General features: G+C 45.4%; 3 protein-coding genes and 1 long non-coding RNA gene across 7 annotated transcripts; 2 read left to right on the top strand and 2 right to left on the bottom strand.

Moving 5' to 3' along the window:
- Positions 1-35,904: 35,904 nt before the first annotated feature.
- On the bottom strand, positions 35,905-80,258 carry CDS2 (CDP-diacylglycerol synthase 2). Its single transcript, XM_080931371.1, has 13 exons — positions 80,073-80,258; positions 55,067-55,203; positions 54,246-54,342; positions 53,112-53,209; positions 51,311-51,450; positions 51,002-51,060; positions 50,124-50,206; positions 47,655-47,742; positions 46,950-47,018; positions 46,052-46,204; positions 43,279-43,398; positions 42,844-42,947; positions 35,905-42,647 (listed from the first exon to the last, which is right to left on the bottom strand). Exons 1-13 carry the CDS (start codon positions 80,124-80,126, stop codon positions 42,515-42,517), a joined length of 1,335 nt encoding a protein of 444 aa, XP_080787497.1. The 5' UTR covers positions 80,127-80,258; the 3' UTR covers positions 35,905-42,514.
- Positions 80,259-81,550: 1,292 nt separating this feature from the next.
- On the bottom strand, positions 81,551-87,405 carry LOC308432083. Its single transcript, XR_013975394.1, has 3 exons — positions 87,165-87,405; positions 81,790-81,905; positions 81,551-81,673 (listed from the first exon to the last, which is right to left on the bottom strand). It is a non-coding gene; the product is annotated as an uncharacterized lncRNA (long non-coding RNA).
- A 524-nt stretch (positions 87,406-87,929) lies between these two features.
- PCNA (proliferating cell nuclear antigen) lies at positions 87,930-91,606 on the top strand. Its single transcript, XM_080931065.1, has 6 exons — positions 87,930-88,267; positions 89,049-89,146; positions 89,292-89,359; positions 89,597-89,791; positions 91,016-91,139; positions 91,217-91,606. The coding sequence occupies exons 1-6, from the start codon at positions 88,047-88,049 to the stop codon at positions 91,294-91,296; spliced, it is 786 nt and encodes a 261-aa protein (XP_080787191.1). The 5' UTR covers positions 87,930-88,046; the 3' UTR covers positions 91,297-91,606.
- Positions 91,607-93,003: 1,397 nt separating this feature from the next.
- On the top strand, positions 93,004-100,724 carry TMEM230 (transmembrane protein 230). Of its 4 annotated transcripts, none has more exons than XM_080931777.1 (4): positions 93,004-93,144; positions 94,710-94,828; positions 96,662-96,784; positions 99,369-100,724. In XM_080931777.1, the coding sequence occupies exons 2-4, from the start codon at positions 94,730-94,732 to the stop codon at positions 99,507-99,509; spliced, it is 363 nt and encodes a 120-aa protein (XP_080787903.1). In that variant the 5' UTR covers positions 93,004-93,144; positions 94,710-94,729; the 3' UTR covers positions 99,510-100,724. The 4 variants fall into 4 exon arrangements, with proteins under 4 accessions (XP_080787903.1, XP_080787904.1, XP_080787902.1 ...); XM_080931778.1 differs by having other exon boundaries at positions 93,004-93,203; positions 94,715-94,828; XM_080931776.1 differs by having other exon boundaries at positions 93,004-93,203.
- Positions 100,725-144,179: the final 43,455 nt, after the last annotated feature.

Raw genomic sequence — 144,179 nt, 5'->3', positions numbered from 1 at the left:
GTCAGGGCATGGTCTGCTGATCATTTTCTGAGTTTTGGTGCTGCAAGGTGATCCGGAGAAGTCCTTATTGCTCCTGAGGATGATTGCTACTGTCTGGAATGTGGCCTTGATGGATAACTGCTCCCCTATGGAGGATTCCTACCTACTGTGCTTCTATTGTGGTGATAAACACCTTCACCAAAATGGGTAGGAAAGAGTTTATTTCCTCTTATATGTTACAGCCCATCACCAAGGAAAGCAAAACCACAAAGGGGTACTGCTTACTGGCTTACTCCCCCTGGCTTGATCAGCTACTTTATACAACCAAGACCCACTGCCTAAGGGGTCGTGCCACCCACAGTGGCTGGGCCTTCCTCTGCCAATTAGCAGTCAAGAGATAGCACCACAGACCTATGCCATGGATACAATTCCTCAATTGAGATTCCCTTCTTCTTAGATATGTCTACATTTGTCACGTTGACAAAAATTAACGGGCAAAGGTGGACTGTCCTGGGAGACTTTGCCATTCCTGAAATCCTAAGTGGCTTCAACTCAATAACTTACCATTTGTCTTCATCTTTGGAAGGGATGAAATGTTTTGGATAGACATTGCTTAAGTGACAAACACATCTATGGAAAACCAAGCAGGCACTTGTCCCTAAGCAATGGAAACAGGAAAGGAAGCAGGCACAGGAAAGGCTGGGGAGCCCTTTGTTGGCTTGTGGGTTGGCCCATTCAGAAGGTGGTACTTTCTAGACAGCACAATTGCTTAGCACCCATTATGACGAGACCTATGATTTAGCAACTAGCTAATTTAAATTTGATAATAAGAGGACACGGAAACACCTCTGGAACAGCTAACATATGTTTCAAATACAGTTCCCTGGGTTTTCATTGCAAAACAGTTATTAAGAAAGAAAACACAAAATTTATTAAGACAGAATTAACCTTCAAATATGAAAAGAGATATAAAATTATATAGGTATAGAAATACATTTTTGACAAAATGGAAACACTTGGGGGTGAGAAAAAAAATTGTATAGGAAAATACAGTTTGGGTCTAAAAGATGAGAGATTGTCTTCCAAACTGACATAAAGATGCTAAGAACAGGGTAACCTGAGCTAACCACCCAACTTGCATGCTAGTTCAATTGGTCATGCCTTTTACCTTGGCTTTCAGCTCTTCCTCTTAGGGAGAGCGAATTCCAGGGTCCACACCCTAACCAACCGTGTTCCCTGATTACAGGAGGCTGCCAGGTGCTCTGCCATCAAACTCACAGCTTTGGAAAGTTGTACCGATTACCCTAGCAGCATCTTTGGAACTTTGCTAGACAGTCCTATAAAAATGATTCAATGAGATTTGATTTCCCTTTTAAATTGTCAGTTAGATGCTGATTTCCCTGAGTTCTTTTTAAAAAGCTTCATGCTTATTCTTTATGCAGGCGTCTGACATAAACAAACAGCTAACTTGTTACCTTACCTTCTACAGAACTCTGGTCATGGTCCAGCCAGCAGCTAACTAGTTACCTTACCTCCTACAGAACTCTGGTCATGGTCCAGCTGTACAACCGCATTTAACTCTGTATTTATATTAACTTGTGTTAATCTTGATTTTAAAATCTCATTAACTTGGTTCCTTACAGTCCCCCACAAGGTTATTACCTCTGACCTGGATCTCTGCCATCTGTTAGGTTTTATTGCGTCCCTTGACTGGAGCTTCTTCCTCTGAGGCCTTCAACTGCTGTTTCCCCCACATGGCTCGTTTTGTCAGATGGAAACAGTTGGAGAGAGACCAGCATCCCAGATCCCTGAAAGCAGTTTGAGGGACCTCTGAAAGGGGGGCTAATGGACCATGGGCCATCCACCTTACCCGTTTTTGCCACTCTAGCTGTGGTTTTCAGGACTAAGAACTGAAACAGCAGAGTGAAGCCTTCTTGCATCAGCTAACCTCTGTCTAACCAGTTCTCGAAGGGACATTAGAGAAATCTCAGCTCAGTTTAACATCCTACAGGACCAACTCCATTCTTTGGCTGCTGCTGAGGGTGGGGTTTGTGCCTTCCTCCACAAATAATACAGTGTCTGCAACAGAATTCTAACTGGTTTCAGGAGAGTCCAAAGACCCCAGAACCAGACACAAAAATCAACCACAGCCTCCTCCTTTGTATGGTACTCAGGTTCCTTCCCCCCTCCTATCCCCATGTTTATGTGTTTACCCTGTCTTTTAAACACCTTCCTTACAGAACTTCTCCCTGCACCCAAACAAAGTTCCTCTAAGCTCCCCCAGTGGCTCTCACCTGACAGCAGCTCCTTTTGCTCCAGCTGCTCCTGATGCATCTGCAATGCTGCGTGCAGAGGGGAGGGCTCTGGCTACAACAGACCTTCATCCCTTTCATTCCAGGCCCGATGCAATTCTTACATTAGTCCTGTGTTCTCCTGCTTCCTTCCTTCACTGCTCAGTAGCTCCCTGATGCTCCTGCTCGCTCACTGTGGTGAGCACTCCTGGTAACGGGACCAGGGACCATCACCCTAAACCAGCTCTAGACTCACCTCCTTTCATGGTCTCACTGTCTCACAATTCTACTCCCTACCCCTCACCCCTGCTTTATCCAACTTCCTGGATAAGCCCTCTGTTTTATTATAACCAGATCATCTGCTTACACTTCCCCCCCCCCCAAATATTTCTCAAGTATCTCTCCAGAAATACAGGGCGGCAGTCACATGACCCATCACGGTTGATGAAGTTAAAACTCTCCTGCTGTCCCCAGAAGATCTCCTCTTCTAGGACCTGGGACTATTCCCCTCCAACAATGATCTGGTCAGGAAAACATCTAAGACAGAATTTCTACACCCCAAATTGTCTATGCCCCTTCAGCCTGTCTCACCTTGGTTAGGTGACTCCAGAAGATGGGAACAGCAGAAGGAAACGTGCTGCAAACATTCCCATCCTTATAAAGGTTTTACAGGCATCTTTATTCTCTGTCAGACCACTCAGCTTCCTCTGAGAGAGAGAGAGAGAGAGAGAGAGAGAGAGACTGCCCCTCAGTGTGAGTGACAATCAACAGTCCCCTCCCTCTATACAGACACGTGTGCAAGAAGAGAAGACACACAAAACACATATAAAGTTTGCTAATGAAAAACCTAAACACTAGAAATCGAAAGGCACATTGACTAAATGTGCTGCCCCGATAGAAACATTCATTTTCCACCTCTCCCACCACTGCTTTTACAAAATTTCTTGGTGGGATTTGTCAACTCGGGTTGCTCGTTTCAGACGAGTTAGCATCGGTTATATTATCAAAGCAGCTCAGTTCAAACTTCTACTGAGCACTTCACTCGGAAGCTTTGGAAACAGCTCAATAATTCTCTCTCCCCAAGAGTTTTCTTCCCATAGTGTTTTTGGTTTGGGGTTTGGGATTTTACTTTATTTTATATTTGGGTGGGGCCTTTTTAAAAAAAAATAAATCACATTACATCAAATTGATCTTCTGTTTTTAATTGAGGTTCAGTAGTACTAAGTATAATCATATTGTCAGACAGACCTGTGGACATTTAAGTCTTACAGAGCTAGACCTTCATACTTATTAAACACCAGCTCCCCTTGGTTTCCCCACATTCAGCCCCTAGCAAGCACTGTCTGCTACGAATGTGACACTCAGGTGAATTCAATGACATTGTGCTGTGCTCCTCTTTCTGTGACTGGCTTTTGTTGCACTTGGCATGAGGTACCTCATCATCCTGTCATGTTTTCAATGCACAAAAGTTTGATGTGATCTCACTCAGCTATTCTTGTCTTTATCTTCTTGGGGAGGGGGCAGGGTTAGTAAGGAGAGCGAGGAGTCAGGCGAATCCTCTTTCCTCCACTTCCCTGTGGGATTCCAAGTGTGCTCCACAATATCTGGTCTTCATTTATCATTTAAATAGTAGGCTTTCCGCTCCAGGTTTTCGAAAGTATAACAAGGGGCTGGAGAGATGGTGAAGTGGTTAGAGCACGTACTTCTCTTCCAGAGGAGTTGAGTTCACTCGGCAGCTTGGAGCAGCCTACAGCTTCATCTCCAAGAGATCTGATGCCTCTTTTGCACATGCAGAGACACACTCACATGCACATAATTTAAAAATAAAACAAGTATAAAAATAAAAGTGTTAGGCCAGATGTGGTGGCACACGTCTTTAATCCCAGCACTCGGGAGGCAGAGGCAAGCGGATCTCTGTGAGTTCCAAGCCAGCTTGGTCTACCAAAGAGAGTCCAAGACAGCCAAGGCTTATAACACAGAAAAACCCTGTCTCAAAAACAAAACAAACCAAGTAAACAAAATCAAAAATGGAGCTATAGAGATGTCTCTAGCTGCTCTTTCAGAAGACCTGGGCTCAGTTCCCGGCATCCACACAGCAGCTCACAACTGTCTAAATAACTCCTATTCCAAAAGTTCAACGCCCTCATTCAGACTTACATACAGACAAAACAGCACTGTACATTAAATATGAATTATTCTTTTAAAAAAGAAGAGAGTGGACTGTTTTCCCACTTGTAGTTCAGTTTACTCCTTAAACTTCGTTCTAAAAGACATTTACTTTCTATCTTAACGCTGAAATATTTTCATCTGGATTCCAGTTGCTCTGGCTAATGTATGACTTACTATAAGAGAATTTGGTATAAGCATTTTTCAAGAGTACAGAGAAGTCTGGCCTTGGGTTCTAGCTCAGTGGTGGAGTTTGCACGTGCCTGGTGCCACAGAAGACATCACCCTGATAATTGCAACATTCAGCAGCCCGAGACACAAGCACCGAAACAAAATTTAGAATGCTTTTGGCCAAACCCTGTTAGTCCAGGGAGGCAGAGGGCATAGAGAAGGCTGTGTTCATACCCAGGGACACTGGGGCCTCTAAACTCCAGAGTGACGGGTGTTCCTGGCTTCAGAAGGTCAGATGGAATCCCTATAAATCAAACATTATCATCCGACACTTCACAGATTTGCACAATTTCACACAACTGTGTGGTCCAGGCACTATTGTGCCCTCTGCAGTGAACTCCGTGATAACCTGAAAGAGTTCACCAACTTCCCACCCACAATGAAAATGAACCTGGGGACTGGTGGGAGAAGCTCAGAAGTATAGCACTGGCCTAGCATGGTGAAGACCCTGTGTTTCATCCTCAGTACTGGGAAGGAAAAAGTAACTGACAGCCTTGTAAACTTACCTGGACCAGTAAGAACCCTTGTCACTGGTCAGACCTATTGAGAACCTTGGAGTTGCTTCCCAGAAAAAAAAAAAATGTTTCCAGGCTGCATCTTTTATTTTGTTATATATTTTGCTTAGTTTGTTAATGCAAACTACAGAGCCTCCAGCCTGATTCCCAGAGCGGTTGTCCAGCTTGCAGTCCCACCAACAGTGGAGGAGTGTTCCTCTTTCTCCACATCCTCTCCAGCATCTGCTGTCACCTGAGTTTTTACCTTAGCCGTTCTGACTGGTTGAGGTGGAATCTTGGAGTTGGTTTGATTTGCATCCTCAGAAAATTGGACATAGTGCTACCTGAGGACACAGCTATTCCACTCCTGGGCATATACCCAAAAGATGCTCCAACATATAACAAGACACATGCTCCACTATGTTCATAGCAGCCTTAATTATAATAGCCAGAAGCTGGAAAGAACCCAGATGTTCTTCAACAGAGGAATGGGTACAGAAAATGTGGTATGCTTATACAATGGAGTACTACTCAGCTATTAGAAACAATGACATCATGAAATTCTTAGGTAAATAGGTGGAACTAGAATATATCCTGAGTGAGGTAACCCAGACAAAAAAAAAACACACATGGTACCCACTCATTGATAAGTGGATATTAGCCCAAAAGCTCAGAATACCCATGAAACAATTCACAGACCATGTGAAGCTCAAGAAGAAGGAAGACCAAAATGTGGATGCTTCAGTCCTTAGAAGGGGAAAAAAAATACAGGAGAAAAATACAGGGACAAAGAGTGGAGCAGAGACTGAAGGAAAAGGCATCCAGAGACTGCCCCAGCTGGGGATCCATCTCATACGCAGACACCAAACCCAGTCACTATTGCTGATGCCAAGAAGTGCTTGCTGACAGGAGCCTGATATGGATGTCTCCTGAGAGGCTCTGCCAGAGCCATACTGATACAGATGAGGATGCTTGCAACTAACCATTAGACTGAGTAAGGGGTCCCCAATAAAGGAGTTAGAGAAAGAACTGAAGGAGCTGAAGGGGGTTGCAACCTCATAGGAAGAACAACAATATCAACCAACCATATCTCACCCCCCCACCCCGAGCTCCCAGGGACTACACCACCAACCAAAGAGTACACATGGAGGGACCCATGGCTCCAGCCACATTTGTAGCAGAGAATAGCATTGTCTGACATCAATAGGAAGAGAAGCCCTTGGTCCTGTGAAGGATTATTTTCCCAGTGTAGGGAAATGCCAGGATGTTCAGGTGGGAGTGGGTGGGAGGGAGGGGAGCATCTTCACAGAAGCAGGGGAAGAGGGTATGGGTGGTGGGGGGACTGGGAAAGGAGATAACATTTAAAATCTAAATACATAAACTAGCTAATTAAAAAAAGAAATCTACCAAGTGCAAGTACAAAAATTAATTAATTAATTAATTAAATGCAAACCACATCAGTGTTCCCTGAGTTAGAAGCACCTTGGAGAGCTTCTCCACAGGATAATCAGTGAGTTCTTCTGCTCATCCTTACTCAGTGTCTTCACAGAGCAAGGCTCATCCCTCCCTGGGCTGTCCTCTCTGCCACAGGCCTGGGGCAATACTCAGCGTTCTGCTCCCTTCCAAACCAAAGCCAAAGATTCTTGTTAACCACGGGAGATTTTGCTTTTTATTTTTTTAATCAGACATTGGTTTTGCTCCAAACACAATTGCTGATGAGCCCTTATCTCGCTGGGGCTGTCTTTCCCCCGTGACTAATAAAACCACCTGTTCTTTCACTTTAATCCTGACACAGCATCCAGCAAGCTGTTACCCAGGATGTTACCAGCATCCTTTGGCAAACCGCCTGTGTACTTTCCGTATTTTTCCAATCTCCAGCACAGCTGCCTATGTAAAGTGCACATGCTTGCCCAACTAGGACTCGATTTTTGAGTTTTGCTTCTTGCTAGGCTCTTGGTTACTTTTATCCCATTGGTCTTGTATAGGTTTCTGTTGTCTTAAGTAAGGAAACCCAGGAAAGATTTTTTTTGTATGGATTGTGAAATTGTGGGTTAAATCATGTTTTCGATGACTTAGAAACAAAACGATGAGTGATAGAGACGAAAATATTGTAGAATATTGTAGAATAGAATATTGTAGAATATTCGCTAACACACACAGGACACTTGGGTCTCAGCACCACAAAAGGAAAAGTTTGTGACACGAAACCCAACGGGAAGTATAAATCTTTGTCCCCTGGGTCCTTTCCTTGTTTTGTTGTGGTTTGTTTGTTTGTTGTTTTGTTTTTGAGACAAGGCTTACTAGGTAGCCTAGACTTCATACACTACTACAGACTCACACACTCTCTGCCACCATGCCTGGCTTAACTTTGACTTTTAAAACCTACTTCCTGAACAAATATGATTAAATTCTCATTGTTTTAGGTTTTATACTTTATAATTACTGAAAATGGAAAATAGCAGACCTACAGTTTCTTCTACTCTCCTTTCTAAAATTATTGTTATTAATATTTTATATGTTTAAGTGTTTTGCCCCAACGCATGCTGTTGAACCACATGCATGCTGCAGGCCCACAGAAGTGAGAAAAGAGGGCTGGAGAGATGGCTCAGTGGTTAAGAACACTGACTGCTCTTCCAGAGGTCCTGAGTTCAAATCCCAGCAACCACATGGTGGCTCACAACCATCTGTAATGGGATCTGATACCCTCTTTGGATGTTTCTGAAGACAGATACAATGTACTCATATACATAAAACAAATAAGTAAATCTTTAAAAAAAAAAAAAAAAAAGAAATGAGAAAGAGTTTTGGGTCCTTGAGAGTGGAGTTACAGAGTGTCAGCCACCATGTGGATGCTGGAGTGGTGAGACTCAGACTCGGACTCTCTGTAAGAGAAGCCACTCTCTTGGCCACCGGCCCAGCTCTCAACTAGTCTTTACTTGTCACATACCTGGGACTTGGTTACTGCCACCTTTCAAAAGATGTTTGATCACTGGGAGTGTGTAATGAATACATTTACTTGGAGGCATGTAGAAATCACAGACAGGCTATTAGATGCCACAGACTGCCCTCCATGTTAGAATCACCCTCTCTCTCTCCTTAGGGCCTCATGCTTAAGCCAAGATACCCTGTTACAGCCCAACCAAGAAACATGTCAGTGTCTGTTGAACCAGCCAATACTAACAAGGTTTCAAATAGAAGTGAAACATCAGGCAGTCTCCATTTTGTTCTTGTTTGGGCCATATTAGCCTGAACTGTTATGACCCTTAGCCTAGCTCCTCCCACAGACGGCCCATCTCTCTCCAACCACACAACCAGCAGCTAGTCAGAGGAGGCCTGTGGATGACAGTCCACCCCCCTCCCAGCCATATTAACAAGAGCTCTCTCTCTCTCTCTCTCTCTCTCTCTTCCTCCCTTCCCTCCCTCCCTCCCTCCCTCCTGGTCCTCACACTGTATTGTGTCCTTGCCTCAGCCATTCTTTATCTAGCACCCAGGTAGGTGTTATGCTAATGAGAACAGCCTTCAGCCTGTCCACCGCAGAAGCTCATTTGTAAACTGCAGCAGACCACCCATTTTAACAATGCATTCCTCAGTCCCCACCCAGAGCGGGCGCCTCGGAATTCTCTGAGTCTGGCCTAGAATTCTGCATGTCAACTTGTTACCAGTGGGGCGTTCAAATCTGGACTTCAGTATGGCATAGCATCTTCCTGACTAACTCATACTTTAGGAAATTTCTAATAACAGTTCATGATGTCATGGTTTATTAGAGTGGACTTAGAACCACATCAAGGGATTAGCACTTGCTGAATGAATAGTTCCCCTGGACTTCCAGGAAGTAAATGACTTTCTGTGCTAGTTACTTAGGAAGAGATGTACTTGGAATCGCACTGGAAGACAGAAATACAGACTCGTAACCAAGTGTCACCACTGGAAGAAGAAGGAGCAAAAGATGGAACACTAGGAAAATTTCTTATTTTGCTTTTACAAAGACCTGGACAGATTCTGCTTTTAAAACCATGGGCATAAAGAAACCCTCCATGCTATGGATTGATGTTCAGTCTCACTGGCTTTGAATGTTGCCTTGGGTGGACACGCTTTGATGGATTAAGTAAAGATTGCCGCCGCCGCCGCCGCCGCCGCCACGTGCGGGGTGCACAGTTTGAATCCTAGCACTCCAGAGACAGAAGCAAGCAGCTCTCTGTGAGTTCGAGGTCAGCCTTATCTACAGATCGAGTTCCAGCCTGGCTGGGATGACACAGGGAAACTGTTTCCCAAGAGAAACAGAACACAGGAATGATTGCATTGTACTGACTCGCGGGAGTCCGCAGGGAAATCCTTGTGCAGTTGTGTGGTTACTTCCGGAAATGGTGTTCAGTGAGTTCATCATGTAGGCTCTGAGTCAGAGGGAGGATGAAGGTTCTAAGTCAGGTAAGCATGGGACCCAAGCGGAGCGAGCCTGGCCTCATGGTAAAGAGGTAAACGTGTGGATTGTCACAGGGCCAGGCCTGGGCTTCTGCTTTCTTTCTGTGGCAGACAAGGTAGAAACAGCGTAGCACTAACCCATCACCAGAGCAAAGCCCTCCGCAGGAAGAGGAGAAAACAAAATCAAGGACATCCTGCAGAGATGACTGCACAACAAAGGCTGGTGGGCTGGGATTCCTCCACAAGCCTAGCTTGTTGAGTCCCCCTGGGCTTCCATGAGCTGGGGGAAGGGTTCTAAGAGGTTAACAGTGGAGCTTTCATGATTCGGAACCCTCTCGCAAGCTTGCCATTCTGAACCAAGTGTGGGACGATAAGTCCGGATGGAGACAGACAGATTTTGTGCACACAGAACTGAGGCCAAACTGTGAATTTGCTCCTCTGAGTAAAAGTGAAACAGGGCCAGGCATGCCCTTGCCTTAAGGTTAGAATAACCCACATAGGTAGACATGTAGGAGGGGCTTCTATTTGTTCCACAGGACTAATGGAACAAAAGACCTCCAGTTGGTGGCTTAAAATAACAGAATAATATTCAGAGTTTGGAGCTGGAAGTGTGAAAATGAGCTTCAATGGGGCTACACACCCCGCAAGCTTCAAGGAGAGTGTAGCCTGCTTCTCTTAGCTTCCCTTCGTTACAGACAATCCCTTTGCTCCTTGGTTACAGATACATCACACCCTCTGCTCTCCTCCTCTCATGTCTCTTTCCTCTTCTAATAAGGATACTTACGAAATCAGGTTAATGGCCCCATAGTCCAGCGTGACATCATCCTATTTAACTGTATATGCAATTATACTATTTTTAATAAAGTCACATTTTTAAGTTCCAAGTGTTAGGGCTTTAACACAGTTTGGAGGGAGGAGACGCCATTTGTGCTAATTAGGTGGCTGTTGTTGTTATTAGCTTGACAGTCTAGAGTCGCCTGCTAAGAAGAAAGGATGCTAAGAGGAAGGGAGCCTTAGCTAGGGGTTGCCTCTGTCATATTGCCTGGAGGTATGTGTCGGGGGCTTTTTCTTGATTGATGATTGATGTGGGAGAACCCAGCTGCTATGAGCAGTGCATCTCTGGGCAGGTGAGCCTGAGTATATACAGAAGCAGGCTGAGCAAGCCCCAAGGCACGCCAGTAAGCAGCTGTCCCCTGTGATCCCTGCCTCTGTTCCTGCGTGAGCTCCTGTCCTGACTTCCCTCAATATTGACTGTAATCAAGACAAAAGCCAAATGTGGTGGTTTGATGGGAATGGCCCTCGTAGGATCATGCATTTGAATGTTTGGTTCCTAGTTGGAAGACTGATTAGGAAGGATTAGAGAGAGTCTTGTTAGAGGAGATGTATCACTGGAGGTAGGGGGTGGTCTTTGAGGTTTCAAAACCCCAAACCAGGCTCGGTCTCTCTCTGTCTCTGTCTCTGTCTCTCTCTCTCTCTCTCTCTCTCTCTCTCTCTCTCTCTCTCTCTCTCTGTCAGAGGTGAGCTCTCAGGTACCAATCCAGCACCATGCCTGCCTCCTATCTTGCTCTCCACCATGATGGGCATGGGTTAACTCTCTGAAACAGTAAACAAACTCCTAATTAAATGCTTCATTTTATAGTTTGCTTTGGTCTTGGTGTTTTCTTGTCACAGGAACTAAGACACCAAATAAGCTCTTTCCTTACAACTTGCTTGGGCATAGTCATTGTCACAGCAATAGAAAGCAAGCTAGAATGCAGTTCAGCCCCACACAACACCTGTTGGAGAAGTGACTGAGGCCCCTTCAGGACTAATCTATGTATCTCTAAGACAATGAATGCCAAGTCCTGTAGAACCAATAAAGTACACACGTAAAGGGGCGTGGCTATGTCACATGACTGTCAATGGGGACAAGGCTGGCAAAGATCACATTCTGACATCTTGCTCCACCAATGGATTCTGCTTCACTCATGTCTAGACATGCTGGTTCTAAGGTGAGACTTCACTTAGGGTAAGGGGACTGTGGTGGGATTCTGTAAACCCCACCCTTCTGTTACGGGACAACAGCCAGATATACCCACCTCACAGTCAACTGGCATAACCAGGTATGCTCCACCCCAGTTACCTGGAACTATAAAAGGGTCTGCTTGCCCCCTCCTCTCCCTCTTGCTCTCTTGTTCTCCCCCCACACTTGCCCCGCCGCTCCCCATTCCCTTCCTCCCTCTCTCTCCACGTGTTATCGCCGGCCTTTATTCCTCTTCTCTTTCTCTGCCTCTACTACCCTCTTAACCTGCCACTCATGATACACTTACACATACTCACACATACACATACACAAACACACATACAAACACACACATACATATAAGCACACACTTATACATACTCACACATACATACACACACAAAACACACATAAAAACATACACTTACACATACTCACACATACACATACACAAACACACATACATACAAGCACACACTTACACATACTCACACATACATACACAAACAAACACACACACATACAAACATACACTTACACATACTCACACATACACACACACATACAAACACACACATACTCACACATACACACATACAAACACACACTTAGACACACATACACACATACACCCACAAGGGTGTATGCTTGCCCATACAGACATACACAAAGTAGACTAATGTAATTTTTAAATTAAAATGCTTTGTTGGGCTGGGAGTCTCTCTTAGTAATCTTGCTAGGGAACTCTGCCCACTGTGCATTATCCCAGTGCCCGGAGGCTTTTAGTTCTATTGCCCTGATGCACTATGTTTGCTAGAATAGCTGCTAACACTCGGTCTGACATCTCATTAGTGTGTTTCCCACACCCAAGAAGCAGCCTTTGTTTTGCGATGAGTTATACATTTGAGAGCCCCCTCATTAAGGGTGATTTAAATAACAGTGGGAGAGAAAACTATTAAGCTGGGCATCCTTGCTGTCTTCTTCTCGAACTCGCTCCCTCTGTAATGGTGTTGGGGGCTGTGAGGGCATCTTACTGGGTGGACAACTGCTTCATAATAGCGGTTTTCCCTGAAACTGGTTGGTGGCTGGAGTATGGTGAGGACTCCGCACATCACTGCTGATTTCTGCTGGACTGTGCAGAAAGAAGATGGATCGCTTTGATTCTGTCAGCCTCTCCCAGTTGACGATGACTTGCCTTCTGTTGGGGAAGTGTGAGTGAGTACTTATGGAGTCATTAGATGGCTGTTGCCGTGTGAGTTCTTGTGAGACCATTTTATGGGGAGTGAGGTGATGCTGCGGTTAACTGTATTGAACCTGAGCTAAAAATAATTCCGAGTTGTATGACAGGGGACAAGACCACCCCGGGGAAGCAGGGCGTGGAAGGCGGGACTTATATGGCACGTTGCAGCTTCTCAGAGGGATCAGGCAAGGGTCGAACCCTCAGGTCTACTGATCCAGTACTGATCCCCTGGACCACCACAGCAGCTGAAGTGACGAGCCTTGGGGTGCATCATGGAGCCACTCAGCCACTTCTGAGGTGGAAGAAAGGGCAGCTGGGAGAGGGAGGAATTTTGCTTCAGGTCATTTGTATCAGAAGAAAGACCAGGTTGATTTTCTGGGTCTCTCTATTCACAAAGGACACGCACACCCTCAATTCCAGCATTGCAAGTGAGGTGGAGGAGAATTGTGTGTTCAGAGATGCCCTGGGAATGTATAGCTAAATCTAGATAGCCTTTGAGAGCTTGCCTCTAAACAAAGTAAAAAACCATCACGACTGAAGTAAACAATGTGAAAACACAAATAGCATCTTCCCCCAACCCTCACATCATCCCCACCATATTATGAATGTAGTAATGTCTACTCTCCCATATGTGACTTTCTATAAGGATTACATATATGTGTAAATATGAGCATGTGTATGAAAGCTACTTATTATTGCATTTACAATTTGCATCTGTCTGTATAATTTATTGGCAGGCTATATGGTTAGTCAGTGGCTGAGCACTCACCTAGCAGATGCCAGGCCCTGGGTTTCCTTCTTCAGCGACCCCTCAATGAAAAAATGGGACATTGGACATTCTGCTTTACCGTCTCCTTTAAATGACAATGGCCCTGCCTTAGTTACTGTTCTGTTGTCGGGAAGAGACACCCCGGCCAACCGAACTTATAGAATTAATTTAATTGAGGACTTGCTTGCAACTTCAGGGGCTTAGTCCATTGTCATCATGGTGGCAAAAATGTTGACAAACATGCACAGTGAGTGGTAAAGTAGCTGAGGCCTTCATCCTGACCTGAAGACAGCGGCAGAGACAGCTAGACAGAGATTGATGCAGGTGTTCGAAACCTCAAACCCCGCCCTAGTGACACACCCCCTTCAACAAGGCCACACCTCCTGATCCTCCCAAACAGCTCTACTTCCTGCTGACTGAGCATTTAAATATAGGAGGCTCTCTCACAGTCAAACTACCACCGGCCCCCAGAAGTTCATGCAGGGGGCAGTGAGCTTTGGATGGGGCAGAGGGCAGAATTTCTTCTCATAAGGCAGACTTCTAGAAAGAACTGCATAAACTGTGATAAATGAGTGCACTTGAAAACAAGGACATGAAGGGGATACCCTGGTGTGGCTGCTTCATGTCTGTGGGAAAGCAAGCAAGGCCAAGAAAGACTATCCTTGGCTTATTTCACATAATCAAACATAAGATATAACGCCAGGTGTATTCAGCCGCTGTACTTGTGTTGGCTTATGCCAACTGTAAATATCACCTCATGCTTCACTTACTTTGATAATAAGAATGAGAAGTGCTTATCTTCACTACTCTTGAGCTCAAACACTTGGAGTCCCCTGGTTATCTCATACAGATCTTTGGCCTACCCATTGATCCATTGACTTAGCTCACTGGTCCAGACAGGTTAACAGCATCATATGTTTGAATGCCTGGTTCCCAGTGAGTGGAACTGTTTGGGAAGGAGTAGAAGGTATGGCTTTTTGGCGGGGGTGGGTTAATAGGTTCGATGAAGAAGGTATATATATATAACTGGGGCTGGGGTTTTGGTTTTAAAAGCACGCACCAAGCCCAAATCTCATTCTTTCTACCAACTACCTTACTATAGCACTTTTAGTTACTGCTCCAGCCCTATGTCTGCCTATCTGCTGCCTCTGGAACTGTAAGCAAGCCCCCAATTAAATGCCTTCCTTTATAAGTTGCCTTGGTCATGGTATTTCTTCAGAGCAATAGCACAGTAACTAAGAAAAGAATATTCTATAGACTATGATAGTAAAGGTGCAAATGAAATCCCTTGACTACCTGCATTCCAGGGGTAAGCTTTTAAGTGACTAAAGTCCAGTCAGTCAAGCGTGTTTTGAGTTAGTCTGAGGTAATAGGATGAGAATTGATGTTCTTGACTTTCTGTTGCTGCAATAAACACATTACCTAAAGCAATGTGAGGAGGAGAAGGCACATTTGTCTTCCTCTTCTACCTCATGCTCCGCCACTGAGGAAAGTCAAGACAGAAACTCAAGGCAGGAACCCAGAGGCAGGATCTGAAGCATGGAGGAACTCTACTTACTAGCTTCCTTCTGTGGCTTGCTCAGTTTGAGTGTTTAAACAACCCTGGCCCACGTGCCCAGGGGTGGTGCTGTCTGAAGTGGGCGTGGTCCTCTCACATCAATCACCAATGAAGGATACACCCATAGACTTACAGGTCAGTCTGATGGAGGCATCCTCTTACATCAATCACCAATGAAGAATACACCCATAGACTTGTCTACAGTCTGATGGAGGCATCCTCTCACATCAATCACCAACAAAGAATACACCCATAGACTTGTCTACAGTCTGATGGAGGCATCCTCTCACATCAATCACCAACAAAGAATACACCCATAGACTTGTCTACAGTCTGATGGAGGCAATGGCTTGACCGACTTTCCTCTTTCTAGATGACTCTAGCTTATGTCAAGTTGACAAAAACCAAAAACTACTAACTCTCACAACTGTGGAGAGAGGTAAGCCTGACTGATTTGTACTCGGCCGCACACAGTGGCTAACAGTCCCTGATTAATTAGAGACGCTTGGCAGAGTACAATGAGAGGCGAGCACGTTACCTCTCTCCAGGCTCCAAAGAACATGATGCTCCACGGGACTGTAGAACGCACAAGGATCTGCAAACTCAACCAGCCCCCTGGCAGGCAATTCAACATTTGCAGGCAATCAACACTGCTTGCCTAGTCAAGGATATAGAAGCTTGCAATTGTATGCAGAAGAGTCAAGAAAATTTATAAGTTTGGATGTTTACTTGAGTTGCTTGGCAACTTGAAGCTATATGTTAATTAAAAAACATATTAAATACCTTCTTTCACATGTTTATCATTACACTTATTCATTCAGTGTGTGCCCACCTGTGCATATGTATATCATAATACATGTGTGGAGGGAGGGCAGGCGTAAGTTCTCTGCCACCACTGAACTCAAGACACCAGGCTTGAGTGATCTCACCAACCCAGTAAGCCAGTTTTCAGAATAATAGGCTCCAAACCCTTCTATTATCTTTTAAAAATGCCTGGGAAGAAAGAATATGAAGAATATCACTTTCTCATATGATTTGCCTATACCTCTGCCTATACCTCTGCCTATACCTCTGTCTATACCTCTGTCTATACCTCTGCCTATACCTCTGCCTATACCTCTGCCTATACCTCTGCCTATACCTCTGCCTATACCTCTGCCTATACCTCTGCCTATACCTCTGCCTATACCTCTGCCTATACCTCTGCCTATACCTCTGCCTATACCTCTGCCTATACCTCTGTCTATACCTCTGTCTATACCTCTGCCTATACCTCTGCCTATACCTCTGCCTATACCTCTGCCTATACCTCTGCCTATACCTCTGCCTATACCTCTGCCTATACCTCTGCCTATACCTCTGCCTATACCTCTGTCTATACCTCTGCCTATACCTCTGCCTATACCTCTGCCTATACCTCTGTCTATACCTCTGTCTATACCTCTGCCTATACCTCTGCCTATACCTCTGCCTATACCTCTGCCTATACCTCTGCCTATACCTCTGCCTATACCTCTGTCTATACCTCTGCCTATACCTCTGTCTATACCTCTGTCTATACCTCTGTCTATACCTCTGTCTATACCTCTGCCTATACCTCTGTCTATACCTCTGTCTATACCTCTGCCTATACCTCTGTCTATACCTCTGTCTATACCTCTGTCTATACCTCTGTCTATACCATCATGCATATGGCAACAGGGTGCGCCTGCCCTGAGCGAAGAACCAGTGATGGACCTTGTGCTTGTGACATCTGCTATGACGAGGAAAATGGGTTTTGTTTGTCTGCCTGCAGCCTGAGCAACACCCAAACGCCTGTAAGCAATGCACAGATGGCAACTATTATTTTGCTTATTAAATAAATGTCTTAGCAAGAGACAGAAGACGGCGACAATCCCCATGGGAATAGCTTGGGGACGGAGGTGGTGATCTAAAACAATTAAACAGTTCCGCACAGTAGTTTTGGTCCGGGAGAGAGGAGTGAGAGAAAGGGGTCCCAGCAATGGGGCGAAAGAAAGCATCTATAAATGGACTTGCCTGGCAGATGATGGGAGAATGGGGCTCTAACATCCTCTGACCACATCAGCCATTCCCACCTTCAGAACATCTGTGACTATTCCTGTCCAACACTCCGGATAAGCCTCATTCCATTTCTTCCCAGGAGGAAGATGTAGAAGGGGCCATTGAATCCTCAGCTGAGGTTTCGAGTTCTCCCTTCTGCGCCTTCCTGTCAGCTGACTATAACTGGGCTGTGTGATTTTGGGCAGGGGACAAAATACATATAGTATTAGCCAAGGAAGTAAGACTTCGTTTATGCAGCCACGGGGAAGTCACTATCCAAGCTGGTATGAGACTTTTCAGTGGTGTGTCTATATTTGGGGATCACCCATACTCTTTTAAGTAACCCCTCCTCCAAAAACCCTGTGCACCAAGCTAGATCTGGTGGAATCGTTATTTGGTGGTCACCTGTACTTTCTCTAGGATGAACTTTTTCTCAGGAAAAGTTGCATTGTAATCTATCCCAGAGAGATGTGAGTCCAGCCAGAAAATTCGTAAAGTATTCAGTGGGTTACTGTTCGGGAGAAGGCAGAGGGCTGAAGATTCGCCTGAGACGGGGATTTGCACATAAGCAAACGATTAGGGAACAATCCCAGGAGGCGCTGAGGAGAGGGAATTACCAAGGATGGCAGGAAGTATGACAACCACACAGGGCAATTGGGCCCATCTTACTGGAGAACTCTGGGAGACCGTCTATGTTGAGGTTTGAATGTAAAATGTTCCGTATAAGCTCGTGTGTCTGACCTTTTGGTCCCCAGCCGAGGCGCTGTTAGAAAAGCTGTGGGACCTTTATGGGTTGGAGCCTTGCTGAAGGAAGTGTGTTCCTGGGGATGGGCCTGAGATTCATAACCCAGCCCCATTTTCTGTCCTCTCACTTGTTCCCTACTTACCAGTTCAGTGTGAATCACCAGCCTCATGCTCCTACTGCCTTCTCCAAAACCCTGCAATGGCTCGTTTCATGGAGAAAGGAGCCTCCGCTGAGGAAATGCCTCCATGAGATCCAGCTGTAAGGCATTTTCTCAACTACTGATCAAGGGGGGAGGGCCCAGCCCATTGTGGGTGGAGCCATCCCTGGGCTGGTAGACCTGGGTTCTATAAGAAAGCAGGCTGAGCAAGCCAGGGGAAGCAAGCCAGTAACATCCCTCCATGGCCTCTGCATCAGCTCCTGCTTCCTGACCTGCTTGAGTTCCAGTCCTGACTTCCTTTGGTGATGAACAGCAATGTGGAAGTGTAAGCTGAATAAACCCTTTCCTCCCCAACTTGCTTCTTGGTCAGGATGTTTTGTGCAGGAATAGAAACCCCGACTAAGACAGCTTGTATCCCTAAACCTGTAAGTAAAGTAAGCTCCTTTCCCCTTAGGTTGCTTTGATTGATTATTTTGGTACAGCAATCTGTAGAGTAACTAAGACAATATAGAATACACAGGAGAGGCAGACCATCGTGAGACAGAGGATCTGAGCTCTTGATTTCAACACCTAAGACAATGGTTTTAATCAGCGTACAGTATTTTATTATGGCATTTTCATCTATCACTATTTTGTTTTCATTTATCTCCTTCTCCCACAACCCTTCCCTGCATTTGCCAAGTTAATAAATACATCACTGGCTGAAAGCCTGTCTCTGCACACTTCCTAGAACTTCCAGCCTGTCCAGCCACCAGTTAAAATGACAACCTCAGTCTCTGGGAGCTCCCTGGTTTTACTCTGGGGTCGCCCTCCCCTTCTTCAGTCCTTCCCCATTCAACCATAGGGATCCCCAACCTCAAGATGCACTTAATCCTCCAGAGACTTGAGGCCCTAGGGAAGGGGAAGACCTGTTGGGGGAAGAGGAGCATCTTCTAGGAGGCAAAGGGGAGGAGGAGTGGGATGAGGGAGGTTGGGGGAGGGGGCACAACAGCTTGAATGTAAATAAATAAAATAATAATAAAAAGGAACAATCTTAAAGGAGAAAAATGCAGACACTTAACTATAGGATGCAAATGGTATGTCCCAGAACACCCTGAGTTAGGATTAAGGGGATGGTCACTGATGGTGACCAGTCTAAGCAGCTGAAACTGGGATTCCCCAAGAGGCATTACTGGCCTGACTGAAGGTAGACATTTTGAAAAGGAAGAAAGGATGGGGAAGGAAGATTTAGAGAACTAAATTTGGAATTTAGGAAACTTCAGTCTTTTGGTTCAAATCCATTATTTTATTGGAAACTTTGGGCCAGAATGTTGGAAGGAGTCTGTGTGCTCACAACAGACAGAAAAGGGAGGCCAAGGTGTAAACCAAAGCAGCTGAGCCTCCATTTACACGGACGTCCACGAAGGAGGTAATCTCAGTGGCCTGCTGGCATGGTTGCTGACCAGGTCCCCACGTCTAGGTCACAGGTACTCTTTAGCATATTTGTATGATACATACTTGGCCCAAGTGCGTAGGAAACAGATTCTTCTTCTCACCTTCCAGAGATACAGACAACAAACCAAAAGCGAAGTCAAATGGTGTGGTGCGTGAGTGAGAGGTGCTAAGGAGAAAATCTGGAAGGAGAAAGGGCTGCAGCGCAGACAGCACTGAATGGGCGGCCTGCTGAGAAGATCAGAGGTCGGTGGAGAGCGCGTCACCAGGTAGACATACTAAAGGGCACACATGCAAGAGAACAGAGTGTACACGTGAATAGAGCGTGCAAGTGAGCACAGCATGTAAGTGAGCAGAGTATGAAGGTGTACCGAGCGTGTGAGTGAACAAACATGTAACTGAACAGAGCGTGCAAGAGAACAGAGGATGTACGAGTGAAGGCAACTGAACAGCTTGCACAGTGAAGAACATGTGAAGGAGAGCTCACGGGATGCCAGTGTGGTCTCCTCTGAGCGAGAAGGGGACAGGAGGAAGTGAAATCAGACCTTGTAAGTGGAGTAAGGGTTCTGGTTTGGGCTGGAGGGTTCGAGCAGGAATGTTATCAGCTTTGGAGTTTGGACTGGGGATTTTGAGGTTCGTGGCTTTGCATTTAAAGCACGGAAGTGCACATAGATCTACAGACTAGTAAGGAAACTATTCAAGGCCAAGTGATATACGTACAGGATGAAGCCTACTGAGAAAGAACAGTGGGCCGCATGAGTGGGAGCACCATAAAGGTTGTCACTTGGCGCTTCCTTTCATGGGGTTCAAGAGAAGGAAAAGTTTTAGTTGCTAAATGGTTTGGCACCTATGTTATTTTTACTAATTTTTAAAGATTTTACTATCTTCTATTTTGGCATATAAGTGTTGCACCGGCAAGCTAAGCGCGGTGCCTGGAGAGGCCTGGAGTTGGAGACGCAAGGCAGCCGTGTGCTGCTGCCTCACGGGTGCTGAGAACTCCAGTCCCACAGGAGAACAGCAAGTGCTCCTAACCACTGAGCTATCTGTCCAGTGCTGGGAGATGGTTTGTGTACTGTGTGCTCAGATGCTGATTTCTATGCCCTAAGGATAGCATGGTCAAATATCTCTGACCTCAGTGTCATGTAAAAACTGTTTTTAATATCACCTCTGATTGGCTAATAAAGAGCTAATTAATTAATCAATTAATTAGCTGGGCAGAAGAGAATAAGGCAGGGCTTCTGATTCCAGTTACGGGGTCCCAGAAGAAGGAGAAGGAGAAAGAGGAGGAGGGAGAGAGAAGAGAGGAGAGCTAGAGAGACCATGTGGAGGGACCAGGAGGACTTGCCACGGTGTCAGGATGAGACATACGAACGTGAGGACATACAGACCAGAATGAGCCAGAGCAAAACCAGATGGAAAGTAATGAGGCAATAGTTCAGCAATAGCAACCTAATTAGGTTAGAATAGCTCAGAAACTGCCCAGTTTAGTGCCAATGGCTTGCTAATAAAGATACCAGGTCTCCGTGTCTTTATTCAGGAGCAATAATGGGCTAGAGGTGAGCAGAAGTGGAAGCACCCTGACATTATTCAGCAGCAAAAGGGATGTAAGAGCCCCACCCTGCCCCGCCCCAATTACTTTTATACTCTATCTCTGTGTGTGCCATTCTTTATTTTAAATGACAGATTAAATTATACAATCTTTATTCTACTGTGTATGTCCCTTCCCATAATGCACCGTATTTTAATCATATTCACACTCAGGTATGCACAGGCATAAAAGGTAAATAGGGGAGTGCTCCTAAAAGTTCACTGAGAGGACAGTGCAGTTCACTGTGCATTAACCCAAAGCCAGTCTAGCCTTGTTGGTCTGATTTCCCTCAGAAGCAGATATACTGGAAATCCTTCAATAGAAAATGTCTAATTTTAAAAGTAATTTGGCCAGGTAGTGATGGTGCACACCTTTAATCCCAGCACTCAGAAGGCAGAGACAAGTGGATCTCTGTGTTCTAGAGGGCCCTGGTCTACACAGCAAGTTCCAAAGCATCCAGGAATACAGGGAGAAGGCCTGTCTCAAACAAACAAACAAACAAATCAGATTTATTTTTTATTTTATGTCTATGTGTACTGCGGCTGCATGTATGTGGACTACATGTGTGCCTGACCCTCAGAGGTCAGAAGAAGGTGTCTGGTCCTCTGAGGCTTGAGTTACACACAGGGGTAAACCAGGAATCAAGCCTATGTCCTCTGCAAGAGCAACAAGTTCTCTTAACCACTAAGCCATCTCCCCACTTAAAGATGTCCAACTTTGTCATTAAGGGAGGAGAGACTCAGATCATCATTTGGAGTGGGGAGTACCTGGTATTCAGTGTGAGTGGGGGTTCTAGGTCTTTAACAAGGTGCTAAGTTCACTATTCAAAGAGGAATGCGTGTGCATAGCATGTTCAAGGAAGGCTGTCAGGACGTCAAGTGTATTACTCAGAGAGAGATGTGCACACAGCCCAAACCAAGTAGAGTCCCAGCCTACTAACCCATTCCATATACTTGTCTGTCCTAGAGGCAGGACAGAATTTGAGTGACTGCTTTACTCTGGTAGATGAAGACAAGGTTAGAAGAGGTGAGCTAGGTAGGCTGGGACTTGATCCAGGAATGGCAACAGGGGTACATTGAGGTGGTCACAAGGGACAAGATAAGAAGGGACCAGATGAGAAGTGAATGGTTTATGCTATGAAGTACAAGTGTGTGTGTGTGTGTCCATGAATGTGTGTGTGCCCATGTGTGTGAGTGTGCTTGTGGGTGTGTATGTCCATCTGTGTATGTTCCTATGTGTGCGTCCATGTGTGTATGTGTGCCCATGTGTGCGAGTATGTGCCACAAACAACGTTTTTGGGTTTTGAGACAGTCTCATTTATAGCTTTGCCTGCCCTGCAACTCACTTTGCAGACCAGGGTGACCTCAAACTCACAGAGATCCACCTGCCTCTGCCTCCAGAGTACTGGGACTAAAGATGTGTTCCTCCATGCCTACTACAAATGTTATTTTATACATTCATGTCACAGCATGAGAGGTAAGAGAAGAACCTGGCACCTGTACTGCCTCGGAGAGTGTGAGCTGACACGGGTGGAGGGGAATGATGTCCAGTCATCCAGACATTTTCTCGAGGTTTCATTTCTCAAGTGCTACAGAGACCCACGCTGAACTTCCAGAATTGTCACCTGTAACTAACCATTCCAGTAAAGTGCCCAAAGCCAGAGTTCAGGTGGAAGCTTTCCTGTCAGATCATTTGAAGCTGACTAACCCAAACTGTGATGGTTGGACCTTGAGTCACAGGAGCTCCGAAGTCACCAGTTGCTTCTCCTCACCCCCGATGCTGATTAATAGTGCAGTTTCCTAAGGGCCAACTGCTCTGCTTCTTGGAGCCCTTCTGCCATCTTTGTGGCATAGAAGTGATGCTTTCTAGCACTACTGTATATTTGGTTAAGCAAAAAGAAAACAGCTGTGGTTTTCTGCATAGCCTTTTTCAGGTCAATAGTTCAATGTCCTCAAAAAGGCCAATGTGTATCTAGGAAGCTATGTAGTTGCTTCTGGAACTAATTGTGACTCCAAACACTAATGCAGTGCCTTTAATATGCCCAACCGTTGCCCTAATGACATATTGTGGTTATAAATTAGCCTTTTCTAAACCCAGCACGTCCCTTTAACACGCGGCCACTTGTGTGAGTCCGTCAGCATGCTCTCTTCAGACTTGGCTTCCTGTAGGAAGAAAGACTTAGAAAATGAATGGCCTCCATTCCCAACCCCATGTCACCAGCCCCAGGCACCTTGTGTAACACAAGAGCTGCACCCCAGTGCTTCAGTCTGAGTCCACAAGCGCCAGGGACCCTCCAGCAGAACTATAATTCTACAATTCTCCAGATACCTCATGGGTGCATTCCTACAAAGCTCTGCCAGTCCTTGTCTGGAATGGAAATTCTCCTACTGTTTATAAGTTACAGGGAGCTCAAGCCATGAAGACACCATCAGCAACAGCATCGTCCACTGTGCCAAACCTCACACCATGGTCTGCATGCTCTGCGGGCGTTGCACCCAGCTAGTCTGGAACTTGCGATGTAGACCAGGATGGTCTCGGGTTTGAGGTAGTCTGCTTGCCTCTGCTCTCTGTGTGCTAGGATTAGAGGCATGTGCCACCACACCCCACTAACATCAGCTCTTCATCCTCTTCACCATCCTCATCCAATTCCTTGACAAGTTTCATGGCCTCTACCTCTATGTCCCCAGGGAATCGTTACTTCTATGCAGCTGGACCGACCAGCTTGCTCCAAGACACCATTAGCACTCACTCTAGAGGCCTCCTGCCTGGTGATGGCTGCTTCTATCCTTCTGGTATCAACAGCAATGGGCTGTGGTGGCATACACCTTTAATCCCAGCACTTGAGACGCAGAGGCAGACAGATCTCTGAGTTTGAGGCCAGCCTGGTCTACAGAGTGAGTTGTAGAACAGCCAGGATGACACAGAGAAACCCTGTCTCTATAACAATAACAAAAAGCAAAACCTCAATCTGCTCTGTAAAGGATTCCCTTAATCAGATTACTGAAGCTGGAAGGCACACCCTCGATGTGGGTGGCCCCTTCTGGTGGCAGCCCCAGCGATGTGGAAAATGGAAACTTTGCTTTTGTCTGCTTGCCTTCACTCTCACTGGTAAGTTCATCTAACCTGCTGCTTCTGTATTCCTTGACCAAAATTTGAACCAACTTATTCATTCTTAGACTGAACACCAGCAGCGTTCCAGGGATCCTCCGGGCCTTCAGCACCAGACCGAGGCTGCTGAGATATCCACAGCAACAAATGCAACTCTTAGAAGGACAACATGTAATTGGGGCTGGCTCACAGGTTCAGAGGTTCAGCCCATTATCATCATGGCAGGAAGCACGGCAGCTTCCCGGCAGGCGTGGTGCAGGAGGAGCTGAGAGTTCTACATCTTCACCCAAAGGAAGCCAGGAGCAGACTGCTTCCGGGTAGGAAGGGTGGGGGGTCTCAAAGCCCATCCCCATAGTGACACCCTTCCTCCAACAAGGTCACAACTGCTCCGCTAACCCTAACCCAACAAGGCCACACCTACTCCAACAAAGCCACACCTCCTAACAGTGCCACTCCAACCCCCTGGGACAATCACTCCAACCCCTACAGACCACATCTGCAACCAGTCTATCAGTTCCCCGCTCCTTTAGAGAACCTTAGCATTTTTCTTGCTCTGGGCTACATAAAAGATAATCAAAGTTGACCTCTTCAAAGAATGAAACTTAGCAGTTTTACCAATTTTTCCAGCGTTCTTTTATCCTCTGTTTTCTTCTCTGTTGTTTTTCTCTTTCCATTTAATTTGGGTTGTCTTTGCTCTGTGTTCTCATCCTCCATCTCCTAGATTTTATAACTCCCCTTAGATTTTTTTTTTTTTTTTTTTGTTTTCATTTCATAATCTGTGAAGTAGCTAAAGCACAGACAGGTTTCTATCCTGTGCGTCGAGGTGAGTCTACAGAAGACAGCCATTGGGTTTGCTCTCTTGGGAGCCATCATCCTGACTTCCCTTTGCGGGGACATGGCACCAAAGAGATGTTACCCTGAGACCTAGTTGTCAACAATCCTCCTTAATCACATGGCCCTAATAAAACAAAAATCAATCATACTCCAATTTTCAAACAGTCCTCAGTCATACTAATTGTTACAATCAGACACGATTTTAACTAACCCTCAGGTGTCAAATACTTTGAGAAATAATAAGAAGCCACCATTCCTGGCAGGGTTGACGGCTCACTGGGCAAAGGCACTTGCCGCCAAATCTGGCAACCTCAGTTCAATCCACAGGGAAAGAAACCAACTTTGCAATTTGTCTCTGGGAAGGAAAGAGTTATGGCCATTGCTTTTGAGTTTTGTTTGTTTGTTTGTTTGTTTTTGTGACAGGGTCACATTCTGTAACACGGGCTGGCTTCAGATTCATAGCAATCTGTCCTCAGCCTCAGGTACTAAGATTACAGGCATTGGGCCATCAACCCAACTGACATGTGCTATTCAATTGGAGGGCTAGGCAAGAGGACTAACTAACTGTCTTAGGACCTCGAACAACTACCTCCTCTGACTCAATGTCACAATGAACCAGACAGTCACATTTCACTCTCACAGATGCTATAGAGAGTAAACCAAATTGTGCTAATAAAACCCTAGTCACAGAATAGATTTCATTGTGGCGAGCTTTCAAAACATTACTGAAGCTACTAAAAAAAAAAAAAAAAAAAAAAAAAAAAAAAAAAAAGACCCTTCCTAGGTGGTATGGTAATGGATTACAATTGTCATTATTTTATCAGTGCAGGTCCTCGGGTACGCTGGGCAAATATTCTACTACTAAATTACATCCCAGGCCTATGATGGTGAATTTAAACATCTATCTTTCTGATTAATAAGGGCCAAGGGATGGCTTATTTGTCTCTGCTTATTATTTTCATAAGTGAAAGAACAATTCCAGGTCATTGACTCTGAAGGCTCCTTTACACCTAGTCCATAGTATACGGACAGGAAAGGAGGGAGGAGGGGAGAGGGGAGGGGATAAGAGGGGAAGGGAGGGGAGGGGAGGGGAGAAGAGGGGAGGGGAGAAGAGGGGAGGGGAGAAGAGGGGAGGGGAGGGGAGAAGAGGGGAGGGGAGGGGAGGGGAGAAGAGGAGAGGAGAGGAGAGGAGAGGGAAGAAGCCATCTCTGAATTCAATAAACATGTAGGCCAGAGTTCTTTACAGCAGCTTCTCCATTTGCCTAGACCTGCCTCTAGCTGTGTTCTCAGAAACCTCTACCCTCCCTTCCCCCATAGGTCTTGGCCTCATAATCATCACTGACTGAGATTTCTCAGCCTCAGTATGTTGATGCAGGTCTCAGCCGGTGATGTGCAGGCGAAGCATGCTTCACCTCCCGCCCGGATTCTCATTGCTCAATCGCTTCTCTGGCTAGAGTTGCCAGCCTGGCAGAACGAGAGTCACCTGGGAGACAGACAGCCCCTGAACAGGCCTTCCGGGGTTCTCTTGATCAATTGGGACTGGGACTGTTTCTGGATGGAGCCCTGGACTGTGGAAGTGGAGGCAGGGGTCTGAGCAGAAGGCTGCAGTAATCCCATCTGTCCCCACCAACTGTGGATGGGATGGACCAGCTGCCTCAAGCTCCCACATCCTTCCCTCGCTGCCAGGATGGACTGTATCCTTGTACACCGAGCCGTAGTAAGTCCCCTGCCTCTTAGGTTGCTTTCCTCGGGGTATTTTATCTCAGGACCTGTGTTGCCCGTGTTTGAGCTCGGGTGTTTCTGTGTTCTTGCTCTCTTAAGGAACTGAAATAAAAACTCATGCAGATTTGCAACAGTATCAGGGGACATTATCGAAAGCTAAGCAACTGAGAGATTAAACTATGTGAGTGAAGATGCTGAAGCCCCAGTTACTGTTTGAGGTCTCTCTCTCTTTTTTTTTTTTTAAATAAGGGTCAAGAGTGAGAGGAGTTTGTTACTAAGGAGCACACTGGAGGGGGCGGGTCTCTGTTTTGATTGACAGGTCAAGTCATGTAATCACATCTCTGCTACATGTCCCTTCCCTTAAGCCATCTGACTCTAATCATATGCATGCCCAAGTATGCATACGCGTTAGATGGTAAACAAGGATTATCCCTAACATTCTCTCTTTTTAGTGACTCATTTATATTTTACTTTGTTTCGTTGCATGTATGTCTGTTTGTGGGTGCTGGATCCCCTAGAACTGGAATTACAGGTGGTTGTGAGCTGCCACGTGGGTGCTGGAAACTGAACCTGGGTCCTTTGAAGAGAATCCAGTGCTCTTAATCACTGAGCCACCTCTCTAGGGCCACCCTAGCCCCAATGTTCTGAGGACATAACTTTGCCTTGTTGCTCATGCTCCCAAAACCAGTTCAGGATGGATCAGCTCCCCTACCCTATGCCAGGATATACTGAGATACATGTAAATAGAAACTATCCAAGTCTGATGTTCATTGCTGGGACAAGTCCCATTGTAGCCCAGTTCAGGAGTGGGGGGGGGCAAGATGAAGACTGTGCATACAGTAAAGGAGCTAGGTGCCCAAGTGTGGCATTAGGAGAAAGGATGTGTACACCGAGTTCAAGTCGAATCCTAGATTACCATGTCTGCATGCCTCAACAGGTAAAGAAACCAAGACAACTCTCAAGCCAGCTCTTCAAAGTGGGGTTCCAGCAATGGGAAAAAGAAATGTAACCAGGGCTACTCATATACTTCAAAGACAAGGACCAAGTTTAGAGGTGGGGTATGTGTGTGTGTGGACACCAGGGAGGAGGGGGGAATAAGGAGACCCAAGGTTGATGTAGGGAGTCTTCCTCTTGATGAAGCCAGAACTTGACCAGGCTGGCTGAACAGCGTGCTCCAGGGGACCCCTGCCTCCCACATGCTGAGGTTACCAACAGGTCTCCAAACCCACCTGACTTCTACATGGATTCTAGTAGCCACCTTCTGAACCTAGGGGGAACCAAATTTTTCTTTTTCTTTTGTGTATGTGCATGTTAAAAGCTTTTATTGCATATTTTTATTTATCTTTCAAATGTTATCCCGCTTTCCCAATTTCTCCTCCAGAAACCCTCATCCCATCCCCCCTCCCCTGCTTCTATGAGGGTGCTCACCCACCCACCCACCCAATCCCTCCCACCTCCTCACCCTGACATTCCCCTACACTGGGGCATCAAGCCTTGACAGGACCAAGGACTTCTCCTCCCACTGATGCTCAACAAGGCCATCCTCTGCTACACATGCAGCTGGAGCCATGGGTCCCTCCATGTGTACACTTTGTCTTTTTCTTTTTTTAATTGAAAAAAAAAATTCTTTTCTTTCGAACAATAGATTCTGATCAGGCTTTTCTGGTCTCCTAACTCCTCTCACCTCCCCACCCACACAACTCCACCCCCATCATTTCTCCTTTAAAAGATGAACAAGAAAGAAAACAAGAAACACAGATACAAAGAACAAAACACAAACAAACAAAACCCTCCACAAAAACCACATAAATGGAAACCAACATAAACAAGCAGAACATCAGTAAGATGAGAAAATGCCCAAATAAAGCAACGTGAGGTCACAAGCCTACAGAAATGCCTCCAAAAGATTTAACCATGTATCCTTCACAGCTTCCAAGGTAACAACCACTTTTCAGTTTATGTAATGCTTCCTTTTATAGACTCCCAGCATGTCTGAGAAATCTCTGCATACTTCAAGGCCATAAAGATGGCCTCCTATGTTTTATTTCAGAAGCTTCATTATTGGCTGAGGATGTGGCTCAGTTGGTAGAGTCCTTGCCTAGCATCAAAATACCTTAAACCCCTGAGGGTCAGAAGTTCAAGGTCAACCTTGTCTACAAGCTCAAAGTCAGCCTGAGCTACATGAAACCCTGTCCCAGGGCTGGAGAGATGGTTCACTGGTTAAGAGCACCAACTGCTCTTCTGGAGGTCCTAAGTTCAAATCCCAGCAACCACATGGTGGCTCACAACCATCTGTAATGAGATCTGCTGCCCTCTTCTGGTGTGTCTGAAGACAGTTACAGTGTGTTTATGTATAATAAATAAATAAATCTTAAAAAAGGAAGAAAGAAACCCTGTTCCACCCTCAAATCCTTGAGGGAGGAAAAAAAAAACCCCACAAGTTTGAAAGTTTTACCTTTTAAATTTGAACCCACAATCCACCTGATATGGATTTTCAATCCAGTGGGAAATAACTTTTCACATGTGGATATCTGATTAACAGACACCTCATGGGGCTGTAACTAAGTGTCAGGGTCCACACCTCACTGAACACTCACATGTACAGCCCTTGGGCCCATGTTCAGTTTAAAAAAAGGGGACATACATGTCGCTCCAACCCCGTGCCTCGCTTCTGTCACCTTCTTCATGGTTTTAAGGTTACCCTGTAGGTTGCTGATTGGTTCATGTTTATGCAGCAGGCGTTCCAGGGCCAGGACATAGCTCGTTAGGAAAGGCTGGAGAGATTCTGCTTCGTTCCCCTTCCTTTCCCGGGTCATTCCAATGCTTCTCTTTTAGAAATGGGCTTGAATTGCTGACATTGTCCTACATGGATGGTGTGCTTTATGAGTGCACATGTGTAAATGTGATAGGCACACTCCAACCCATAACATTTAGTATCTTTATTCACGTTCAAAATGTCCCCCTTTAGAAGCCTCTTCTTATTGGGACAGAAATTTTTTATAGTTTCCTTGCTTGTTTATGACAACACATAATGGACACATAGAAAGTCTTTGCTCAGACAGAGATCCCACAACACAAGATTGGCCACTATGAAGACTGTGTGTTGCCACTACAGGTGTGATACTCAGGGCACACAGTGGGTCTAGACTGGGACTCACTCTCTGTTCACAACAGGGTCATCTCAAAGGTGACAGGAAGGCTAACGTCAGTGCGGGGGGGGGGGGGGGTGAAACAACAGCCAAGTTCTCCACATAGACCAATGGAGCGAAGGGGAAATACCCAGCGCTTTGCTGGAGGTGGTGGCTTTGGCTTTTGGGTGTTTGAGACAGTTTCTGTTTGTAGCCCAGGCTGGCTGGGAACTCAGCATCATCGCACTAGCCTAGAACTCAGCAGGTTCCTAGAAGCCAGCACCCGCAGCTGGCCAGGTTTATAAAAACTCACTGCGTGCCAGAAGTTAGATAAGCTCTGTACAAGCAGAGGTGTATTTACTCCTTAAAATTACAGAGTGGTGCTATGCTTTGAACCTGGGATGTCCCCAACATGTATTTTGAGTTCCTTGTCCCCAAACTGGTGACACTATTTAAATTAGAAAGGGCCATGGTCCTTCCATGCAGGTCATAGGAATAGGCCTTTGAGGGTTATGTCCCACGCTTACTTCAAGTCCTAGTCTTTGCCTCCTGTCTTGTCGCATCAGAAAGCAAATGGCCGTACTGAGGCTGCCATGTCTTCCCCACGAGGGATGGATTCCTTGAAGCTATGAACCCAAATAGCCCTCTCCTTCCTTATACCGCCTTGTCGGGCATTCAGTCACGGCAACAGATGTAATTAATACAGATGAACGCCAGAGTGCCCATCACGCAGTGGTTCTCAACCTGGGGATCATGACCCGCTTGATTCCTGTATCCCAGATATTGACATTATGATTTATAACAGTAGCAAAGTTACAGCTGCGAAGTACCAATGAAATAATTTTATGGTTGGGGTCACCAGAGCGTGAGTGTCTTCGGGCTTTTATTGCTGAGAAGAGACACCGTGACCAAGGCAACTCTTATAAAAGCAAACATTGAATTGGGGCTGGCTTACAGTCTCAGAGGTTTAGTTTATTATCATCATGGCAGGAAGCTTGGCAGCATGCAGGCAGACATGGTGCTGGAGAGGCTGATCTTCATCAGAAGGTAGTAGAAGATTGTCTTCCTCAGGCAGCCAGGGGAGGCTCTCTTCTGCACTGGGTGTAGCTTGAGCTTATATAGGAGACCTCAGAGCCTGCCTACACAGTGAAACACTTCCGGCCAACATGGTCACACCCACTCCAACAAGACCACACCCATGCCAACAAGGCCACACCCACGCCAACAAGGCCACACCCATGCCAACAAGGCCACACCCACGCCAACAAGGCCACATCCACACCAATAAGGTCACACCTCCTAATAGTGCCATTCTCTTGGCCAAACGTTGAAACACAAAAATCTACGGAGCCAAGCCTAGTCAAACCACCACAATGGAAAATTGTATTACAGGGTCACAGCAGTAGGAAGGTTGAGAACCACTGCATTATACCGTGAAGAAATGTAACTAACTACCGGCAGGCATTGCGTGACTCATTTTACAGTGAGGGAAGAGAAACACAGACAGGGTGAGTATCCTGCCCAGTGCACACAACTAGTCAGGAATTCCCCAACTGAAACAGAAAGAACAAGCCATTCCCCCTGCCCAGATGTGCTAGGAAATCTGTGAAGGCCCTGGCTGGGAATCTGAACAAAGCCATGAAATATAGAGCTGACATCCCAGTGTACCTTTGGTTTCAGCTGGTCCTAGACTGCCTGAGCTAAGTCCGCTCTGGTAGTTATAGTCTGCCCTCCTCTTTGTTCCCAAGACAGCACTTTCCTTTCTGGGTGCAAACAGCTGCAATCCAGCGCCCCCCCCCAAGCCCCATTTCCCCAGAATACTGATGCCAGGTCTTTGTTTTGCACAGAAAGACTTTTCACTTCTGAGACCACACTACACCGTGACAAACAGGAGCTTCTGGCCAGTGACTAAGGGATGCAAGGAACTGGACGAGGGCTTTTCACATCTTCTCAGCTACCTCGACTCCTTGCAGAGGGGTTGCACAGTTTCGTCAAGGCAGAAGAAAAAAGCCAGTGAGGTTGGGCCAGGATCCTGCTCAACTGTTTCCTGAGCTGGAGGGCTTGGGCCTGGCTCCTGAGTCACCACCGCCCTCTGCTGGACCCGTAGCAGCACTGCAGTTTTGATTTGGTTGGCTGGTTTGGAGTTTGTAGTTAGTTGTATGCTTTTGAGATACTTCATTCCCCTTCCCTTTCCGCACTCCAAACCCTCCCGTACCCGTCGTGCTCTCGTTCAAATGTGTGGTCTTTCCCCCCATAAATTGCTGTAACATTTATTCATAGGAACTACACTTTACTCAGGCCTCTCCAACTGCAGAGGCTGGAACAGCATTTCCATCAAATGGAAGATGGGATGGACAGAGACAGAGGGGAGGTATTTCTTGTTCTCCAATCTACTACAGGACCCCTCAGAATTACACATATTATAAAAGTATAATATGTTGCAAAATCCTCTTCAGCCCAAATTGCCAATTTGTTGCAATATCCTTTTCAACCCAAATAAACCCATTCAATGATTACATTACCCATTACAACTTAGTAATTAGGAACACAAGCTGCGCATCTATTTTGGGCAGATTTACCACTACACCTCTATTCCCCTCCTAGGAGATCCCTTATCACTTTCCGTTAGCCATCCTCCTGTTCCCGTTCCTTCCTCTCCTTCTCCTCCTCTTCCGTTTTACTCCTTGACTCCTCCTCTTCTGTTTCCTCTCCTTTTTCCCACCTCCTCTCCCTGTCCAATCATGCACTGGCTTAACATAAATCTACACAAATACACATATTACATATTACAGGAAAGGAGAGCGTAGCTCAGAGATAGAGGATCCGCCAAGCATCCACAGGCCCTTCTCCCTTATAAATAATCAGGATTAAAGTTGGCCGTTTCTCAGGAGTTCTGTGTATTGAGGACTCCATACAAAATAAAACAATTGTTTTATTGCTGTGAAATACTTGTCTATGTTACTAACCAAGCACAATGGCGTAACACTGCCTTCTCATCCCAGCGGTCACTCTGGTTATCTCTACTTGGCTGTCTGCGTGGCTTCTTACTTGGTAAGAATCACATACCTCTTCAGGTAAGTATGTAGATAAACAGGCAGGCAGATGGATAATATATAATAGGAAGATGGATAACACAGACAATAGGTAGGTAGGTACGGACATAGATAAATGATAATTAGGTAGGTAGAGCAGTAGATAAATGATAGGTAGATAGGTAGATGATACATAAGTAGGTAGATAAATACACGATAGGTAGCTGGGCAGATGATAGATACGTAGATAGGTAGACAGACAGACAGACAGACAGACAGTGTGGTGGTTGGAATGAGAATGCCCACCTTGGGCTCAGATGTTTGAACACTTGGTCCCTGGTTGCTAGGTTTAAATGTGGCTTTGCTGGAGGAAGTCTGTCACTGGGGTGGGATAAATGGTTTCAAAGCCACATGGCATTACCATTTCCCGCTCTCTGCTTTGTGCTTGTGATCCATTCGATTCTGCTCCAACCACCATGCCTGCTGCCCACTGCCTCCACTCCATCCTGGACGCTTTCTTATCCCTCTGTAACTGTCGCCCTGAATGAATTCTTCATCTAGAAGTTGCTTTTCTCATGGTGTTTTATCACAACAAATATAGAAGTGACTGATACAGATAGCCAGGTGGGAAGCTAGACAGACAGATGGCTTGTGCTGAATAAAGGTGGCCATTTGACAGGTGGCAACCAGGCATTTTGAAGCTCATGATGAAGCCCCTCCCTTTGCCGAAGTGTGAAAGTTCTGCACCTGTGGGGCGAGTGACAGTCATTCCTGGGGTTTTTTTTTTTTCCTATTTCTACTTGAATAATTAGAAAATATTTAATATTTAAACAAAATCCGTAATGTCAACAACATAAAGTCACCCCAACCTCAAACCATTGAAATCAGTTGTAAACTTTAAATTTAGAAATAAACACCTTCTGTGGAAATGTCTACGTGCTTAATATATGCCATTTGAAGATTCTCTGCTTTAAGCTGAGTAGGACTTATCCGTATAGTTGGCGATTTTAAAGAAATCTATATGATTAAAAAAAAAAAAGTTTTGGATCCACTCAGAAGTATGAGTGGAATAAAGGTGGTCTCGGTGTTAGGAAGGAAGGAGAGACAACAGCTGTTCAGGAATACCTGCATGTCCAAGTCACCTCTCAGAACTGTGGGGCAGGCTTCTGAGAGGACAGTCCCCAAACAAGGCTCTGGTGCAGCCTAGTAATGCAGCAGAAAAATCCAAAAGAAACATTATTGCTACAGGAAAGTGGGTGTTTAGCCTTCCTTGAGCTTTAGAGACAGGGTTTCCCAAGCACCTAGGGACAATCTCGGATTATGACCCTCTGCTGTCTCCCTCTCTCTCCCTCCCTTGCTCTCCCTCACTTCCTCCCTCTCTCCCTCCCTGGTGTCTGGCTACTAGCAAGCACCATACCTGGCCTTAATGCTCTTTTTCAGACATCATCTGCTTTCATGTGTTTGTGCCAAGAGGGTCCCCTCTCTGTCCTCTGGTTCCAGTTGGTTTCCAGTCCTTGAAACTGTCCAAATCTGGGAAAGTCTTAGTGAAAAATAAAGAAATGTTCTGGGGGAAAAAAAGCTATGCTCGAGGAAGGGGCCAGTTCTCCATGAGAGATTGCACCTGTCATCAACGAGCTCCTGCATGGGTCCTCCGCATGGCGACCACCGTGGTAAACCAAGGTAGGCAGGGAGTGAGAGGACCCTTGAATGAGGAGGAAACAGCTGCCCCTTAGCAATGGACTCTGGAGATCTTCAGGGCACGAGGATTCCACTTAGAGCCCCTCTAATGCACTGGCATGCACGTAACTACAGGCAGTGATGGGGAACCCCAAAAGGACAAATGTGTTATTTCAACGATGGCCAGCACAAAGGAAGAGGGACTCAGGGGACAGTCTGTCTTCTGAAAAATAAAGATGAGAAACTTGGGACAGAGGAAGGCTGGGGAGCTAAAGGAGAGACAGGAGACAGGTGGGAAATACTCTAGACACTTAACTCTGCAAGAAAAATCAAGTCTGAGGTGCAAGGAGGAGTTGGTACATCACTCTACACCAGGGGCCACCACTGGCCTGAGAGCATCACTACGCCAGAAGGGTCACTTCAGAGCATCTGGGAATGTTCCAGCAGAGGAGCCAAGCCACCTTGGAGGTCAGAAGACTGCATTCACTGCCAAGAGAGTCCAACCATTCTGATTCATCCTTTGCATATTATACCAGAGTGAGCTTTTAAAAAATAATAATGACACTCCAGTCTGATCCTTAGCATTTCTAACTGTTCTCAGCTGCCCGGATACTGGAACTTTCTGAAAACAACTTGATATTTTTCACCTCCAGCCAGGTTTGAGAATCTCTGAGTCCAAGCACACACACAGCTGTTTCGTTGGAGATCACCGAAGCAGGCCTCTTTGCCTAAAGAGCAGTAACACTAAGATCCTTGGAGAAGGCCTTCTCCCAACCCGCCTGTCCCCAACCCCTGACACACACCATGCCCCCTGAATTCACTCCCAGCTGGATTCTGCTTCATCTTCCCAGCATGGTGTGCAGCGATGTCTGGACACTCTGAGACAGAGGAATGGTAAGATGCAGGACCACAGCTAGACCCCAAAACATACCACACCAGCCCAGGCTACATAGTAAGACTGTCTAAAAACAGAGACTAAGCCCTCAGGAAGAGAGATGGCTCCGTGATTAAAAACACCAGTTGCTCTTCTGGGGACCCAGGTTCAATTCCCAACACCCACATGCACCTGTAATTCCAGTTGCAGGGGGGATCTGATGCCCTCTTGGCTTGTCTAGGCAACAGGCACATACATGGTACACACATGCATACAGGTAAAACATCCATGCACACAAATTAATAACCTTTTAAAGAGGGCTTCTCCCATCAAAAACCACACACAATCCGGAACTTAGTATATGCTCATTTGTTTAATAGGAACATTCAGGTATATAAATAAGGTAAATACTTTTCAATATACAATATATCACATTCTTATACTGCGTTGAAAGGAGTCTACAAGTGTGTTGAACACCAATCCTAAGTGCAGAGAGAAAGGTCGGACGTGGTGAAGACAGACAGGTGAAGCCCTGTCTGGAGAGGTGGCACACACACACACACACGCACATGCCTGTCTGGGGAGACCTGAGGACTGTCACATGGATTCCGCACAGCTAGGTGCTGAGTCCCAGTGCCCAGGTCTGAGGGCGGGAAAGCTGCCGGGCAGTCAGATAACTGAATTCAGTATTCCCTCCACACGATGGAAGAAGCTGAGTGTCTGCCACTGTGAGACCTGCTGCTGTTTGGAAGGTGTGTAGCCTTCAGTAGAGATCTGGGTTCACACGGATTCTAGAAGGGGCCAATGAGCTCTCCAGAACTCCCAGGATGGATAGATTTCCTAAGGTGTTTTCTGGTCCCTATGGCCACCAGGAGCACTGGGCTGGTCTGAGTCTACTTCGGTTGTGTGACTCCCAACCCCTTTCCCTGCTCTGGGTCCTGTTGTCCCCGTGGCTGTCAGGAGTCCCTGAGCCGGACTGAGAATTGTACCTGAGTGGTTCCCTTGTCTCCTATGTTCAACCCTAGACACCTGCGCAGTGTGACCCACGACAAACCAAGGAATGAGAAGGTTCATACAAAACGCTCACACACGTGTGTGCACATTCAACTCACTAGAAAAGCATTGTTCCCTCTTTCTACCTCGGTGTTCCTTTGAGAAAAGCCAGTAGAACCAGCACACAAACCTAGTTGGTGAGGAAAGCAGACAGGGCTGAGAAGGTGACACCTAAAAACACAATGTCATTTAGGGAAGATGGCTGTGTGGCGAAGCCTTCTAACACAGTACTCAGGGAACTCAGGGAAAGTCGTCCAGGAGCTATGGAGCTGGGGCTGGCCAGGATCTGGGAGAGCAGCACCCTGGGACCTTTTCGGCATCAGACTTTTCCCTTCAGATAAAAGACTGCCTGGTCCATTAGATAGCAGAACAAAGGAGGGATCAAGGCTTGCAAACACAAGTGCTGAAGAACAGGAAGAGCTCCGTATCTAAACCCCAGCAACACACCTGCAGGTCTCACTAATGCCTGGGACACGACACAGCTGAAACAGAAGTTCCCAGTCACTACTGACAGTCTGAGAATCTCCTGGGTCACGTAAGCCAATGCCACTCAATCAAGGTGAAGACCACACATACACAAACACACACACACTCCCAATTCCCTGTGTCCATTCAGAAAACGGAATTAAACATTTCTCCATTCGTGATTAACAATCTATGTGACTCTTTCCTAATCTAGAACAAACACTCACATCACCTGCCCTCGATGGTCACCTGCCCTAACCTTTCTTTTAAGAAAGAAAAACCCAGATGGTTGTGGCACACGCCTTTAATCCCAGCACCTGGGTAGCAGAAGGAGGCAGATCTCTGAATCTGAGGCCAGCCTGGTCTCCAGAGCAAATTCCAGGACAGCCAGGGCTATACACAAAGAAACCCTGTCTCAAAACAACAACAAAACAAAACAAAACCAGACAGACAGACAGACAGAGAGGTGGAATGGTTATGCTGTCAGAGCACAGGCAGAGCTTTTAGGCTTCTGGCTGATACACTCAGCTTCAGGCTTGTTTGCTCTATTCTATTATCCATTTGTGGGGGAACTGAGGGTTCCTGAGACAACAGGAGTACAGAACTTGGCTGGGGAAAGCAGGGTCCAGAGCAAGACAGGGCAGTAGAGCATCACCAAGTCAGAGCAAACAGCCTTGTTCCTGTGAGCAGTCTCGACCACACGGAAAAGAGCAGAAACACCAAACAGCTTCCCAACATCCCTCAGTCCGCTGGCTTCAGTGCTCTGGGAAACACCAAGCTGCTGTCCAGAGCTCTTACCGCTGGACCACTGAAGTGCTTCTCTTGGGAGGACAGTGTGGTTACAGGACACCAACACCAAACTGAGTCCAGGCAGAGTGTGGTGTCTGAACACCCGGCAGCTCATCAGTGTGAGCCAAACTGCTCCCTGAGCTCAGTTTAAACAAAGGAAAATACAAGCTACCATTTATTGAGCGCTTTCTATGCACCAGGCACCTTGCTAAATGCTTACATGCATTAGCTCATTAAATCCTCACAGCAGCTGCTTCAAGTGAAGGCTGCCTGCAGCCTATAACCTGACCAGATGTATATCGCACTACCTGAGCCTCAAGTCTGTCGCCTTCACATCGTTCTGAATCTCTAGCGCAGAACTTCAGTTTTCCCATCTGTAAGATGGGAGAGTACCACCTCGCCAGAGTTTCTCCTGGAGTAAAGCAGATAATGCATGCAAACCCTCGGCACTGTGTCTGGCACATATTAAGCACCGTGTGATTGCAATTATTAATAACGCACTGTTGCTACTTCATCGGCTGAAGAATAAGATAAAGAGTCAGGCAGACAGTCACCTGATTAAGGAGAAGTTGGGACAGGGTCTTCAAACAGCCAATGATTTGAGAATCACTGGCCATAAAACTCTGGCTTTCAAATAGTCTGCCCTTCTAGGCTCAAAATCACCCCTAGGCCGTAAAGCCCTAACATGTCAGCATCCAAAGCACACCTTCTAAGTGGCCCCAACACCAGGGTCTTTTGACCTCTGGGGGGAAAAGAGAGAGAAAGGCTTGCCTAGAGAAGAAGCAGCCCAATGATAATGGCCTCTACCTACAAGAGAGCACAGAGTCCAGGTCACTACATCAACCTGAAGAGGAGGCGGCTGGAGTGGACAGAAAGGCAGACCACGTCCTAACAGTTATGCATGCTCCCGAGCATGGGCTCACGCTGCAAGAATATGAGGACTACCCGGGACAGGGCAGATGAGCCTAGCAAAGCCCTTAAACCCTCCTCTGCCACTTGGTCTAAACCCAGCACACGCCTGGAAGGTGCCCATTCAACAAAGAAACTGAGTCAGGAAGCAGAGGCTAAGGCTCTTTAAAAACAGGATGCTGAGCAACCATGAGAGTGATAAAGGGGAAAGGGCGTTTCCTTTACCCATGCTGAGCAAGTCTGAAGCTCTGCCCTCTCTGACAGCTCCCAGCTCCTTCTGGGTGCTCTCTGGAGCCCTGTGCTCCAGACAGTGCAACCATAGTTGACTGTGTCCTACTGTAGCTACAGCAGTCATCCTCTCTTAGGCCTTCCTTCTCATCCTGACCCGGAAAGAACAAGAACCCTGGCTGCACATGAAACTACCCTTCTCCCCATAAAAGCACAGTGTACACAGAAGCGCAGTATACACAACACATTACACACAGCACAGTGTACACAGAAGCACAGTATGCATATAAGCACAGTATGCACATAAGCACAGTATGCATATAAGCACAGTATGCACATAAGCACAGTGTGCACAGAAGCACAGTATGCACATAAGCACAGTGTGCACATAAGCACAGTATGCACATAAGCACAGTGTGCACAGAAGCACAGTATCGAGGGTGGTAGGCACAGCCAGGAAGTACTCTAAAAGACAAAGACAACACGGCATTAGATTAATAACACAACAGGTTTTAGTTGTGACATCCCACATTGAAAATGAGAAAAAGGCTTCCCTGGAAATCTACCTCAGGCTGACTCCATGAGGAACACAGTGACTGCCACACAGAACTGCTGTCCTGAGTCCTTAGGTTATTCCTCTTCCCGGTTCCATCAACAGCAAGGACTGACCCTGGCGTGCCACTCAGTGATCTGAGGGTTCCCTTCAGAGCAGGTCCCAGCCAACCCAGCAATTAGCCCAACATCCGGTCTTTGCTGCTTCTCCTGAAATGCACCTGCTCAGATTCTCTTGTATAAGATAGCGCAGGTTACGGGATGAAAGCGAGCAGAGCAAAATACCATAAAAACGGTTTCGCAGTCCGCCTATGTAAGATTACATGTAACATTTCACAGCTCTGAAGACCGCTTCACACAGCACATTAAGAATAACACATTTTAATGTGGTTATAAAGCAGAAACTAAAAGGCTGAAATGTGAAATAGGCTCTGTGTGTGTGTGTGTGTGTGTCTGTATGTATACACATGCGAGCATACACCATGTGCATACTTTCCCAACTTCCTCACAGGACCTCACTTTCAGAAGACACAAGTGTGACCTTTTTGACACTGCCGTGGTTAGGAGGGTGAGGAACACACACACAGAGGGAAGGCTCAGTTTTCCTGAGAACCACCATGAGCAGAGCTCACCGAGGAGACGCCTTGGCGTGTTCACATGTCAGCCTGGTCGGGGTCCCCACTCTTCACCGGATGCTTACTTCCCAAGCACCGCCCTGCACTGGCCTGGGTCGGGGCTACTTGGCCTGCAGGAAGAAGCACTGCAGCACTTCCGGTTGGGGCCTCAGGGACTCGCTAGTAACGCTGTCCTGCAGGTGCACTTTGAGATGGGGAACTTTCCGGTTCCAGCCCGTGGCTCTCACCTGAGATAGCTCAGAAGGCTGCTATGAACAGACGGCACACAATGGAACACAGTAACACTGCACAGTGTTTACGCTTCCACAGAGCGGGGAACATAAAGCCACGTATCAAAGGGACAGACACGGGATTCGTGACAAGGAAAGGCACAAACATTTTATTTCTGACAAAACAAAACGAGTGTAAAGCAGGTCGTGTGACCCACTGAGATCTGCTCGGTGCTGGGAAACTGTTCCCCTGGCCACCTGACTGGGAAGTTCTCCTCTTTCACAAGACCGGGGAACTCAGAAAGTTAGAAATCCTGTGGCTGGTAGCTCCAGTGAGCCCCGGGTTTCCTCAAGCCTCAGCTGCTGCTGCTCAAGCGTGAGTCTCGGCTGCTGGGGAGTGGTGCGCCCCTCTCTACCTAATTTGGTGATCCAAGGTCATCTTTCAATCAGGAAAGTATAGGTCAATCCTAATCACCACTGAGAATTTTAAAGAGCAATTGCAAAATACACCTCAGTGGACTTCCTTTTTTTTGGGGGTCCCATGACATGACTTAATAGCAACAGGGGCTGCCAGTGACAGGAGCTTTTCCATCGAGTTTCAGAATTGGTGAACTTTGGCGGCAGGTCAGAGGAGAACCCTAAGCGCAAAGCCCCCACTCAGGGCTGCCCAGCCAGAACCAAACTGAAGGGGGCAGCACTGTACTCAGTGTGACCCTGAGAGCCGCAGGTTTGACCAGAAAGCCGCAGGGTTGACAAGGAAGCCAAGGCTGAAAGACAAGGAGCTGCCCCACCTCTGCCCCCACCCAGTATGACAGACACGCCGAGGGCTGTCTGAGCACTGGGGGACACGGACTGCTGGTGTAAAAACAAATTAACACAGACTAAGGTGCTTGAGCAAGTCACTGCAGCCTCCTCAGCAGTGGGTACACTGAGGCAGAGCCCTGGGTTAACACTCGGGGAAGAAGTTCCCCCACGGCAGCCGCTCCCTCCCATGGCAATCTAACTTACTATTAGGAAGGGGAAGAACCATCACAGCTTACACAAACAGCAGAAGGTCCCCAGACTGCCTGTGCACTGGTCACATTTCATAAAAAGTATATACTGAGTCTGGAAAAGAGCCAAGCCTCTTGACTGATTAGGTTGGCCATGGTTCTAAGCAGGACGGAGGGACTCTGAGGACATCTGGGTATGACTGAAATCATGTGGGAAACAAGGTGACTTTTAAACAGACACACATACGCTCACCTCGAGAGTACTATATACACAACACAGCAGCAACACAAGTGGGCTTCCAGGCAAAGGGAGTGTGAACAAAAGCCCTCTGCTCCCCCCCCCCTCAGGGGTCCCCAGAAGAACTCAGCAGCAGCAGCAAACCCTCAGCACAATCATGAAGGCCTCAGCTCTAAAAGATGTGGTCTGCGGGACCACCCTCCAGAGGCCAATGGCGCCGGCTGGCGCAGAAAGAGCTGGGACCGTGCATTCGACTGCATACATTTGGAAAATCACAGTAGGGGCTTCTTTTTCCAGACATCACAAATTCTCCGTGCTTTCTGAGAAAAAGAAGGCTGAAGTCTTCTTTCAGTCTGTACGGTGAAAGCAAGCTATAAGCAAAGCCCACGTGCCCTCTGCAGAATTTTGGCTTGGACAGGACGCTCATCTGATCAGTAAGCCTCCTTCCCACAGTTCCACAGAAGGCAGCCCTCTACTGCTCCCAGATTTCTGCAGAAGCCCCAACGAAAGGTGTCAAAGCAAAAGCATGGTGGCCATGAAGCCCCGCCCAGTGGGGGACATCCTCAACTAGTCAGACACAGGAAAATGTACGATCTCTCCTACAGCCCAGAAACAACTGGATGGGCGGGGTTAGAGCCACCAAACAGGGCCCCTGAGCTGGGGAGCACTGTGTTCTTCGATGCCTGTGTTTAGGAACCCCAAATGGTTCTTTCCTGTGACTTCTTAGCAACTCAGAGAGCTACAGCCTACTCACAGCCCACATTATAAACAGACAGTATATACAGATTTAAAAACAAACGAACATTAAAAAGGTAAAAAAACAAACAAAAACCAGACAGTGAGCGGAAGCTTCTCAGTATCTAAGTCACAGCAGTTGGGCCGGCTTTGGTGGCCTGCCCCACTCGAGTCCTGTCCAGCTCTCCTGGCCCTGGTGGACTCTACTCCTCTTCCAAGGCAGATGTCAGAATGCCCTTGTCAGTCAGGTGAGACTTGAGTGTGTTGAAGATGTGAAGCTGCTGATCCGGCCGCAACGTCAGGAACTGCTGAATCAGCTTGCTCGGGTTTGGGCCCCTACAACAGAACAGGAAGCAACCCTGAGCAGGGGCCAGCGGCTTTGCCGCCCAGTTACCCATGGGGTGCTCCGATTCCTGAATTCCCTGTTAGTGGGGGAAGAGAGCCCTCAGAGGATCCCTAAACAGTAACCATGGAAACCCACAGCCATGCTTTAAGCACCCGCTCTTCTGGTGCCCGTGGAGTGAATCCGCACCTGATAAAGCTGGCGATGTACACGTTGACGAAGGTGGCCATCAGGTACTGGCAGTCAAAGCGATCCATGATGCCTCCGTGACCGGGAATGGTATTGGCAAAATCCTGTCAGAGGCAGAGGAAGGAAGGATGAGCCCGAGCTCACCAACAACCAAATTTCGGACTCACGGATCCCCGTGACCACACCCTGCTGGGCAGAGGAGGTGATGGACAGAGAGGCATTCAACCAAATGCTCAGGGGATCCCAGGACAACTGTAAACTACAAAATGTTCTTTGGTTGAAAGAAGCACTAACAAACTAAACACTTAGACTTTTGTTTCCTGTAACCCCAAATTCAGCACACAGGTCAAGAGGAGCAAAAATAAAGTGCCAGGAGCAGGGCAGGCAAGAGATGGGAGGCCAGGAGTGAGGGGCGGAGGGTAAGAGCTTCCCTACCTTGATTTTAAAGGCCCGTTTGAATCCACTTGCGAAGAATCCTCCAAACGGGCCAATGAGCGAGGCGAAGGTGGAGAGGGCAATGCTGTGGATCTGGAAAGGGTACATCCTCATGGTTTTCTGAGGAGAAGGAATGAAATCAAAGTCAACAAGTGTGCACACCTGCCTTCTCACAGTTCGTTAAGAACTTGACAAAACAAGGTCTCTGTTTTCTCAGTCAACCAAAAGACTGCAGAGCTGGAAGATGGTCTGGTGGTCAGCAAAGAAGTGGGGTTGTTTCTAACGCACTGTTTCAAGGAGATGTGATGCCCTCTTCTGGCCTTCTCTGGTACTGCAGGCACGCATACACCCAAAACATTCAGACATCTAAAGGGAATGAGTCTTTAAAACGGAGGGAAGGAAGGGAGGGAGGGAGGGAGGGAGGGAAAGAAGGAAGGAAGGGAGGGAGGGAGGGAGGGAGGGAAAGAAGGAAGGAAGGAAGGAAGGAAGGGAAGGAAGGAAGGGAAGGAAGGAAGGAAGGGAAGGAAGGAAGGGAAGGAAGGAAGGGAAGGAAGGAAGGAAGGGAAGGAAGGAAGGAAGGGAAGGAAGGAAGGAAAAGAAGGAAGGGAAGGAAGGAAGGGAAGGAAGGAAGGAAGGGAAGGAAGGAAGGGAAGGAAGGAAGGAAGGGAAGGAAGGAAGGAAGGGAAGGAAGGAAGGAAAAGAAGGAAGGGAAGGAAGGAAGGGAAGGAAGGAAGGAAGGGAAGGAAGGAAGGAAGGGAAGGAAGGGAAGGAAGGAAGGAAGGAAGGAAGGAAGGGAAGGAAGGAAGGAAGGGAAGGAAGGAAGAAAGGAAGGGAAGGAAGGAAGAAAGGAAGGGAAGGAAGGAAGGAAGGAAGGAAGGAAGGGAAGGAAAGGAAAAAGAGAAATAAAAACAAAGAAAGGAAACTGACCCATGCTTTTAAATCTCTAATGTCTGGGCCAATAGTAGACCATTATGACACCTGTCTGGCATGTGCCTGCAATCCCAGCATCTGGAAAGTAGGAGCAGGAGGATCAGAAGTTCGAGGGCACCCTCAGCTACAGGGAGAAGGTAAGGTCAGCCTAAATTACATAAGAACCTGTTACTAACAAATAAACAAAAGGGGAAAGTTTGGGATCACCCTCTTGTGCTGTGTTGCAGGCAGTATATGAAGAAAATCCAGCCTTAGCTCTACAGAGTGTAATTTCCAAAGGATGAGTGCTTTAGCCGTCTTCTCAGAGAACTGTGGGTATTACACACGAGCTGACAGGCATAACTCCATAAAAGTGGTGCAAGGTGGGGAGATTCTCATTAGTTAAAATGTTTGCCCTACAGCAGGACTGGAGTTCAGATCCATGTGAAAGCTGAAAATACGTGGCAGCCACCTGTAATCCCAGACCCTGAAGGGGACCCCAGAGCAAGATGACTAGCAAGATTAGCTCAAGAACCCTGTCTCAAAAGGATGAGGCAAAAGAGAAAGATTTCTGCCATCAACCTTGGGCCCCCACACATATGTATGTATATATGCAAATATGTACACATTCATTCATACACATACACATACACACACACACACACACACACACACACACACACAGGAAGAGAAAAAAAAATAGCTGCACACCAGGTGGTGTCACACACCTACAATCCCAGCACTCAGAAAGAGGCGGAGGATTCCAAGTTCATAGTGAGATCCTGTTCCCCCAACCTCATTCCACCCCAAAAAACCTGGGTACATGTAGAATCTGAAATTCTCCTAATGACTGTTTTGTGCTTCCTCACACAACCCATCAGTCTACAATGCATTGTGGGTCGGTCTTTATCCAGACACGACTGTGGAACACCATACACTGGTCACTTAAGAAATACCAGCTCACTGTTGGACACTGTTGTGTGGTGTCAGAACAGCTTCACAGTGACACACAGACTCACCACGCTCACAGTGACACACAGACTCCCCACACTCACAGTGACACTCACTCACCACGCTCACAGTGACACACAGACTCCCCACACTCACAGTGACACTCACTCACCACGCCCATAGTGACACACAGACTCCCCACGCCCACAGTGACACACAGACTCCCCACGCTCACAGTGACAGGCGCAGCTTTCAGGCTTCTCGTTTCCACCTGATGTGCAGATTTTTATCCCTGGTAACAACAGCTATCACCCACTTTTTTTTTTTAAGTGATAGACTTACATCATTCTTCTCAAGAAAAACATCCACTACATACCCACGTCTTTACAAACAAAGACCCTGTCCTGAGGAGGAAGCAGCCAGTTGAGCTCACGACTTACACCACAGAGCAGGTTTTCTCTTTGGGGATACTGTGCTTCAGTATTTGGCAGACATACTTTCTGTGTATTTTCCATTTTAGTACAGAGAATATTAAAATGGTGTCAAGGATCAGGAATATTTTAATGAAGTTACTAATTTTAGAGTCCCATCAAGGGCATTCACAAGAGTAACTAGCTTGTGTGCACTCGCAGAGGGTGTATCGTCAAACAAGCAATGACCTGTCGTCCAGGCGCTAACTCTACCCACTGCCGCTAGCTTACTGACCGCTAACTCGCTGTCATTAAACTGTCAGCCCAGTGAAAGAGGTGCACACTATCCAGTAAGCAGAATCCTCTAGGCATCCACACAATAAGAGCCACTCCTCTAACTGACACGAACTTAGGGAAAGGAGTCCACGACGCTTACCCTGGCAGGGAGCGAGTATCTCTGGAGGGAAGTCCTCTCTGCAATCACTCACGTGAATGGTACGTACCCAGCCAACGATCGACTGCATCACCCCAGGAATGTTGTACTCCTGCAGGCGGAACAGGTCAGATGGCTCACAGTCCACAGTGAAGCTGTTGGTGTCGTTGTTGTATTCCACAGGACAGACGAAGCATCTGTACCCAGACATCACATAGGAGAGCTAAGGACAAAGAGCAGAGGGCAGGCAAGAGCATCAGTTGAAGACATCCAGCCTGGCTGGCCAACGCCTGATCAGGCCACGAGTCTCAGAGTGCCTCCCACCCGGCTCACTGCGGGCCATGGGCTCAAAGAGAGGTTTCTGTTTCACCACGTGTACTTCCCTTGAACTGTTAAGCAAGAAGATTACACACACACTAAGCATGTGTCCAAATACAAAGACGTTGAAAATGCCCAGGAAACATCTGAACAAAGAACTGAAAGACAATTCTTCCCACCTGGGGACCCCTGCCCTTCTGTGCTAAGAATCTCTACGTGGAAGCCATGGTGGGGGGTGGGGTACAGTGACAGCCAGCCAACACCAGAAAGGGAGGAACTGAGGATCGGCAGTAGTTATGGTGTCCTCAAAGGGGCTAGAAGACTGTACTCCGTCAGGCAAGTCATGTGCGGAAGGAAATCTGAGCTGAAGCAACATATCTCACCTCACCCCCTACTGCTGCTGTTGTCACCCCAACATCAGTGTTACCTGGCACATGGGCACGGGGGACACATAAGATACACAGGGCCTACACGACTGCTTGAAGCTGGAAGCTGCCGCGTCAGTTACAGAATGTGTTCTCTTCAGCAAGGGTCAGCACTGGGCAAGAGAGCCTCTGGTTTGGGAAGACATATTCTCTACTCCTGCACAGGCCTTTGAGGATGGTGCGAGTCCCTGTCCCCTCCCCACCCAGGTGGGAACTACCACCTACCAGCAGGCCAAACACCACAGTAGCAAAGAAGCCCCCAATGAAGCCTTCCCAGGTCTTCTTTGGAGAGAGCTGCAAACAGAAAACACACCGTCAGCAAAGGACACTTCCATAACTTAGGTCTGGTACGCAATTACTTATGAAGAGTATTTTTAGCCAGGGATGACAGCGCACACCGTCAATCCCAGTCTGAGGGAAGACAGGAGCAGGAGGAACTCTGAAGCCAGCCTGGACTACACACTGAGTTCTAGGACAACCAGGGCTACACAGTGAGACCCTGTCTCAAAACCATGCAAACAAGTATTTCTATATAAAGAAATCAATCTTCAATTAAATCAGGTCACTTTCAAAATTCTGCCCCAAAATGATTTTTCTTGATTTCTATCCTGTGTTCAGGTTAGTTTTCTTTCTTTTCCATTGTGGCTAACACATTTATTATAATTTAAAAATCTACATTAATAACAATAGTCAAATGAAAAGCAAAGCCATAAAAGTATGCCTACATAAAAATATTTTCCTTGGTACATTTTTTAAAAATTATTTGCCAGGGTCTCTCTTTGATCCTTTCTTCTCTTACACAGCCGCAGAGTGAGTGAAGACGGGACCACAGCGGATACAAACCAGCTAGTTTTCCTCTCTACTCACTACATGCCATAGAGAAAGCATTACCACCCACCCAGACAACCCATATCAGGGCGGTGCACTTACCTTGATGAGTGGGGTCCGACCAAAGAAAAAGCCAAACATATAGGCCATGATGTCATTGCAGATGACGCATGAAATGGGAACGATAAACCTAGGGAGACCCAAGAGGAGTCACTCTAAGACATGACCTCAGAAGTCCGCTGAAGAGTGTCAACAATAATTCAGTGCCAAAACAACTCAAGGTGCTTATAACTCACTAAGATTTAAGTTGGGAAGAGGCAGGGAATGAGGGGTGGTGAGAAGGAGGGAAGGGAAGGCGACGGGACGGGCTAAAAGAAAACCCTGCACATGTACGAGAGCATAACAAAATACATTCCTAGTTTAAATGACATCTGTAGTAAAAACTTAAAGTACATCAGTTATAAGTTGCACAAGCCTCCAACAGCAAGGACTGCTGTCAGTTCAAGGCTGGTTTAGGTTGCACCCTGAGACACAAAAATGGCAAAGGGGGAAGACACACCAAAATGTCATACCTAGTGCCTGGCACTAGTGTCCACTGACTGACTGAGTGACTCAGAGAGCATCCTACAAAAGCCACTGTTCCTTTTCATTACAAAGTAGTACATGAACAAGACAATAAACAGTTAAAGGTCAGGGCTGGAGAGATGGCTCAGTGGTTAAGAGCACGGATTGCTCTTCCAGAGGTCCCAAGTTCAATTCCCAGCAACCACATGGTGGCGTACAACCATCTGTAATGGGATCAGATGCCCTCTGCTGATCTTGTCTGAAAACAGCTATAGTGTACTCACATAATATAAATAAATAAACCTTTTTTAAAAATTGGACTGTTTAAAAAAAAATTAGTTAAAGGTCAGAGAAACACTGCTTATTTCCCCGCTACTACTACCATTTAAAATCATTTTGACTTTTCTGCCTAGTAATCACCTTCATGTTTATAAATAGTATGAAGCATCAGTGTCATAATTAACATTTCTTATTGTTTATTCCTAGCACTAGCATTCCCTATGGTGTTTGAATGAGAACGACCTCATGGGTCCATATATGTAAAACTTGGGTCATTAGTCAGTGGAATTGTTTGGGAAGGATTAGGCGTAGCTTTGATGAAGGAGGTGTGTCACAGAAAATAGGCTTTAAGGTTTCAAAACCTTGAGGTGCTTGAAACTAAATTTATTTTGCATTGGGTTATGGCTATAAGCCTACAGGGGCCAGGGAACAGAATGTGGTGGTTTGAATAAGTATGGCCCCCACAGACAGTTGTGTTTGAATGCTTGGCCCATAGGGAGTGGCACTATTAGGAGGTGTAGCATTATCAGAGGATGTCTGTCACCATGGAACCAGGCTTTGAAGTCAAGCTACACCTAATGTGGCACACAGTTCCCTTCTGTTGTCTGGGGATGAAGATGTACAACTCTCAGCTCCTTCTCTAGCACCATGACTGCCTGGACATTGCCATACTTCCTACTCTGATAATGGATTAAAATTCTGAAACTGTAAGTTATCCCCAATGTTTTCCTTCATAGGAGTTGCTGTGGTCATGGTACCTCTTCACAGCAATGGACCCATCAGACACTGTCACTCTATTCACCTCCAAGCCCCAACATTGCCTTCATCAAGGCTTCCAGTAGTCTCTGCTCCACACAGCTACGACAAAACCTTCATCGGAAACATTAGTATTGGTTTCTACTGACCCTACTGGTACACTTGACCTAGGGCTCAATTTAGCACTTTTAAATACCTAATAAACACCAGGCAGAAAAGGAGCTAGTGGGTACCTCCCTGGACCATTACGCTTGTTTTAAATATAATACATAAGGCCAACATTTACAGGTGCTCTTTAGAGATGAACACGTTCCAATTCTGAGATGAAGCGTGTGTGCTTGTCACCCACCACACCCGGTGTCTCTCTCACTACACCAGGTGTATCTTGACCCTCCCACTGAGAGCACCTAATTTCTCCAATCAGCCATGATTAACAACAGACAAGTTTCCAGATGAAATCACAACTTAAAACTCTCAGAAACAGCATACTGTTCTCTTACCCACTGCCAAATTCAATTTTCAGGCATTTTATTTATTTTTAATAATAAAAGAAATCAGTTTCCCATCTACCTCTCTGTCTATATGACCTTCAGTCGGGTCAGATAACTATCAGCTCTTGACCCATATGGTCCTGTGTCTTTTGCCAAGTGTGGAATTACTGTTTTCAAAGCTCCTCTACAATTACTGACCTAGCCAAGTGTGTGTTTCCATTGCTTTCCTTGTCTACATGTTCTAGGGAAAAGATAGAATCTGACCCATGGCATCTACATCACCTGGGAATGTACTAGAAATTCAAATCAGGTGCCACACCAAACCTATGGACTCAGGTCCTCATTGCAAACCAGCCACAGGAACTTCTGATAGGAGGCAAGCTTGCGAACAGAGCCGAGGTCCTCGGCCTACCTGAGTGTGAGAGACAACCAACGCCCTCGGAGGGAAAAAGCAAAAGTTCTTCCCACTGTCGCCACTTACCAAATCATTCCTTCAAATAAGTTATGGATAACAAGATGTGACTGTGTTACGACAATAAGCAAGGTCACATGGGTCCAGCCGAACTGCAAGAGAAGGAAATGAACTCTACCTTTGTTGCCATAGCAGCCTCAAAGACTAAGGAATGATGGGAAACTACTGAGAAGCAGGGAAGACGGGCTTTAGTACCCGGGCACACAGGAGTGACAGGTACAGACAAACTTCTGGAAGTGATATGGTCCTTCCCAGCCACAGGTCTACCAACAGCACAGACTGTATGCATGGGCAATATATACCTGAAATCTCAGTAATCCAGAGGCAGGAGGATTATAAATGTGGCACCAGCCTCAGCTACATAGTAATACCCAATCAAACAACAGAAACATTACAGTGGGGTCTGTACCCTACCAGTGAGTGAGTCCTTTTGTGCTTTCTCGGGCCTGGGAACATTGTCCCACACAGAGAGACAAGGAATGACCAGCAGCAAACAGTGAATTAGATGAAGTCACTACAGCAGTGTCTCTGTCCCTGCAGGGAGCCCGCCTTCAGACACCCAGAGGAAAGAGCCCTCGGGGTTTATATAAGCTGAGGGTCTGGCCTAGCTAGAAGGACTGAAGGACTCTTGTTCTCCCTGCTCCAGGCTCTAGATGAACAGAACAAACCATGTCAAGTTTTGATTTGTCACATAAAGCATGAAAGCTCGGCTGAGTTTCTACAGACCATCTGGTCAACAAGTTCCATGGGTTAGTTTCTCAGATCTTCAAGTAAACCAAGAAATCAGTCTCAGTCTCTCACACGGCCCCCAGAACAAGAACATCCACCTCCCATACACACACACACACACACACACGGACACACACACACACACACACACCCCTTACCATGTAGAACTGCAGCCGATAATGCTTCTTAACTAGGCTCAGTACAAACATGCAGAATCCTAGTTGGAGAGAGGAGAGAGAATAAAATCAACCACACTGCTCTTCTTTCTCTTTAGCCGAGAAGTCCACTGACGTATTCATTTGTAACAATTACATCAACTTCAAAGGCCACAGGGAAAAAATTCATTTACAGTCAACATAAGACAGAGCTGTCAGCTCCCTTCCTCGCATAGTCAGAGTTAACATCACAAAACTATAACCAACTCTTACAAATGAAACAGAGGAGCTGCAGAAACAGGCGATACGCACCTGTCAGATACAGAGTAAAGGAGATGAATCGGTGGTATTTACTGAGAATCCGCAGCGGCTCCTCTCTCTGCACCAGGGTGAAGAAGTAGTCTGTCACCGTCTCTCCATAGAAGAAGTAGTTCACACACAGGAGGAAGTACCTGGAAACAAGGACACCGTGCCAGAGTGTGTGCCTCTCCGCCATGATGCTCAGAGCCCCAAGAACAGCCTGCCCACCTTGAGAGCTGACGCCTGGGCCACCTTCTGCTCACGCTCCCTCCTGTGCTGCCACACCTAACCTCAGGACCCTCCACGCGTGAAGCAGCCCACCTCCCTAGCTCACTCCTACCACCCCACAGGAACCCTCCACTGTCAAAAGTGGTTTACTTGGCTTTGTTACTGTCTCACCTCATCCTTGCATGGAACACCCCCTTCGCCTACCCACCAGTTTCCTTCGTTGTTTTAACTCCATTTTATAAAAATGAAGTTTTAAAAAGCCGCATGAGCTGACATCCTATCTACCACATTACATTTATTTCTATAGCAAGTACTGACTGGTGAGCTCATTAGCTCCATCTCAGGACCTATCTATCCCCCTTTGCATCAAATGCACATTTGTTTACATCCTCTCTTCAACAGAAGACCTGAAGGAAACCTCAACCTAGACTCTTGCACATCCTCTACCTTGCTTATGGGTATTGGATCACACTGCCATCACCCCAAGCCCACAACAGGAAGAAACTGAAGAGCCTCTCTTTTCCAACTTGTAATTATTGGGTTTATTTGGTAGGAAAAATTTTCCTTGTAAACTGACCGTCGAGAAAGGTCAGGCCTCCTGAGTAATCATTATCAAGATTGAAAACACAGCTGTCTGGGGGCTGGAGAGACAGCTCGGTGGTTAAGAGCACTGACTGCTCTTCCAGAGGTCCCGAGTTCAAATCCCAGCAACCACGTGGTTTACAACCATCTGTAATGGGATCTGATGCCCTCTTTTGGTGTGTCTGAGGACAGCTCCAGTGTACAAACAAATAAATTAAAATTCTGTAAAAAGAGGAGGCAAACCCTGCAGGGTACAACATTCTTTAGAGAGAGAGAGAAGAAGGAGAAGGAGGAGGGAGGGAGAGAGGGAGGGAGGGAAGGAAGGAAGGAGAAATCACAGCTGTCTAGCTACAGAACAGTCACAAAGAGAACATCTGAGCCCAGAAGGCAGGTGGAAGCTGGAAGTCAGCTTGTACTGTTGAGAGATGAATACACAGAACAAGTGTGCCAGCTTCCTTGACCACAACCAAGTTGCTTAAGCACAAATCAGTTCAGCCCATTTAGTCACAAAGCAATTCTCACACTACCTAAGAAGAGCATAGCCAACGGCACAACTTTGGCCCAAGAAAGGCTCAGAAATGATATGCGCTACAATTCTTTACTTAGCATTTGCTGTTAGACAGCCAAGCCTTTTTAGGAGAAGAAAAACCAGTCTCTCTGAAGAAGCTCAGACCCTAACTGTGTCGGCACCCTGACTACCTTAAAGAGAGTAACCTCAACAATGTATTGTAGTGATGAGAAACTCGAGTTCCAGAGACAGCAACACCAGCACCAGAACCTGCCAGCTCCCAGATGACCCCAGCAAGAAAAGTAGGCTGACCTCAGGTGCGGATGCATACCATCCCTGTCTGCAGGAACCCAGGTCCTACACTGAGCTAAACCGAGCTAATCCTAACCACACACCCGTCTGTTTATTTTAGGGAAGTCTTCAGCTACTCAAGACTCCTGGAAGGTCCCATACAATCCAGGCTCAAAAGATCCCCTGCAAGTCTGCGGAACTTACCAGCTGAGGGTCCTGAACCAGGGCAGGTCGTAGGAGTGGTATACATTGTAGCCAATAGTGATTATTTCATGGAAACACTTAATCTGAACACACATCACCTGAAACAGAGGCATCAGAGAGCTCGTTAGGGTCTTCAGAAAGGGAAGCCAACAGGTCACAGCTTCCATAAAGCCAAGGCATTTAAGAAATGTCTCGGTCTTGCACTGATCCGCTTTCTCTCTCATGCCCGCTTTCTCTCTCATGCCACCCCCGGGCGCTGCAACCCTTGATGCCACAACTCCTCACAGTAAAATGCAGTCCCAGTATCCTGATTAACTTCTTATTCTAGAGCCTTTGGGGTCTCAACCAGTCCTCTTCCCACTCTAACATGTGGGGGGGGGGGCCTCAGCGGCCTTCCTCACACCAGCTGTGCCCATCTAGACGTGTCTTTAAGGACGGTGAGTGTTGGATGGGTTTTTGTCCACCTGACACAAGCTAGCAATGTCTGAGCAGAGTGACACTCAACTGAGAAAGTGCCTCGAATAGACAGGCCCTGGGCAAGCCTTCGGAGCACTTTCTTGATTGACAACTGATGTGGGAGGGCCCAGTCCACCGCAGGCGGTGCCGTCACTGAGTAGTCCTGGGATGTGTAGGAAAGCAGACTGAGCAAGCCATGGGGAGCAAGATGACAGTGTTCCTCCGTGTCCTCCCTGTCCTCTGCTTCAGTTCCTGCCTCCAATTTCCTGCCCTGACTTTCCTTGGTGACGGATGTGGTCAGGACATGTAAACCAAGTAAACCCTTTCCTCCCCAAGTAGTTTTTGGTCGTGGTGTTCATCATAGCAACAGAAAGCCAAACTAAAACAGGCGGCATGACTGAACTCCTGTGGACTGCAACTTCTTAATGAAATGTTCTAAGTCCATGAACACAAGAAACAAAACCAGAGTCTCACATGAACCAACAGCCGGGGTCACCATTCATGCCAGTGACCTTATAGCTGGCATGTGAAAAAGGGCACGTTCTAGGTGCTCCAAGACAGAAGGTTCTGAGAAACCTGAAGCTCCTGTCACCAGGTCCTGTCGGCAGCAGACCGGACATGACAATGACTCAGGGAAAGCTGAACGCCGCACTAACGTGGCTTGTCGGCAGTACTTACAATCATCATCAAAACCATTGGTCCCAGGTAAATGATAATGAAGAAGAATGCAATCATGGCCAAAGTCAGGATGCCTCTCACCCACCAGTTCTTCCATCTAGGTAGACAGAGAGGGAGGGAGGGACCATCAGGTACAAGCCTAAGGAGGTAAGACTGGAGGGCCTCTCCAGAGCATCCCTTCGCCTCAACAGAGGCACAGCTGGTGAAGGCAGGACCTCGGCACCACTACCTGCTAACAACCACTCGGCAGGTGCAGAAGCCACTAACACACACCAAAACACGGGGGCAGTGTGGGGAGAGCCGGGGGAGAAGGCAGTGTCCTTCCCTTCTGTGTCTACATATGAGTCACTTCTGTGGCCATTTACCTGAAATCACAGCAACAGCTGTCTTAGACCACGAGTGCCAACTGCCACGAATACACACCAGGCTTGTCTACAAGACCGTTATACGTCAGCCCAACCCCCCTCCACACAACAATGTGGATAGGTTTCATGTAAGATGCATTTTTAAATCAGCACATAGTATCGGTACATATCATGTATGCTGAGAAATGGATACACGGCAGGCTGGTAGCAAGGTTAAGGGGTCCAGGATGCCCTATCCACGGGAGGGGCCCAGGAACACTTTCAGAGAACGCTTGGGGGTCTCATGACTTGTGCTTCTCAGGCATGCACACAGGTGATGCTAAGCCCTGGTTTGCAAGGCTCAGGAGTCTTACACTTCTCAGTTATTCCTGAACTGAAGGGGTGGGGTGGAGGAGAGACAGTAACCTTGAGCCGGAAACCCTAAAAGCCTCAGTCTCACCCACTGAGCCAGGTTACCTCGAGGACAAGTTGGAAAGGGCCCCTTTAAGGACCTCTGGGGTGTCGTCTACGGAGGTTGGTGGGGGGGCTGTCTCCGCTCGACTCTCGCTGTCTGACGCCGTCTCTCCATCTAGCTTTGCCTCGGACTCCGATTCCTACAACGCAAAAGCAAAGGGCAAAGGTCAAAACTGCTAGGTGACTACTGAGAAGTGAACAGCTGTCACAGGAGAGCCATTAACAAGAGCTCAGAGCACCGGGCAGAGTGTGGTGACAAGACAGGCACAGTGACCCTGAGTGTTCTGACGTGAGCAGAGACAGCTGCGCCATGCACAGTCTGTTAGCAGCCCCACACCGTGGGACTGACTTCTGAGGCCTGGCCACTGTTTAAGTACCCCAGACTCAACCCCGTGTTGGCTGAAGGACCCAAAAATAGCTGCCCGTTTCTGAAGACCCTGTTCCACCTGCACCTAACCAAGGGGGGAGAGGCCACAGCCTGTCACCACTGCCCCAAATGGATGAATACTTTGATATTTCCATTTTATGAAAGAGGCTCAGCAAGGGTCCTCCTCGTCTTTAGGGGTTCCTTTTTGTGTGTTGTGTTTTACACTGTTGGGGAATTAAGCCTAGGGCCTTGTGCATGTCAGACCAGAACATTGCCTACCACTGACCGACATCCTCCGGGCCAGTGAAGGGATTCCCTCAAGAGAGATAAGCAAATGCCACCAGAGCTGTGCCCTACTCCACTGTCACAGAGGCTTGAGACACTAACGCCCCCATGACTGCTCCTCTCAGAGGAAGTGAAGTCTGGGCACAACATCAGGTTTCAGTTCCTTAACATTTACGAGCACACCGACTGCAACCAATCGTCTGTGATAAGACTAGATTATAATGTCACGTGGTGGGGATGTAGCTCTGATGCCTAAACCTCAGGGCTTCAAAATGTAAGCACCTGCCCTGCCCACCCTGCAGCCCACCCACTGACACACTCTAGCAGCATCTAGAAGTCCCAGGAACTGAGCCAAGCTCCAGAGAAGGCCTGGCTCAGGGCTATTTTTAGCTTATCTACCCCGTTGTCAAGGAGACTCAGAGACTGCTGGGTTCCTAGGCAGGAAAGGACAAAAACAAAGGCTAGTGCCGGCAAAGTAAAGGAGGGGATGCTGAGAATCTCTCTGGCCATGTACGGTGGCATGTATCTACAATCCTGTGACTTCAGCACCCAAGAGGATGAGTCAGGAGATTGCGCTGAGTCTGAGGCCTGCATGGGCCGACAGTGAATTTCCAAGTCAGTCAAAGGTATACAGTAAAACTGTCTAAAAAATAAAATAAAAAGTCAGCCAGGCTTGGTGGCACATGCCTTTAGTATCAGCACTCGGGGGGCAGAGGCAGGCGGATCTCTCGGTTCAAGGCCAGCCTGGTCTACAGAGTTCCAGGACAGCCAAGGCGAGATAGAGAAACCTTGTTTCAGAAAAACCAAAAAATAAAATAGTCTTTTATGGATCCCAAGCCTGACCTACATCTTCTGAAACCTGTTTCTCCTTCCTCTTAAAAGAAGAGGAAAGAGAGGATCCTGAGGCACGGGTCGGGAAAGGAGATAAGGAACTCTCACAATGCGCCACGGCTGCTGTCGCTACCCAGGGATGACCGGGATGAGGGACTGAGATGGAGTAAGTCTGGAAGAAGCTGGCCTGAAGAAAGGGCACTCCCCAGGTTTTTCCAGCCTCCAATGAGCACCCTCAGGACGTCTCTGAAATCAACACCGTACAACCCTTCTCAGGAGCCCCGCTAGGCAAGAGGCCAACGCCCCACTCATAAGACCACGCTCCTCCCCAACAGCCGGGACGCTGAAGCTGACTACCTCTCCAGCAGCTCACCTCACACCCAGGCCTGGGGGTCAGGACCAAGCACACCACGGGAACCTACAGCCTAGAGTTTCTCTGGCCTCTCCTCAACCCACAAGGCAAAGAAAGACCTTCCAGTCAGGAAAGGGGCTGTCAAAGGGAAGCACGCCACCACAGCTTCCACGCTGGGCAGAAGACAGACCTGGAGCCCAAATTCTAGACCAGAATAAAAGTAGCACATTCTGGACAGAAAACTCGGAATGAGGGACTGAAGGGCTGTCCTGCAGTGAAGACGGTTTGCCCGCCCCCCCCCCAATTTCAGGGGATCCGAGTTTGGTTTACAGTGCTTACATCTGTCTGTCACTCTAGCTCCAAGATGTCTGACACCCTCTTCGGGCCACACCAGGGACCAACACACATGTAGCACCCACAGGTATTTTAAGCGTTGGCTTGCTTGCTTGCTTCTGAGCCAGGAAGACAGCTCAGCGTGAAAAGTCAGTTGCTGTCAAACCTGATGACCTACCTGAGTTCATTCTCAGGTACACACCGAGAAAAAAGAGAGGGCTAACTTCCAAAAAGGTTGTCCTCTGGCTTCTACACACATGCCTCCATCCCATAATACATAATTAAATATACATTTTAAAAAATAAAAATGCAGAAATACGGGAAAGCCTTCTGCAGCAGGTAGCTTTAGTCTGGGAAACGAGGCTGGCTCGCGTTCACACTTAGCGTGGGTCTCCTTCTCTGGTCTTCCAGTAGGAAAAAGACCCCCTTATCTCACACGTTGTGGGAAAACGGGAGAGTCTGTGGTAGCTATCCCATCAGCCTCTCCTGCTCCCACGTCAGTGACACGCCCAAAACACAAAACAAGTCAGAAGCAAAAGAACCTCAACCCCCCCCCCCCATGTGAGCATTATTCCCAAGAGGAGGGAGAGAGGGAAAACAACAGGCTAGGCAAATGACAAATTACTTGAATGCAGCATTTGCACACAGGCAGCCCAACCGAAAACCAAGAACCCTTGAGTCATGTGTGACGTCTAACACAAACACATGCAGGCTACCTGTTAAAGCAAGAATGCACGTATGCGCTCACTCTCCCCGGCATACACACAACCCAAGCTGCCAGTCTGCGAGTCAGAACCGAGAGCCTCTCCCCTTGGGCTTTTCTTGTTCTTTGTTTATATGTGTGTGTTGGTGTCTGCGAATATTATGTGCACCATATGCATACTTCTGCCCTGGAAGACCAGAAGCAGGTGTTGGATCCCCATGAAATGAAGTTACAGGTGAGCCACCATGTGGGTGCCGGGAACTGAACCCAGTACCTTCTGGAAGAGCAGCAAGTGCTCTTAACCACTGAGGCATCCTTCCAGCCCCTGGGTCTCTCACGCACTTCTGAGAATGGAGGTGTTTCCCAGCACAAGCGTGCAGCCAGGCGTCTGATTCCCATGCGGGAGGCAGGGGAGACGGGAAGCAGGCTGAGTGGCCACCAAAGCTCTCTGACATATTCACTTTCTGGCTGAGATCCTGATACCTGCGAGTCACAGTGCCACCACAGAGTGCTACTGGGTGTCTGTGACAGGCCTACTGAAGGCAGTGTGATGTGCCCAGGCCCAGAGCCTCCCTCCCTCTCCAGGCCTGCCATGCTTGTTCTCTGGTGCTGTGGCCTGAGCTCCTCCCCAGCAATCCACCTCAGTGTCCTCCCTGAACTCACATCCAAGACCTTATACAGGCTCTACTCAACACAGCCCCATACCAACTCCCAGCTCACATGGACAACTCAATGTCCTGGAACCCTCCTCGCCTCCCCCCTTGATGGGCATAGGTCAGTGCACGCAGAATAGGCTGTTCCCAGGGCCTCTTCTCCTTCCCATGACTCCCATTTCTTCCCAGGGCTCACTTGCTTCCTAGAAACCCCATTTCATCTAGGGCCCCTCCTCCTTCCTTTCCAGTCCCCTGGGCCAGGAGCGCAGGATAAACCCCTCAGTCTCCACCCATCCTCCCACAGCTCCAGAGCCAGTCCCGGAGGGGTGGTGATGCTGATGTAAACAGGAAACAGCATCCTCTGCGAGGAGGGCAAACGCACCCCTCTGGGTCACACAGACCCTCCAGGGAAAGGCAACAGCACTTAGCGTGAAGGCACATGCAGCATTCTAGGCACCCAGAGCCAAGCAAAAGAGGCAAACTGTTACTCAAAAAGTGCCCCCTGAGCAGCCTTTCCAGACTCTTTACCCCCTCAACCCAGCACCACACAAGTCTCAGAACAGCACAGAGTCCCCAACAGAAGAAAAAGTGGAAGGAAGCAGAGACACAGTGGGTTTTGCTAGGGAAGACCTTACTAAGCTTACAACAGCCTACGGCAACTCACGCCAGCTTCACTTTCTAGGTGGAACCATTGTTTGATGTGCACCGTCTTAGTTAGGATTTCTAAGAACACCATGACCAAAAAGAAACTTGAAGAGGAAAGGCTTTATTCAGCTTATACTTCCAGATCATAATCCATCACTGAAGGAAGTCAGGACAGAAACTCAAGCTGCGTAGGAACCTGGAGAGAGGAGCTGATGCAGAGGCCATGGAGGAATGCTGCTTACTGGCTTGCTCATGCCTTGCTCAGCCTGCTTTCTTATAGAACCCAGGACCGCCAGTGAGGAATGGCTCCTCCCTGCGGAAAATGCACTACCTCCGGATCTTCTGGATTTCCTCAGCTGAGGCTCCTTCCTCTCTGAAGACTCTAGCTAGCGTTAAATTGACTAAGTAATCGGCAGCATACACCCTATTTTCTTCCGGTTCCCTCTTCATTCTCAGTGTTTCATGAAGGGCCGCCACTGACTCACAAAAAAACCTTTTGAAGTCCCCCCATGTAACAGAGTCTGACCTTTTAGAAGGAATGGGACTGGAGCTAGGGTTGGACAGACACCCCCCCCCCATGGACTGGGGATCCTAGGCCAGGTGGGTGGGGCTCAGCCAACTCCCCGTTTCCTGGTTCTCTTGATTCCTGTTAAAAATCCTCATATTTTATCCCAGTTTGTTTTAAGAGGTAAAAGCGAGGGGGCAAGGAAGCAGCAGCACCGCCCACCAGCTCTAGTTCACCTCCGAGTGGCGTTTGGGGCACTGGGCGGCTATGCTTCCCAGATTCGCTCCTCTCTGGAGACCAGACAGTCCAGTCCATCCTCGCAGTGACTGAAACGACTCCACAACTCACAAACTATTTTTTGCACTGCTTTACATGCAAATTGCAGGCGAGCGAAGGCTTAATTTAAGCTTAACCTACAGTGCTGAATACCAACCCTGTGACCTTAAACAAGCCTTTTGGCCAGCTGCCAGGGTAATCAACGCCCCCCAGCTTACAGAGACAAGTAAAGGGGAGGAACTGCTAGGCAGAGGGTGCTTAAGAAATGCTAGGGTCCCTGTGTCGTTCTTGATGGGAGAGCCCAGTAGGCTTGAAATGAGTTCTTACAGGACAGAAAGACAAAAATGCCTGTGTGTGCACTGCGTGTGTGCTGCGTGTGTGCTGTGTGTGTGGGATGGGGCAGGTATTGTCAGGAAGAACAAAGAAGTACTCCTATCCCTTTTCAATACGAATCCCATTTGACAAGTTCCTGTGTCTAAAGAAAAGGTCAAAGGTGAGTTTACCTGAGCTGAGGCTATAGAGGCAAAGGGAATGTCCAGCCTGCCCTACATAGGTCAACACGAAAGGAGCGCATGGAATTTAGCTCCCGGAGGACCACTCACAGGTGAGTGAACAAGGACTCAGAAAACAGAAGTCCATCTACACTCTTCATGAACAAGCTGGCCATTTTGAGGGCAAGGAAGGAATTGGCCCAGAGAGCCGGGGCTAGCCCTCCAAGTCTATGCGGCACGGAGTCAAGTCTCTCTCTTTCCTGTGATGTGGCTGCGTTGGAATCTGAGAGGAGAGGGACCCGACAGGAACTCTGCTGGTGAATCCACGTGGCCGGTTTAGAGCATTCAGGTCCCTCTACGCTTGAGGAGAGTTAGGCAGTCAGAGTGGCGGTGGAAGACAAGCACCAAAAGATGTCTCTGACTTAATTAAAAACGCCCCACATGCCAAGGTGCCACACGTTGGGGTGTCATTTCTGAGACCCAGCAGAGCCACCCCTACTATAGCATACCCTGCCTTCTGGAAGTCTCAAATCAATACTGAGAGCTGCAGAAAGCACTCCGCTTGCCATGACGAAATTCATTACAGGTTCCCTCACCAGTAACAGCACCTCAAAGAAATGATCAGGGTGGGGAGGTGGGGCGTACATTCAGCTTTTAAAACCCTAATGATGGGCGGGACAGGCAGCTCAGCGGTTAAGAGCACTGACTGCGCTCTCCCAGAGTTCAATTCCCAGCAACCACATGGTGGCTCACAACCTTCAGTGATGGGATCTGATGCCCTCTTCTGGTGTGTCTGAAGACAGCTACAGTGTTCTCATAAATAATATGAGTACTCATAAAAAAAAAACCCTAATTGACTATAAACTATCTCTACACTATCTCCAAACTCTTTGAAGGGAGTAAGGGGCATTTGCAAAGGACAGGGCACTGATGACCATGCACACAGCCAGGTTCCTGGAAAGCTACCCTGAGAGGTCACCATGTGCCCGCCTGGCCCTTGACTGACTCCCCTCTCTGCTCCCCCTCTTTCCTCTCATCACTTCCTTCCAGCCATCTAGGCAGGCTCCACAGTAAACAACTCCTAAAAGTTCACCCACTAATGCACTGTCTCCTCCCTCCCCAGGAAAGAGCTGCCCCGGCTTCACCCTTCCTCAAACCACAGCAAGCCATCTTCATCCCAGCCTGGTCCTAAGCAGTTGCCTCATCAAAATTACCTCATGACTACAGCCAACTGAACAAGCTCTCCGTCCTCGTCTCAGCAATTTCTGATACTGTTACTTAAAGCAAACAAACAGACAAACATTGTTTTTTCCTCTTTGGCCTGGAAGAACACCCTGGCCTGCCATCTGACTCTCAGACCAGCCCGTCTTAGCCAGCCTTCTCTTTAGCAGCTCCTCTTTCCCTTAATGTGGGGGTTCCTCGGGAGCCTGTCCTACCACTGGACTGGCTCTGAGTAATCTCACTCGTTCAAATCCATCGTCCTTCTCCTTTTTCTTTTTCTTGGGGTGGGGGAGGGGCGGGCTGCGGGGAGGGGTGCTGGTGACCAAACCCAGAGCTTTGAACACGTTAGGTAAGCTTCCTACACTTCTAAGCTATATTCCAGCCATAACTCCTCTCTCGACTGCAGACATTTCTGTCCAAATAACCTCTCAGAGGTCTCCGGACACCTAAAACTCTCCATGTGTATAACCAGATCTCAAGTTCCTCTCCAACCTCTTCCCGTGTAACTTATCTTAGCAGCGCATCTTTCACCTTGCATTTCCCCAGTGCAAATGTGACTCCTTCCTCAATCACCACCACTATGTTTGCAGACGCTACCTCCTGCACTGCTTTCAGTACCCACATCTTACAGCCTCTCACTCCTTAACTCAAGCTAGCTTGTACGAGCATCTGCCCTGATGACAGCAACAGCACAATTAGACACCTTCCTCTAGCCCAGAATCCACTCTTCCCCACTCCGGACACCCCAGGGAGAGAACATCTGCTCCCATCTCTTCCCCAGGCTGTCTGAATGAGATGTCCCCACAGTCTCGGGCATTTGAATACTTGGTCCCAAACTGGTCATGTTTGGATAGAATTAGGAAGCTGCCCTTTTTTAGAGGAAGTAAATCCCTTAGGGGGTTGGCGTTGAGAGTTTAATAGACTCTCTCGATTCCCAGGTCACACTTTATTTTTTGCAGTTCAAGAGGTGAGCTCTCGCTGCTGTTCCAGCAGCCATGCCTTTATTCCACCATCTTGAACTCTGGAACTGTAAGCCCAGATGAATTCTTTCTGCTCTTGTAAGGTGCCTTGGTGGGGTTTTATCACAGGAAGAGAAAAGTAGCTAACGTGCTCCTCCATTACACAGCAGCCCAGTGTTCAAATACTATGTTTAAACCCTTTCAAAGCCCATTAGGATCAGATCTTGGCTAAGCTTCCAGCTTGTCTCTTGCACCCATTCTAAATGAGAGCTCATGTTTAAAAACTAGAGTTCGAAAATCAACAACCTAATGATGCCCTTCAAGGTTTTAGAAAAACAAGAACTGAATCTTAAGAGATGGCTCTTCCAGAGAACGTGGATTCAGTTCCCAGCAATCATGTCAGGTGGGTTGCAACCATCTGTATTTCCAGCTCCTGGAGATCCCATACCTTTGGCCCCAAAGCACCTGCATTCACACGTACATGCCTATACATATATACATATACTTAAAAAATCTTTTGTTAAGACACGGGTGTTTAAAATTCTTGTTTCCCACAATTAAATCAGTATGTCTTTTTTTAATGAAGATTTTATTTTTAAATATGGGTGGACAAGGGAAGGCAGTATGTACCATGTGAGTACAGTGCCTTAAGACACTGGATCCCCTAGGAGCTGGAATTACTGTGCAGTCTAAATGACCTCAGGTCCTCTGCAGTACACCCTCTTAACCACTGAGATACAGTTCTATCCCCAAACCATTGTTTCTGTCAGAGCATAAAACTACGTGTACAAAAGAAAGGACAAGCAGCATCTAGAATATACCACAGTCCAACTCTGAGTTGAAATTTCTCACACAGAATGTCACATCATGTTGCATGATGCAACAGTATGTACACTTGTCTTGTGGTCACAACCAAGGCTACAGTGAGGTCATACAATGCCAGAAACACCTCAGATTCATTCTGCATTTAATTTTGAAGCAATTTTTTGGCCCTGTTCTTTTTCACTGTTGACAATTTTTGAAAATATTTCCATTCTTTTACAAGTTCATGCATATCCGCACTCTGACTTGCCATCTCTACCACACTCACCTCTCCTCCGCTCCCCCAGACCCCTCTTCCCTTCTCCACCCACGCATCTGTGTCCTCCTTCACCTCTGTTTTTAAACCTGTCAAGTACACCTGGTACAGCTTCCATACTCTTGGACACGTAGTCTTCATTGGATGTTGGTCAAGCCACTGGGTCACACTTAAAAGAAAACTGACTCTCCCTTTCCCAAAAGCTATCAACTACCAATATCTTCTTAGCTTGGGCTAGAACTTCAGACTGACCTCCCTCTGTGTTAGAATTTTGTCTGGCCAGACTTTGTGTAGCTTTTATGCATAGTCTCTCAACTGCTGTGAATTCGGAAGTGCAACTGCCCTGCTGCGTCCAAATGTTTCCTTACAGTCACCTCCCCCTCTAGGGCCCTTACCATATTTCCACCCCTTCATCCCCCAGGACCCCTGAACCCGGCTGAGTAGAGCAGGTGAGATGTGGGTCACCCTGCTAGGGCTCGAATTCCAGTCTCTTATGCTCTGCACCTTGATCAGTTACTGGTGTCTGTATTAATAACATCTACAGCAAAAAGGAAAAGAAAAACAAAGAAGAAGAAAGGAGGAGGAGGAGGAGGAGGAAGCAGCAGCAGGTTCTCTGATGACAATAAGTCATTGGGAGTTCATTTTACCCACTGAGAACAGCTACCGCTGCTTACACGAGCATAGGCAACACAAAAAAAACCCACACACAGCAGCCATCAGCTGTCGAGCGCGTCTGATGTGGGGTGAAGCTGAGCTTCTCTGTCCACGCTCAGATTATTCACTGACTTGATCGTGTGACAGTAACCATAGCTACAGGAAATTTATGAGTGCAACAGCAATGCTATCTCCAGAAGAAAGCAGTCCGCAGTGCTCCTCCCCAGACTCCGGCTCTCACACTTCCCATCTCTTCAGCAATGCTCCTGAAGTTCTGCTGTGGCAGAGTACGCAGGCCCTAATTCTCAGCAATCTGACTGTGTGAGACTCTGCACTGATTGGCGCAAGAAGAACATTTTCTGACTGTGACCGGGAGCAGCACTAATCGTGGGCTTGGTGACTTGAATGACAAGTCCCTAGTAAGTCTTAGGCATCTAAATACTTGGTTCCTAACTTATAGAACTCTTTGGGAAGGATTAAGAGGTATAACTTTATTGGAGAAGGGATGTCACTGGGGGCAGGTTTCAAAAGACTCACCATTCCCAGTGTATTAACACACACACACACACACACACACCTCCTACTTTCTGACCAAGATGTGAGCTCTTAGCATTCCTGCCACCAAGTCTATATTCTGCCACCATTGCCTGACTCTAACCCTCTGAAACCATGAGCCCACACTAAATGCTTTCTTTTACAAATTGCTTTGGTCATGGTACTTTGTCACAGCAATGGAAAACTGAGACAACTGATATAAACAGAAATATCTAGACGACAGTCCGACAACAGGCCCAGTTAGGAAGACAACGGAAATACAGTGCTGAGATGAACTTCCCAACATCAGCTAACGCACTGCCAGGAGCAATGAATAAACAAAGCCTTTTAGAGTTCTCGGTGATTCCACTGGCACTAAAGAGCGTGCAGGTCTAGGTACATTTCCACTTGGTTCTCAGACGGGTGCAGAAACATGTCCACATCTCAGCCAAACTAGACTACGCACCAGAAGGACCCTTGAAAAGCTAGCACTTGAAAATGCTACCTTCATAGAAAGAAACACATACTTAGTCCAGGCACGGTGGCCACAACCTTGTGTCTCAGCACTACAGAGGCTAAGGTAGGAAGAGTTTGACTACACACCGAGACTGTCAGGAACAGAACAGGAAAGGAAGAGAAGACTAAACAGACGGAGGCAGGCCTGGCAGCATGAACCTGTAGTCCCAGCTACTTGGGAGGAGTCAGATGTAGGAGGATCATGTGAGCTTGGGTTTTCCAACAGAATGGGCAACACAGAGAGACTCAGCCTCAAAAGAACAACCTGCTTTATCCTGTATAACTTCATTAGCTCTTGACAGTAAGCATTCATCTGTGTACTTCAATGGAAAATGAACTCTATGTTGGAAGGAACTGGTTTTACTCACTGCTATATCCCATGTCTGACAACCTTGCCGACCAGGGAATTCTACCATAGGGAAAGAACCTCAAAATTCAAGGTTCTTGGAACTAAGTTTCAGCTAGGCATTGACAAAGTTGAGTCCCTGGGCACATACTCAAGCAGGGATTCCTAGATACAGACTGGGGCGTGACCTCAGCAGCTCTCAATGTGCCAACTCCAAGAGGTGCTGGTTAGAAGTAGTGGCCTCTCAACCTGATCGGAAAGGATGACAGGGTAGTCACATGGCTTCCAGTAGGATTCTAAGCCCCTGAGAAGGAATCTCTCAACAAGCCACACCAGAGAGGCAGGGGAGGCACTGAGCTTGTCCGGCATGGTGACAACCTAAGCTGTTTATGTCTCTGCAGTTTCTTTCTATCCTGTGACCAGAGGACAATGCCATCAAAGTTTCCAAGACACCACCAAAGCAACAAGCAGATGTATCTGACTCATGCTCAGAGTGTTAATACCAGTGATTCACTGGCGCTGTCTTCATAATGGACATCCATTCCTGAAGCATATAAAGAGGGAAAAGCTGGGCATAAAACAGAAACAGCTACAACTGACCTTCGAAATGTGACACTCCTCAGCTCAGGGAGAAGACCTGGGACAGAGAAAAATAGCACAAGCCATGTGACCCTGGGAGAAATCAAGTCATCTTGGACTTCATCTTTTTCATACGCAAAAAAAAAAAAAAAAGAAGAAAGGGGCTAGAAAGATGGCTCAGTAGTTAAGAGCACTGACTGCTCTTCCCGACGTCCTGAGTTCAACCACATGGTGGCTCACAACCATCTGTAATGAGATCTGATGCCCTCTTCTGGTGTGTCTGAAGACAGCTACAGTGTACTTATATCTAATAAATAAATAAATTTTTCTTAAAAATGTGATGAAACATGGCAAGTTGAGACCCTCTGGGTCTTAAAATGAATTTAGTGGGTTACAAATAGACACACGCCACACACAGAGAGAGCCAGAAAGTAGGTTGGTGGCTTCCACGGGACAGGTCAGTGAACTGAAGATATCACACCGAAGCCTCGCCATGGGAGCCTCCCCGGGGCCTGGAAATGTTCTGGCTGTTCTTAGGTTGCTGCAGGGATGTACTTAACTTATGAAAAGTCACTGGGAAACTACAGCATGTGCACATTTCTGTTATAAGTCAACAAAAGTTACAGAGAAAGTGGATATAGAATCAAAGAGCAGCAAACGGACTTGTTCACAGAAGGAGTACTGCTTTTGTGATGCTTTTAGTCCCAAGTTACATGTATATACAAGCTGAGAAACAGATCCAAATCCTAGTCATGGGGGCCAACAAGGGTGTGGGGGCAGACCGAAGACATCCTTTTAAAGAAGAAAAGCTAGGGTTTGAGGGTACAGCTCAGCAGGAGAGCACTTGGGTAGGGTGTGCTAAGCTCTGTGAATGATCTCCAGTGCCACCGTCCCCTGCCCTCATGGCATGATACAATGCACTCTGAAAGCCTATACACGTTGGCAGGCTCACCTACACCAAGTGTCCTCTTTTAGAAACCTTACCTCCCAACATAATCCTCAGGAAGAGGAAAAACCGTTAATAAGGCAAAGATTAAGTCTCCGTCGAGCTCAAAGACTTTCGAAACAGATGAAACTCAAGGGCATTAAGACAAGCAGAAAATCCTGTCTTGGAGGAAAAAAAATCAAGATTACTGGCAACTAAAGGCTACAGTCAGCCCATTGGCCTCAAGTACTCAACGTTAGTATGCGTGTCTATAAATGTGTCATTAGCAATGTGTGACTAGAAGACGAACAGCAGCTTAGTGGCCCCTCCACTCCTCCTCCGAGAGTCAGCCTGTACAGGGAAAAAACACCTCGGACAGAAATTACGACCTCACTGTTACCACTGATAGGTTTAAAAGGGATTTCATGTTACATCATTTATTAAATTTTATATTTAATAGACTCAGTTAATGTGGGGAATCTTGACACATTTTCATTGGAAATAAAATTTAAATTTTGTCTACTCACCTACCCAGGAAGAATAATTAATGTTCAAAATCGTATTTTTTATTAACTTGGGTTTTTAATTACTATTCTGAAGAATGCCGAAAAAGTTAAATATTTGAACCACTTGATTTTAAGTCCCTAAGCACTTATAAAGAAAACACTGGGGTTGTGTTAATGTAGGATTAACAGTTATCTACCTGGTACTTCAGCACTAAAACAGACCACGGACAGGCCAGTTTCTTGGTGCATCACAAACTAAATCGGAGGCCTGGTTCTCACTGCCCAAGGAGTTGCTAATCTTCACAGCTGACTTAGCACCAACTCAGCCTCAACCTCCTGACAAGCCACAGGTGCCGGGGACTGGAGCCAGCCATGTGAAAGGAGCTCACGACCAAGTCTGCAGGAAAGCCAAACCTGTGAGCCCAACCCCCGGAGCAGCTGAAGAAATGGAAGACAAGAACCCAACCCTAGAGAGCATGTGCTGAGAAGTCAGCAGGAGATCCCACATAATGGAGTCGTTGACAGTGTAGACTAGGGCTCTGTGACAGTCACTGCACTGTGCTCCGGGATGCTCCAAGCCTCAAAGACCTCTGGGCACTGCCACTGCCTCCTCTCTACGAAAATGGATGCAGAGAAAGGCGGGTTCTCCAGGAGACACCCAAGCCTTCCTTCTTTGGATGGCTTTTTCACCAAACCCAAGAAGAAATCTGACTTAGATGATGTGTTCTGCAAGACCAAAACGGAGAAAGTTGATCAAGGCCACATGCTCTGCAGACCGGTCCCCATTAGTGTTTTCCTGGGACAACATAAACAGACAGATATACAAACTTCATGAAGATATCCTCAACATGGTTTCAGTCATAGTGTGTGTGTGTGTGTGTGTGTGTGTGTGTGCGCACGCGCGCGCGTGTGTCTTTTAACTCAAAACCCAGTCAACATTTTAAATGAATACATAGGAAAATCCTCACAATGAATTTCACAAAATATCCAAGAAACCATCCATTCTGCAAAGTACATGAAACAGCAAATGTGTAGTCCCCAAAACTACTGACATTTTGAAGCTTTCATTAGTAACATGTTCTCTCAGCAATATGATGGTGAGATACTTTACTTAAAAAAAAAAAAAAAAAAAAAGGAGCTGGGAGAGATGGCTCAGTGGTTAGGAACACTTGTTGCTGTTCCAGAGGACCCAAGTTTTAGTTCCAAGCATCCAAAGTGGGTGACTTACAACCCCTTGTAACTCCATCTCCAGAGGATCACCCATCCTCCGCTAACCTCAGGCACCCTCACTCTTGTGACATCCACTTACTTTTACACACACACACACACACACAAATACACATAAATTTTAAAAAGTAAACATTTTTAAAATACAGTTTCAATATTTCATTAAAATGTTCCATAACACCTCCGGTTAAGTCTTATAACTTATAATAAAGTGCTGCTCTGCCCAGAGCTTAACTGTCCAGAGCCTACAGGACAATTGAAGAGTGGCTGGCTGACAGAATCACAGGTACCGAGGGACGCTGTGCCATCACGGCCATCCCACCCAAACCAGCGGGTGTGTGTCACTGTGCAAGACCTGAGCCATCACACACCATCGGTTCTATCAGTGCCCTGCTCCATGGCAAGCTAGCAACGTGTTTCATTCATTAGAGTGGCTGCTCTTAATTAGCAAGGTCTTTATGCCTTGTTGATGTAAATCCATCAAAGCTTACCATGTTGTAAATGAAAACTGAGACATTTCTGAAATACAAGAATACTCGAGATAAAATATTTAAGAAGTTGGGTGGCACACGCCTTTGATCCCAGCACTCAGCAGGCAGAGGCAGGTGGGTCTCTGAATTCAAGACACAGATCACAGTGAGCCCTAGGGCAGCCGGAGCCGCATAAAGAAATTGTGAGCAAGGACACAGATGCCTGCACACTGTGTTGACAGCAGCTCTGTTCACAACACTGAGCACTGCGTGGCTTACAACACTCTGAATGGATACTATATATAGAACTGGTCCTCCAGAAGCTCTGAATATAAAATTTCTAGCAGTCACCTATGACTAGGAAGGCTTGATCATAAAATGGAGGCAGGTTTTTGAGACAGGGTTTCATCCAATCCATACTGGCCTCCAGGATGTCCACTATGGAGGTCAGGAGGCCTTAACTCTTAAGCCTCCCCCGCTTCCCATGCTAGGGTTTCAGACGTTACAGGTGGGCGCCTCAGAACCTGGCTGGTCTGGGTATCTTTAGCTTCCACTGCAGCACTTGACACGCCCCAAACAATGCATTTGCTTCACGTGTTTATAACCTGGTACTCTCAGCCCTTATCCGTTTTAGACATTTGGGTGAATATGTTTTACCACGGGCTTTAACTGTCAGTGTTCTGATGACAGATACCGACATCAGCCTGACTGACTCATTTCTGGTGCCTCACACAGACCAAACAAATCCCTTCCCTGTGAGCTGCATCTGCAGCCCTTGGTCAGTTTCAGTCACACTAAGGCACTCAGGCTGGTCCTGAACTCACTCTACAGACCTCCTGCCTCAGTACCCACAGTGGCTGGGGCCGTGGGGCTGCAAGCAGGCCAGGCTGAGGAACTCCAAAGGATCTTAGTTCAATTCCCAGAACCCACATGGTGGCTCACAACCATCTGTAACAATGTATTTACATAAAACAAATAATCTTTTTTAATTTAATTTTTAAAAAAATTATTTATTGACTTTTATTATATGTAAGTACACTGTAGCTGTCTTCAAACACACCAGAAGAGGGCATCAGATCTCATTACAGATGGTTGTGAGCTACCATATGGTTGCTGCGACTTGAACTCAGGACCTCTGGAAGAACAGTCAGTGCTCTAACCACTGAGCCATCTTTCCAGCCTACACCCCCAGAATCCTGTGCCACCACATCTGGCTTTTTTGAATGAGTTCTAGGTATCAAACTCGGTTCCTCATGCTCATGTAGCAAGCAATTTGATGGCTATGAAGGATGTCCCCGTTCCTAAAACAAACGTATTCGTTTAGTTAAACGTGTGGTTTACTTAGCCACTTTATTTGGCTATACACCCAGAGTCAGGTAAAAATTTCTCTGGGGAAAACAGGGTAACCTGCTCTAAAGCATGCCTCATACAGAGAAGGAAAGACAATGCCTCAAAACCATCAACCAGACATCATTCCCACGGGCTGTTCAGAGGGAAATACTGGGCAAATGGGTACAGTGTGGCAGTACAGCGCAGGCAAGCCAACCCAAGGTTGCACTGCTGTCTCCAGCCTAGAATACAGTAGCTCTTGAAAACAATCAAGCAGCACATGGTGGAAACTGCCCATTTCCTGTGGAAGGAAATGTATCCACTGTATCTAAGGCTTACACAATGGCCACCCTTTTCAGCCTCAGCAGTTCTAAACAAAAGAATCTTCAGGGGACTATGCATGAATGGAAGAGTTTAGTATTCCATTGGTTTTTTTGTTTTGTTTTCTGTTTTTAACTAGAGCTATCTTATACAGCTCTAGTAATAGCCAAATATTTTAAACCATTTTAATTCTTAACAAATTTAATAGACTAAGGCTCAGCGTGTCTGAAGACAGCAACAGTGTACACACATACACACACACACACACATATAATCCTTTAAAAAAAAAAAAAAAAGGCACCAGCCACCAAGCCTGGTGGCCCAACTTAGTCTCAATAACCCACAAAAGGAAAGGAAAAACACACGTCCCACAAGCTTTCCTCTGACTGCCACGTGCACACAAATGAATAAATACAATAAAAATATTTTTTTAAAAGATGCAGGGAGCTGAAGAGATGCTCTTCCAGAAGACCCAGGTCAAATTCCCAGCACCCACATGGAAGCTGACAACCTCCTCTAACTACAGGTCCCGGGAACCTGACGCCCGTTCTGGGTTTCTGCAGGTATCAGTCACACATGTGGTATCAGTCACACATGTGGTATCAGTCACACATGTGGTATACAGACACACATGCAGACTCACATGCAAAAAGAATAAAATAAAGTTAACCAAATCTTAAAGAAAAAAAACTACTGAGTTTAGAATCTCAATATTCAAATCACATTTCTAAAAAAATGGGAAAACCACAGGTAATAAAGTAGCAAATGCAGGAATATGTAAAATGTCTAAAATAAAACAATATATATATAAAAATATTAACAGTGGTACCTTAAACAGCAAAATTAAAACCACTTCTTCCTCTCTTTTGGATGCTTCTATAATACACATTTTGTCTTTGTCTGTTTCTTCATAATCAAGAATAAGTTTGAAACACAGTTTACAAGGAACCTTAGGGGCACTGCTCCCATGAGCACAAAGAGGCAAAGTGTGAGATTACTCGTGGCTGCCTTTTCAGTTACCTGCACAGGAACTGAAGCCACCGCTGTGCCTTGCATGAGTCCACACACAGACTCTACTCTCACATGTATACATTCCCTGATTTCTACAGCATAGGCCTGAATCGTCCCCAGGGAGGACGAGAGATTTCTACAGGGTGAAGAGGGTGACACAGAAAGATGCTCTAGCCGCTGGAACTAAGGACCGCGATCAGTGGCAGAGGCATCCAGCAGGAGGCGCCAAGGTACACAGAGGAGTCTAGGACTTTGTTCCATAATTCAGAGCGCAGCTTCCCAGGCTAGAAGATACAAAGCACAGATGGACGCGAGCAGCAGGAGCCGAGAGCCTGTCCTGAAGCTAGAGGAGGCTCAGTGTGAGGGCTTTACAACACTGAAGGCATCGAGTCCTGAACTACGGGAAATGTGCCAGGCAGCAGATAAAAAACCCGGCTAACACTTGGCTACAACCTGAGTCCTGGACTGGGCAGAGAAGAAGAGGAATTACAAGACTAAAAGATTTCTTTTTAATAACTTAATTGTGTGTGTGTGTGTGTGTGTGTGTGTGTGTGTGTGTGTGTGTGTACGCTCACTCACGCATGTTCACCTTGGTACATGCAATAGTTGGTTGTCCTTTTGTAGAGCGCAGGGATCAATCTCAGGTGTCAGACTTGGCAGCAGGCTTCTTCACCGGGGCCAAAGGCTAACAGATTTCTAGCCTGAGTAACTACAAGATCCGTGGTTCTAGCTGAGGAGAAAAAAACTGTAGGAACAGGGTCAGCATGGAGAACATGGTTAACTGAGGCCTGAGACAGGCCAAGCTTGCACTATGATAGGACAGAGGAATGTGTTCAGACTGATGGGAGGACAGTTAAGAGTCAATAAGTGGGGTGGGGGGTGTCCATGACAGCTATCTCTCAATATCACAGACTCAAAAACAGTGTAGTCGGCAAATCCTAGGCTCCACGTGTTTGTTAGTTAGTTTGTTGTTTGAGACTGGGTTTCTCTCTGTAGCCCTGAAGGTCCTGGAACTAGCTTTGTAGATCAGGCTGAACTCTAAGTCACAGACATTCACCTGCCTCTTTCTCACAAGTGCCACCAACACCTTTTCAAACTCTAGGCAAAATCTTTAGGAAATTCCAAGATGGCTCTATGGGGACCCTACTGCAAAGAGGCTGATGCCACATGCACCCAATCAAAAGGACATGTGATCTGAGCAAGACAAGTCAAGCCTTTCCAGATACCAGCACCCAGGAGCTGATCAGCTCACCGTGGGAGGGCGTCTCTGGGAGGTAGGAGGAAGGATCCTCACACTGCAAATCCCTTCCCTTCAAATCCTGACCCAGCAAGCACTGCCCTTATAACATGATAAAATTTAACTTTTCCAGGTCAGGTAACCATGTGGGCCCAATGCCATCCCTACTGTTGGAAAACCATGAGGTCAAAGATCAGTGACTGGTACAGGGGAAGTGGCTAATAGGGTGATGGGGTGGGGTGCCTCACTACTCCCCCAGTCAAGCAGCAGGCCTTGGAAAGCTGAAACCCTGCCTAATGCAAGGAACAAATCAGCATTCATTCAACAAGTCTCTGGCAGACTTAACAGCCAAGAGCCCAAGTCTCTTTTCCAACTGGAGCCGTGGCTGTACCTTTTTAACACCACAGCCTCTTGTGCCAGGCAAGTGTGGATAAACACACTATACAGAGGAATCTGATCAGCCTGTACGACCTCAGAAGGACAGACAACTGTGAAGACCAGCAATACTGGACAGACACTTTCACAATCTAAAGACTGATGATTTGTTCTGTGAAATGTATCACAAGATTCCCTTTCAGTGAGTTTCTCGGCCAGGGTCAGTGATACATGCCTATAAGCCTAGCATTTAACAAGCAGAATCAAGATGACCAAGAGTTCAGGGCTAGCTTAAATTACGTAAGACCTTGTCTCAGAAAACCAAGGGCATGGCCTGAGAGATGGTGACCTGAATTCAAACCCAAGAACACAACCTCCACACACTCACTGTAGCATGTTTTCTCTCTCTCTCTCTCTCTCTCTCTCTCTCTCTCTCTCTCTCTCTCTCTCTCTCTCTCTCACACACACACACACACACACACACACACAAATTTTTAGGTTTTTGTTTTGTTGGGGTATAGAATGCTTGAAGTAGAAACCACTATAGCCCGGGTTTGATCTCCTATGCCACCAAAAAAATAAAATAAAATAAAATAACTTAAAACAAAAAAAAAAAAAAAAAAAAAAAAAAAAAAAAAAGAAATAAAACCAACAACAAAAAAAAAAAAAAAAAAAAAAAAAACAGCTCACTGGGAATCAAAATGGTATAGAGGCTGGATATAGGTCGGTGGTAGATGTCCTGCTGAGTATGAACAAGGGCCTGGGCTCCACCCCAGCATGTGAGCTCAAGCACACAATCCTGATTAAGTTATAGATATGACCCCATACACACCGACAACAGCCCCAACCAGAGACACAATGTATACTATCCTGAATAAGTTAGATATGACCCCCATACACACCAACATCAGCCCTGACCAGAGACACAAATGTGTACTATCCTGAATAAGTTAGATATGACCCCATACACACTGACAACAGCCCCAACCAGAGACACAATGTATACTATCCTGAATAAGTTAGATATGACCCCCATACACACAGACATCAGCCCTGACCAGAGACACAATGTATACTATCCTGAATAAGTTAGATATGACCCCATACACACCAACATCAGCCCTGACCAGAGACACAAATGTGTACTATCCTGAATAAGTTAGATATGATCCCATACACACTGACAACAGCCCCAACCAGAGACACAAATATGTACTAGAGCCACAGGTGATGTACACAGCAGATGGAAAGAGAGAATGTTCTGGGAGGTACCAATCTGATGCCGAGGATGCTGCCAGAACAGACAGTTCTGATGCTTAGTCATGCCTGGCCAGCACTTCCCCTAGTGGCCTTACACACTCACACTACCAGGAGTGAAGGTCTGTGGTGGCCAAGCTCAAAAAGGGAGACCCAGTCACAGATGGTCCAGTGGCTACTAACTCTCAGATGTGGACTGCAAAATATATAAATCAGAGAACCAACGACTGAGAATTGTCTAATCTACTTTCTCTTTAAAAAAAACAAAAAACCTCCCCCCACACACTATGAGACCTCACTTGCTTTTTACATTTTACACTTTTTTTTTTTGCAGTTTTGTATTTATAATTACATAAGAAATCTGAGCCTCAAGTGGCACATGCCCTTAATCCCCAGCTGTCAAGAGACAGCCCAGGAGCTCTGTGAGTTCAAGATCTCTTGATCACATTGAATTCCAGGAGAGACAAGAATATATAGTGAGACTCTGTCTTTAAAAAAAAAAAAAAAAAAAAATCAAGAAATAAAAAAATAGATTAAATTTAATTTTTTTTCTAAAGCAAAACTCATCAGTATAAGAACTTACAAAGACTTTAAATTAATGCATTAGTTGTCTATCCTTAAAGGCAGCATTATGCAACATGAGAGAAAAACTTAAATGACTCACACTACCAAGCCCTACACCTAAGTATGTTACCTTAGGCAAGAAACTTAACTTGGCAGATGTGGCGCCTCTTACATGAAGCAACAACCTGTAAGACCCCTTGTAATCCCAGAGTCAAAGACAGCAAGTTAACATTTTTAAAGTGTGTTAAGTCATCATAAACAAATATACTAATGCATGAAAATACAAAGCATTTTGAATAAAATTATCTTTGTAGGGGAAAATGGATTTCAAGCAGTCATAAATTGGGAAGTAACTGAGTCTTTAAAATAAAATGATACTGTTTTTCCAACACACGCCAGCATGATGGCTCCATGGGTAAAGGTGTTTACCATCAAGCTGAGTGCAAACTCCAGGGTTCTACAGGCAGAAATAGAACTCACTGACAAGTTACCTTCTGACCTCCGCATGTGCCAATGAACACCTCAAACAACAATTAATTTTTTAAAAATTTACATTTTTTTAAGAAACCTAAAATGCTAGGGTATATGACAAACCTTCCTCTTCTCCGAATCCCACTACATGTCTACAAGCTGTGTTAAGGTTTTCTGCTTGTTCAATTCCCAAGTGACTGCTTATGTAAAAACTTAAAAAAAAAAAACACAATACACAGGGCTGGAGGGATTCTTCAGCAGTTAATGTTGCTCTTTCGAGTGACCTGGGTTCCGTTCCTACCCACAGGGCTGCTCACAAACATCAGTAACTCTAGTTCCAGGGGATCCAATGCCCTCTTCTGGCTCCTGGGCACCAGGAACACATAGACTACACACACATACATCCTTTTTTCTCTCTTGACCAATGTTAGGGAGTTAAACAGGTGGAAGGGGAAGAAAGACCCCACAAAGTAACAAACGCCAGCTATACCAACAGATAAAAAAGAAATTAAATTCTATTAAAATCTCTTTTAACCAAGAGTAACAGTGGCTAACATGCTCTTACAACAGCCATGTTCTCAGTGTGTACCCTGGACACACACTAATCCACGCATATGACCCATAAACCGCATGCACTTTTCCCACTGACTTAGGGTTTGACAACTGACTTGCACCAGTGGTCACATGGCAGAGCCTAGTGAAAAGCCTGATCTCATGGACATTCTGATTTATCTGCAACTAAAACACTAATTCTCCTTTCTAGCCATGTTGGCATATACCTTTAATACAAAGCCTGGGAAGACAGAGACAGGAGGATTTCCAATTCAAGACCCACCTGAGCTAAATAGCAAGTCCAAGACCAGCCTGGAACACACAAGACTCTGATAATAAACAAACAGCTTGCTGCCTAACTGTGCTAACTTTATCTAGAACTGAAATCCTTGAAACAACTAATGCTGTATTTTCAAACCATGGCAGCATTTGAGTAAAGCAGAAAATCCAGAACCTTCCACTGAAGTCCATAACAAAAAGCCTCCTGAAATGCTGCTCCAATTGTTCTTGGTATTTTGGTCCAGGTTTCAGTCTTTAGCTTCCTAAACTGTGCTGGAAAAACATGGCCAAGCAAGAGAGAACTGTCTTAAAGCTTAACTTCCAAAGGTTTTCGTTTGTCAACTGCTTTGGGACTCTAGATCCCAGAGAACATTTCCTTTATTAGCAAATAGCTTTGAGAATTCCATTCTAGATGCTAAATATAACAAAATGCCTCCTGACCTTTTATAAGTACATTCTTCAGATTATTTTTGATAGTGGTGATTGTCTGTTAACAAGACTGATTAGAAAACACATTTTAGCAACCATAACATTTTGAGGAATCTTTCAAAATTGTTCTCTGGATTCATATTCTATGAAGTAACACAGTTCAAATTTCACAATTCATTTCTCCAAAAAGACATCCATGCTTTGTTTATATCTAAACCCTTGCACTGTGGTAGAACAGTATTAGCTAAATCAGAATCATGGCAGTAGGTCTTCTGATTAAGAATCAATAAATAAGGACCGGGTAGTGAGAAGGCTCTATCACACTTAAGAGTGCTTGCACCAGAATGAGAGTTCGGTTCCCAGCATGCATGTCAGGAAGCTCACAAACACCCAAGAGTAGCTCCAGGGGATCTGACACCCTCTTCTGGTCTCCATGGGCACGCGCGCGCGCGCACACACACACACACACACACACACACACACACACACACGGACATACACACAAATATAAATAAAAGCAAATATTTTCCTAAAGAATTGAGGTTTTTTTTTAAATTTTTACTGCATGTAGTCATCAAAAGAAAATAAGGCATTTCACTGTTTCCTAAGTATTTTTTTACTTAATTTTTTTTATTTTTAAAATCACTTTTTAATTTTTTTGTATTAAAAAAGTACTTTACTTTTTATATTTATTTTTATGCTATTTTCAAAAAAATCTCATGCGTGACAATTCAGAATCATTACCCTGCATTGGGCTGATTGCCTACGACAATCTTTTAAACAGAATGTGTAACTGCTCTGTTTTAAGGAGCATAAGCCTAGAGACCTCACAACCGACCACAGGTTTCTTTCACTGCACACATTTATTCTTAGTGTAAATGCACTAAGGCTGGACAGCTCCTCATGTCTTCTCTACCTAAAATATGGAAGTGGATGTTAAAAGTCAACTGACACATTACATTCGGGGGGAAATGGAGCCAAAGAGCTAGGAGGGGAGAGTAAAGGCTGTCTCACCCCTACTAATAACACGGTTTTTTTGTCTTGTCTAATTATTATAGTTAGCTTTGTAAGTGTGTGTGTGTGTGTGTGTGTGTGTGTGTGTGTGTGTGTGTGTGTAGACCAGGCTGGATTTAGAAGATTCAGTTATCCACCTGCAACTGCCGGGACCCAGCTAGACCTTCTCTGTCTTCTCCCGCTTCTCACACCCCGAAGTCACCCTTAATTAGACAGAGTGACATCCAAACTCACCAAGGAGTATTCAGAACACAGTTTTCTTCAGGGCCCATCCACTATACGCAGGGAAGATTAGAGATTTCTAAGTATTGTCTTTGCAAGGTACTGCTAAACCTGGTCCTCGGCCCTAAACTTTCTCCAAAGGAATACAGAGTTCTCCTCTGCTGACCCACTGTCTACAACAGTAACATAGTTGTTTAAGCCCTTTATCTTTCATCTGAAACATTCTTCCTAGTAAAATTACTGTTGGCATACTGTCCCTAAGGCTTATGCTTGTTCCTTCCTGATGTTCTTTCTGACCAATTTAAACGCAGTAAACGGGTACAAGCTGGCTGGGGGGCTCTTTCCTTTAACTATGTATAGCACGGAGTAGACAGAGGTGGATGAGGTCCAAGCCAGCTAGCAGAGCTTCATAGAGAGATTCCGTCTAAAAGCAAATAAAAGTTAAGACGACAAACGTGGCTGCTTAGGCTTGATGGTGCTTCTTTGGACAGCATTTGGGGGTGGGAGGGTGCCTTTAGTCCCAGCACTCAGACGGATCTCTGGGATGGAGGCCAGCCGAGGCCAGCCTGATCTGCAGATTAAGTTCCAGGACAGCCAGGGCTACAGAGAAACCCAGTCTCGAACAAGCAAACAAAGATACTAAACTCTGTCAACTATTAATCAGGGGGAACGCGGCATATCCTCCTTTATTGAAGACAGGCTAGAAACAGACCGTCAGCGGGTCCCTTGTTTCCGTATCAGTTTGTAGGCCTAGAAAAGCTTCTGCAGGTCACAAGCTGACAATCCCTGAGTTAACTAGTCTCCATCATTCGGGTCCAGGTTACCTCATTCGGTTCTACAAATCAACTCACTGATCCTGACCACAAATACTGTGTCATTCAACGTCCACGGTAAAACAACCACGCTCCACCTTTCTCAACTAAACCTCGCACTTTCAACCAAAGGAGCACCCCCACATTGGCTGTGTCCCTGCCAAAATGGCCTCCTCCTTACCTTCCTTCTTTACCCCATCAATGCCCACACTTGGCGCAGTAAACAAACCCACCATTGGGAGCACACACCTGCTCACTGACCAGTCCGCTCACCGCGTGAATCAAGACTCCTCTCTGACAGAACCAACAGATTTAATGTTTTAATCAAGTTCAAAAGAGGGTTTTAATCTCCCAGAGGACAAATGCTATGGCATGAGTCTCCCCACTCCCCAATTAACAGGAGTATTTGTAAAACAAGCGGTGAGCCTACATCGCATTCTCGGGGCCCCAAGCAAGGTCTGTAGGGTGTCCAGTCTCCACATCAGGAAGGCCTAGGGAAGGCGAGGACCCTCCAAAGCTCACGCGCTACTACTCCCCGCGCCCGCAGGCGGCTGTCCCCACGAGCAAAGGACGCCAGCCGACCCTCTGCGCAGCTCAGGCAGGCCTGGTGCCCAGGGCCCCGACGAAGGTCGGAGGGCAAGCCTGCCGGCGCGCCCCTCCGCACTCAACGATGCCTCTACCTTGTCCTCCGGAGGTGCGTCCTCGCGGACAGCCCTCTGCCGTAGCTCGGTCATGCTGGGGACCCCGGCACGACGTCACCCAGAGTGAGCAGAGCGGTGGCCGCGGAGGTCGGCTCAGTGCGCACGTCCTCTCGGCGGACCCGAACACCTCGCAGTCCCACCGCGCCTCGCACAGCCCCTGCAGCAGCGCCACTAGCCCCGAGCCCGGCCCCGCCCAGCACCGCTGCCGCCGCCCTTGCCCGAAGAGCGGAGCCACTGTTTCCCCAGCGGCCGCTCGCTCCTCCTCCCCGGGAAGCAGCGAGCCAGCGCGCACGCGCACTGCCGCCATCTCCGCCCGGGAGCCCAGACGCCAGGAGGCGGGGCAACCTGGCGAAGGGTAAGCGGAGTCCGAGGTGCTTATTGGACAAAACCTGAAGGGGGCGGGAGAAAGGAGCAAAGCGAACCAATGGGGTCTTTTCGTTCTACCGCGAGTGCCCGCGCGCGAGTCCAGAAGGTAACCTGTTACTGGGGGAATCACAGCGCCTCTTGGCGGCCTAAACTCGCCAACACTTGCTGCTGTCAGCGAGACCATGCGGACCTCTGAACCTCATAGCCTACGTTTACCTAAGTTTCAGCTCACGTTGCCTTACCAAGCCATGTTGCTAGTAAATTAATGAGTACTGATTCTGTCTAGGCATCGAACTCAGAAATAGCCTTGGTTAGTTTGTCTCGTTCAAATCACACACCCTTTTTCTTCACGGCACTCTAGAGACAGAGGCAAGTGGATCTGATCTATGTAGCCTGTTCCAGTGCTACCCAATGAGACCCTGTTTTTTTTGTTGTTGTTGTTTTGTTTTTAAAGAATGGATATGATTTCTGCAAGTAACATCATCCAAGGTTTAAGTTTTTGTCTTGTTTTGTACTGAAGGTAGAACTCGGGGCCTCGCTTTTGTTAACCACAACTTCTGTGAGTAAGCTAATACTCGCCGATCAAAAATCTTTGGGCTAAAAAGAATTTCCTATGGAGTCCCTATATTCCTGACATAGCCTAAGGAATTAATGAATTTTAAACTTGTAAAGGAAATTTAGCTGGTAGCTACATGGTAACTAGTAAGAATTAGAACCCAGACGTTTGTTATCAAAATCACACTGTAACCAATGCTCACATCTGGGGCCTGAATTCATGACCATGGCTATCGCGCAAAACAAGACTCCCAGTCCTTAGTCGTATTGTAACCTAACAGAAGTCTTCCACGTGGAGGTTCAGCTTCCTTTTAGCGATCTTGACCTGCGCTGTGAGAAAGTACAAGAGTTCCGAAAAAGACATTAAATAGCACTGGTCTCTGAGAGTATTCCTACATTCTTTTTATGATGCTTCAAATAACAGCAAAATATTTAGACAAACTTCAGGCCTCTGAACGTTGAATTTTATTTGCTATTTAACAGCTTTGCACAAATGCCTGGGTGCTCTTGTTCCTCTACTGGTGGTTGCTGGATTTGCTGGATTTGCTTTGTTCTCTTAGAAACAAGTACCATTTGAAGCCACTTTGGTTCCTTTGTGGGTTCTTTTTTTCTTCCACCCTTCTCCAGCCCTCTTCTAACATCCTTTGAACATTCTATCACTAGGTAGGAGAGCGGAAAAAAGGATAGAGGTGAAAGGGGGCATCAAGTTCCCTGGAACAGGTGTAAAACCAAAATACATAGCTAGAGAAATGGCTCAAAGGTTAAGAACACTTACTGCTCATGCAGAGTGGAGGTTTGATTCTCAGCACCCATATGGGACACACGATTGCCTACAATTCTGGTTCCAAGTGAGTCAATTCCCTGCTCTGGCCTCTAGGAACGTCTGCATTCCTGTGGTACACATGTATACATAACTCATTCAATCACATGCATACAAAAAATAAAATATTATCTTAAAAAATAAAACAGGACTTGAAAGATGACTCAGTGACTACGAGAACTGGCTGTTCTTCCAGAGGACCTGAGCTAAATTCTCAGCACCCACCCACTAAATTCTCAGCCCATAACTGTCTGAGACTCCAGTCCTAGGAGATCCAACCTCCTTTTCTGGCCTCCCAAGGGCACCAGGTAAACACACAGTGCACAGGTGCACACGGAGACTAAACACCCATACACATCAAAAATAAGCCAAGACCTGGAAACCAATCAATATAAATCAGAGTTATGAAATATGTACTCAATGAGATAATGCCTTAGAATTTGGCCTGAACAAAGTTCTTACTTATCATCATCAGACCTAACTGAGCTCAAACCAAATGCATTCCTAAGATCAGCGATATAGGGAGCAGGAATCCATTAACAGACAATTCTAGAAGCTGTGCTAATAGCACTAATGCCTCTCCTTTGATTACAGAAAGAAAACTAAAAAAGTCTCCCTCTGCCATCACTCAAAACATTATCTTGTGCATCCTCAGTTCCCAGGGGTTTGTTCTGGTTGTTTGTTTTGTTTCTACTCATCATAATTAGTCTTTCCTCTGGAATCTTTTCTTCCAGGACACAGACATTTTATAATTTTCTTTCCTGTAAATTTTCCATGGTAAAATTTCTTCTTACATTTATTATTATTCCAAGTATATGGGTCTGATCCCTGCAGAGGTCAAAAATCAAAAGAGGGTATTAGATCCCCTGGAACTGGAGTTACAGATGGTTGTGGGCCATCGTGTGGGTGCTGAGAATCAAACCTGGGTCCTCTGAATCAGCAACAAGTGCTCTTAACCACTGATCCAGCTCTCCAACCCTCAAGTCTATTTTTTAGGAAGGTCTCACATAGCTCAGGCGGCTGCAAACTTGTCATATAGTCAGGGACAACCTCAAACTCCTCTTCCTCATCCTTTCTAAAGCCAAAATTTCTGTTGTGGGAATCTCTCCAGAATAAGTACTCCTTCAGCAGGAGTGGAACAGAGACAGAATCACTGGTGAACCAAAGCCAAGACAGCTCCTGAAAGACTTCAGTCCTGAGGGGCCGTGGTAGTGCACTCTGTTGGTCCCAGCTCTTGGGAAGCAGAGGCCCGTGGATCTTTTTTGAATTTAAAGCCAGCCTGGTTTACAGAGTTACAGGACAGCCAGGGCTACATAGAGAAACCTTGCCTTAAAAACAAAACAAAAACCAAAAAATGCTTCAGTTCCAAATCCATTTTGTATTCTCATTTTGTATCTGAAAATGAAATAGGTGAGCAAGCAAGTAAGCCAATGTCTTCCAAGAAGCATGCATCACAATCAGCTTTTTTGCTTTTCAAATACATGTGTTACAGTTGGCAAGTGTAAGCTTTTATGGTCACATTACTAAAGATAACAATCGTTTTGGGACTGAGAATTTTCAGCTGCCTTGGACCCTGTCCATGTCACTCTGTTCCTGTAGCAAGGTGATGTTATGTTTGACAACAAGCTATACAGGCAGTATTTTCACAACATAAATCAATAAACCAATACATAATAATCATTTTTTCCCTTTATTCTACTTCACTACCAACTTTTTTACCACACCTAACTTAAACTTGAGCTCCTCATCTGGAGTTTGAAGAACTGTTATAGGGAAGACTCCATAGATGTATTCTAATTAACTAGAGACCAGATAAAAATGTGCAGAATCCATTTACTCCTTTCCTAAATGTTAATACCCCTGAAATGTAAACTGAACCATGCCAAAGACATGTTGTAGAAGGGTCCTAAGTTTGAGGCTACCCTATGCTATGTAACAAGTTCTGGGGCAGCCTGACCTACATGGTGAGACCCTGTATTTAAAGTGGAAGGGTCTGTTTTAATGTTGTACTTACAAAGGACCAACACAGTCCTGTGTGATCTGGCCCTGCCTGGCCCTGCCATCCCACCTGCACGGGTCTCCCGCTGTTCACAATGCTGCAGCCATGTCAACCTGAGTTCTCAAAGACACAGAGCACACCTTTTCTCACTCACCAGTCTCTTCCTCTCCCTCTCCCTCTTGGTGTGTGTATCTGGGGATGGAACCCAGAGACCTGTGAGTTATGTATGAGCTACACCCATTCTGTTCTCTGCTACAGTGTTCTTTCTTCCACTCCCACATGGCTCGCTCCTCTGGTAAAATGCTACCTCCTTAGACAGGCTTCCTAGTACATAGCTAGTTTTAAGTAAGTACTTGTTTCAGTAAATTCATGGGCACTACAGGCACCATGCCAATGAGTTTATCTGTCATTTAAAATACTTTCAGGAGGCTGGGTTGTAGCTCAGAGGCCGGCTTCTGTTTAGTTTTTCTGAAGTCCTAACATCAGTTCCCAGCATTTAAAAAAAAAAAAAAAAGTCTCTAAAATGATTCCTCTGTGTCTAGGCATTAAAGAAAATATTATGTAAGGCCCCAGCACTGAGATAGAGCAACATAACACTAATAAGATACATATTGTTAGTGTTATTAGCAAAGCCAGACCTTAGGTAGGAAAGAACACATTCTATGGTTAGCATAGGAAAGGAGATTTTTTAAGAAACCCAAGAAAATTCTCACAAAATATGTAGCTATATTGTGGGCTTTTATCTTTGTTTGTGCTGTGGGATTGGATATCTAACCCCAAGGTCCTAAGCATTCAGTAACACTAAGCTGCAAGCCCAGCCCTATGTTATCTCTTGATGTGTGAAGGAATAATTCAGGCTGTCAAGACAGTTTAGTAAAGCAAAGAGACTTTTACCACTAAGATGGGCAACCTGAGTTCTATCCTGGGACCAACAGTGGAAGAACAGAGCTCACTCTTGCTTGGTTTCCTCTGACCTCCATTATCTGTGCTGAGGCCTTCACGTACCACATACAAATGAGTATTAATAAAACAATTCATTTCATGTAAAACAAGAAATGCCAACATCAAAACATATAAATGGATGAAACTCCAGATGCAACAGATTAGTATTCTTTTTCTAATTATTTTTACTTTATATATTTATATGCGTATTTGCTGGCCAGTACTTATGTTTACCGTGTGTGTGTGTGTGTGTGTGTGTGTGTGTGTGTATGTGTGTGTGTGTGTGTTTGTGTGTGTGTGTGTGTGGTGCTCTTACAGGGCCAGAAAAGGATGTGAGACTCTGTGTAAGTGGAGTTACAGAGGATTATAAGATGCCGTGTGCATGCTGGGAATTGAACTCAGATCCTTTGCAAGAGCAGTCAGTGCTCTTAACCACTGAGGCATCTCTCCAGCCCTAGACTTGTACTCAAGCGTTAACACCCTTGGCAAAGCAGAGTGTAATACATTAAAAACAACAGTAGCAGCAACTCAGTGGGGAACTGATAATACCAATGCAAACAGTGTAAACACATCTCTGTCTAGTCTGAGGATGAAGATCATTCCTTGTATAGGTCAAGCAAGCACTTTATTACTATATACCCCTAGCTCCCATGTGTTTCTTAAAGTACCCACAAGGGCAGTATATGATTAAGGGGTGGAGAGCTGAAAGTATAATAGTGGAGTTTTTGGTTTTGTTTTTTTTTTTTTTAATTTAAAATTTTTTTATTGAGGCTGAAGAGATGGCTCAGTGGTTAAGAGCACTGACTGCTCTTCCAGAGGTCCTGAGTTCAATTCCCAGCAACCACATGATGGCTCACAACCATCTGTAATGGAATCTGAAGCCCTCTTCTGGTGTGTCTGAAGTATACTCATACACATAAAGTAAAGAAGTTTAAAAAAGTGATAATCTGTGACATTCATTTAAAATTTTTTATTCAGTATTTTAAATACTTATGTATTTATAGATACAGGTACTTTTCGGCATGTACATCTGCACACCAGAAGACAGCATCACACAGTTGTGAGCTGCCATGCGGGTACTGGGAATTGAACCTTTGAAAGAACAGCGAGAGCTCTTAACCACTAAGCCATCTCTCATCAAAACTGTATTTGATAAAGCACTGCTGGGCTAGAGAGATGGCTTAGTGGTTAAGAGCACTAGCTTCTCTTGCTGAGGATCTGGAGTTCTATTCCCAGGATCCATGTGGTAACTCACAACCATCTGTAACTTCTGTCCCATGGGAGCCAAGGCTGCCTTCTGGCCTCCAGGGGCACTAAACAAACACATAGCACACAGACATGCATGCAAACAAAACATAAAGTCAAAGTTGCCAGCCTGGTCCAAGCAAACAAGCGAACTCCAGTACAACCAGGGAACATAAGAGACCTTTATTTCAAACAAAACAAAACAAAATAAAACAAAAAAAAAAAAAAAAAAAAAAAAAAAAACCCGAATATATCTAAAGTCCAATAGAACAGATAGATAGTCATAGATGGAGTGAACGGTGTAGGGAAGATTGACATTTGGCATCAGCATGGTCAAGAGTATTCTAGATTTGATGAAATAAATGAGCCTTCAATACCTTGAGAGGGATAGATAAGTCTGTATCTCATACCTAGACATACTGTTAAAAAAACAAAAAAGCTGAGAAATCTTACAAACCAAGATATTAAACGAAACTAAAAGAGTTAGACTTGATGCCACAGCCCTATATAATCCCAGCTACTCCAGAGGCTGTGGCCTCAAATTGTGAGTTCATGGATAACAGAGTGAGTTTAAAGCAAGCCTCAAAAAATGATGGAGACTCTTAACAGGCTGAGGCTATAACTCAGTAAGAGCTGTTATACAATTTTCTGGCTAAGTCTCCAAGCCAGAAAAGAAAAATCAAGCAAGACAAACTAAAGAGAAATGCTGTGAGGAAAGAATAAATACACATAGTGGTTAATATTGGATTCATATGTAAACCATTCCTTTCTCTCCTATGTGCCATCTTGGTAGATAATCCAAGCTGAGTTTAAATCTAGGCCCTCCCACCCCCCAGCCTTACCATGTGCTAGAATTAGTTGTCAACCACTCTCACCAGCTAAAACAATCCTTTTAACTTTCTGAATTTGTATATACCTTATTAGTTTAAAACAAACAAACAAACCTGCCAATAAATAAAATACCAAAAGTTGTGTCTACACAACTCAGCGAACCTCTATACAGTTAGAAGAGACATTCCAAATGGAAGCTGGGTAGTTTCAGTTACACTTTCATTATCAAACTTATTTTATCTGCCACCAAAAACAAAGGAAAAACATTAGACATAGAAAAACTTTATATCCTTCTGTAAATGATGTACATTACCTGCATTCAGTTCTTCCCCAATCTCATAATCAATAGGAAAAAGAAACTTTAGTAGAAAAAAAAAAATCTGCAGCCCAGAGACACATGAAAGACGCTCCACCTGCAACAGCTAACATTTTCAAGGCTCAGGCTTGTATTCATCTTCAGCCTAAAATTAAGATGAAAATACTAATATCTACCTTTAGAAAAATAAAGAGAACATAACAGTAAACTAATTACATGGTACATATGAACTACGTATCTTTGCAGAAGGGTCCACGTTAAGAGGTATAGTTTTAGTCTTTAGGGAGGAAAGTTCAGAACGAAGCACACAGAAAAAGTGATATGAAAATTGGGGGGTGCTAAGATATGGTGGCCTTTTGATTACTCGATATTTTGCGGCATACTTCTTACGCAGTGGTAAAAGGAACGCGCTCCTTAGTGTTAGAAGGAGCTATAGTCTCCGGCTTCAAGGAGGGCCTCCGCACACAGCTTGGTTTGCATGTAACTTTCATTTCCATGGCGCGGAAACTTCCTAGGACAGGAACCGACGCCTAAGCTTCCAAAAATTCCAGCGATGACTACAGCCTGCAAGAACCCCGTGATGCCCCTCGCCTCCCACGCTCCTACCCCGCAGCCCCGCCTCTGTTTGCGCGGCGGGGCGGGCCTTGCTCAAACCACGGTTACGATTGGCTCTAGTGGAGAGGTGGGTGCGTCAGCGCTGTGACGCCACGACCTCGCGCGCTGAGAGAGCGCGCGCCCAGGAAGCCTCGGCATTAGACGGTTGCGGGCGCAGGGAGCTGGTCGTCGTCGCTCTGGGCCTTCACGCCGCCTGTGCACCTTGGCAGCCACACCTCGCTCGTCTTACTGCAGCTCTCGTCTAGCCGCCGCAACTCCGCCACCATGTTTGAGGCACGCCTGATCCAGGGCTCCATCCTGAAGAAGGTGCTGGAGGCACTCAAAGACCTCATCAATGAGGCCTGCTGGGACATCAGCTCGGGCGGCGTGAACCTACAGAGCATGGATTCGTCTCACGTCTCCTTGGTGCAGCTTACTCTGCGCTCAGAAGGTTTCGACACGTACCGCTGCGATCGCAACCTGGCCATGGGTGTGAACCTCACCAGGTGAGCGGGTGGCGGGAGCTGGGCCCCCATCCCTCCCGCTTCGGCTCTTGGCGGGGCTGTATTCCTGCACTCTCATTGGCTGGCGTGGTCACCCGCGCTTTCTGATTGGCCTGCGGTGCCGGGGGCGTCGCCTTCCAAAGCGCGCGATTCCGAAAAGCCCGCGCTGGCTGTCGCCCCTACTCTCTGTTTCCGCGCCAAAGCCACAAAGCGGGAGTCCGCGGGAAAATGCGTGCTTCCGAACTGCGCGCGTTAAATGCCTGCAGCTTTGAGGGGCTGGTTTTGGCGCCTAATAAACAAGCTCTGGTGATAATGTATTGTCGACTTAGAGTGACGATAGGCCTTTTCTTGAATTCCGCGTCATGGATTTGCGGGAGAATCTATCAGTTTTAGCTTTGCTACACCTACCTGGGTTAGTGCCTCCTGTATACGTGTTCAAGAGCAATGTGTGACTTAGTTTACTACAGATACGTGGATTCGTGTCACTTGTGTACATTCTAAAAGGTTTATGAAAAGGCCAGACGTGATGGGGCGCATTCTCCAGTACACTGGAAATCAAGAACACCCTGCCCAAAAAGATGCTTTCTCGAATGTTGGCTTTTAGTACATTTTACTAAGTTGATTTTAAAGATCATATATACCCGATAATTTGCTTCACCCTGAGAGGGTTTGGTGTACCCTTAGCCTCTTTAAAAGTTCTCCAACAGTGAATGGGAAATGTAGGTTTAAAAATGTGGAAGACATGATGTTGATAAGCCCTGTGTCCTTTTTTTTTTTTTTCTAGCATGTCCAAAATTCTAAAATGTGCTGGTAATGAAGACATCATTACATTAAGGGCTGAAGATAATGCTGATACTTTAGCACTAGTATTTGAAGCACCAAGTAAGTTACACCTTTAAAACTCAGTTGTTACAGAAAGTAAAATGTGTAGTTTTTGTTTCTCAGAATTAAAAATATTAACAGAATTGTCAAATTTGCACCATGGATACGAAAGTGCACTTCAGTAGCATTTGCTTTCTTTTGGTAGATCAAGAGAAGGTTTCAGACTATGAGATGAAGTTGATGGACTTGGATGTTGAGCAGCTTGGAATCCCAGTGAGTACCTTGTTTCTGACAGTGTACTTTACCAAGCTGTGATACCCGCTGATAGATGTTTGGGAAGAACAGCACACTACCGTTTCACTAAACCACAACAGTCTAACATTGATTTGATTGAGTGTTAAAGAAATCAGAAGTCTTGAATTCTGAGATCTGGTTAAGATGCTGAATCTTGAGAATGTGAAGCCCAGTCTTCACCCTTTTCTAGACTGACTTTAACTTTTGGATTTACAGGAACAAGAATACAGCTGTGTAGTGAAGATGCCATCTGGTGAATTTGCACGTATATGCAGAGACCTTAGCCATATTGGAGATGCCGTTGTGATATCCTGTGCAAAGGATGGGGTGAAGTTCTCTGCGAGTGGAGAGCTTGGCAATGGGAACATTAAATTGTCTCAAACAAGCAATGTTGATAAAGAAGAGGAAGCTGTGAGTAGTAAGAGGTGTCGTCCAATAAACAGTATCTGAAGCAGGATTCTAAACTTAACTGTTGAGCCATAGCTTTTGTTTGTTCATTCATTTTGAGATGGAGTCTTGAATAGACCGAGCTGGCCTGAAACTCAGAGATGACTCCACGTAAGCTTTTTACAGATAGGATTTGGAAAGCCAAGTGTGCAACCTTTTGCTTCCTGGAAATACTCTTGAAAAATAAGTGAGGATTAGCGAGTGAACAAAAGGGTTGAGGGTGTGAAAGTCTTGGGATCATGTGGTTGCTCTAGTAGGTTCGTTCTGTTGCAGGTTCAATTACTTGTTCATTTAGTAGTGCAAAAGCAGACTGAACAAAGTTAAGTTGTGATTTAGTCCTAGTTACAGGCAGCAGGACTCCTGTGTATGTGAGGTAAATAGGAGGTATTACATTCTTCTGCATGAATCTAAAGTAAATGAGAGTATAGCTAAGAGTTAGAACATAGATATGCACAACCCAGAGGGTGGTTCTTAACCTTACTCTGCTGAGTTATGTCTACTTCCCTGGGAACTTCAGCTCCTCGGTTCTCAAGGTATTTAGTCCATCCGTATTTGTCTGAAGTGCCAACATTTCCGCAGCAAAAGAAATTAAGCAATCTCAGTATCCACATGTTCTTTTATTTGAGAAGAACTGGGGCTTGAATAAAATTGATACTCATACAATAAAAATTGCTTTGCTGAGGCTGGAGAGATGGCTCAGCAGTTAAGAGCACTGACTCCTCTTCCAGAGGGCTTGAGTTCAGTTCCCAGCAACCACACGCTGGCTCGCAGCATCTGATAGAATCCAACTTCTCTTCTGGTGTGTCTGAAGGCAGCAACAGTGTACCCAATACACAAACCTTTAAAGAAAAAGAAATTTGGTTTACATGTCCCTTAGCTTGCACTCAGCTGTTGGCTTTTGTTTTTAGAAGTGGTTGGGTGACATTTTCCTCTCTTCATGCATTCTTTGCAAGAGATCATTGAAGTCTGAGTGGGAACAGCTCCTTTTGTCTTGATTGCTTAGGTTATGGTTTAACAGGATTGACAACTAAACATGGGTTTTGGTTTGTTTTGGTTTGTTTTGTTTTGTTTTGTTTTTTTTTTTTCTTTTAGTCAAGGTTTTCCTAACAGTTTTGTGATGTATTTATTTCATGAACTAATAGCGTGAGTTTCTGATGATGCCTATAGTGAGCCTGTTTTCTTTTTTAGGTAACCATAGAGATGAATGAGCCAGTTCAGCTAACTTTTGCTCTGAGGTACCTGAACTTTTTCACAAAAGCCACTCCACTGTCTCCTACAGTAACACTCAGTATGTCTGCAGATGTGCCTCTTGGTAAGATACTAAGTTTGAACATTGTTTTGTATTATGATATTTATAGCATTCAGTACTGAATTTTTCCTGTCTTTCAGTTGTAGAGTATAAAATTGCTGACATGGGACACTTAAAGTATTATTTGGCTCCCAAGATCGAAGATGAAGAAGGATCTTAGGCATTGCTAGCTGCTGAGAAAACTAAACCTTTGGAGGTTACTTCTGAGATGTCAACGTGTTCTGAGGTCTTTTCTGTCACCATGTTTGTTCCTGAGCATCCTTAAATATTAAAATATGTAGATATCTTCTGTAAATATCGTACTTTTTTTTCTCTCCATTCTCCACAATTTGCTTAAAGAACAAGCTCCAAAGTAAAAGCTGGTATTGTTAACGTCAATGTTTCCGCTTTACAAATGCCGGTGATTTTCATAAATGATCTTGACGCTAAATGCAGTTTTAAGAAATATTTTTCAATTTAAATAAACTTAACTGAATTTGAAAAGTCGTGAGAGCAGTGCCTTCTTTATGCCGTGATTACTGACTGACCAGTCACTCTGTTGTGTACGTGGGTATTTGTTCTCTCCTCCATCATGGAGATGGCAATGGGAAGTGTCTTAAGTTTATATGATTAGGTCATACAGAATTTTTCTGGTAGCCTTGGTTGAGATGTAGCTCTTTTAAAACAACTGTAATGGCAGTGCAGGGGGGAAGGGTTGGGTAAATCTTTTCCAAGGTCAGCCAGAACTACATAAGCCCCATCTCAAATAAAGGCATAAACTTTGTGGATACTTGATCCAACCAAGTTAGGAGTTAAAAAGGCCCTGTGGTTTTGAAGAAAGCTCATGGTATGCTACATACTAAAGAATACTTGACTGTTGTGGGGGGGGGGGGGCTTGTGTGGAGGTCAGGACAATTTTTAGGAATTTGTATTCCCCCACAATGTGGCTTTCAGGGATTGAATAATTCTTCAACCTTGAACACCTTCATGCTGTGAACATTGCTCATCCAAATTGTCCCACCTCCCCTTTAAGTTTTTATGTGCACATTTTGCAGGGATGGGTGAGAATGCATGTATTAAAACTGGCTTAGTATAGGGAACATTTTCTGGTTTTGCTTTATTTCAGCAGGGTCTCAAACCATGGTTAGTATAGAGCCTCTGTATGCTCTGCTCCCAGAGGCCACACTTGAGGGCTTTTAAATAGTAAGCTCTCTCCGTAGTCCCCAAATTCGGTTTTTCCATTGTATTTTGTTTGACGATATGTAGACTGTACAGCTTTGGCTGTTCTAAAAGGTTGGTTAGAGCTCATGTCCAGTAGCTACAACTGTTGGATTCTTTGAACCAATTAAGTGTGGAAAGTATGTTATAACTCAATTGTGTCTGGTAAGTAAGGACTCAACCTGGGTGGTGTCTAATAATCAGGTAGGGAAACAAGGACTTAGGGCTGCCAGAACGCTGTCAGAACCAGTGTCAGCACAGGGATGTCAGGGCTGGGCAGGATCCCTGGTGGTAACCCTTGCTCACCCCTCTGGATCCCGTGGACTCCGCTATGCACAGACTTGGCCATGAGGTCTGGGCTAGAACCTCATTAACAGTTTTACTGTGGGCTCCATCCCGATGGGTGAGACCCTAAGTACAGGCCTGCTCACCCTACTGAGGTAGCAGGTCCTGGTCACCAGAACAAGACCAAACCACTACCCCGTTAGGCGTGGTGGCATTCGCCTTTAGTCCCAGGCAGACCTCTGAGTTCGAGGACAGCCAGCGCTACATAAACCCTACCAAACAAAACCAGACGGCAATGAAGCTCTCCGGAAACCAGGATGCGATGACATGATTTCCTGGTGGCATCACTTCCGGTGCGCCTCTATCCGGCAGGCCACTTCCGCCGGGCTGGCCCCTAGGACAGCCAGCGGTTGGCTGTGGAGCGAGCCTAGTGAGCGCGCCTAACGGAGAACGGGACGCGCAGCGCGGATAGGAGGCGGGAGCGGGCTCCCGGAAGCCAGCCGCGAGACCTGGCCCTGCCACCGAGGTATTGACCGTGGGTGACAACGGCGGAGGCCGACGGGAGGTTCACAGCGCCACGCGCAGGTGCGTGGGGGGCCGGGAGGATGGGCAGAGATCGCGGTGGGGCCGGTAAAACGTGCCGTAACTTGGGCTGATATTTTTTTTAATTGTCGTTTACTATGTGATAACTCCACTCCAGAATCCCTTGCTAAGAAAAACAAATCTTCCCATCTCGTTGTCGTTCGTCGACATTTTTGTTTTGATGCAAGTTTATGAGTGAAAAGCACTTTAACTTTTTAACTTGTAATACTAATCAGGCATGGATAGTTGAATGCTTCGAAACTCCCATTTATTGGTAGCTTGAACTTTCAGAGATGAGGAATTAGACATGTGAAGGGATGGCAATACCAAAAACCTAGCGCTTAACTTTTAGAAATGTGAATGAATTCCCGTTGCTCATTTTTAGTACTCCGCTTCTGAGCTAGGATGTAATTAACAAAAATGAAACATTTGGCACCAGTTTTTGCAGGCTAATTACTTTAGGTCAACTGTAATAGTGGTGTCTGGTAGCTCATCAAAATCGAATAAATATCACATGCCATTTTGGAGATGATGTGCTAACATACCAACATCAGTGAAGACCAGGCTAATGAAAATACACCAGTGAAAGCCCGGCTAATGAAAAAAAGGTGGCTTTTGCGTTTAGAATTCAAATACCTTTGCAATGAAAATAATCTGTTTTGTTTACATAATTTTATGACTTGGTAAAGAATCTGCATATTTCTGTGTTACCCAGACTGGCCTCCAACTTCATATACCCATACCTGTTTTCCCAAGTAGCTGGAATTACAGTCTCCTACTGAGCATTGAGCTTAAATTTCAATTTTTTAAAATCAAAAAGTTGTTGCTTTTAAATTTTACCTACTCTTGAATAATGCAGTAATTATGCTTTTATTATGGCTGTCTGCTTTGAATAGTTTGAGTAAAACAGACTTTTTAAAAATGTATTTTATGTATATAAGTAGCTGTCTTCAGACACACCAGAAGAGGACATCAGATACCATTATAAATGGTTGTGAGCCACCATGTGGTTACTGGGAATTGAACTCAGGACCTGTAGAAGAGCAGCCAGTGCTCTTAACTGCTGAGCCATCTCTCCAGCCCTAAAACAGACTTTTAAATCCAATTTTTAAAGAGCTACATGATGTAGAATGTAAAAATCACTTGTTTCATGCTTGGGATGGGAGCAGAGAGGCAGGTGGCTCTGGAATGTCTGGTGTGGTATTGATAGGCAGTAAGTTATCCACATGGATGGGATTTCCTGGATCATTTGTACATAAGATGGTGCAAAAAAAAAAAAAAAATTAAACAGGGCCTGATTCTTTGTGAAATGCTTTTGGTGTCTTTCTGTGAAGTCAAGCTGGATACATAAAGGAAGTGTGCTTAGTGTGTTCGAGGAGCGTCAGGCCACTGTAAGAGCAGAGAAACAAGCTGCCATGTATGGCGCATCACACAGCAGCTCAGCTGTGTCTGACGTCCTTTCCTGACCTCTGCTATCACTGCTGTGGACAATGAGTCTTTTCCTTTCAGATTAGCTGTGTCACTGTGTTATGATGCCGTCCCGTACCAACCTGGCAGCTGGAATCCCCAGCAGTAAAGTAAAATATTCAAGGCTCTCCAGCACAGACGATGGCTACATTGACCTTCAGGTAACATAATCAACCGATTTTTTAAAATTTAGCTTCATATCTCTTATCTGGACCAGTAAGAAACAGGCTTCTTTCTAAGATGTTTTGAGCCCAAGTTTGGAGAAGGGATCTTGGCAGGGCAGTTTCAAATCGGCCCGGGATTATCCATGTCCAGTTTCAGTTGAAGTACTAAAGCCATGTAGCTATAGATTTTATTTAACTCATCCAGAAAATTCTTTCCTGACATCATGAGATGCAGTTAGTTACTCTTTGTGGCAAACAGGAATTGAAACAAGTAAGTTTGTGTCCTTTCCTGACCAATTTTGTGTAGGATGGTTTCTTTTTCCCACTTTTCCTGAGGATAAAATTGTCTAGGTGTTTCCTGAGCCCAGAATGAAGCAGCAGGAAGGAATCCATTCTTCTCACTATAAACAGATCAATAATTCTTTGCATTTATTTGAAATGAGGAGAGCAGCTCTGGGGAGCTTCTAAACCTTTAATGTCAGATTAGGTGATGAGCTGAACCTCAGGTTTGTCCCTAGGTCTTTTTTTAAGTTATCAGCATATATTACTTGTACTAATAGTGGGTTTCACTGTAGCATTTTCATAACATGTTTATACTGTATTTCAGTCTTAATCTGTCTCTGAATCTTAACCTTGAGCTGAATTTACTCATAATGCAGTACTTTAGAAAAGCTGAAATTTAGGGTTTGGGGGTGGCTCAGCAGTTAAGAGCACATACTGTTCTGTTGTTTTTAATATTTATGTTTTGTTAATTATATGTCATATAAATATATAATTATAAATGTTACATATATAAAAATAATATTCATAAATACTGTAATAAAATTAATATTATGTTTATGTATTATGCGTATGAGTGTTTTACTTTCATATGTACCACGTATGTGCCTGGTGTCCGAGGAGGCCCAAAGAGGGCATCAGATCTCCTGGAACTGGAGATTCAGATGGTTATGAGCACCATGGTTGCTGGAAGCCAAACCTGGGTCCTCTGCAAGAGCAAGAAATGTTGCCCACTGAACCGTCCCTCCATGTCCCCTACACTTACAATTTAAAAAAAAAAAAAATTCAATTCATTGTTTTAAGTGTATGATGTTTTGCCTGTATTTATGTCTTCTACCGTGTGTATGCAGTGTCCCAAGAAACTAGAAGAGGGCATCGGACCCTCTGACACTGGAGTTACAGACGTCACCACGTCTGTGCTAGGAATTGAACTCGGGTCATCTGGAAGGCAAGTGCTCTGACCCTGGAGCCATCTCTCTGGCCTACAAGTATCATTCTTGCAGAAGACCCGAGTTTGATTCCCAGCAACCACATCACGTGATTTATATGGCCTATAACTCCAGCCCTTGGAGGATCCAATTTCTCTGGCTTGAGCAGGCGTCTGCCCTCACATGTATAGACCCATACAGAATTAAAAATAAAATGAATCTTTAAAAAGGAAGACAGAAAACTAAAATTCTGTTTCTAAACTTTTGACGGACAATAAGCTAAGTCATCTTCAATTCCAGAAGATTTTTCATGTCTTCATAGCATGGTGCTTTTAAATCTCCATAGGTTAGTACAAGCTTCCACACATATACACTTAGTAAATACATGTTCAAAGACGAGTTGACATCATTTTAAAGGGCTTTCCTTGTTTGTAAATGAGGGGTCTGTGTAATAGAAGCTTCACCTGCTCATGTGCCTTCTCTGTGTCCCAGTGCTGTGCTGACTGGAGACATACTTAAGACACTTGACACATCCACTTCGGTGCCCCCTTGCCCTTCCTGCTTTGAAGTACTTTAGGCCTGGTCTGAGTGTTCATCCTTTGTTTTTCTCTCTCTCTTCCAGTTTAAAAAAAGCCCTCCTAAGATCCCTTACAAGGCCATTGCCCTTGCCACCGTGCTGTTCTTGATTGGCACCTTTCTCATAATCATAGGCTCTCTCCTGCTGTCGGGCTACATCAGCAAAGGGGTAAGCTAATGGGCATGTGACAGACAGTAAGCCGTGGGACTTTCAGATGGGAGCCAGAGCACTGTTTTTATGTTCCAGAAATACATGATTCACTAGAAGAAAAACAGTAATCACATACAGTTTGTTCTCTGATAATAAAGTATGGGTTTTGGTTTGGTTTTGGTTTCCCCCTTTGAGCAGATGTCACCGTAATTCTTAGAAGATAGGTGTTTGTTAAGTAGGCAGGCAGCGTTTCTGAGATACTTTAGGATAATGCAGTTTTGCCTGGATTTGGACTTTCAAACTAGTATGAGGCTGTAGTTAGAGTAACATGCCGTGGTTGTAGTTTTACTAAGGTATGGATGTGCTGACCCACTGGTGTTTGGGGCGAGGCAGTGAGGCTTGTGTAAGTGGGTTCCTGTTCCTGTCGGTTTGGTAAGAGTGCTGTTGAGTTTCAGTTTTCAGAACCTAAGTGGTGCTTGGTAGTGCTTCCCCTTGAGTTACGTTTATATATTCTGTGTATTAAATTATCCTGAATAGACTGGGCATGACAGGACACCCCTTTAATCCCACCTCTCAGAAGGCAGAGACACAGAACAGCCAAGGCTACACAAAGACCGTGTCTGGGGGAAAAGTTACCCTATGCAGTATTCTGACCATAATACAGGTCCATTTTGTTCTCTCACATCCTAGAAAAAAAAAAATGTAGTTTCTTTTTGGTGTTTTATGCAAGTACAAGCAGCAAAAATTAAGCATCCAGTCACTGAGATGACAAAATTGTGATACATACATTTCAAAATGGTACATGTCATTATAGCTGAAGTACTATTTGGGTTAGTTTTTTTTGTTGTTGTTGTTTTGTTTTTAAAGATTTATTTATTATATATAAGTACACTATTGCTGTCTTCAGACACACCAGAAGAGGGCATCAAATCCCATTACAGGTGGTTGTGAGCCACCATGGTTGCTGGGATTTGCACTAAGGACCTCCGGAAGAGCAAGTAGTGCTCTTAGCCACTGAGCCATCTCTCCAGCCCGATTTTTGTTTTTTAAGACAGTGTCTCTCTACATAGTCATAGAAATGTACTATGTCGACCAGGCTGACCTTGAATTTAGAGATCCTGCTGCCTCTGCCTCCAGAGTGCTGGGACTAGAAGTGTGTGCCACCACACCTGACTGCTACTTAAGTAATATTATCCAGTCCTTAGAGACAGGACAAAGTGGGTGCTATGTTTACAACTAAGAAAGTGCGTAAGGACCCGAATTCTGATTCCTATCACCCACATAAAACTAGATGTGTTGGCATGCATCAGTAACCCCAGCACTGCAGGGTGGAAACAGGCAGACAGATCCCCAGAGCTGGCTGGCCAAGCCATTCTAGGCAGACTGGTGAGTTCCAGTGAGAGATTCAGTGAGAGCTGAGACTCTGTCTCAAAAAATAAAATGAAGGAGCTAGAAAGATGGCTTCACTGTTAAGAACCTATTCTGCATTTGCAGAGGACCCAAGCCTACTAGAACTTAAGTTGGGTGGCTCACAACTGCCTATAACTACAGTCCCAGGGCAATTCGAAGCCTCTGACCTCTTCCGGCACATACGCAACATAATTAAAATCAATCTTGGGGCTAAAGGCATAGCTCTGTGGTTAAAAACAGTGGCTGCTCTTCCAGAGGATTAGATTCAATTTCCAGCACCCATGTGGCTTCTCACAACTGTAAGTCCAGTTCCAGGGCTACCTCTGTGGAATTGGGTACAGTTGTGGTGCACAGACAGATATATAGGCAAAACATACATCTTTTCAATGACTAATTTGGGGCTTGGAGTTCTAGGAGGTAGTCAAGCCCACGACTGTCATTCTCAGAAGTCTTTACTAATGAACTGTTGAGACTGAACAACCTATAGGGACTTTTGAAGTTGAACTACTGCATTTTGTATTATGCTATAGCCATAAGCTTTTTATGAACCAATGGTGATTTATGTGCGAACAGCCTCCATAGGCTGAGTGACTGGTCCACAGTCGGTGGACTGTTTCGGAAGGGAGTTAGCTCCCTCTTTCTCTGCCTTATGTTTATGGATCAGATGTAAGTTCCTAGCTACGGTTCCAGTGTCCTGCCGTTTTCCCCCACCATGATGGTCATGAACTCTAACCCTCAGAAACTGTAAGCAAGCCTCCAATAAACTCTTCTATAAATTGCCTTAGTCATGATTTCTCTTTGCAATAGAAAAGCAACCAAAACATACCCATATCTATATATTTAAAATAAGGTAGAGGGCTGTTGAGGAAGTTGCTTGAAGTCGGCCTTTGGCACACATCTGCATTACACTTGTCGACCAAACACAGGGGCATACACTCACACAAAGCTTGAAAGAGCAGCAGGAAATAAGCCTAATATCTGAATAAAACTAGTTTTTCTTTTTTATATAATTTTAAATTTATTGCTTTGTAATTAGGAAGAAATTGGGAGCCTAGTGCTTGACTGGCATGCCCATTGTCTCTAATTTGATCCCTAACATGGAAAGATAAGACAAAGAGGAGGAGGTGACAGTTTATGCTGAGAGATGTAAAGGTGTGACTTGTATGGACTAATGTTTTCCTTCTGCCACCAGGGGGCAGACCGCGCTCTTCCTGTCCTCATCATTGGCATTTTGGTGTTCCTGCCAGGATTTTACCACTTGCGCATCGCCTACTATGCATCCAAAGGCTACCGGGGTTACTCCTATGATGACATTCCAGACTTTGATGACTAGCATTCACCTCAGCCTTAAGAAGACGTCAAGCAAGAACTATGGCTAAGGGCTGAGGAAGTGTACAACTTGCAGAAGTTTAGCAAAACAATGGCCAGATTGTATGAGTTCTTTTCCAAAATGCTCATGCTTTATAATTAGCTAATTAGGACATGGTATGTTGTCATCTCCTGGCAAAGCTTGACAAGTTTTTCCACATGAGTATGCATCATGTAAAAGTTGTGAGGCTAATTGTCTGGGGAGACAGCCTTTTCTGTAGTGGAAGGTATTATTAACCCTCCTTAGAGGTGAACCTTTCTTTTGTCTTCCATTATCTGCTTGGTTTTGTAGCATATGAAAAATGTATTATTATGTCTAGTTTCTTATTACTAAGTAATTTATTTTTAAAATTACCAATTTATCTCTTACTCTCCTCTACCATTACCTCCTAGTAAAATTAAAATATCTGCCTTCTCCCTTATACTCTCTATTTTCATACTCCAGCAAATCCAAATGTCTGTGGGTCCATCTGTAATAGGCTTTTATGAAATTGACAGCAACCATGAAGCTGGGTGTGGTGGGACACATCATGATCTCAGCACTTGGGAGGCAGAGGCAGGTGGATCTCTGTGAGTTCAAGGCCAGCCTGGTCTACATAGAGTTTCAGGACAACCAAGCTACAGCTACCTGTCTCAAAACAAGGGCAACTTCCTCTGGTTTTTCCATATCTTGCCCACCACAAAACTCCGGTGAATCAGTCCTTCATAGGTCAAGAGATTGTGTGACTCATACCTTAAGGACTGTACTTTGGCTGTTTCTTCGTAAAACTGTAGATAAGTGTACTTAAGAGTTTATAACCCTACTGCTGGCACCTGGTACTCTGATGTTCTGCTAAAGGTTACAAGACTTGGCCAAGATCCCTGAAATGTATTAAGTCAAATCTGGTTTTCAGCTTGTAAAAAGTGACAATTTTTTTCTAAGTGTGTGTGTTTAATTTATTACTAATTTATTATTTTTAATCTTAAGTGCATTGGTGTTTGCCTACATATATGCTTGTGTGGGGTTGTCAGATCCTGGAGTTATAGACAGTTGTGAGCTGCCATTTTGGTGCTGGGAATTGAACCCAGTTCCTTTGGAAGAACACATTCAGTGCTCTTAACCACTGAGCCATCTCTCCAGCTCAACATGGCTTTTGTTTTGTTTAGTTTTTTTAATTAAAGTGTCATAATTCAAATTCTAGATTTAAAACTGTTTAACTTTAGGCATGTTTTTGAAAACCATAACTTGGGATTACTTCTGGTTTTAGGTAACTGGCCTTATGAGTCAGACCCTACTTTGCATTTGGTTTGGTTTGGTTTGATTTTTGTTTGTTTTTTTTTTTTTCCTCCAAGGATACAGTCAGAGTTCTAGACATGTCATCATCTGGAAGGCTGTGAAGAGGGAAATTTGGGACAAAGATAACTTGTGGATGTGTTGAAACTAAATGTCTGCTGTAGAGATGTGGTGGCAGTGCTCTCTGTCTGGAACTGGGCTGGGCCTCACGGAGATGGAAGTGCTAGAGCTGGGGTTGGGGTAGTAGTAGCTTCAGAGCGGTAGAGATGGATGAGCTCACAGGTGGAGTTAGTAAACACACACGAGGGAAGCAACTTAGAAAGGCAGCGGACCTCAGCAGCTGCCAGGTTTGGTTGTTTAAGATTGGAGGGCGTCCAGAGGATCTGGTGCTGAGCAGCCCTAGAACCTGCTGCTGTGTCACGGGATCCACAGCTTTCTGTTGCCCATTGCTTTCAAAGCTAGAACTAGATTGGTTCAGCCAAAGCAAAGAGCCGGGCGATGGTTCTATTACAGGAGTGAGGCTGTAAAGGAGAGGAAATGCTAATATCACAGAAGGGCACGGAATGCAAGGGTAACCGTTGTTCCAGTTCACCTCCAAGCCGACACTTTTACTTTACAGACAGCTGGGAACATAGAAACACATGCTCCTGCTGGACATGGTAATGTGGCGCAGACCTTTAATCCCAGTGCTCTGGAGGCAGAGGCAGCCTGGTCTGCAGAGTGAGTTCTAGTAGATCCAAGGCAACATAGACACTGTCTCAGACAACAAAGAATAGGCACAATTGTGGGGTCCTGTGACCCCTTTTTTTGGCTTTATTACACATAGCTTTACATATCCAAGTCAGCCACATTTTTTCCTCAGTGCCCAATCTGGAGGCCTCAATGTTGCTAGCAGTCAACATCAGCACCCTCAACTCTACCTGACTCATTTATTACGTCATAGAGGGACTCTTCTATCCTGTGTAGGTACATACTCAGAGCATCCTAAGACTCCTGCCTGGGGCTAGAATCTCTCTAATGTCCCATGAGGAATGACACTAATCACACTAGTAATCTCATCTAGGTGGCCTAATTTAGAGAGACAAATACCTCTTGTTAAGCCAAAAATCAGACTTGCATGCATTAACTATAATTGTGTTCTTTGACACTTTATAAAATGGTCTAAATCTCCATAGTGATGACCAGCTTTTTTCCAGATTAAGAAAGTTATGCGTATGTGTGAGTATATGGCACATGTGTATGGGTGTGCACGGAGCCCAGACCCCCTGGAGCTGGAAGTATGGACGATTAAGCTACTTACATGGGTGCTGGGAACTAGACTCGAGTATTCCAAAGAGTTGTTCATGCTCTTACCAGAGCCGTCTCTCCAGCCCTGCTAAACATTCCCTTTTCCTAAGACCCTGTGCTCAGTCTGCTCAAGAATTCTGTGTGATTTTAATCTCTGCAAAAGTCCTGTGTTAGGAAAAAAATCCCCAAGCTTAAATTAATGCCTTAGGGGTTGAGCAAGTAAAGAAATGGGGATAGGGATATGTACGGAGGAAGCAGTAGAGACCAAGCTCAAGATCCAATGAGTATTAGCCTAAAAGCAGCCTGTTCTCTTAGGCTGCTGGCTAAACTCGTTGACAGAGTAATTGTGACACCTGTTCCACTTCCCAGGAAATCCAAAGCAGAAGCTGCAGTCACTTCTGCTGTTGCTCGTGTGATGAAGAGTGCAGACCCATCCATCGGCATCGTGGGAAGTACTACATGTGGCTGGTATGTCACGTGAATTGACCACTTCCGTTCTTCCTGCAGGTACAACAAGAAAAGATGGCATGGTCACAGAAGTTGCAAACTAATGGTCACTTGACTTGCTTTTTTTTTTTTTTTTTTTAAGAGAGATGTGGTGTTTGTGTTTGCTTTTCTTTAAAAAGAGACTGCCGGGCCTCTTGGTACAGGTTGAAAAGGCAGCTTTCACTGAGCAGGGACTCTCAATTCACTGTAGTCCCAGGCTAGCTCACTATTTGGTATTTCTTTACCCAGCCTACAAAGATCCCTCCAGCAACCGTTCATCAAGTGAAGAGTACGACATTTTCCCTTCAGTGTGGTCAGGTGGGCAGTTTTACTGAGGTGAGGCTTCCCTGTGTGGCCTTCCACCCACTGCCATGACAGCCAACTACCCGTCAAACCGTTGGCACTCTCTCTGAGTCGGTTCTGCTGGAACCGAGTGCTGCATTCTGTGGGTCCAGACCTGAGACCCTGGTGCTCAAACACCACCGTGCAGCTTCTGGCCTTTGAGATGTCACTTGCCAACCATTATCACTCTTTAGCTTTTTGACCTGTCATCTTAATCTGATCCAGAGGCTTCTTGTTCCAAAGGTGTGTGGTTTATGGTTTAATGTAATGGGGGGAAAGGGCAGATTCTTAGTTATGAGGGGTTGGACAAATTACCTGAGCTTCACTTGCTTTAGAAAGTGGGGTAAACTAATTCCTACATTAGCGGGAAGTTGGCAGGGTTCACTGAACCAGTTTGGGGGTAGGGCGGCTGGGCTGCTGCACGTACCTAGAAGGTGTCCCTTAGGGGCAGGGCCTGGAGTAAGGCCAAGGATGCTAAAGAGCTCACCTGCCATCCCTGCCCTCCTGAGGAACTTGTTCTATGACAAAGCCACCCCAGAGGCAGGGCTTCTTTCCTAGATGGAACGGGAGGGTATGAGGGAGTCCTTTGCCTGTATGTGGCTGGGCCAGACCTTCGTGTGACCCAGACTAAGGCAGGACCTTTCAGAGAAGACCGTGGAGATGAGGTGTGCCTCAGCAGCATCTGACCTCTCCTGAAACTTGTCCCTGGTGCCTCTACCCCTCTGCTTTACCCTCTCATGCCCCTTGCTACTTGGAAGCTGCCTTCCTTACTTTTCTGTGGCTGTTAAGAGGCACTGAAACCAAGGCAACTTACAGAAGAAAGTTCGTTGGGGGCTTGGGGCTTGCTTAGTTTCAGGTTAGAGTTCATGATTGTCATGGCAGCAGGCAGGCATGGCAGGGCACTGGAGCAGTAACCAAGAGCTTACATTTGAGCCACAAGCTCAAGGCAGAGAAAAAGAACCAACTGAGAATGCTGTGACCTAGAGATAGACCTCCTAGTCCTTCCTAACCAACTGTGGACCAGTCTCAAATATATGAGCCCATGGGGGCCATTCGGGTTCAAACCACCACACAAACCGTGCTCTGGATCAACAGCGTTGCAAGCTCCATTTGGGAGCATTGCCACAGGAACCTGGGCTTTTCTTTATCCCTAAGCACTCCATACCTCCTATTCCATTTGCTCTTGTTGGAGCTAGACCCCTTCCAGCAATGCTAGTGGAGAGGAGAGGATTCAGGAGATGTGGGCCCTGGGAGCTGCCATCACTCTAAAACAAACGGTGGGTCGGAGGTGAGGAAGCCTCACAGGCAGATCAGGGAAGCAAGGAACACTGGGAAGGTTTTCGTGAGCCAAGAGAAACCAAGAGTCCCAGGGTAGGAGCAGAGCAGGCTGTGCAGTTTCTTATCCAAGAGAGGCAGGAGCCGCTTTCATGAGTGCGGCAGGACTTAGTCCTCATCTGTAAGTCTGACAACCCCAATCTTCTACCCTTCCAGTAACTTGAGAAAGCTCTCTAGAAAATGCTCCAGTCTGAGGTAGTCCTCTGAGAAGGTTTTCTTTGGAATTAATAGAATCTGCAGCTTGCCTTGAGTCTGCTTCCCTGGGGCTGGTGTCTCTTAAAACTGAAAATAGGAGCAGCAGAGTCCCCAGCCGCCTACAATGGTTCATGTCCTGGCCCAGCTGAGGCTGGCACTCTGTACACTCAAAGTAAGTGTTGGGTGTGGTCATGAGCAGCCAGAGGACAAGCCAGGCCACTTGCAGTCTATGGCTTTTATTTCTGCAATGCTGATTGGACCCAGGGTCTCACATCTCTTAGACAATTGCTCCACTACTGGTCCAGACCTTGAGTGTTGGTTTTGTATCCTGAAGTCTGACTTACTTGGATTCCCGTAGCTTTGGAAAGTAGCTCTAGTATTGATTCTGTATTAAGGTCATGACATCTGCAAATAGACTGCTTTGCCTCTGTTGTGGTGGGTGCCTCTTTCCTATTCTTTTTCTTGCCTAACTGCTCTAAGACTCAGTACTGCCCAGTATAGAAGTGGGGAAATGGGCATGCTTGTTCTCAAGCATAGAGGAGGACCTTCCAACTTTTCCTCCTTGAGTGAGCTATTAACCGTTGTGTCATGCGTGAGTGAAGGTTCACAGAAGGAAGCTGACCTTCTGCTGAACCTTCTGCAAGGCTCATTAACTAATTAGAACTTCAACGATTGTAGATGAGTTTGGAATGTTGCAAGTTCAGAGCCTAATTACAATTGATCTAAATAAGCATTCCTTGCCCACTTCTGTGTCTGACCTAATAACCTGTGGCTAACAGATAAAACCCTCTGGAACCTATTAACAAACTAGTTTCCACTAACCATAAAAACTAAGAATGTCATTAGAAAGCATCTGAAACGCGAGGCTCCCTGCTTTGCCACACCCCAACGTCCTGTCATTTCCACCAATATGTTTGAATAGTCCCTTGACTGATGACTGTTCTGTTGCTGTAGAAACCTCCAAGCCAGGTACACACCTTTAATCCCAGCCCTCCAGCAGAGGATGGATCCCTGTGAGATTGAGGCCAGCATAGTCTACATAGTCCTGGACAGCCGGAGTTTACAAAGGGAAACCCTGTGGCAGACGGGGTAGGGGTGGGAAGATGAGGGGAGATGGGACCTCCTAAAACTGCCTCCACATTGGAATTTGGGGTGACCTAAATCTGTGGTCCTGGGCCATGGTCACTTATTTTGGCTCACAAATAAATTCTCTTGAAGCTGGAGAGATGGCTCAGGGGTGAAGAGCTGCTCATCTGGAGGACCTGTTTGATTGGTGACTTGCCACTATCTAATTCCAGTCTCAAGAAATATGACGCCTTCTTCTGGCCTCTGCACCAGGTACAGACACAGTGCAGAGGCAAAATACCCAGACACATAAAATTTTGTTTTTTGTTTGTCTTTTTCATTCCTTTTTTAGTTTTTCTTTTTTTTTTTTTTTTAATGTGCTTTGGTATTTGCCTACATGTATGTCTCTGTGAGGGTGTCAGATCCTTTGAAACTGAAGTTAAAGTTGTGAGCTGCCATGTGCATGCTGGGAATGGAACCCTGGTCCTCTGTCACCTAACTGCTGGACCATTTCTCCAGCCCCGCAGGGATACTGAGTTTTTTTTTTTGGTGTTGCTTTTAAGATTTATTTATTTTATGTATATGAGAACACTGTATTCAGACACACCAGAAGAGGGAGCCAGATCCCATTACAGATGGTTGTGAGCCAACATATGGCTGCTGGGAATTGAACTCAGGACCTCTGGAAGAGCAGTCGGTGCGCTTAACCTCTGAGCCATCTCTCCGGCCCCTTATTACTGCTTTTCTACAGGCCTTTAGTGATAGATACTTTTTGTTCTTTATTTTGTTGATGTGGTATATTGTTGATTGTCCTGTGCTGAACTGGGAACATCAGGAAATGGTAAGAACGTTTCCCCACTTAATGGGGAATTCACACAAAGAGCCAGGGAATGGTGCTAGTTCAAGGCCTGGACTCCTGTTTGTCCTGAACATTGATCCGTGAGCTCTCCCACTGTGCTGTGCTGGTGTTTGTATCGCCCTTCCAACGAGGGATAAAAAAGTTTTCTCTCTCCCTCCCACAGTCTTATCAGATTGGCAGTAAAGAAGTTAACCTCTCTCACTGTGCAGAGATTGTGATTTTGCAACCTAGAAAACCAAAGGAGGCAGATCTGAAGTCTATAAAGGCCTATCAAGTATTGACAGAGTGGACCTGCATTTGCCTACCCACCCCAGATCACATACTAGGCCCCAGAGAGTACTTTCAGAGCAAAATATCTCTTTGTTAAAACAGTTCAACTTAAATATTAACCAACAAAGCAAAGCAGGAACTTTGAAGTACACTCTATCATTCAATTAGATCCTTTACATATTTTCACTGTAATCAGTCATAGCATTAATCTAACCTTGGCTTTTATCTCTGGATTTTGATTTAAAATCACATATGAATTCACCTTGAATCCTATAATTTTCCATGAATGAACATATATTCATATATATTATTTATGTGAGTCTTACATAAATTATAAATAGATATATTTATAATTTGTGCACCTACTATAGACACATTTAATTGGGCATCAGAAAGAGGACTCATTTACAGCCAGGTGTGGCAGTTCATACCTGTCATCCTGACACTTGGGAGGCTGAGGCAGGAGGACCAGGAGATTACGGCCAATCACAGCTACATAACAATTTCAAGGTCACCCTATCTCAAATGACAACAAAACAATCCCCTTCAAAACATAAAGGCCATGAAGGGATCATTTATTATATTCACTTTTGAAGGTTTACAAACCAAGAACAGTCATATAAACCATCTGAGTGTGGTGACCCGTGCCTTTAGTCCCAGCACTTGGGAGGCAGAGGCAGGTGGGTCTCAGAGAGTTCCGGGCCAGCCTGGTCTACAAAATAAGTTCCAGGTCAGCCAGCACTACACAGAAAAACCATCTATCAAAAACAAACAAAAACAAAAAACCAAGAAACAGGGAGGAGGAACACAGGAGAAGCATGAGTCAGTAACACATATTTCAGGTGAAAAGATGAAAATTAATGCCAATAGATTGAGCTGGAAGGGAGGAGGGCTTGTGGGTGATTGCTGACTTTCAGGATTCGTCTTGTGAAACATCAAGGAAAATTACTACTAGTGTGCGTGTATGCACGCACGTGGAGGTCAGAGGACAGTCTTGTGGAGATGGTTCTTCCACCTAAGCAGAGGTCAAATTCAGGCGGCCAGGCTTCCATGACATGTGCCATTGTGACTGGCTCCCATCTCGTGGAACTTCAAAAGGCTTGTATGTACATTAATCAACTTAGAGAAAAATAACATCGTACCCTAGCAGGTCACAACCTACCTTTGCCATTTAGTCAACCTCAGTCCCCAACTGTTCCCACAGCCACCTTAGGAGTCCAGCCAGAGTCCTGTCCTTCCTGTCCTACCTGCCCATGGTCTTCCTCAAGGCTGTCTTGGACCATTTCAGAGCTCACTGAACCTCCTCTCCTGGATAATGCAATCTAGGCCATAGATAAAATAAAAGTAATGTCTTATTACTTATTCCTTAGAATGCTTTTTTCTTTTTTGGTTTTGGTCTGGCTTTTCTGAGACAGGGTTTCTCTGCCACTGCCCAGCCAACAATTTATTTTTTCTTCTCATACAACTTTTACTTCTCTCGGGATTAACAATTCTCTTTTCCTATGTATTTATCACTAATTAAGAATAACTCCCATCTGTTTATGTGATCCAGTATTGCTTTTTTTAATTGCTCTTTTTTTTTTTTTTTTTTTTTTTAGCCAGAATCTCACTCTGGCTCAGTCTGGCCTTGCACTTGTAAAACTACCTCAGCCTCTCCCAGCTAACCCACAGAACTCTCCATAAAAGATCAGGCACCTTGCCCTTTGTCACATGCACACAGCTCACCTCAGTCCCACCTGGAGCCCAGTTCTCGGGGAGTCGACGTTACTGAGATTGGGAAGGTCAGCTGGTCTGCTAGACACAAGCAGCTGACTCTCCTTGGTCTGCCTGCCATCTTGCCTGGATCCTGGGTTGCAGCTGCAGCAGCCACATCAAAACAGAGCACTAACCTGTTTCCCGTTTTCCCTGCCACAGATGGGAGGAGAGGTGACTTCTGACTCCCAGTGGCTGAGCCCTGAACCTGGTCCCACTTCCCTCTCTGTTCTCGAGGTTCGGTCAGCTTCTTAAGTCTGCCTTTCTGCCCTCCTGTCAGAGTCCCTGCACAATCTCTGTGTTGGTCACACACAGGTTCCCTTCTCACCACGATCTTTCAGTTCTGCTCAGTTACCGACAGCCACTCCCATGCGGATAAGTTTGGGGTCATCAGCTTTGTCATTTCCTATGCTGTGTAGACCGTCTGTCACCAGTGCAGATGCCACACCTGCCTGCATCTATTAACCTTTGCCGATACATCTGCTGGTGCCAATAAAGGATGCAGACACACTTTCTCTTTTCAAGCACTCTGCGGAAGATGCAGCTGCTTTTGCTTTTCCTCTCCTCTTCTTCCTCCTCTTCCTCTTCTTTTAAAGAAAAATTATGAAACAGAAAAAAAAAAAAATGTGTTACAACTAATGGAGTCTGAGTTTGGGGTTTATGTTGTTGCTTGTTTAGTTGTTTTTGTTTGTTTGCTTGTTTGTGTTTAAGGTCACTCTATACAGCCCTAGCTGTCCTGGACATCACCACGTAGACCAGGCTGGCCTCAAAACTCACAGGAATTCACCTGCCTCAGCCTCTTGAGTGCTGTGATTAAGGGCATTCATGTACCACTACACAGGGCAAAAGTGGGTTTGAAGACATATTTTAAATATCCTTGATTCTTGAGATTCTTACCTCCTGGAATGTGAAAAGCTCGATCTGGCAAGGATTGTTTTGAGGCTCAAAGACTGTGAGTAGTGTGCAGTCTCCCTGAGGGCAGAGGGTGTGGTTGTCTGTTGTCCAGGGAAGATACAGCTGTGCTAGGAAATATCTCTGGAAGGTTCTAGTCACTGGCTTTCCTGATACTTGGATAATTTTCCAGTCTTTAACATAACTAATTTGCATATGAAATTATATTGGAAAACTAGTAAAGGTCTCATAAACTTTCTTTCTCTCTGACAAAAAAAAAAAATCAACAAAGAATACATGAAAATGGACTGGACAGATAGCTCAGCGGTTAAGAGCACTGACTGCTCTTCCAGAGGACCTGAGTTCAATTCCCAGCAACCACATGGGAGCTCACAACCATCTGTAATGGGATGTGATGTCCTCTTCTGGTGTGTCTGATGACAAGCAACAGCGTACTCATATAAATAAAAATAAATATTAAAAAAATACATGAAGATACTCTAAAAGCTCCTCTCCTTGTGAAATATAACACAGAGAGAAAGATATGCAAAATGTTCAGTGCCTACTCTGAACAATCATCAAGTCTGAAGCTCAGGATATACTGCCCAGATGAAGAATATACAGTAGGGGGCTGGGGCAGACAGCAACATCAGCAGTATGGTGGCAGGTGACACCACAAGGGAGCCCTGAGCATTACCTATCTTTATCACACCTGGGAGGTTCTCACAGGAGAGCCCTTGGTGTCCTGGACAGGTCCTAGCCTCTGCCCTGACAGGGAACCATCTCTTCCCCTTTGGTTTGTGCCTAAACCATGTAAGACCAGAGCCAGCACAGCTTTTTTTTTTTTTTCCTAGCACTGTGAGCTGGGGTAGAAACCCCCATCTCAGCTCTTGACTTTGGGTGAACACAGGCTGCTTTGAGAGAGGCACTCAGGAGATCCCAGAGCACAAGGGGAAATAGGGAGCTAGTGCAGAGTTGCCAGCCAAAACATTAAGTTCATACAAAGAAGATAACATTTGCAGGAGATTAGAGAGGGCACTGGTAGGGGAAATCTGCACTTCAGGAATACTGCTGTCAGAGAAAAAAAAAAAAAAAGACTCAGGAGAGGCATTTCAAAACAACACATTAAAGTTTAGAGGGTAAAATGAATTTGTTTGGCAATGCTAGAGGTTAAACCTGTGGCTTTATAAAACAGTACAAATTACTAAAATTGACTCAGAGGGACTTCAGGGTTGGCTCAGTATTTAAGAACACGTGCTCTTGCCGAGGATTTAGACCCTGTTGCCAGCACCCACATGTTAGCTCACAACAATCCTTTACCCCAAACACAGGGGATCCAGTGTCCTTTTCTGGCCAGCGTGGGCACCAGGCACACACACAATAAATACACAATCATACATCCAGGCAAAGCACTCATGAGTGTTTAAAAGTTGACTCAGGAAGAAATGGAAGTCTGAATGGATCTGCTATTGAAAATAAATTCTAGTGGACTAAAAAAGGTGATCAAATTTTCTTTTTAATTCCAAGAAGCTAGAGAAATGCCTCATCACTTAAGAGCACCGTCTGCTCTTCCAGAGGACTGAGGTTCAATTCCCAGCATCCTGATGGAGGAGCCACAACCATCTGAAAATTTCAGTTTCAGAAAACTCAATGTCTTCTCTGGCTTCCATGAGTTCTGCTTGCATGTGGTATGCAAGCATACAACCCAGCAAAGCAGCTGTATGCACAAAAGTACTAAAATAGTCACAAAAAAAATTTTTTTAAAAATCATACATAGTAATGCATACCTTTAAAACCAGCACTCAGGAAGCAGAACAACCAATCTCTAAGTTCAAGGCCAGCTTGGTGTATCTATTGAGTTCCAAGACAGCCATGGCTACACAGAGAAACCCTGTCTCTAAAAAAAAAAAAAAAATATCTTACTTCAGGGCTGACGAGATGGCTCAGTAGGTAACATGCTGTTTAAGTATGTTAAACCTAAGTCTGAATTCCAAGTAAAGCCAGGCTAGATAGCACACGTTTCAAACAAAGTAGAGGGCAAGAGTTAGTACTGAGATTCACACACACACAATCTTAAAGTCTTCCATAAATTTTCAGACCTAGGTGCTAATATTGTACAAAATGTCTAGTAAACCTTGAGATTGTGGGTAGTTTGAGAGTCTAGACTTTGAGGAATGCTTTGATACTTCACTGTTTACAAACCTAGTATAACCCTCAAATAAAATCTTGCCCAAATTAATTTCCAAATATTGATTTTAAGATTGTAAATAAATTATAAAATGATAAAGCCTAGCTTTTGATTAGAACAAATGGGCAAAGTCAAGGGTACTGTGTTATATATTTTCCTGCCTTAATAAGTTAAGGAGAAAAGTCATACAGCCATCTTGACAGATACCGAGAACTGCAGCAGATAAAAGGGAATACCTATCTTGACTTAGTATTTAGAAAATAAACTCCAACCAACTTCAAAGACATAGTGGTGCCTAACCTCATAAAATATGAATGACAACAGACATCACAGCTAACAACATGTCAGATGCATTGCCATTAAAATCAGAAACAAGGTGTGCGTGCCTACAGATATCTGTCATCCTGGCTAAAAGGCAGGGTGTGTGTGGCCTGTGTACGAGTATGAGTACACAGATACCGTAATGTGTGTGTGGATTCAGAGGACAATTTGGGGGAGTTGGTCCTTGCCTTCCACCTTGTTGAGGCTGTCTCCCTTGCTCTTCTGCTGTGGTATGTAGCCCCAGCTAGCCAACCTGAAGCTAGTCTGGGTGGCTCTTCTGTTTCTGCCTCTCTTCTCCCTGTAGGACTGGTAAGATGACAGATGTGCACGCTGTTTCCTGCACTCTCAGGCCACCAGGCTTGGGTCGTCAGGGCTTTTACCCACTGAGTCATCTCCTTGACCCTGAGTTTTAGTTGTTTTATTTATTTGATTTTTGAGGCAGGCTGTATAACTTTTCCCTACCTTCCAAGTGCTAGGACCCACACACGTACAAGGCTGCTATTTGCTCAAATGTAACTTATCTAGAGTGTAAACGGCTTAACTTCAGCTCCCTGTTGTCCCTCTGACCATCCTCTTTAGGTCTGTGTTTCTCAGATGCTTCTGTCATTCAATTGGACATGCAGGAACATTTGTGCCTCCTTGGTGGGAGTGTCAGGGGATTTCCTGGTGTCCTTCTAGACCTGTGTCAGATCATTCTGCTGACCCTAGCACTGTGCCCTTAGGGCTACCCAAGTGCACCCATAGTTTTATGTTTCTTGATGAAACAGTACATTTGCTGCTCCTTGGACACTGCTGAGGGGAAAGGTTATGTATCTCTCCAGGTTCCAGTTGCTTGGTGTCTGGGGTCTCTGGCTGTTCTCTTGACAGCTAGATCAACCTATCCCTCACTGTCTATTTATGTCAGCATCTGGGCTTCCAGAGAACAAGGACAGGGTGCAGAGGCATTTCCTCCATCTTCAGAGGCACTGCTCAAGCCAATTGTGGAGGGAAGCCATTCTGGTTTACTTCCATTGGTCCAGATGTCAGTCTGGAAACTGTACTGTTTGATTAGTTGTGGCTTCTTCTCCATATCTATAACAACTCAACGCAGGGACTTGGATCAGAACCGAGGAACCTGACATATGGTCACTAGTTGATGTGCTGTTCCAAATCTGATAGGGACGTGGCAACTTGACTTCCTACATTCTGCTGTATCACCTTCCCTAAGCCAGCAGGCAGACATCACCCTCAGCACTGCCAGCTAGAGAGAGTGGGTCATGAGGTCCCAGAAAATAGTGGAAATGAAAATTGTATCATCTAACTCAGCAAGTTTCATTCTTGCTACAGAAATGAGAAGTAGCTAGGAAAGAAAATATGAAGACCCAATCACAATTTGTAAATCCATTACAACCCTCAAAAGACAAGAGACAGTTTTGAAACCAGAGCCAAGTATAGTAGTCCAACACCTTTAATCCCAGCACTTGAAAGGCACAGGCAGATGGATCTCTGTGAGTTTGAGACCAACCTGGTTTAACGAGTGAGTTCCAGGACAGCCAAAACTACACAGTGAGATCCTATCTTGGGGTGTTGGGGGGAGGAAGAAAGACAAAGAAAGGAAGAAAGAATGAACAAAATAAAGAAAGAGGGCTGGAGAGATGGCTCAGTGGTTAAGAGCACTGGTTGCTCTTCCAGAGGTCCTGAGTTCAATTCCCAGCACCTACATGGTGGCTCACAAAAACTGAAACAAAACACTTGGTGATTAAACTAATGGGAAGTTACTTAAACCCATTTGATGAAAATCATGGTATCTTACTGTGATGCATAAAATTATTTTGTTAACTTAGTAAGACTCAATTTTCTAAAGCACACATTAATCTACAATTGCAATTCCATCCTAATTAGAATCCCATAGGAAGAACATGCAGGGGGTATCTCATAGTAATCTTAAAGACTATCTAAAGAGCAAAGCTATGACATAAACCAGAAAGAGTGTCAGAGGGACTTGAAGAAACGTTGTCCTCTGACATTAAACAGCATTCTAAAATGGCCATTTATACAGAAGTTAAAATGGTGACTATGTATAGACGTCTACAGGAAAATTAATAGAAAGGAAACTTGGATAAGAAGAAGCCCAGGGCTAAGGTGGTGGCTGTTGGTTAAGTGTATACTAACCAAGTGTAAAAAGTTCTTATCCCTAGAACGTACATCAGATTAAATAAATAACAATCTATCAATAAGCAACAATTCAGGACATTGGCAGGTAGAACATTAAGGCCTTCTGTGCATAGGTTCTTGCGTGACCACACAAACCATAAACTAACAACGCTGATCCTGGCTACAACTGATGAATTGGTATCCTCCCTTCTCCCCTCCCTTGAGTACATTTCTCTACTAACCTTCCTGAGCTCACACTGTCTCCAGACACACCAGAAGAGGGCATCACATCCCATTACAGATGGTTGTGAGCCACCATGTGGTTGCTGGGATTTGAACTCAGGACCTCTGGAAGGGCAGTCAGTGCTCTTAACCGCTGAGCCATCTCTCCAGCCTATCACTTCAAATTTCCAAGCCAGCCGCTGTTAACTATGTTTGCTGAGAGAAGTAATAAATCAGAGAATATATACCATGCATCTGCGCGTTGATGGGTCCATCCACTCAGCCAGTTCATGTCTGTCCAGTCCTTACATCACACCATCCCTAGAACATAAAACAAGCACAAGTATCTGCTTCAGAGCACTCCCTGTCAGAGGGAACAGATGCTGGGCTGTACTTGGGATCATGGTGAGTTCTAAAGCATGACCACACAGAATACCACGAGGTAGTATGCTGTGGGGAAAGAATTATTATTATTACTATTATTATTTTATTTATTTATTTATTTTATGTGAGTACGCTGTAGCTGTCTCCAGACACACCAGAAGAGGGCAGCAGATCTCATTACAAATGGTTGTGAGCCACCATGTGGTTGCTGGGAATTGAACTCAGGACCTCTGGAAGAACACTCAGTGCTCTTAACCACTGAGACATCACTCCAGCCCCCCAGAATTCTTTTTTAAAATCACCTTTACTAGCTGGGTGTTGGTGGCACACACCTTCAATTCCCACACTGGTGATCTCTTCAAGTTCCAGCCAACAAGGCAGAGTTTCAGGCTAGCCAAGAGGACATATAGAAAGATCCTATCTTGAAAAGACAAAAATCTTCTGGGTAGTGGTGCTATACTCTGGAGGCAGAGGCAAGAGAGTATAAGTTCAAAGGCCAGCCTGGTCTTCAGAGTGAGTTCCAGAATAGCCAAGGGTACACAGTGAAACCCTGTCTCAAAAACAAGCAAACAAATAAGACAACAAAACACAAAAACCAGTTTTACTAGGGCGCAAATGCCATAAAATATACTCAATCCTAACTTCACAGCTAAAGAGACTCAGATATATGTACATACCAGCATTCTATAGAATGTTTAAATTGTGCTTTAAAACCATACTGCCACACCTCCTAAACCAATCTCGTCCATTTGTGCATTTACTTATTTCTTCTGTATTTCCACATGGACATTGCCAGTGCAGCTGTACCCTGTGGCCTGTGTGTGGCAAAGGGGGGTGGGGTGGGGAGGGGGTGTCTGTTCCTCACCTTCCATGTGGGAGGAGGGGAATCTAGCCATCACACTGGTTCGACATGCACACTGCTATGCACAAGCTCTCCATCCGGTCGACACCAGTTCCCTTTCCCCCTCCCCAGGGAGAAGATTCTTTTTGAGTCACCCTTGTAAGTGGAGCATTCGGGATATTTAAAGAACTCCTGAAAAGGATCTCAAAATACAGCTGCTTCCAAAAAGAGCCAGTGATTCATTCAGGGATCGTGAGAGTGCAAAATTTAAAAACACCACTCAAGTTGACTAAAATTTAGAAGGGGTTTGGGAACTGCTGTTCTGTATACTCCTCTGCCCAGGGTTTGGATGGCACGGCCAGGCCTAAATCTCTCTCTCTGTGTGTCAGCATGGTCTCCAGTGTTCTTTCCCTTCTCGGGCAGCCTGCGAGCACCAGTGATTATGTGTTGGGTCGGTCTTTCTTTCCCAGTCTTCTTCCTTGCCTCCTCAAACTAACTTACCTGTGTCTTCCTGGAAACCCAAGAGAGGTCTCCTCAGGTTTCTAGTGGGTCTGTTTGAGTCCTCTGGCCATTGTGGCCATGAACCTGTTTCTCGGGAGTAAACTTCAGTTACAAGGCTACTTTTGGAGCCAAATTCTCAAGATGCTTCAAGCCCATGTTCATGGCCAATTCTTCTCTAAGAGCCCCAAGTAGAAACATCCAGGGTCTGTTCTGCTTGTCCACTAGGGTTCGAGTGGGCTTCCCTGGAACTGTCTCCATGGGCAGAGAAAACCACTCAAAAACTACACACTTACGAAGTGGAAGGTGGTTAGTTTTACTCAATGCCAGATGCCAAAGACAAGAGACCTGACTGTTTAACAGGCCCTCCTGGAAGGCTTTTTGATCAGGGATATGAAGTAGCTTAAGTATGTAGAAAGATCTTTACGTGGGAAGATAAGGAGCCCATGGCTAAGCAGATAGATGTGCCTGCCACCTAACCACCTGAGTTTGATCCCTGGGACACACAAGGTAGTGGACACAGAACTGGCCCCCCACAATTTGTCTTCATACTTTTATTTCTATGCTATAAACGCACACACATTAGACACCAAAAAACATCTACTGATAATAGATCAGACATTTATCTTTTAAACATTTTTGATACATATATATTTTTACCATTCATTAAACACAAAAACAAAATTGCATGTTGATGACACTGGTGTATCCTGTCTGTATCAGAAGCGCTGGCTGAATGTTCAGTGCTGAAGATGGAGAGGGGGCTCCAGGGCACTTTGGAGGTGACATTCCACGTTTACAATGCTGAGATGCCGTTTGCATAACTTAGTAACATAACATGACCAAAGCGTGTTTAGGGTCATTTGAGAAACTGTTGGGGATTCTTTCCAAATCACAAGTCAAATTAATTTAATATTTTTACTTTCTTTTTAGAAATGTATTATCTTAACCAGGTATATGTGTTTGTGTCTGTGTGAGGGTGTTAGAAATAAGTTTGAGGTCACAAAAGAGAGGGCCCACCATTCTAACTGAAGTGTCTGGACAGGCGAGCGTTGCTCTTGACCAAGAGGGTGTGCTCAGAAGAGCAAACACACATGGATAGGAAGTGTATCAGGGTTTTATTCTAATTCAGAATAAATTATTCTGTGGCTGTGATTTTCCCCATTGGCTGGGGTCTGACCTCACAGTCTTATTCAATTGGTTGGCTAGTCTGAAACGAACTGGTGCACAGGGATGGGAACAAAGGGGAAAAGAGGCGCTGCTCCAAGAAGGGGCTCACTGCTCCAGGACAGCAAATTCTTAGAACAGAATGTTTTACTAGGTCAGAGGGAGTAAAACACTTGCATGAACATCTTACAATATGGGGGAGATAAAACATGTTTTAGGGTTTGCAACCTCATGGGAAGAACAAAATCATCAACCCACCAAACCCTCCACAGCTCCCATGGACTAAAACACCAACCACTGAGCACACATGGAGAGACCATGGCTCCAGTTGCACATGCAGCAGAGGACAGCATTGTCTGGCATCAATGGGAGAAGAGGCCTTTGGTTAAGTGAGGGGACATTTTCCCAGTTTAGGGGAATGCCAAGGCACTGAGGTGGAGAGGGTAGTTGGGAGAGGGAGCCCCTTCATGGAGAGAAGTAGAGAGGGAGGGTGAATGGGAATGGGGGGGGTGAGGTGGGATAGCATTTAAAATGTAAATACAGAGAGTATCCAATAAAATAATTTTAAAAATATTTTAATTCCTTGTCCTTATTTATAGTATTTGACAGAAAAGACTCATGTTTGATATTTCTTGCAGATGTATGTGCCTGTGGAGGTCACAGTCACCAGATTCCCCTGAAACCTGGGTCGCAGGTGATTCTGCGAGTGCCCAGTGTGAGCGCTGGGAACCGAACTTAGGTCCCCTGTGAGACCAGTTCCTGCTCTTAGTCACAGAGCCATCTCTCTAGTCCTTTGTATAACAATCTAAAAATAATAATAGGGCTTAACTCAGCAACTCAAGCTTTGAAGTCTTTGTTTTCCACGGTTCTCATGCTTCTCTGGGAGCAGAAGACTGTGCGCGTGCGCGCTCCTTTAGAACTGCAGAGCATACAGCATTACATCATGGTGTCTCAGCACTGCTGCTGTGTATTCAGAACCAAGGCCGAGTGAAGTCTCAAGTGCAGCATGAGAGAGCGCCATCAGCACGACTCGACACATTCGGTCTTTTACGTGGAGCTATTCTTTGGCCACAGGGCATTCAGAAACCTTTGACTGTCTCTGCGTTTGCCAGTGAACCTCACAGTCAGGATCCGTGTAGATCCATCCTAACAGACGTAGAGGGCCCAGGCCTGCTGTTTTCTGAAGGACCAGACAGGAGGCTGTCTAGCCTCCAAAGAGGAAATGGATACAAATGAATCAGCATGTTTTCATTTTGCTTTCTGACACAATTAGTCATCACTTTTCATTTCTGACCGATTAGTGATTTCTTGTTTTTAATTCCTGGCCTGATTTCTTGTCAGAGACTCAGAACACACTGTTTCGGTGTCGGCCTATCAAACTGCTGGGAACTTAGAGGCAAAACATAGTGTCTCCCAAGGGTTTCAGACACTCACAGCTTCCAAAGCAAGTACTGTTCCAGATCTTAATTTTTGGTTTCAGAGGCAGGGTTTCATGTAGCCTATGCTGTCTTTGATTAGATAGTTCTTTCTGCCTCAGCTTCCTGGGAGCTGGGATTACATGCGTTAAACACCAGGTCCCATATTAATGTTTTGGTACTTGTGCTAGGTTTCTGTCGACTAAATACTAGCTAGAGTCACTTAGGAAGAGAGAACCTCAACTGAGAAAATGCCCCCATCACACTGGCCTGAGGCACATCTGTGGAAGCAAAATCTGGATAAAATATTGATGTAGGATGCTACAGTCCGTGTGGAGCAGTGCCGCCCCTGAGCAAGCTGGTCCTGGGCTGTGTGAGAAAGCAAGCCACAGGAGCCATGGGGAGCCAGCCAGGAAGCCATGTTGCTGCATGGCCTCTGCTTGGGCTTCTGCCTCCAGGTTCCTGCCCTGATTTCCCTCACAGAGAATGTGTGCCCTGGGAGGAGTGAGAGAAATGAACCCCTCCTCCCCAGGCCTGTTACCTTAGTGTTTTATTATGTAGCAGAGACAGAAACTGAGACAGGATACTCTGTATGCTTAGCCCCCCCCCCCTCTCTCTCTCCCCCTCCCTCCCTCCCTCCCTCCCTCCCCTCCCTCCCTCCCTTTCTCCCTCTCTACAAGGGTTTGAGGTTTTCTTTTACATTTTATTTTGGTTAATATTATCCTAGCTGGCTCTGACTTCCTGGGTTCAAGTGCCCTTCCTGCTTAAGGATTCTTCCCCAAACCCACCCCAGTAGCTGGGACTACAGACTCTTACCATTACTCCCAGCTACTTGACTTTTATTTGTTTATAGTGTTTATAGATAAATACTGTAAAACAGGGTTTTTTTTATTGATTTATTTATTTTATGTATGTGAGCACACTGTTGCTGTCTTCAGACCCACCAGAAGAAGGCATCAGATCCCATTACAGATGGTTGTGAGCCACCATGTGATTGCTGGGAATCGAACTCAGGACCTCTTGGAAGAGCAGTCAGTGCCCTTAACTGCTGAGCCATCTCTCCATCCCGTAAAAGAGTTTTCAGTGCTGAATGAAAGTGAACACTCCGCTCTCCTAACTGCATTTGTGTATCACACACCAAGCTTTGTCAGGGAGACATTTCTATGTATATGAATGTTTTGCCTGCATACAGACAGACAGACAGATGTAGATGTAAATACAGATGTAGTGTGGGTGTGCCTGGTGCCCACAGACGTCAGGAGACATTGGATTCCCTAGAACTGGAGTTAAGGGTGTTTTCGAGCTACCAAGTGGGTGCTGGGAACTGAGCCCAGGCCCTTCCCTTGAGTAACAAGTGCTCCTCATTGCGGCACACCAATGCCACACATTCTTGAACGTTTTATAATCACACTTGTAGCATACATGCTATTCCTCATGCCAATTTTATAAAAGTATTTCCAGGAAAAAATTTTAAAACATTTCTAAGCCGGATGGGAGTTGCTCATGCCTTTAGTCCCAGCACTCGGGAGGTAGTGGCAAGCGAATCTCTTGAGTGCAAGGCCCGCCTGGTCTACAGAGTTAGTTCTAAGATAGCCAGAGTTACACAAAGAAACCCTGTCTCAAAACAAATGACAAATAAAAACAAAAACAAACAAGCGAACAAAAGAAAGAAAAATATTTCTAGTTTTTTTATTTGGAAGTTTCTATAGCCATAGTCATGAATAATTTAGAAAGAGCAGCAACAATAAAGAAACTTTAAAAATATTTTCAAATTTTTAACCCTCTCATTATTCTCTCTCTATCCAAAATTTGTATTTGTCCCACATAGAGGAGTGACCTGCAATGTGTCTATGCCCCAGACATTAATATTTCTGTATATTTCTTTCTCTACATGCAGATATTGATATCTATGTGTGTTCTGCTATGATATACCTTTCCCTGTACAAATCCGTACTCATCAAATCCCACCTGTCTCCAGCTCCGAAGAGCCACACCCACCGCTACATCTGTTCTGTGTTTTGGGCCGTTAGCCATGTACAGGTCAGTGGTGCACACTTCCTGAACTGAGACAGTCACTCATGACAAAGGTCAAATGATTTTCCACTGTCACATTTCACCATCATTTCTGAAGCTTCTAGGACTTGGCCACCTGTGTTATAGTGTCTCCTGACAACCACCTCATTGCTTTTCACCTAGAAATGGGGCCTCAACAGCTTCTCAAAGACAAAAAAAAAAAAAAAAAAAAAAAAAAAAAACCAGAAACGCCCAGGCATCTCCTGAAAAGGCTCTGTTCTTTTGCCACATTTGCTCCAAAGCAACAGCACAAGCAGAAACAAAACCTGGCGCCGAGGAACTGGGCCGGAGTGAGGGGGGAGTGGAACTTGTCAGGTTATTCACAGGGAATGAACCAAAAAATCTTTTCATGCAAATATCTATTGAGTCTTTCCCCCACTCCATAATTAAACCCTGCTCTCCGCTCCCGTCTGCGTGAGAGGAACCACCAGCTGCTGTCTGCCAGCCGTTGGCGCACCTGGAGCAGGAGGTGGGCACACTGAGAAGCTGGCGTGCCTAGGTGATTAAGACAGATTTCAGTTCCTGGCTCAGTCGCCCTTCTGGTTGTCTTGTTTCTGGATCACAATACCAGCCGTTGCTGAACAGTGCTGGGGTTGTGTGTTACATTTGAGGGAGATAATGGGGCTCAGTTCAGTTCTCTCTTGGATTCCTACAGGGTTGCCCTTGGGTGTTGGTTTAGGGTAGCAGTTATATGAAGGCTTGGCTGGCTCTAAAATTCAGGATGGCTCATTACAGGGCTGAGATGCTAAAGGCTGAGACCTCAGCTGAAGCAATCGGAAAGGCCCATGAGAGTCTTCCAAGGTGACTTGAGAATCCTCAGGAAAAGTGCTTGGAGACTGAGAAGGATCTTAGGACTGAGTCCTGAGCTCCCCAAGACCCTTGCCACTCACAAAAGGTCATTCCCAAGCCAAAGAAAGAATTAGACCTCTTTAAGGAAGTAACTGGACTAGTGACCCTCTTCAGCGGTAACTTACTCTTGTCATTCGATGGGCAAGCAGATCTCAAACTCTTGACTCATGCTTGCCCCTGGGAAATAATGCTTCCTTATGACCAGGACTCCTTGTGGATTTCAGAGATTAGTGACATGGGGAAACCTTCACGATGGGATTCGTGAGACTGAGACATGGTGTCCCTAAGGGTATCGAGGTCACACATCTCAGGAGGATTGCAGAGCAGCACCGTGGCCACACTGCATACAAGAAGCCAAGGAAGAAGTCCCAGAAAATGACTCAGCTCAAGGCTTCTTGGAAGGAAGAGGGCTGATAGGGTTTCTTCAGTTGGGGATGAGTGTTAACGTCCTGGCATGGGTACTTGAACACAAAAAAAGCCGTTATAAGATGTAACAGAACCTGGGCAGTGGTGGTGCACACCTTTGATCCCAGCGCTTGGGAGGCAGGGGCAGGCGGATCTCTGTGAGCCTGTGCGTTTGAGGTCAGCCTGCTATACAGAGTACCAGGACAGCCAGAGCTACACAATGAAATCGTGTGTTGGGGGTGGGGTAGGGGATACACACACACACACACACACACACACACACACAGGGATATACACACACACACACACACACACACACACACACACACGAGGATACACACACACACACACACACACACACGGGGATACACACACACACACAGGGATACACACACATACACACACACACACACACACACACACACACGGGGATACACACACATACACACATACACACACACACACACAGGGATACACACACATACACACATACACACACACACACATGGGGATACACACACACACACACACACACACGGGGATACACACACATACACACATACACACACACACACACAGGGATACACACACATACACACATACACACACACACACACGGGGATACACACACATACACACATACACACACACACACACACGGGGATACACACACACACACACACACACACACACACGGGGATACACACACATACACACACACACACATTTCTGAACTAAGATCAGTATCTTTTGAGTAAAGTAAATGCTGCCATGTTACCCAGGAAACAATCAACAAGTGATGTCCTCCACTCCTCCCCTCAAGCTTCCCTGAGAGTGACAGGACCCCTGGATCCACTCCGGATGGCACCTTGTCCTCTAGCTATCCTTGGTATTGAGAGCAATGTTTTAGAAGATGGAATGTTCTCGTTCTCCCAAAACGACCGCCCCGGTGGTATGCACAGAGGGAGGCAGAGCCCTCCATCCCGCCCTGTGGCTCCGACGGCTGCAGCCCTACGTTCATTTTCCCTCTATTCTGTAGCCGTGGAGTGATGGGATCCTGGCCGGGTAAAGCACTGAAGCACTAGGTGGCCTGAACCTGGCCACCAACGTGAAAATTGTTTCCCGGTATCTTTGTGGGTGGAGTATGGTCATGGAACTACCCCTGGCCAATAGAATGTAGGGGGAAGTCACTGCTGGGAAAACTGCACACAAAGAAAAGTGTCAGGGGAAGTAGGTTCAAAACCCAGGTTCCACATAAAGTCAGGCACGGTGTGTGTGAGCCTGTAACCAAAGTGCTGGTGGGGCAGAGATAGGATTGTTGGCTTGCTGGCTACCAGCCAGGTTCAGTGAGAGACCCTGCCGCAAAGGAGTAACGCAGTTTCTTAGTTAGCTCCAGCTGTCAATTTGACACAGTGCAGTCTTATCTGAGGAATTCTTTTTTTTTAATCATTTTTATTTGATATTCTCAGTATTTACATTTCAAATGTTATCCCCTCCTCCCCATCCCCCCACCCTCCCCTTGCTACCCTGAAGATACTCCCACACCCAACTACCCAGGAACTCTTTCCTTTTTACAATTAGGTTTATCCATTTTCTTGTATGTGTATTTTGGATGCATGTATGCTGTTGTCCAAGCAGGTCAGGAAGAAAACATCATATACCTTAGAACCAGAGTTAAGAATGCTAGTGAAAGCTAACCCAGGTCCTCTGCAAGAACAGCAAGTGCTCCTAACCACTGAGCCATCCCTCCCACCCGGCTGAGGGAATCTTAACTGAAGGATTGCCTTGACCAAGTTGGACTCCGGGCATGTCTGTGAGGCATCTTCCTGACTGCTAATTGATGTGGGAGGCAGGCACACTGCGCACATGTGTCATCTCTAGGCAGTGGGTACTGGGCTGAAGCCAGGGATGGAGGCAGTAGGCAGAGTTTTTTCCTCCATGGGTTTTTGGCGAGGGTGTTTTATCACAGCAACAAAAAAGGAAACTAGAATAGGTAGAGAGGGCTAGGTCGGGTCTCCGGATGTGCTATTCTAGCCTCTGTACACATACACACACACACACACACACATACACATACACACACACACACATGCACACACAGAAGGAAGAGAGACACAGGGTGGGGGGGAGAGGGAGAGGAAGGGAGAGAGAGGGAGAGATATTACTATTGTATTAATTTTTGTCTTTCTACCTGTCTGGGATACAGATGTGGTGGTTCGGCTTTATAACCATGAAGAAATCTCGATGGTGGATGTGGAACAGGAGACACACTGGGCTGACACTACTGACACACCTGAAACGTGCCCACTTCAAAAGCCTCAGAATTTCCTCCCACGCACGAACATGCCTCCAGCCTGGTTACAGAGGTAGTCTGGACATACTGGTGGTTTTGGAACCCAAAGACACCTCTCAGCCAAGTGCCAGGCATCCGCTTCCTTTCCTCAGACCATTCTGAATAGCCATCAGCAGCACTGCTCAGAGAGACCCAACAGGACCCAGTCTGTGTCCCACGGTGGTAATCTGCACTTTATCAGGTCTCAGAACTTCCAAACCTGTGCACAAAATCCAGAGATGAGTGCAGCGTCTGTGTCATTTGGAACTCAGCAAGAGCACGTAGATTAAGCAAGGCCTCACGTAGGTGTAGGTTGGCAGTAGGGGACAGTAGAGATGGAGACGGAGGACGGTGGAGGTGGAGGCAGGGGACTGGAAACAAAGAAGTTAGCAGGGAGATGAGCATACTTTTGTCTACAAGGGGTAGGGAGGGCTGACCCACATGAGTGGCATTCAGGGTATGACCCTCTTCAACTATACGACAGGACAATACACTCCCCTGGGTGTGTTTGAGTTTTGACATTTTCTGTTTGTTTGTTTTGGTTTTTCATTTTGATTTGTTTTTATTTCTTGTTGTTTTAAAGACAGCCCAGGTTGACCTTGAACTAGCTACGTAGTCTAGGCTATCCTCAAACTCATAACTCACAACCATACCAAGCAACACTTCTATTATTAAAGAAATGCTCTTTGCTCCTCCACAGTGAGTTTTCCAGAATGCTCAAGAACTCTTAAGAGGAGAAAGAAGCATTTCACCTCCATCGGAAGAGGACAGTGTCTTCTAAAGAATGACTCACCCTGCTTGGCTGGCTGAGTGGCCTAAGGCCAGAGCCTGGGACTTGGCTGGCCAGTCCCAGCCCCATCCAGGAAGCAAGACAGTGTGGCAATGATGTGTCACCTACGTTGTTTCCTGGGCTTGGCTGGCCTGACCATGACTGAGCCAGGCTGTAAGGTTTTCCCAGTGTGTGCCAGTGTGGAAATGGGAGATACACAGTGTGATGCCTGAGCAGAGCTCAGAGCTTTGGGGTGACTCCCCTTACATGGCAGCTTCTGGTCCAGCCTCGGGTGCATCTGCCCCGCTTCTCTGATCCCCTCAGCATCCACTCCATTATGGCACTCACGGTTATCCCCAGAGATGCCCTGGTCTTTAGCATGGCAAGGGTGTGGTCATTGCCCCATATAGCCAGTGAGTCAGTCTGTCTGTGGAGTGGTCACTTCCTGTCCTTTATGTGCCCCAGGGCTAGAGCCTGCCCTGGGGTCCTTGTTTTGCTTTTTAATATTCTTATTTTTTGAGCTGTTCATACAATATATTTTGATATTACTCACCCCCAACCTCTCCTAACTCTGCTAAGATCCACCTCACCTCCTTACATCCCTCCAAATTCATGTTCTTTTGAAAAAAAAAAATTGATGTAACCCATTGAGTTCAATTTGAGCTGCCCATATACTCCTGAGTGTGGAGACATTCTGTAGTGTGTGGTTGTCCTACTAAGGTCCACATCAAGGAATACTGATTCTTCCTGCCCTAGAACCCGTCACCTCTCCTTCCTTCCTTATTGAGGAACATGGTTCGAGGACTCCTTTCATCTTCCTGCAAGAACATCGATTGCACTACTTGATCTTGTGCAGGTAAGAACAGCTGTTCTGGGTTTGTGAGCAGCTCAGCCACGTCCAGAAGACTCTGCTCTAGTCCTCTCTGACCTCTGTCTCTCACAGTCTTTCTGATCCTTCTGCCAGGCCGGACTCTGAGCCTTTGAGGAGATATGGATGTATCATTGTGTCTGAACACTCCACCGACAATCTCTGCACTTTGACGGGTTGTGAATTTCTGTGTTAACAATGGTTCGTTATACAAAGAAACTTCTTTAGTAAGGTCTGAGAGGCTCTGGTTTTAACCTAATTATTCCTCACTTGATTTCAGCAGGTAGAGAAGCTTGTGGGAGTGAGCAGGAAGGAGTGGTAAGGGCCTCTGGGGCCCATGTCCAGGCAATCAGTCTGTGTGCTGCTGTTTCCCCACTGCTGGCTCCTCTCACAAGAGCACTGGAACAACTTTTCTGCCCATAAAAACAAGGGACACAGTCCCAGTTCTACAAGGGAATATCCTTATTGGGAAGAATAACAATCAGCTAAAGGAGGTAAACCATGGAAACACGGGGCATTTCTTTCTTAGGGCTTTAGTGCTGTGAACAGACACCATGACCAAGGCAACTCTTAACAACATTTAATTGGAACTGGCTTACAGGTTCAGAGGGTCAGTCCATTATCATCAAGGTGGGAACATGGCAGTGTTCAGACAGGCATGGTGCATGAGGATCTGAGAGTTCTACATCTCCAGCTAGAAGGACGGTCTCAAAGCCCATCCCTACAGTGACACACTTCCTCCAACAAGGCCACACCTGCTCTAACAACCATATTAAAACTGCCACAACTTCTCATCCCTTCCCACACCCCATTCCTACTACCACGTGTGCTCCATTTCTGGCCAAGGCTCACCTTTTAGCCAGCTCCATACCCTTTCCTTTCTAGTGAGTAGCTTGTAGTATTTGTGTGGACAGTTCTGGTGTGTTAGGAAGTCACTGTTACAGTGAGTCCAAATCTGCTTTGCTATTGGGTGTGAGTGTTTTCCTTAGGCCACACAGTCCCTACACAGAAGGGTAGGGAGTCCTTCGTCCCAGCAGCTAAGGGATACCCTAAAACCACAAGTTCAGACTAGCAAGGGCAGCACTGTTTAAAACACACATATAGCCTCTTTTCATCATCTAACTTCCAAAACTCACAGTTATGAAGTTGTACCTGTCTTTTTTTTCTGAAAAATCTGTTCAAATTTCTGTATTTTGTTTTCTTATTACATGTCAATTTTCCCTTTTATTCTTTGATCACAATTTTCTTTCTTATTTCTGATCTGTTTTTATTTTGTTCTTTACAGATTTTTCTTATCTTTATATAAAACATTATTAAATTATAATTTACCTTGCTTTTAAAATAATATCTTTATTCTTTGAAAGTTGCATGGAGTTATATACAATGTATTTGGATTATATCCATCTATCACTACTATTAGGAAAAAGATCAAGAGAGTAGGGGAGGTGTATGTTCTATGTAGGTGTGGCAAGGCATTGGGAGCAAGGGGGATGTCTCCGGATCCATGTTTGGAATCCGTTCCCCCTGAGGAACCAGCCACACTAAAGGTATAGTACAGAATAGAGTTTATTCAGGGCATGGGGAGGGGAGTTAAAAGGGTAGTAGTGGCAGAGAGAGTTTAGAGAGTAGAGAAGTAGAGGCAGGCTGGCCATGAGTATGTGGAGAGAGGGGGGGAAGGGAATGGGGAGGGAGGGACAAAGAGGGTAAGAGCAAGAAGGCAAGAGAAGAGAGCAAGAGCGAGAGAGTGAGGAGGGAGCAAGCAGTCCCCTTTATAGTGCCAGGTCACTGGGACTATAGTGCCAGTTACCTGGCTGTTGCCAGGTAACTGTGGGGTGGAGTTTACAGAATCCTAACAACTACCTTCTTCATAATCCCCTTGGTGCCCCTTCCCTGTCTCCCTCCCAACTGCCTGTCATTGTCATCTTGTTAATAACCCCCCCTCCCCAGACAGCTGGCTCTGCTCATGTGCAAAGATGTAGAGTCAGCCATTGGGGCACAGGCAACCTACCAAGGGCCACATGGGAGACATTGGAAGAAGAAAAGGAAGAGAGAAATGTTATTATATTTTAATCTTTAAAAATTGCAAAAAAAAAAAAAAAAAACATTAAATAAAACAAAATGCCAGGCCTCCAAATACTATGAGTTGGAAATTTTGTAGGTTTTCTAAATGATTCTTCTTCTTCTTCTTCTTCTTCTTCTTTTTCTTTTTTGGAGCAAGTTAAAATATTTATTTAACTGGTATAATGTAGCTACTTAAGTGTAACAGTAATAAAATTATGTCTTTTCATATTTAACTTTTATTAACTTTACATATGAGTCTATTCCTAAAATATTATATCTGTTTTTAGACTTGCAAATACTTGGGGCCATAGTAGTGACACAGTGTATTTAAAATTTTTTCTCATCCAACTTATTTTTGGTTTTTTTTTGCAATTTGTTTTGTTTTGTTTTTTGAGACAGGGTTTCACTGTGTAGGCCTGGCTGCCCTGGAACTCACTCTGTAGACCAGGCTGGCCTTGAACTCACAGAGATCCACCTGCTTCTGCCTCCTGAGTGCGTACTGCCACCACCAGGCAAGAAACCAGTTTGTTTAGTTTACTTAGGAAACTATAGTTTCTTGTGTATAAACTCAGTTACTAAGAAGAGAAAAAGCACAGGGTGTTTCTCAAGCAAATCTGGAGTAGAATCTTGTAGAATACTAGTCCGTGTTCCAGAACAGACCCTAGGCTGCTAGGGGCGCCATTTGCAAAAGGGTTTTTGTTTTGTTTGTTTTGTTTTGTGTCTCAGTCAAACTCCATTCCCCTCGGTTGTTAGTCTCTCTCATCTCATCCTCTCAGGGCGTTTGCTCCGGATTCTACAACTCGGGACATCAAGAGCGCCTCTGACATTGATGTGTCTGCAAATCAAAGCAGCCTGGTTCCTCGTGTGATGCACAGGTAATTGTTTGTCCTGAACCTCTGAATAGGGAGGGCATGCACATTTCGTCTCCCAGAATGACTTAGGTAAAGGATTGCCTAAGCAGCCCTTCTTGTACTTTCTTCAGAGTTCAATCACCTGCAAGCATAGCCTTGCTGATATCCAGCCGTCATTAAAGCAGTTTAGGGTGGGGCCTGAGGTTCTGCACGGCTAGCCGGCTCCCTTGGAATTTCCCAGATGGGAAGGTACAAGCGCCCTGTGTTGACATGGAATCAGGCTGCCTCTTCACGGTGGGAGGGAATGCCAGGTTTGATTAGCGCAGCCCACGATGAGCAAAGGGTTGAGCTCTGAGTAGCTGCTGTCCCAGTAGTGACTCTTCTTTCAAATGACATATCCCACGGAGGATTTTTAAAAAGTAGGTTATTCGTAGCATAAAATGTTATACAGCCATGGAATTGATGTTCTCTGTTATGGCTTGACTCTGAAACGTCATTCTTAGACTCCTGGTGTGAATGTTTGTTCCCTGGCTGGTGGAACTGTGGAATGTGGGACTCCATGGAACCTTCAGGAGGAAGGACCTAGCTGGCAGGTAGGGTTTTTTTTAAGGCTATAAGCACCTCTAGATTGACCTTTGCTCTCTGCTCTCTTCTTTCTGGTCCACTGTGATGAACACTCCCACTATAGACATGAACTCTGCCTGCCTCCTCTACGTGTGGAAATGAGAGCGTAGTTAAACCACCCAACTAGACTACTCCATGGGTGGGGGGGGACATCAATGGGGGAACAAGCTGCTGTGCTGCCTCTGAGAATGGGGGACACCAGCTTGGTGGGAAAGCAAACAGATGTTACATGATGGGGGGGAGGGCGGGGCTGTGTGTGTGCTCAAGCTAATCCAGGCTACTTGAACTAATGTGGAACTAGAAGCCTTGTCATGAAGTAGTTGATCATTGGGGCAGATAAGGTAAGCAGTGGTTTTCCTGGTAAACAAAACAAAACAAGATCCCTGAGGAATGCTAAGTTTCTGTTTCTGTTTACCTGATAATAATTCTTCTGTTTACTTGGTCAGATTATTTTTGTCCTATCAACTTACTTCTGGTAGCTTGGACTCACCTTCTAAATGTTCTACAGTCTCCCAAATTAGGACCACAAACTGGGGATAGTATTAGAAAATGAATCTGTAAGGGATGTTTCCATTTCAAAGCATAAAATTGTGCCCTGACCCCCAAAAGGTTATTGGCCATCTCATAATACATTTGTATTTAATCTGATCTAAACTTTTCTAAAGTTTTTACATGTCCTGACATTGTTCAAAAGTTTTTAGCTGAAGAATAATGAGATGTTTCAGGAGGTAAAAGATGTTCTACCACGCCTGATTACCTGAGTTTGATCCCAGGGGGACCCATATGGTAGAAGGAGAGAATAAATTCACAAATTGTCGTCTGACCTATTCAAAGACACCATGACATATATACTGTGGCGTCCACGAACTCAACCTCCGCTGCATGCATGCATATATAAAATGCATATTAAAAAGTCTAAAGTTTGGGGCTGGAGTGATGGTTCAGTGGTTAAGAGCACTGGCTGCTCTTCCAAAAGACCTGGGTTCAGTTCCCAGCAACCACATGGCAGCTCACAACCTTCTGATGCAGGGGATCTGATACCCTGACATAGACATAACTGCAGGCAAAACACCAGCATACATGAAATAAAAAGAAATTAATCATTAAACAAAAAGGTCTAAAGTTCAAAGTTTCTTTTGAGACTCAAAAGCAAAAAGCAAGTAAACAAAAATACCAAAACCAACCAAACAGATCAAATGTCCCTTGAGCCTCTGTAACTTCACAAAGAAAACTACATAGATCCAATATTCAATAGCAGAGAATGAACATCCCACTTCCAAAACTGGCACTGGAGAATCATGAGAGACTGGGCCAAAGTAAGACCAAAGCCTGACAGAGCAAGCAATAAACCCTAGAGTGCCACATTTGGCAGCTGACACATGTCCTCACCAGCATGAGCTGTCCTTTGTTTTATGATCTTGGCCATTATGACTGGGGTAATATGAAATCTCAAAGTAAGATTGTTGGAGTTGGTTTTGTTTTTTGTTTTGTTTTGCTTTTGCTTCGGAACAAGGTCCCTCTGTGTATTCCTGACTATCTTAGAACTCACTGTGCAGACCAGGCTAGCCTAAAACCCATGGAGATCTGCCAGCCTCTGCCTCTTCAGTGCTAAGATGAAAGGCGTGTGCCACCAGGCCTGGCTTCGAGGCAGTTTTAATTTGCATATTTCTGATGTTCTTAGCCTGTCCTTAAAAGTCTGGGTTGAATTTTTCATCACCCTTTATTTCGGTAATCTGTAATCCCTTAAAGTCAACAGAAGTGGTAAACACCCATTTTTGCTGATAGCTCAAGTACCGGCTGGGCCTCCTTGAATTACAACCTGAGAGGCTTCTGGGGAATCTGAACCCAGGCAAATACTTCAATACAGTTCTTCCCACCTGTGTGCCCTGGAGACTATTTTAAAGGAATGTCTTCCAAGTGGGTGTTTAGTTTTACACACCCTGAGGCGTGGCCTTTTTGTCAAAACCATTTTCTATGGTCCCAGGGCAAAGTTCATGGCTTTTTAGCAGCGCTAATTTCTTTAACACTGGCTTGTCTACAAGTTTAAACTCGCCTTCTATGGCCCAACTGCACATCCTTCAAATGTTTCCGGTCCACTTTCTGCTCCAAATTCTCACTGTGATTCTGGCTAAAACCAGCCAACAAAGACCATTCAACAGTCTGAATGCTGCAGCACCTTGAAATTTCTCTGCCAAATGAAGCCTCATTTCAAAACGTTCAAAGACAAATTACTTCCCAGAATATACTACAAGTGGTCTCTAGTTGAAGTCCCAAAAGTCTTTTCCATCTGAAACTTCAAGACCTCGGTCTCTTGTCTATGTTTTTATTGTTGTTGTTTTATTTTTTTTAAGATTTATTATATATATATATATATATATACACTGTACACTGAAGCTGTCTTCAGATAGATATACCAGAAGAGGGCATCAGATCTCTTTACAGATGGTTGTGAGCCATCATGTGCTTGCTGGGAATTGAACTCAAGCCCTCTGGGAGAGCAGTCAGTGCTCTTAACCACTGAGCCATCTGTCCAGCCCAAGTGTTTTGCTTTTCTTAAAAAATATTTATTTTTAACCTTTTTGTGTATGTTCATCTGCCTGCATGAGTTTATGTGGACCATATGCACGTAGGTGCCCATGAAAATCAAAAGAGGGTGTTATATGCCTTAGAATTAGAGTTATAAGCAGTTGTGAACTGCCCAGTGTGAGCACTAGAAAATAAAACCAGGTCCTTTGGAGAAACTACTCTTAAAAGTGATCATCAATCTGGCCCTTCAATTCTTTGTTTGATATAATATGATATGATGTGATATGATATGATATGATATGATATGATATGATATGATATGATATGATGGGATGTGATGTGATGTGATATAATTTTGTTAGAGAGTATGTGTTGGTATGTACACACATGTACACATGCACACCTCATAGCATAAGTGAGAAGGTCAAAGAACAACTTTTGGGAGTCAGTTGTTGTCTACATTTCTATTGATACTCTGAATTTTTAAACTCCCGCTGAGCTGTCCACTGATTTGTAGTTGCAGCAATCTGGGGCTTTTCTTGTCCACATCTGCGAACTCTTCCACATTCCTCCTGAAAAGCTTTGCAAAGGCTTAAAAGGCACCTAGGCAGACTTTCTCACCGAGACAGCCCACTTAGTGCCAGTTTTCTACCTCAGTTCATTTGCATCCCTTTCATCAAAATACCTGAGAGATGGGGTGAGGGGAGGGGAGCAAGGCCTATTATAATGTAAGCACCAGGGAGGCTGAGCCAGGTGGATTTTGACTTCTAGGCCTTTCAGTCTACACAGCAAGATCTGACTGACCCAGTACAGATCAAACATATGATATAGAGAGGTCAGTCTCAAAATCTATCAAGGCAAGGTTGGAGTGTCTGAGAATGAAGGTCAAGAGTACAATGTGTGTTTAGAACATGAAAATGCCTGGGTCCAACCTCCATCATTTAACTTATCAGTGTGGACCTGGCCACCTACTTCTCCCAGCATCCCTCAGTCTCAGTATACCTGTTCTATGGTGTGGCTAATATATCCTACCTCTACCCCTAAACTCTCCAGCCCAGGCACTGGACTTAATCCTCTCTCCCATTCAGCCATTTTGGTTATCCACCCTTTTATACCTTTGCCCTCTTGGCTGCTGCACTGGTTCCCCTCTCCCCTATCTTGTCCCCCCCTACTCTGCCCACAGTGACCAACTTAGTCTGTCACCTCCAGTTTGGACTTTCCCAGACAGCTCTGCCTCTGACTATGCTTTCTGTTATCTACAATGAATTTTCTCCTCCACCACACCTAAAAGGGTCTTATCTTTTTTCTTTTTTTCTTTTTCTTTTCTTTTCTTTTCTTTTCTTTTCTTTTCTTTTCTTTTCTTTTCTTTCTTTCTTTCTTTCTTTCTTTCTTTCTTTCTTTCTTTCTTTCTTTCTTTCTTTTAAACCCGTGAAGGGACAGACTTCTTTTGCCCATCTCTTCATTTCCTTCTCTTATTCCAGAAGTTCGTCTTGCCAGTCTGGTCTTGCCCTGGGATAGAGATCTGGAGGAAAAGTCAGAATAGGCCATTAGCAACACAAAAGAGAAATCAAGAGTAAAAGGGCGGACTGGAGAGATGATTCAGTTGTTAAGAGAACTGACTGCTCTTCCAGAGGGCCTGAGTTCAATTCCCAGCAACCACATGGTGGCTCACAACCATCTGAAATGAGATCTGATGCCTTATTCTCGTGTCTGAAGACAGTTACAGTGTACTTATATACAATAAATAAATCTTTTTAAAAAGGAGTAAGAGGAATTCGGGAGGATAGAGAGACATAGTGGAAGTAGAGGGTGGGACATTAAGTTGGAAGGAGTTGTCTTTTAAGCCTGCGTGAGAGGAAGATCAGCGGGGTGCCTTCTCTGCCTCTCTGAGCTGGCAGGTTTTCACCCCAGCTCCTTCATTGGTAAAATCGAATGATTGTGATCTTGTTAAAAGGCAACAAATAATTCATCATTGTGTTGCCGACATAAACAGTCATGTCAGGAACTCCATGTCCCAGGTCCATGGGAATGGCTAAACCTTCTGGTCTATATGATGCTTACCGTTGGTCCATGTGGATGTTAACTGTGTGTGTGTGTGTGTGTGTGTGTGTGTGTGTGTGTAGAAAATATGGACCTCAGCTTCTTCCTCCCAGAGGTTTACAGCCTAAGAAGGCTCCCTACAGAGAGTCCTACTGAGAGTAGCTAACCTACCTCTTCCTGCTAAACATAATAATAGCTGCTTAGTTTTCAGGTCGCCCATTAGGAGTTGCCCTCCCCCAAATCTAGTACAGCCCTCGAACCCCAGCTTTTCTGGATGCATGCCTGCAATTCCTTCATCCCCAGGTCACTCCAGCCACGTTGCCAGGGCCATGACAGTAAACCATTCTATGCTTGACTTGATTTATTCCATCCCAGAAGCCCCTAAAACATGCTGAGATCATCTAATGTATGAATTCTTCCTCTGAGCTTTGAGCCTCTTAGTTTGTTAAATATTGTTTTTATTCCTTCATTCCAAATCACTGATAAATATCTTAAATACTGCAGAAGGACAGGCTTTCCTGGAGCACTTTTACAGAGTATGTAAGCCAGACCTGGTAGTGTATGCCTGTGATCCCAGCTGAGACAAGAGGATTACTGTGAGCTCAAGACTAGCCTGTACTACAAAGCAATTATTAGGACAGCTAGAACTGCAGCGTGACCCCGTCTCAAAAAGACAGACATAATAAGGGCACATTAACAACACACTCACACACACACATACACACACAGCATAATGTAAGATCTCCAAATCAGTATTATTTTAGGTTAGGCCATTTACTAGACTAGAATAGTATACTTTACTTTCTTTCTCTCTCTATGTATTGTCAAAGCTAGTCTCAAAACTCCCAAATTCAAATTATCCTTTGCCTCAGACTCTTTTAAATGTTATGTTTGGAGGCTTGTACCCCCATGCCTGGCTCCTTTTGTCTCCTTCACAATGTAGTTATATAGAAAGCTATACATTATATATGAATACACACCTACCTGTTGTCACAGCTACTTAGAGGCAGAGACAAAGAGGGTTACTAGGACATTAAGACCAGCTTGGGAAGCATGGGGAAACTCCCCCATCTTAATTAATTAGTTAATTAAGTAATTGGTTAATTAATTAATTAATTGGTTAATTAATTAATTAATTAACAAAAGATAGATGGAAGGAAGAAAAGAAGAAAGAAAGAAGGAAGGAAGGAAGGAAAGAAAGATGAAAATAGGAAGGAAAAAAGCCTAGGGGTAGCCCATTGTGGCCCTGTCACGGTATTCACAACCTGTGTAGCCAGCCTGTGTTTGAAGCAAGGCTGCTCTGAGTGATCTGTGATCAATAGCAATGTTTTATCCTCCGAAGCCAGGTCGTAAAGACATTTATGCTCCTCCCTGGCTCTCTTGAAGTCCCCACTCTAGACAAAGACAGCTTCTATGCTATTCGGCCATTCAAGCAGTCTCTGAAGATCAGACGCCCAGATGGGGAGGAACCAAGCTGACAGTCATAGGGTGAAGCCTTGGCGGAACCTCTAGAAAGCCAGATAACTGGAACCCTGGGTGACATCTAGCTATGACATCAAACAAAACCCTGACTCATAAACTTTCAGCAAAACTACTCCCAGGATGTCCGGCTATGGAAGCATGAAAGATGATAAGTGTTTATGATCATTCTAATCAACTTATTACGTGACAAGAGTGAGTGAGCGGCTAACACATAAGTCCTTGAGCCATGGCATTAGTCAGCATGATTAAAAGCCAAGCTCGATAACGCTTACTGAAGCAGATGAGAAGGGAGGTTGGAACAAGCCCTTGCTTAGATGCACATAAAAGAAATGCTCTCAACACTTGGTCTGGCCAAGAGACTGTCCCTAAACCATGTGAAATTTCAATGAAGGAGACTGGGGTCTTCTTGTGTCTAAACTGAGTTCAGTTCGCCGGATTATTAGTGAGAACTATAGTATATCAGACCCATATGGAGTTGTGAGGTTTAAGGGAAGACACACTTGCTTTCCCTCTAATAGCCCACGGTTTAGCGAAGAAGTCAGCTTATAGCAACGAAGAGCCAGGCAGTAAGCAGGCACTTGCTGTGTTGTGATAGCTGTAGGAGTGAGGATGCAGATGGTAAAGACTTGGGGACATAGATTTTTCCGATGGAGTAGAAATGCAAGTAATAAAAAGGTATCCACTCTAGATAGCAAGGATAAGCGGTTCTGGATCTGACCCGGGTGGAGACTGGGAACCTGGGCTGGCCTTGGGAGGCCATGTTTAGGCATTGGACTGTCTCCTACAGGCGGCCATGTTTAGGCATTGGACTGTCTCCTACAGGCCGCATAGCAATATGATGGAGGGTGTCACTGAGAGCCAGATGGGTGAGTTTTATGGTTTGGATATGTGTCCTCTGGTTCACATGCTGGCAGCTCTGTCCGAGGTATGGCAACACTGGAAGATGGCAGAACCACTGAGAGGTGAAGCCCAAAGGATCCTGACAACAAAAGGGGTGGGGCCTGCTGGGAGGTAATCAAATCATTGAACGCTACCTTCAGAAGGGGTCAGATCGATCAACTTAAGTGAGTTGTTATAAAAAGAAAAAGCATTACGCTGGGAGCAGGTGTAATTGTTGGGATTCTGTAAACCCCACCCCACAGTTACCTGGCAACAGCCATGTATACCCCACCCCTCAGTTACAGGGCAATAGCCAGCATGCTCCATCTCAGTTACCTGACACTGTAAAAGGGGCTGCTTGCCCTCTCCTCTCTCTTGCTCTCTTGTGTTTCTGCTCTTTACTCTCCTCCGCCGCCGTCCCTCCTCTCCCTATTCCCTTCACGCCTTTCTCCACGTACTCATGGCTGGCCTCTACTTCTCTACTTTCTTCTCTCTATCTCTGCTCCTATTACTCTCTTAACTCCCCTCCCCATGCCCTGAATAAACTCTATTCTGTACTATACCATATACTGTCATGTGGCTGGTCCCTCAGGGGAAGGGATTCCCAACATGGGTCCCCCAGAAACATTCCCCTTGCTCTCATTCCTCGCTGCACCTCCACAGGCCATATCTTCCCCCCAATCCCCACTCTCTTCATCTTTTTCCTAACAGTAATCCCAGCACTTGATAGACGAGGAAGAAGAATCAGGAGGAAAAGACAGTGAGTTTGAGGCCAGATTGTATCTCAAAAAAAAAAGTAACAACAACAAAAATAAAAACAACAAAGCATGTGAGACACACATACACAGAGGGAGCCTGACCTCTAAATCTCTGGTTATTCTACACTGTCATTTGATCTCTCCAGCTCTCATATGCCTAAGCCACTGTAATACCTTTGCTACCATCAGACCCTCACCTGAGCCCACACTTGAACTTCTGGCCTTCAGAACTGGAAACTTAGTAAGACTCTTTTCTTTGTTTTTTTAAAAGATTTATTTATTTATTTATTTATCTTGTTGACACACCCGAAGAGGTCATCAGACCCCATTACAGATGGTTGTGAGCCACCATGTGGTTGCTGGGATTTGAACTCAGGACCTCTGGAAGAGCAGTCAGCGCCCTTAACCACTGAGCCATCCCTTAACCAGCCTGACCCTTTTCTTTATAAAGTACCAAATTGTCTTAGTTTTCTTTCTGTGGCCCTGATTAAATTCCCTAACAAAGTAACCCATCGTTTATTTTGGTTCATAGTTCAAGAACACAGACCACCAGGACAAGGGATGGACAGCTGCAGGAGCTGAGGTACGCCCAGTCAAGGAGCAGACTGATTAATGCCGCTGTTTGGCTCACTCTTTCCGTTCTGCTTAGTCTAGGATCCAAGCACATGGAATGGGCTCATCCATATTTGGGACGCGCCTTCCCACCTCAATTAGCTTAACTTATGTTCCTCATCAGCATCTTCAAAAGGCTTGTCTTCTAGGCGATTCTAAATCAGCGGTTCTCAACCTGTGAACCATCACTCCTTTGGGGTCAAACAACCCTTTCACTGGGGTCACCTGAGATTATCCTGCACAGCAGATACTTACATTATGATTCATAATATTACGTAGCAAAATTACACTTACGAAGTAGCAGTGTAAACAATTTTATGATCGGGGGGGGGGGGGGTGGTCACCACAGCATGAACAACTGTATTAAAGGGTTGTAACATTAGGAAGTTGAGAATCACGCTTCCAGAATCTGTTAGCTTGCCAGTCAATATTAACCATCATATCATTCTTTTGTTACAGAAACAGAAAATAGACCAATATAGTAAATGTTTTAAGCCAGAACAAAATATATAAAAGGTACTCTTGAGAAACTGAGGCAGAGAAAGAGTTTGGTGAAGAACTTTTGCTTAGGAGAAAGCAGTTGATGCGCTGAGACCCTATTGTAGGAACAGATAGGAAGGTAGACAGCTTCAAGAACCATTTACAGATTCAAGAACCATCTCCAAGACAGAGTGCAGTGTGCACTCTCTTGGTCAATTGCCATGTGCGATTTGAGCGTGCTGAGAAAATCACTCTGGAAGCAAGGCTGTGCTGTGTCTCATTTCAGACCCAAGCAAGTTTGTCTCAAAGTGTGCCCCATGGTCTTTCAGCGGCAGGTAGGATGACCTTGCCAACTGTGACAAAGGGAGAGGAACGGCAAGACAGCCTAAGAATAAAAATGCCTCGTCCTTGAGAATAGCTAGAAAGCAAACCATTTCCAACAGACATTCCTAGTGTTTGCCCTGATCTGCAAGAGCCTGCTATATGATTGGGAATCTCAGCCTGGGAGAAAAAGGTTGATAGGGAACTACAGCTGACTGTGTCAATGTTCTTGGTAGGTTTTTACTAGATGCTGTGATCAATCAGTTTGATGATGTCATCTCTATCTCTTGCTATTTATCCTTTTACTTGTAAGCCTCAGCCGAGAGAGTACGAGTCTTCTGAAACAAGGTGTCACCGGCATTCTCCTGATCCAGGAACTCTAGCTGGTGGCCGAAACAGGACTTCCCCAGGTTACTTCCGCTGGATGTCTGAGCACCCAATTTGGTGAGGTTTGGCAATTTATCTACCTATAATCTATAACTTGCTATTTATCCTTTTACTTTGGCTTGCTATATGCATAATAAACTGACTCATTCAAAACCAGGAAGTGGGAAGGCATGCCGTCAGTCAGAGCCACATCTTTTGCAGGAAGCCTGTGTAAGGGCACTGAAGAAGGAAGCACTTGGTCTTTGCCTGCCTCCCTCACCTTGCTAGCCCATCCTTTCCTTCATTGGCATTGGAGCCTACGTCTTCAGGGTACCAGCATAGATAGAAAACTGAGACGCCCAGATGAGAGAGCTAGCCTTGTGGGACTGAGCAATTACTGGATTGTTGGACTTTCTGTTCACAGATAGCCATTGTATTAGCTGAACTGCAGTCTGTAAGTCATTAAATTAAATTAGATCTGTGAAATATGACATTGGAATTTTGATGGTTATTTAATTAAATCTGTACATGAATTTTGAATATATATACAAATATACACACAGGCACTCGCGTGCATGTACACACACACACACACACACACACATACACACACACACATGGAGAGAGACAGAGAGAGACACAGAGATTTATTCCATAAGTTCTGTGACTCTGGGGGACCCTGACTAACATAAGCTCTACCACAAGTAAAAACTTGAAAACACTGAAAAGGAAGTCATAAAGACAACTAGAACATAGAAAGACCTTCCTTGTTCCTGAATTTGCAGAATTAATATTTGGAAATGGCCATATTACCAGAATTTATTGCTATATTATCAAAATTCCAATGTTATATTCCACAGATTAAAAAATAAATGAATACGCTAATTCACATGGAATCCCCGTGACTAGCCAAGACCCATGAATAATGGAGCTGGAGAGATGGTTCTGTGGTTAAACAGTGCTTGTTGCAGCTGAGCATGGTTAATCCCAGTGCTTAGGAGGCAGAGGCAGGCAGACAGAGAACCCAGGTTTGAGACACAGTATCTACATCTTTTTGCAGAGCATCTGCCTCTGGACTCCACAGGGACCTACTGGCACATATATACACACTCATAATAAAGATAAACAACACATTTTTTAAACTTCAAAGGAAGCTGGAGAAATGGCTAAGTTGCTTTTATGAATACTTGTTCCTGCCAAAGCTCCAGGTTTGATTCCCAGCCTCGATGTTGTGGTACATAACTGTCTATAACTTTAATTCCAGAGGATCCAACACTTCCAAGGGCACCAGGCACACACATGATATACAGATATTCATGCAAAAAGAACACTTAGGCCTTGAACTCATGATCCTTATGTCTTAGTTTTCCAACTCCACCACATAAATGCTGAGATTACAGGCCTAGACCATTAGGCCTGACAAAAACCCACAGGCTGAGATAGGACATAGGTTTGATTTATTGAGCTAGTACCTCAATAAAAAAGAGGAGAAGGGAAGAGAGGGAGGCCAGAGGTGGCAGAGGAAGAAACTGAAGAAAGATGTGCCTTTCATCTAGGAGCTGTTCTTAGTCCAATCCCTCAGTGAGCTCAAGAGCTTGGAGAACATCTGAGTGTCTGGCTCATCTGGAGACAAGATCACTGTACCAGGCAGCATTGTCTGAGAGTCACTAGAGTGTGGATAACCTCCCAAGCAAGACAGTCCTGGCTGGCCAAAAACAATGAGGATATGGATAGGAATAGCAGAGTCACCAACAGTCAATCCTTCCACAGCTGAAGGAGGAATGTACTAGACAGCCCTATGGATTGAGTTCTTGTCCCTCAAAAATCCCCTGGGAACCCTAATCAAACCCAATATTACTGTATTGGGACTTTAAGGAAAGAACATTAAACTGAATTTCTTAAGATGTCTCCTTACACCACCTTATACAAAAAGGGTATTCAGAACACACAGAGACACCAGAGACCCAGGCATACAGAGAAAGACCTTGTGAGGACATAGCAAGAGGAGGACCATCTACAGACTAAGGAGAGCCACCTCACAAGACACCTATCCTGCTGACCCTGAAACCTTTCGACTTCCAGCTTCCAGATGCTGAGGAGAGTTCATTACTGTTCATGAAGCCACATGGTCTGTGGCATTGTTATGACAGGCATAGTAAATGTAGCAGGTTTTCTAAGTGTCCCTTTATCACAATGGGGCCTCTTCATCAACCCTTTCCCCCACCCCACTTCCAGCCTAGCTCATTTAAGTCTGCTGTTCCCCTTTGCTGCCAACTATAAAAACTAGCTAATTTCCTTGATTGAATACCAGCTGCCCTGCACGGATAGAAGCCAACTGGCTTTCCCAACTTCTCTTCACAGCTTTGACATCTCGGTGGAAACAGTGCAATAGCTTAGGGATTTATAATCCTTTAGCAATAAACAGCAGGTAATTGCATGTGTTGCTATAGTTCAGCCCTTAGCCTTCGAATCTATATCTAGGTCTAATGACCTGGGTGATTTGTGCAGTCTTGCCCAAGTCTATAAAGAGCTTAAGAATTGTTTCCAATGAGAGGCCGGTCAGTGGGGAGGGGAAGGAGGCAGAAGTGACTAGACTTTCGGGGATGAGATTTCTAACTTACATGACCATTGTTAAGGCTAATATTTATTGATGGCCAATTTTCCTTCCAATGCTAGACTCATCTTGAAGCAATAACTTTGTTGATCCAGTTTCCATGTTGAAATGGGAATTCTGCAAGCTTCCGATTTATTGGAACAATGACTTGCCAAGCCGTGGGCACCAAGTCTGTTAAATCTGTAGAGTTAGTAATGAAATGTGGCTTGTTTTCTGAATCAGGATGAGTGTACTCGTTTTTTTGTTTGTTTGTTTTTAGAGCTGCCTTAACAAGTACATAGACCAAGTGTCTAAAACAGCAGCAACTTATTCCCCAACCCTGCTGGGGGCTAGAAGTCTGAGCCCAAGGGATCCAGAGGGCTCGTTTCTCCCAAGGCTGTGGCACACAGGTGACTGTTCTCTCTCTCTCTCTCTCTCTCTCTCTCCCTCTGTGTGTGTGTGTGTGTGTGTGTGTGTGTGTGTGTGTGTCTTCATTTGATCTCCATTGTATGTGTCTCCTTAAATGCCCCTGTTCTTATGAGCTCAACAATCCTACTTTGTTAGGCTCCTTCCTGCCTGGTTTTCTCTTTGAAGTCCTTGTGTCCAGTTACAGTCACTTTTTAAGGTACTAGGAGTTAGGACTTCTCAAAACAAAAGAATAGACTTGAATCCGTTTTGGAGAGTGACACTTAGGAGTTTGCTTTGGATGCAGCAACTAGAAGGTCAGAGGTGAAAGTATAGGACACACAGGTGTGCCAGCATCTTCCCCTTGCTGACAGCATTGTAGTGTTCTTGGAGATTTCATTAAACAGGGTGCTGTGCTCTCTTACGTGTAGCCAATGATGAATCTGCCCAGGGAGAGGAGCTGCTGCCTGGGTGGTTTTGAGATGTTTTACCTCCTCACATAGGTGTCATCCTTCGTCCTTTGTGAGGTCTTTCTTCTTCCTTCCTTTGTTTCAATGGGGGAAGCAATGGCTAGAGATAGTGATGCTTTTTCTGAATGAGAGAAAAGGCAAAAGGAATCAGAACTTTAAGATATCTTCACAGTAGTGCCTTTCCTTTAACTGAATTTGGATCTTTACAAGGGCAGCAGCCCTAGTTGAATATGGTTTTGCCCTGGAGACACCCTGGCTGTTGTCCTGGTGCAACAGCCACAGGATGTTCTTCAACGATGCTGGACTCTAATGACTGCAGCAGCTTTTTCTCAGCACCAGGTAGAATGTTCTCTTGTCCTGAAATTTCTTCTTCTGCCAAATAAATCACTATCTTTAAGTTCAACTTCGAGCTGTAGTCAAGTTCTTGGGACCTGCACAGAATGAAGCCAGATTCCTGGCCAACATAGCACATAAATGGCCCCAGGCTAGTTCCTGATAAAGTCCCTGCTCTCTTCTGAAATCTCATAATCTGAGCTTCCACTGTCCGAACTCCTGTGAAAGGCCCGTTAAGCTCCTTCATTCTTTGGTTTTTCTAGCCCCAAGTGCTAAACCTTTCTACATTCTGCATTATACCCAAAAAATAGTTCCACAGGCCTAAGAATGACATAGACTATCACTGCAATAAGAGAAGATATTAAGGGCCTAAAGAGATGATAGATCAGCAGCAGTTGCTGCTCTTGGGGATGACTTGAATTTAATTCCCAGCATCTACGTAATGGTTAACCAAATCTGTAACTCCAGTTCCAAGGAATCTAATGTCCTTTTCTGGTCTATGGGGGGAATCAAGCAAGCACATGCGGCACAGATTTACCATGTAGAAAAATACCCACACACAATTAAAAAAAATTTTTTTAAAGAGCCTAGTATGGTGGTGCATGCTTTTAATCCTAGCACTCAGGAGGTAGAGGCAGGTGGATCTCTGATAAGTTGGAAGCCAGCCTGGTCTACATAGTGAGTTGTGGGCCAGACAAAACTAAACGGTAAGACTATGTTTCCAAAACAAAACAACAGTCAGCAAACAAACAAACAAATTTAAAAAGGGGCCTGGCAAGGTGGCTCAGTGGTTAAAAGTGGCTACCCCAAGCCTGATGACTCGAGTTTGATCACAGGTACTCACATTGTGAGAGATCTGTCCCCAGTAAGTTATCCTCTGACTTACAAACACACACTGTGGCTCATTGTGACCCTTCCTCACACTCCAATGCAATACATCAAAAAGAGACAGGAGAGATGGTTCCATGGTTAAGAACTCAGAATGCTCTTGTAGAGAACTTGTGTGGTGGGCTGGAGAGATGGCTCGGTGGTTAAGAGCACTGACTGCTCTTCCAGAGACTACATGGTGGCTCACAACCATCTGTAATGAGATCTGATGCCCTTTTTTGGTGTGTCTGAAGACAGCTACAGTGTACTCATATATGATAAGTAACTAACTTTTAAAAAAAGAGAGCTTGTTTGGCTCCCAGCACCCAAAAGTCCAGCTCAAGGGCATCTGACACTCTCTTCTGGTCTCTTCCAGCATCTGCATTCAGTGCATAAACCCCTGTGCAGATATGCACATATACAAGTAATTAAAAAGTAAAATAATTTGAGTGGTGGCCCATGCCTTAAAGCCCAGCACTCTAAGGCAGAAACAGACGGATATCTGTGAGTTCAAGGCAAGCCTGATGCCCAGAGTGAGTTCCAGGATAGCCAGAGCTACACAGTGAAACCCTGTCTTGAAAACAACGCCAAAATAGTAAAGTAAATCTTGAAGGAAAGGAAGGAAAAAAGAAAGAAAGAGAGAGAGAAAGCAATTTCTAAGGAGAGTGAACTGTTTTTCCTCCTCACAGACCACAGTTTCTGTGCGGCTGGAGGGTCTGCCCAGCCTTGAGTCTGGTAATCTATAGA

The sequence above is a fragment of the Micromys minutus genome (genome assembly GCF_963924665.1).
Source record: "Micromys minutus genome assembly, chromosome: 17".
Lineage (NCBI taxonomy): Eukaryota > Metazoa > Chordata > Mammalia > Rodentia > Muridae > Micromys > Micromys minutus.
Note: the sequence above shows the minus strand (reverse complement) of the source record. Positions and strands in the feature narration are given on the sequence as shown.

What these genes read in the sequence shown, in the direction of transcription:
- TMEM230 (XM_080931777.1), top strand. Translation starts at nt 94,730, where the DNA reads ATGATGCCGTCCCGTACCAACCTGGCAGCTGGAATCCCCAGCAGTAAA. An exon ending in ATGGCTACATTGACCTTCAG is followed by an intron (nt 94,829 to 96,661) that starts GTAACATAATCA and finishes TCTCTCTTCCAG; the next exon opens with TTTAAAAAAAGCCCTCCTAA. An exon ending in CGGGCTACATCAGCAAAGGG is followed by an intron (nt 96,785 to 99,368) that starts GTAAGCTAATGG and finishes TTCTGCCACCAG; the next exon opens with GGGGCAGACCGCGCTCTTCC.
- PCNA (XM_080931065.1), top strand. Translation starts at nt 88,047, where the DNA reads ATGTTTGAGGCACGCCTGATCCAGGGCTCCATCCTGAAGAAGGTGCTG. An exon ending in ACTAGTATTTGAAGCACCAA is followed by an intron (nt 89,147 to 89,291) that starts GTAAGTTACACC and finishes TTCTTTTGGTAG; the next exon opens with ATCAAGAGAAGGTTTCAGAC. An exon ending in TTGATAAAGAAGAGGAAGCT is followed by an intron (nt 89,792 to 91,015) that starts GTGAGTAGTAAG and finishes TTTCTTTTTTAG; the next exon opens with GTAACCATAGAGATGAATGA.
- CDS2 (XM_080931371.1), bottom strand. Translation starts at nt 80,126, where the DNA reads ATGACCGAGCTACGGCAGAGGGCTGTCCGCGAGGACGCACCTCCGGAG. An exon ending in CTTTCCAACTTGTCCTCGAG is followed by an intron (nt 54,343 to 55,066) that starts GTAACCTGGCTC and finishes CTGTCTACCTAG; the next exon opens with ATGGAAGAACTGGTGGGTGA. An exon ending in AACGGGCCTTTAAAATCAAG is followed by an intron (nt 42,948 to 43,278) that starts GTAGGGAAGCTC and finishes TGCCTCTGACAG; the next exon opens with GATTTTGCCAATACCATTCC.